Source organism: Rhinatrema bivittatum, chromosome 3 (assembly GCF_901001135.1).
Source record: "Rhinatrema bivittatum chromosome 3, aRhiBiv1.1, whole genome shotgun sequence".
In the NCBI taxonomy this organism is placed as follows: Eukaryota; Metazoa; Chordata; class Amphibia; order Gymnophiona; family Rhinatrematidae; genus Rhinatrema; species Rhinatrema bivittatum.
Window position 1 is genome coordinate 377,931,210 of NC_042617.1, and position 144,179 is coordinate 378,075,388.

Sequence of the window (144,179 nt, forward strand, 5' to 3'; positions counted from 1 at the left end):
ACCAACGTGCTTGTCGAGGATTAAGTCGTTGGGCCTGGTTAAGGAACTCCAGGTTCTTATGATCAGTATAAATTGTAACTGGATGAAGGGAGCCCTCCAACCACTGTCTCCATTCCTCCAGAGCAAGTTTGACAGCCAGCAACTCCTTATCCCCAATGCCGTAGTTGCACTCGGCTGACGAGAATTTCTTGGAAAAATAGGAGCAAGGTAGGAGATGTCCGGAGGTAGAGACCTGTGAGAGGACCGCACCCACAGCTATGTTAGAGGCATCGACCTCGACAAAGAATGGCCGTGTTGGATCCGGGTGACGTAAACAAGTATCCCGGAGAAACGCCTCCCTTAATTGTTTGAAGGCCTCACAAGCTTCCTCAGGCCAAAGGTGAGTGTTTGCCCCTTTCCGGGTAAGCGCGGTTAGAGGTGCCACCAAGCGAGAGTACTGGGGAATAAAGTGTCTATAGAAGTTAGCAAACCCCAAAAAACGTTGCAACGCCTTTAGCCCCTCGGGACAGGGCCACTTCCTGATGGCGGACACCTTACTGGGGTCCATCCGAAAACCAGTAGAGGACACTATATACCCTAGGAAGGGTAACGACTCTTGCTCAAAGAGACATTTTTCGAACTTTGCATACAAATGGTGGTCTCGTAAGATCTGGAGTACTTGTCTCACATGTTGCCGATGGGAGGTAAGATCCGGGGAGTGTATGAGGACATCGTCCAAATAGACGATCACGCAGGAGTGCAGTAAGTCTCGCAGAATCTCGTTCATCAAGTGCTGGAATACAGCGGGAGCATTGCACAGTCCAAACGGCATCACTAGGTATTCATAATGGCCGTCCCGGGTGTTGAACGCCGTCTTCCATTCATCCCCGGGACGGATTCGGACCAGATTGTATGCGCCGCGGAGGTCCAATTTAGTGAAGACTTGGGCTCCTTGGAGTCTGTCCAACAATTCCGGAATGAGGGGAAGCGGATACCGGTTCTTCTTGGTGATAGCATTGAGCCCACGGTAATCAATGCAAGGTCGTAAGGCTCCGTCCTTTTTTGCGACAAAAAAGAAACCTGCTCCGGCGGGAGACTTTGAAGGGCGGATGAAGCCCTTAGCCAGATTCTCGGTGATATATTCGGACATAGCCCGGGTCTCAGGCTGAGACAAAGGGTAAACCCGTCCCCGAGGGGGAGTGGTACCTGGAAGCAACTCTATCGCACAGTCAAACGGACGGTGTTGCGGTAACAATTCCGCCTTTTCCTTGGAAAAGACGTCCTGAAAGTCAGCATACGGAGCCGGTAATACCGGCGAGGTGTGAGCTAGAGGAATCCGTTGGAACCTTTTCGCTTGGAGACAGGAGTGGAAACACTCAGAACTCCACTGGGTAATCTGAAAATCCTTCCAGCAAATCACAGGAGAGTGTTTCTGGAGCCAGGGTAACCCAAGAACCACCGGGTGTACAGCTCCCTCCAACACTAGCAACGAAATCTCCTCTGTGTGTAATAAGCCCGTCTGCAAAATCAACGGTATGGTCTCGGTGGAGATGCACCCCGACAAGGGAGTACCCTGAATAGAGGTTACCCGTAAGGCAGGAGTCCTGGGTCGCGTAGGAAGATTCAGCTGTTGCACCAGATCCTTAGTAATGAAGTTGCCTCCTGCCCCGGAGTCAACTAGGGCTTGCGTGAGGAAGGAACCACCAGGATATTCGAAGGTTACCGGTATGGTACATTGAGGAGCAGGACTAAGGCAGCCTAGGGGACACTCCTCCCTTACACCTAGGCGCGGGAGTTTTCCGCTCGTTCTTTACACTGTGCAAGGTAGTGGCCCTTACCGCCACAGTACAGGCACAGCCTCAAGTCGCGGCGTCGCTGCCTTTCTTCGGGTGACAAAGATGAGCGACCCACTTGCATGGGCTCGTCAGAGGAAGTTGCTGGTGAAGGTGCAGTTCCTCGCGACCCCGAACTTGAATTCGAGATCCTGGGAGTCACGGACGGCAAGCGTCGGAAAGGGCGCTCCTCTTTCGCCCTCTGCTGCAAACGCCGATCAATTCGACCTGCTAAGTCAATCAGGGAACTCAGGGTCTCCGGCAGGTCCCGAGCCGCTAGCTCGTCCTTAATACGACCGGCTAAGCCCTCCAGGAACACGCCCCGAAGAGCCACATCCTGCCAGCCTACCTCGTGGGCGAGGGTGCGGAATTCCAACGCGTAATCCGCCAAAGTCCGCGTTCCTTGCCGGAGCTGGAGTAACTCAGAAGTAGCGGAAGCCTGTCGTGCTGGCTCATCAAAAGCCGCTTTGAACTCTTCCACAAAGCGGTTCAAATCCCCCAGTGCTGGATCATTATTCTCCCACATGGGGGAAGCCCAATTCAGGGCCCGTCCATCCAGAAGGGCAAAAATGTACGCCACTTTGGTGCCATCAGTAGGAAACTGGTTAGGCAGTAGCGCAAAGCGTACATAACATTGGTTTAAGAACCCTCGACACGCCTTGGCATCCCCGGCATAGCGAGAGGGTGCTGGGAGCTGCGTAGGGGACTGGAGGGTTACCAATGGTGCAGGAACAGGTGCTGGTACTGGAACAGGTGCGGGCGGTTCGGTGTCCATGCGAGACGCCAGTCGCTCTACCGTAGCAGCCAGAGAGTCCAGGACTTGTTGTTGCTGAACTAACCGCTGGGCCAAACCCGGAATGGCCTGTAGCCCGGCGAGGTCTGCCGGATCCATGGCCTTGCAAACTGTTGCGGATGGAGAAAATCCGGATGTGGATCCTTAGGCCGACCGACCCGAAGGAGCAGTCGGTAGGCAGAACTCCCACTGGGCAATTGGAGCTTCACCTGGAAACCCGTGACTCCTCCAGAGGAGCTGTGGGAGCCCGGGTTGCTAGGACTTCGCCCTGGAAGCCCGAGGTCCCCCCAGGAGGAGCCCATAGGGACCCGGACCGCTGGGACTTAGGCGGAAACGAAGAAACCCAGGAGTGGAATCCGAACTGGAGTCTGGGCAGGCGGCGAGCAAGCAGCAGTCGGGGTCACGAACCGGGATCAAGGCAGGCTGAAGGCAACAGGAGTCGAAGTCACGGACCGGAGTCAAGGCAGGCTGAAGACAAGCAGGAGTCGGAGTCACGGACCGGAGTCAAGGCAGGCTGAAGACAAGCAGGAGTCAGAGTCACGGACCGGAGTCAAGGCAGGCTGAAGACAAGCAGGAGTCAGGCAAAGCAGAGTCAGGCAGGAAACAGGCAATCCAGGAACGCAACTCAGAGCTACCAAAGGCAGAGAACCTCGTTGCAAGGCAAGGAAGGCTGGGAACTGCAGGGCTTAAATAGCCCTGCAGCGTCTGACGTCAGGAAAGGGAGGAGCCGTGTTTTCCCGCGCTGTTCCCTTCAAAAGCGGGGCTCAGCCGCGCGCGCGCGCCTGGGGGCGGAGCTAGCCGCGAGAGGACGCTGGCGGCAGAGAGGGAGCTGGCGCGTGGCGCAGGAAGGCCCTGCAGGCCCGCGCGGGGTCGGGACGGCAGGCGGAAGCTGCGGCCGGGGTCCCGAGTCCACGGAACGCGGTAGCTCTCCGGGGCCCGAAAAGAAGGTAAGGCCTCGGGCGCCACCGTGGCGACCGAGACCGCAACAGCATACTTTCGCCCAGTTTAGCTGAATACTTATACATAGTTCTGTCATAATTGTTATACAATTAGTTGATTTTTTTTTACTGGTTTCCTGTTACTTTTCTTTGCTAATTCTCTGTTCCTATGTAATCCCTCCCCTTATACCTGTTTATTGTAATTTCCACCTGCCGTTCTGCTGTAAACCGATATGATGTCGCCACTAATATCGGTATAAAAAAGTTTATAAATAAACAAATAAATAAATATTTTAAAACATATGCATGCAATTGTACACATGATTTAAAATTCCAGCATACCTTCGCTCACGTGCCAATATATGCATGTATTTGCAACATGCATGCTTATTTTAAAATTACTGTCAGTGAATATTTCACAGAATATACAACCATGAAGCAATTAGAACAGCAATAATAATCCTAACATTATCCATCCACCTTTCACTAAACCCCCTCCCCATTTCACCAAACCTTTCTGCCCTCCCCTAGTGATTCATTGTTAAATTGTTTATTTATTTATTTATTTTATTTAGGGTTTTTATATACCGGCATTCGAGAACGCAGTCCCATCATGCTGGTTCACATTAAAACAAGTGTGCATCGTAAACAAAACTAAAACAATCTAATTTATCATATCTATTGCCCATAAAACCTAATATGTCAGTTGAAATCATTCAGCGCCATACTTCTTGCACTGTGTGGCAATGATTGTATATACGCTTCCCAGATGTTCAAAACTAACTTCTTTTTTTTTCAGGGTGTGACAACGTTTATAGAAAAGGGAACCAGAATACCTTAAAAATTGGCTCCAGATATCTGGCCCAGTCCACCTTAAGGAACAACCTAGCAGAGGATTGTGGTCCTAGGGTGGTGCCCTGAACCTGGGGGTAAGAAGTCAAGCCCACAGGGTACAGGAAATGCCCCATAGAGATGCAGGGGAAAGAATCTACGCTAAGATGGTATCTATATGATTGCTATCGCTTTGTTTCCACTTTGCTGAGGTAAGCAACTTTTGACTATCTTCTGTTGCTACATTAATAAAAGTTTTGTTTGAAGAAAAGTGACGGAGTCTAGATGGCTCTGTTCTCTGGCACTATCCAAATCAGGATCTGAGTTTTAAACTCTGAGTATTAATCCTTTCCAGCATTTAATTTGTTCCCTTCAGGATAGGGTGATAGCCTCACACTGAGTGTGAAGTACATTTATTTACCTGCCTAGGAGGAAATGCTGTGCAGGAGCAGTTGCAGGGATCCCTGATGGTCTGGATCTGTTGTTGAGGGAGTCTGCAAAGAAGTACCCTGATATTTGTTAAAAAAAAAAAAAAGTGAGCAATGCCTTGGGTTTGGGAAGTTCTCCAGGGAGTTTTAAAGTGAAGCAGTGAGTCAGCCAGCAGCATTTTTTAAATAGCAGGCTGAGTGCTACTGGATCCAGAATGCAGAGGTAGCTGTGGACATCCATTGCAGAATAAGGAGCAGAAATCAGCATCAGAGTTGTAATCAAAGCACTGGTTTGGTGTGCTGCATATGCAGGCCCAGAGGTCCTTGCTTAAGCTGTAGGTGATGTCAGTGAACAATGGGATGGCTACAGCAGTCCCTTTAGCACTTCCAAAGTTAATAGAAAAATAAAATAAACACTTTTTAATATTTTAAAATCCTGGCGGTTTTGGTAGGGAACGTGTAGAGAGGCTCTCATATAAAAATCAGCCAAAAAAGAGCATTTGATAAATTTGGAAATAATAAGTTTATTTAACTTCTTACTTTTTGCAGATTTCATTTTTTTGCCAATAGTGACCAGATTAGGGGATCCTCCTAACATGACCACATTGGAAGTTTGGGGTGAAAAGTAGGGATGTGCATTCGTTTCAAATGAATTTCAAAAAAGTGATGAATAAGGGCAATTTTTTTTCATTCGAGGAGCCCTGTAACAAATTGGGAGCCCCCTGAATGAAACAAACTTATTTGTTACATTCATTTGAAATGAATGCATCAGGACTAAGCCTATGCCTAAGGCCAGTATCTTGTTTAAGGCATAGGCCAAACCCCAGGGCAGGAGCCATGGCCTAGTCCTGAGCGCAACACTGGTGTCTGATCTGTTGGGTATCTGATGGCAAGGCCCGGCCTGGGCCCGGAACTAGGCTCAATACCACGACCCAACCTGGAGGCCAGTTCTCAACACCAGGGCCTTGGCCTAGGCTCACAGCTGCTCCCATATCTTCCTTTTCTCTTCTGATGCCATCTGCTGGGGTTGCACCAGAGTTAACTAACTGCGTCACGTTTACCCAAGCAGACAGCACCATTTTGGTGTATGGCAATGCCATACAGCAAAATGGCATCGTCAGCTGGGGTGAATACACCAGAGCAGCTGCAAGGCCTGGGCTCTGGCCCTGGGTCTGTCTGTAAGCCAAGGCCCAGGAATCGGGACTCATCCTCCAGGCTGTGTTGTGGCATTGGGCCTGGGCTTTGGCCTTGGCCCCAGCATGAAGACGGGCTTGGGTCTGGGACCTGGCCTCTGGGTCAGGTCACAGCATCGTGCTTGGGTCCAGGCCATGGCTCCATCATTGGGACCTGGCACCTAGGGTGGATTGCAGCATTAGGCCTGGTTCCAAGCTGTGGTCTAAGCTGAGACTCAGGCATCAAAACCCAGCCTCCGTGTTGGGTTGTGGCATTAAGCCTGGGTCCGGGCTTTGGCCTACGTCGAGACCCAGGTGTCAGGACTCAGCCTCTGGGTCAAGTCGTGGCTTCAGGCCTGGGACTGGCCGAGGCTGTGGTATCAGGACCTGGCCTCCAGGGTACGTCATGGCTTTGAGCCAGGTTCAAGCTCTGGCTTAGGCTGAGGCCCAGGCATCAGGACCCGGCCTCCAGGTGGGTCGCAGCATCTGGTCTGGGTTGGACTCCAACCTAGGCTGAGGCTCACGTGTCAGGATCCGGCCTTCAGCCCTGGCATTTTTCCGGGCAGGCAGGTGGGAGGCCTCATTTTCATTTTTTGGACTTTTTTTTTTTTAATTGTTTGATTCTTTTTTTCTCACAAATGAAATGATTCAAACAATCCATGAACCAAAATTCGTGGGGAAAAAAATCTTCCCTAAAAAAAAAAAAAAAAAAAGATTTTTTTTTCTCCTGCACATCCCTAGGGAAAAGTGTATTTTAGAGGAGTTGTTACACCCATTTTCCCCAAGGAGTTCCTGAAGTGAAAACGTTTTAAAGACACCTTAGAAAATTGTTTTTTCTGGTGTTGGTTATTAGAAGGTTTTATAGAAATTGGAATTTAATACTTGGTTTTGGATAAAAATATTTCTGTCTCAAGGTAAGCATATAATTGGCTCTAAAAGTAACTAAATTGGCTGTAATGGCTGTGAAAAGACACAGGACAACAGTGTGATTTATTTAAAAGATGATCTGAAAATTTGGTGTATTTTAGAGATTGTATGAGTGGGATTTTATTGATTTAATTTAACAAATTTTCTCTATTCATTTCAATGGACAATGTAAAAGGTGGTTAAAAATGAGGTATTTTTAGTTTTCAAAGAAAAATAAAAACTAAATTATTTTCAAGTCATCTCCTTGACAATATCATGGAACACCATAGAAACACCATAGCAACTCAAAGTTTACCAGAAGCTATTCAGTAATTAGGTCAGCTTATATCACTATATATTAGGTCAAAGCACTGAAAGATTAAAAAAAATGACATAAAATAAATGTTTTGAACTTAATAAAAATTCTTCTTGAAAATAATTTCTTTAGCCATCAGGGTTTTAAGTGTTTCCTTAGAGAATAAAGGAGTTTACTGGAACAGGAAAGCATTATTTTCCTTAATGACATCAGGAGAAAAGTAATTTCTTATTGAAGCTTTCACTGGCAACAGTTTAGAACTGCTCTGGAGAGAGTGACAGAGGAAGACTCACAATTTCTGTCACAAACATCCAAAACACTTAAGAAACACTTAAATAGTGTAGGATAGTGTAGGAATGTGTTATTTCTTGTAATTGTAGCCTTATTTAATTTAAGGGATTAGTTAAATACTTAATGATAATTCTATAACTGACCTGTGGTGTTTTGTCAGTTTTGATAATTAGTGGAATATGTGGAAAGTGAATGTTTGATACTTGAATTACAAGTTAATTAAATTGAAATACATGGCATTTCAGAAAATTATTCCATAGTCCCAAGCAATAAAATTAAAGACATTCCACCTGTATATAAATGTGCCGCAGTGTGAAATACACAAAACCTGTCAATAAAGTTGCTTTATGTTATTTCCTTACAGGAAAGAGGTTTTTAACTGATTTGGATATCCCATAATTGTTCCTGTCTTTGTTGACATATTTTTAAGAAAGGTAACAGAATACTGTGTGAATGTGTGATTGTAGATGCGTGTTCTTGTATGTTTATGCATGATCCGTTTAATGCATTTAAAGATTCAGTCTAGCAGCTGTCTTTATTTAAATATATGCAAATTAAGCTCTAAATAATAGACAGGGTGAATGTAATTATCCTTTTGTTTTTATTAGTAAGAGGTTACATTCACTAAGATTTCAGAACAGACATTCACTAGATACATATTAGTATGCGGAAGCTTGGTAGTCTCGGAGACAATTATTTTTGTAACTTTATTAAAAATAGCATAATAGGAAACACAACTGTTACTGGGAGATGACATGGTCAAGAATAAGAGGTCCAGAGTTCCCGTCCACGCTAGGTTTTACCAAAAATTGTTGCAAAAAGCCAATGGGATACAGTCCCTATGCCTGTTCTGGAATTCCCAGAATCCAAAGACAGTAGTGCAGGCTTCTATTGTTTATATCCTCCAAGGACTTTTCCAGTTAGTGATTCGTTTCAGTTGCCTGCGTATATTAGGGATTTGCTCACTTCACATTCCAATTCTTCAGTCCTCCTCTTTGTAGCAGAAAGCTGCTCTCTGGGGTCTGTAAGTTCAAGTTGGATCACTGCCATACTTTCAGAGTTAGCGTTAATCATCTCCTTAAATTTCGGAAGTTCTGACATTATCGTGTTCAAAGATATTTCAGAAACCTTCACCCCCTCCATTTTGTTAGGAGAGGGAGGCTTTATGTTTGGAAAGCTTAATCCCACACGATAAAGAAACAGAAACCTCAGGTTTACCAGTTTTAGGATTTGCCATGTATCTCAGCAATGCAGGAACAAAACCAAACTGCAGGCCAGAGGGCGATATATTGAAGAAAGAGAGAGATTCCTAAAATGATTCCCAGGAGCAAAGTTTTCAGGCTCTCAAGCAGCCATCTAGCGCCTCTGACAAATGCATTTCTGACATTTCTTCAAAGTGTTAGGCTCAACATACAGGACTGTCATGACAAGAGTAATATGTCTGGTTGCTATAAAGGTATGCAGTCTAAAATAGGCAACCTGAATGAATTTGCTGTGTATGTCCCTTGCTTTGGACATTCTTTAAATCTTGTGGGGAAGGATGCTGCAAATTCATGTATTGTAACTGCAGTGTGTTGTACATTTGTGCAAACACTATAGACCAGATTTCAAAAGTATTTAAATGATTAAAACTAGATTTTACATGTGAAAATGCCCTTTACCTATGTAAATGTGCTTTTGAAAATTGCTACAATATGGGCTGGATTTTAAAAGGGTTACTTGCATAAGGTAGGCGCGTAACAATTTTAAAATGCCCCTGAGCGCGCTAAGCCTATTTTGCATAGGCTTCCGGCACTCACAAAGCCCCAGGACGCGCATAAGTCCCGGGGCTTTCCTGGGGGGGGGGGGGGCGTGTCGGGGGCGTGTTGCGATCCACGTGTCATTGGAGTGCGTTTCGGGGGGCATGATGTGGCTGGCGTGTCATCTAAGGGCGGGGCAGCGGGTGTGGTTTCAGCCCGGGGGGGCATGGCTGCAGCCTCCGGACCAGTCCCCTGACCGGAACATGGAGCGCGGCAGCCGGCCCAGCGCGCACAAAGTTACGCCTGCCTCGAGCAGGCGTAACCTTCATGACAGAGGTGGGGGGGGGGTTTAGATAGGGCCGGGGGAGTGGGTTAGATAGGGGAAGGGAGGGGAAGGTGGGGGAGGCGGAAGGAAAGTTCCTCCGAGGCCGCTCCGATTTCGGAGCAGCCTTGGAGGGAACGGGCAGCGCGCGCAGGGCTCGGCGCGCGCAAGTTGCACAAATGTGCACCCCCTTGTGCGTGCGCGTATCTTATAAAATCCAGCGTACTTTTGTTTGTGCCTGGTGCACGAACAAAAGTACGCGTGCGCGTAGATTTATAAAATCCACCCCTATATGTAGGGAGCTTCATATTCAGTTTTTATTTCACTTTGCCTAGGAATTTCAATGTTAGAACAAAAGAAGACATTTGTGAAAAAATAACTTAAGAACATAAGAACATGCCATACTGGGTCAGACCAAGGGTCCATCAAGCCCAGCATCCTGTTTCCAACAGTGGCCAATCCAGGCCACAAGACCCTGGCAAGTACCCAAAAACCAAGTCTATTCCATGCTACCGTTGCCAGTAATAGCAGTGGCCATTTTCCAAGTCAACTTCATTAATAGCAGGTAATGGACTTCTCCTCCAAGAACTTATCCAATCCTTTTTTAAACACAGCTATACTAACTGCACTAACCACATCCTCTGGCAACAAATTCCAGACTTTAATTGTTTTGAGTAAAAAAGAACTTTCTCCGATTAGATTCAAATGTGTCACATGCTAACTTCATGGAGTGTCCCCTAGTGTTTCTATTATCCAAAAGAATAAATAACCAATTCATATCTACCCGTTCTAGACCTCTCATGATTTTAAACACCTCTATCATATCCCCCCTCAGCTGTCTCTTCTCCAACCTGAAAAATACTAACCTCTTTAGTCTTTCCTCATAGGGGAGCTGTTCCATTCCCCTTATCATTTTGGTAGCCCTTCTCTGTACCTTCTCCATCGCAATTATATCTTTTTTGAGATGTGGCGACCAGAATTGTACACAGTATTGAAGGTGTGGTCTCACCATGGAGCGATACAGAGGCATTATGACATTTTCCATTTTATTCACCATTCCCTTTCTAATAATTCCCAACATTCTGTTTGCTGTTTTGACTGCTGCAGCACACCAAACTGACGATTTCAATGTGTTATCCATCCATTATGAAGCCTAGATCTTTCTTGGGTTGTAGCACCTAATATGGAACCTAACATTGTGTAATTATAGCATGGGTTATTTTTCCCTATATGCATCACCTTGCACTTATCCACATTAAATTTCATCTGACATTTTGATGCCCAGTTTTTCAGTCTCACAAGGTCTTCCTGCAATTTATCACAATCTGCTTGTGATTTAATATTCTGAACAATTTTGTATCATCTGCAAATTTGATTATCTCACTCGTCGTATTTCTTTCCAGATCATTTATAAATATATTGAAAAGTACGGGTCCCAATACAGATCCCTGAGGCACTCCACTGCCCACTCCCTTCCACTGAGAACATTGTCCATTTAATCCTACTGTTTCCTGTCTTTTAGCCACTTTTCCACTGTGTGTTATAACCAAACCAATTTTCCACTGATTTGTTTTGTTATAACATTGAAATTGCCAGGCAAAATAAAATAAAAACTGATAATAAAGGTCCCTAAATATATGCCGCTGAACTGTCAATAGGTTTTACTCATATTTAGTGCACATGGATGGTGACTTTCAAACTGAAGCCTGTTCACACTTTTGCACACATGTGTTGGCCTCAGGCCTGTGCCCAGGAACGCAACCATTTTACAACATACGTGTGCATATGCATGCATGTTATAAAATAGCTTGGCTACGTGCACATGTGCGCCAAATTGTAAGTGAGTGTGTGCATGTGGGCACAAATGCTGCTTCTACCATGTAAATCAAGGGAATTTAAAAGGGGGGCATGCCCCAATGCTATTTCCAGTTTTACCAGTTGATCCCCATTTTGCCCAGTTAAAAGATAGGTCCTCCAACCTCCTCCTAGTTTAATAGCCTTCACTCCCCCAAGATAGCTTCAACCCTTAAAACCCCGCAGATTGCTTAGTTTTCTTAGTTTTTTTTAACTTACATGTCATCCATAATAGAAGTAAAGTTACTTGGCAGGGGGCCTCAGTGTGCACTGGGTCACATCAGTATTTACTAGCACATCTTAGGTTCATACCCCGAAGCATCCATGCCCTGCCCAGACCATGGCCTCATTAATGCACACGTCGGGCTTTTAAAATTTACCTCTTAATGTGGGTAAATATATTTAAAAAATTGCTATGATAGTATATTACATTTATATCCACCCCTCGGTTGATGTCCTCTTCCAGCTGCATTAAGTATCTGCCATTCTAGAGCCGCTCATGTATATTATCTTTGCAATTGAACCTCCATTATGTAAATATGTATTTAAGTTTAACAGAGAAGCAACCGCTCCTTGCTGATCGGCTCTTCTATACATTTAGAATAGAAATTGTTAATCTATCCCTTTTTCTTCAAACAGCCATGTTCGACTTCCCTGTTTTGATGTAACTTTCGCTTCCTGTGTTAACTGGTTTCCCCCCCTTGTTTATTGTAAACCGGTACGATAAGACCTTGTCTTGAGCATCGGTATATTAAAAGAACTTAAATAAATAAATTCACCTGTTAATATCTTGTTAATATTTTCTTTACTGGCTTGACTGGAAGGCATAGGCTAGTGGTTAGAACAGTGGGTTATAAACCTGGGTTCAAATCTCACTGCTGCTCCTTCATTGCATCAGGTATAAACTTAGGAGGTAATTTAAAAAGGAGTTACGTGTGTAAATGTTACATATTATTGTAGCAATTTTAAAAAGCCATTTAAGTGCGTAACGTGCGCTTATACATGAATATCCTATGGACAATTCAATGGCATATATTGTAGCAATTTTCAAAAGCCCACTTATATGGGTAAAGTGCATTTACATGTGTAAAACCCAATTTTAAGCATGTAAATACTTTTTAAAATCAGGCCCTAAGATTGTAAGTCCTCTGGGGATAGGGAAATACCTGCAGTATCTGAATATAGTTTGCTTTGATGTGCCAAAAAGCAGAATATAAAAAAAGAGAAAAGGCCTTTTCAACGCCAAAACAACTCAACGCCACATGGTAGTCATGCGTGCAGAAGCATCATTGACATTTTGCAGGGGATCTCAGAAGACTGCCTTAGGAGGCAAGAATGTCACAAAACTTTACAAGGGTTATATGATCAAATGACTTGAGACAGGAATGTCTGCAAAATTCTGGAATGTTATCTTTCCGCACTTTAACAAGAGCAGGAAACATTTTCAGGCAGAGTAATGCAATTTTAATGCTGCTGATGGTTTTTTTAAGTCACTTTCATATTTTGTCCAAAAACAATGTGATAACTTTGATGAATTTGAAGAAGCTGGCAAGCATATTTCTGGAACAAAAGAGAATTTTCTAGAATGGTGTTGAATTCATCAGTGCAATGTGCGTCTGCCATCACTTGATTCTGGTCATGCAAAAGAAGCTGAGCTGACTCCGAGGGAAGCTTTTCGAACCAGAAACTTTCTGCATGTAATGACAGGCTTTTGGCATTCCCGGAACATCGGCTAGCAGAATACACTAATGTATGTGATCTTTTTGGATTCGTCATCAGCTTTCCAAAGATGGAACCTGAATGCATTAGAGTTGCTGCACACAAGTTAGCTATATTCTACAAGCGTGATTTGGGTGGCGACTTTGATGATGAGTTAGTTCACTTCTAGTTATTCCTCTCTGTTTTCTTAAATCAGAAAAAAAGATAATGAAAACTGGGAACAAATAATTTATAACTTCATCAGTGACATTAATGTTCAATAAACTTTTCCTAAAGCAGAAACTACTTTGAACATTTATCTCAGAAGGAGCCCTGGTATATGGCTCCTAGCCCAAGACCATGACTGCAATGACAGAGCTAGGAGGGGGAGGGGATATATAATAGAGGAAAACATTTCCCAGATAGTTGTGAAGGAAGGCTCATGCCACCAGGATTCCAGCTCTGGTTCCAATTGTGCTGAAGGCCCAAAGCAGCAGGAGGAAACTACTGGGCCAAAAGAAATAAAATACAAAAAGGGTTGAAAATGATTTTATTTTTATAAAGTAAAATAAACTTTATATCTATTTAATTCACATGTATGCATATTTTCACAAATGAGGTGCAGAATATCAGAAACGTTTCTATAGAAGCTACCCCTGGGGAAATTGGGCACTGATTTTGTCTTCTAGTGTAAAACCTATTCTCTTATCTCAAAGCTGCTTTTAGCATTCCAGGCATTACTTTTATTTTCAACCCCTAGAGCATAGCTGAAGTGTGGAAGGTAGATCTTTACCTCTTTATAATCTGACACTTTGGAAGCATTTGAAACATTGCCAGCAGTCCTCAAATGGATTTTATTCTTCATATGCCAAGCAGAGAGAGAAAAAGAATCTATTTATTTATTTATTTATTTTTACACTTTTTATATTCTGCAGCTTCCATTGGCAAGTTCGGTGTGGATTACAATAAAACATTCATAAAATCATTTAGACAAAAAAACAATGCAAGTCAACAATATTTGTAAAACCCATCTTAAAATAGTGAGCCTTAACCATTTTCTTAAATATTTGTATTTCAGTCAATGAACGTATTTCTAAGGGAAGTTAATTTCAAAGTCGAGGCCCAACATAAAAAACAGCACATTTCCATGAAGTCTGAAGCCTATACAACTCAACTGTTGGTAACACAAGCAAATGCATTGTGTCAGATCTCAAATTAAACTGGTACATACCAATTTAACTGCTGACTTAGCACACATTTTACTTTTCTATATAACAATCTATATAAAATAATCACAATTCTAAATCAATATCTCGAAATGTTGGGAGCCAATGTAACAAACAAAGAGTTGGTGAAATATGTTCAAAATAAACAATTCCACTCACCATCCTAGCCGCAGCATTTTGAACTAATTGAAGAACTTGAAGAAGCTTAGCTGAAAGTCCAACCAAAAACTACCCAAGAATGTACATTTCCTAGAACTAACACTTCCAATACTACTCTAAACAAATCCGGCTTTAAAAATGTCTCAAAGGTTTGAGCACTTTTATCTTAAAGAAAGAGCACTTAGCAAGATGTTTTATCTGCTTTTTAAATGATAATTGGGAATCCAAAAGGATCCCCAAATTACGAACTTCAGCATGTAACAATAATGTTTCATTATGATAGCTAATATTCGTTGGGCTCATACTTTTCTTATTAAACCAAAGAATTTATGTTTTTTTGATATTCAGTAATAGCCCTCTACTGGGTACCCAATTTGTAATTGTATCTAAACAATTCTCCAATAATATATAAGGTAAACTCTCATCATTTTCACAAGGAATATAAAATTAGATATCATCAGCATAAATAAAGTATCTAATTCTAAGAGAATCCATTACCTTACCCAATAGGGCCAAAATAATATTGAACAATACAAGGGATAAAACCGACCCTTGTGGTACTCCCCTACATACATTCCGCCACGCTGATTATTCAGCACCATTTATTATCTACTGCTTTCTTTCTGCCAAAAAAGACACAAACCAGTGCATAACTAGACCTCCAATCCCAAAACTTGCTAACTGCGAAATCAGAAAATGATGTTCAACCATATCAAACACCGATACAATATCCAAATGGACTAACAAACCAGACAACCTTTTATCCAACTTTCGAAACAGCCTATCTAAAACAGACAAAAGAAGTGCTCTGTATTATGAGCCCTATGAAATCCAAATTGATAATCATCCAAAATTAAATTCTAATTGTAATGCAACTGTAAATGTAAATTTAATTTAATTTTGATTATAAGTGACCTTGAGAAATAACGGTATTTTACATTTGATTTAAATCTGATTGTATTCCTCCTTGAGACCAATTTTTGAGAAAGGCAGAACATCAAATGTGTATAAATAAATTCTGGAATAAGAAGATAGACTACCAATTTTAGTGCCTAGTCTGTACACTAGTTTTCTGAAGAGAAAAGATAGAAAAATGACGTTATTGTAAATTAATTTCAGTTAGGCATACTGAGGGATAAGGGCATTCAAAATTGCTTACAGAATCAGTCAGGAAACAAAATTCAAACCCTTCAGCCTCTACAACTTTGCAACTCACATGGGCCTATGCAATAGACGTGTGTAAAAAATGTATAATATGCAAATCGGTAAAATCTTAAACACACATGCTAAAATGAGTCTTAACATGCTATGCAAAAATTTTGACCAAGGTCACAATAAAACTTACTCTGAATAGCATGGCTAGATACTAATGAATATGTTAACATAAAGAAGTGTAAAATAGAAGCAAAACACTCTAACACTTTGACTGAAAAGAGAATATCTTATATGACCATCATATTCAGATGCTGACTGCACATATTTTAAGGCAAATTTTAAAAGCCCTATATGCGCCAAAGTGAGGAGATACGCACAGAAGTCGGGACGGCATGTACCGTGTAGATTTTCAAAAGCCCATGAATACACGTGTATCTCCCGGTATGCAGACAAATTTTTTTTGCAAAAGGATGGGGCTTAGGCATTCCTAGATTTTTCAATGAGTTCCCTACTGCATAACTTTACTTCTGCTATGGATAGCATGCAAATCCTGAAACAAAAAAAACTAGGGAGCTTACCGGGGTTAACAGGGTAAAAGGTAGGCTAGTTAACTGGGGGTGGGGAGGGTTAGGAAGTCCTATTTTTTACCTGGGTGAACTGGGAATAAACTGGAAAGACAGGTAATTGCGTTGGTGTTCATGTCTACTAAAATCGCCCCCCTTACACGGTAGAAGCGGCATTTGTGTTCACATGTGTGTATCCATATAAAACTGTGTGAACATGTACATGTGTACAGCCTATTTTGTACCATGCACACATATATGCATATATGTTATAATATGGCCACAAGCTTTGGCGTGAGCCAGCATTTATTTATTTATTTAAACATTTTATATACCGTCATTTCATATCAAGATCACAATGGTTTACAAAATAACATACATAGGATTGAAAATAAAAGGTAAAATATTTATAAAATAAAAATAGAATAAACTAATAAAAACAGTAAAATAATATGTAAACTAAAACATAATAATCAATACAACAATCCTTCTTTCTTCCAATCTAAATGTAGCTCTCTGTTCGTAACTCAATGAATTCTCTCATTCTCTCTCTTAAACAAGGTTATATGCATTTTTAAACAACCATGTTTTTAGCTCACATTTAAATCTCTTCATATCAGTTAGTGTACACAACATCTCAGGCAATGTGTTCCATAATTAAGTCCACTATGGAAAACACACGGTCTCTTATTTGTGTCAAATGTGTACTCCATAATGTTGGAACAACCAAAAGACCTTTATTTTGAGATCTTAATACTCATTGTGGAGTATATAGATGTAATGCTTTACCAATCATGCTAGTATCATTTGAATAAATAATTTTAAAGTAAGAACTTTATAATAAATTCTAGAATGCACTGGTAACCAGTGCAGTGAAATCAGAGTAGGAGTTACATGTGCACCCGTGCAGCTGTTTCAAAATTACTGTCCCCTTGCATATTTTATGTGACTTATGTCTGGTTAAAGTTAAAGATTTATAATCATAGGACATGAAATGTCACAGTCCCAATGTTTTAGAGATTTCTCCATCTTGCAAATAGAAAGCACTTATCTGGAGAGCAGAACATGGCAGAGCGGAAGGTATTAATATTATGGTCAACTCAAGGTGTGTCCCAACACTGATTCAGCATTTTGAAATGTAAATTTTTGCAGCAGGGGTGGTAAGCTTTTCTCATTGCGGTTACAGTTCCCGGGGAAAACACCATCTTCTAGAATCGTCTGATTCTTCAGTGCTCTTGAGAATAAGATTACTTATGTGTGCACTGGCATTTAGATAAAAACATTCAAGCATTTAAATGTACACTGGAAGACAAACTTTTGGAAAGAAAAGATACATTTAAATTGGTGAGATCACTTCTGACCATATCCTATCAATTTCTCATCACTACCAATGCATCAGCTAAGTAGTGATATAAACTGAGCTGAATGCAGCTTCTTCCTATACTATTTCTGCTTCTGCAATTAGGCTGTCCAGAAGGTTCCAGTTAGAAAAGTACTGTCAGTAGCAAGCACAAGACCCAGTTTTAACCAGCCCAAAAAAATCCACTTTTTCATGACAAGTCAGAATTATAACCACTGGGTTATTGTGAGCCCATGCCAAATTATGGCCTGGATTTATCAAAATGCACTAAATACAATAGGAAAAGGGGTGTGTTTTATTGTAATAGGCAGTTGATCACAATTTGTGCTATTACCTATGCAAAGTGCCAGAATTGATGTATTTCCTACATACAACCACAGAGAGAGAGAGAGAGAGAGAGAGAGAGAGAGAGAGAGAGAGAGAGAGAGAGAGAGAGAGAGAGAGAGAGAGAGAGAGAGACTAGCCATAATACCCTCACGCTAGATAGGTATTTATATCTCTATGGGAGGCCCACCTAGTCACTCGAGGTGAGGTTTAGGTATTAGTGTAGGGGTTAGGGGCCACTTTGACATTCAAAGTGAGACGTACGAACAGAACAGTGCTCTCTTGTGAAGATTTGATGAGCTTCAGAGTGAGGAAACTCACCCAAAGATGAGATTTATGCAATGTTCTCTCAACCTAGCATGATGTTACCCAGGTAGAGAGTCCATCAAGCTAGGTTGAGAGAGCATTGCACAAATCTCATCTTTGGGTGAGTTTTTCCTCACTCCGAAGGTCATCACATCATCACAAGAGAGCACTGTTCTGTTCGTACGTCTCACTTTGAATGTCAAAGTGGCCCCTAATCCCTATCTAGCATGAGGGTATTATGGCTAGTCTCTCTCTCTCTCTCTCTGTCTCCCCAGGAGGGCCCTGATAGTTTGGCTGGACTCCGTGCAGGAGCGGCTGCTGGTAAGGGAGACCGCAGGGCTTGTTTTCCACGTTGCAGCGCTGCAGCGTGCGATTCGCTGCTCCTAAAGCATTATATCCGCCAATTTTTACAGTTTCCGTGGGGGCCCGAGTACCTGGGAAGCCGTCTGGCGCAATTTAATAAAATGTTCGCTGCCCGGGCACCGCACTGAAGAGCGATTTGTGGAGGGGGGGCCGCGGAGCTCACTCTCAGTGCTGCCGCTCGGCTGACGCCATCGCCGGAAGTCCCTATGTTTCTTATCTTCTACTGCAGCCACCACAAAATTATGAAACTTGGAAAAAATATTCTATATTCTCTATTTAACTAACAGTGGGATTAATTAAATCAAATCGCAAAAGACTGCAAAGACCAAATCATGAAAACAATACAATTAAAATGTTGTGGTGTTTATGCGCTATCTAAATACATTTTCATGAAGAATGACACTTTTCCATACAGTAAATAATTGTTGAAAAGCAGTGAGCTACATATCCTTTCGATTAGCATTTAGCATGGATTGAATTTTGATGAGCTAATCAAGGCAAATAAAATTCTGTCATGCACCACCATGAACTACAATTCCATGGCTGCTTCTTGTTATTGATCCAGGCTGCTGCTCGTGCTGTAGGCAATGGAACTGCAGAAGGGATTCCTCTGCTATTCACCTGCCTCGATTGAAGACATCTGTTTATGCTATCATCTAGCATAACATTTTTTACAGAAATTAAAGCTACTTGGAAGATCATTGTTCAGTCAATTAAAATATAGCATTAATCAAGACTTCATTATCCGTTAATTAAGACTCACTGATGGAACTTTATGTTCTGAAAGTCAATAGTGCTTTTTGCTTTTTTGTCTTTTGAATATCAGTAACAATAAAAATAAAAGTTTAGCATTTTAGGGATCTTAATAGCCCCTTCATTGGATTTCTATTCTTAGACTAATTCATTATGGATTGTAATTTCTGAAAAGGTGCTTCCTTTTTATAGCATAGATTCTTTTCAAATTGATTCCAAAACCTATATCACAAAATTATCCTGCTCTCAGGGAAAATTATTTTTTATATTATATTTGACTGGTGAAATCATTTATTAGTTTTTCAAAGGTCACGTTAACTATGCTGTCCTCTTGGAAATGTTCCTCCTTAATCCTCTGTTCAGAACATAAAAATATAGTGAAAGAGTAAGAACTTGTGAAGTACTCTGGTAGGGCTTGATTTGAGAAATCTGAATAAAGAAAATGGCATGCTATGCTAAAATATATTCCAAAGGGAGTGGATGTCTCAGAAGTTCAGAGTAAACTTCTTCTCTGGTGTTGTGGGACAGTCCCTGCTGTGAATTAAATAATACATTATCAGCCTCATTTCTGTATGAGCTATTAAGCACTATAAATTTGGAACAAGATGCACCTACGCCATGACTTGAGCCTTGCTACCTTACTTTCAGGGAAAAAAGTAAGGAATGGCTTTTCTTCCAGCAGCGACTCCTTTCCCCCTGTTTTAAACCCTTGCTATTCCAATTAGGACTTGAGTAATAACCCTATCCCCTATGCTTACTAACTGTAAATTTGAACACCACTGTAAATTATCTCAATTGAATAAACAAAAAACTATCAGGATCATTCATCAAAATGTGTTAGGGCCCTAATGTCCACATTATTTTTTGCATAATGCACATTATCACCTTAAATAACTACACTTTTTTCATGGCATTATGCCCAAACCGGGATTTGCAATATTTATTGCAATATTCCATTTTAGGCAGGGAGAGAAAGAGAGAGAGGGAGAAAGAGAGAGCTTAATCATATTTGCAATCCAGGCCACCACCTCTGCACTCACTCCTAAGCTTCTCATTTTATTCACCAGCCTCCTGTGCGGGACCGTATCAAAAGCTTTGCTGAAATCCAAGTAGATGACATCGAGCGCTCTTCCTCGATCCAATTCCCTAGTCACCCAGTTGAAAAAGTCAATCAGATTTGTCTGACAGGATCTTCCCCTGGTGAATCCATGCTGCCTTTGGTCCAGCAATTCTTCAGACTGTAGATAGTTCACTATTCTCTCTTTCAGCATCACTTTACCCACCACTGAGGTGAGACTAACCAGCCTGTAGTTTCCAGCCTCCTCTCTGCTCCCACTCTTGTGAAACGGGACCACCACTGCTCTTCTCCAATCACTCGGCACCACTCCCATTTCTAGTGATCTATTGAACAGGTTGCGGAGCGGACCTGCCAGTACATCTCTGAGCTCCCTCAGTATCCTGGGATGAACCTCATCAGGCCCCACGGCTTTGTCCACTTTCAGTTTTCCCAGCTCTTCCCACACATTCTCCACTGTAAACGGAGTAACATCTACTCCACTCCCCTACAGTACTCCTGATAGCAGTTGGAGATGGATAAGATTTCAATCCGACGTCAGCCCTAGTACATATACCCCTGCAGGAAGTGCAGCTCTTCAGTATTCTCCTTGAAAAGCATTGTGGATATATGTATGACTGAATAATTTGAATAACTTGATTAACTTCTAACTTGAATAGATTGATTAACTTTATAACTTGGTTAACTTGATTAATTTGAACTGGTTGAATTGGCTATAGCTGGAGACCGCTAGTGCCCTCAACTGAGAAACATCGACAACTGGTAGGATGGGTGTCCTAGGTGAAGGGAAGCATGGCTTACCCTTGAATCACTTGCTCCCGGGGATGTTTCCCAAGAATTCCATGAGTAACGGCAGCCATGGGTGGGATGCTGAGTCCACAAATTTAGGGGAGACCACCTGACCAGGGTAGAGGATGCTGGAGCCTAAAGGCAGGATGCTTCGACAGCTGGGGAAGCCGGAGTGGCGGGATTTTTCACCCCAACTGCAAACCCCAATGGGACTGCTGTGTTTAGACACATATATAAAAGGATCTTCTGACCACTCAATCTGCTACAGAATTTTGATCACCAAAATATATCAGCATAAAATCTATTTGTCGGAACCATTACACTATCAAATTTTGACGCTTCTTCATTTATAAATATTTTATGTGTGCACTGCTAATCCTTGTATGCATGTGTCTACAAATATTTGTACACACTAGGTGGAAACTTCATTGAGTGACTAATATATCATTTAGAAGTCCCTAATGCAGCCCCGCTAAAGGGAGAAACTCAGCCTGAGTCGGGCATTTTAGATGGGGATATTATAACTTTCAAATAATTGAATTGACTTAAATAAAGGAGTCCTTACATCTAAGGAGATCAGTCTTTTTTTTTTTGTTCACCCCTTGGCTCTACTTTACCGCCTTCTATCCTGTATACTTTGTCCATGCAACCACAGAGACTATTGGCAGTATCCCTCAAGTCATGTACAAATGAAGACTTCAGTTGGACAAGACAGGATAGAAGTGAGAGCTCTTCCTTGGCTTTCATATCCAGTAGTGATAGGATGGGACTATCTGAACTTCAAAATCCTATGGCACCAATTCATGTCCGTTCAATCCTACCCAGTAATGAAGAACTGGCATTTCCAGAGCTCTTCCCTTGTTATGGATCTGAAGCTACAAGTTGCTAGAGTTAGCAATCTGTTATAGATCTGAAGCCTGATGGGCGGAGCAATCAGATAGAAATAGCAATTTGTTAGAAATCTGATGTTTAGTTAGATTGCGGGCTCCTGAAGAAGGAGGAGTTAGCAATCTTGTTAGGAAAGCACTGTGTAGAGCTGAGAGTAGCAATCTGTAATTCTGATATAGTAGTGGGTGGATCCCTGGGCTGGTGGCAGTTGACCACGCCTCCAGGAGGATATCCAGAGAGGGACCACGGCTAGACTTGAGTAAGGAGACAGACACACATTAACACATTAGTTCTTTTATTAAACAGGTTTTTGAAACCACCAGAGGTGGCAGTAGTGAGCTGATATGCCTGGCAGGGCTGTAGTCCCTCAGGTACTGGAACAGTGATCCAGGATGGCTGAGCTGTTGAGAAACTGTAGAAAGTGAGTAGGCAGAGTAGACAGAGTTCATGAACAGAACTAGATGGCAAAACTCACGTAAGGTCTCAAGGAAGCTCAGGAGCTGGAAAGGTGTAGGCCTTCGAGGAGCGAGTACTTGGTTCCAGGGAAAGCTCTGAGAGAGCGATGGTAACTCACAATTGTTTGTAGCAGTGATAGCTTCCAGGCAGTAGAGAATCTTCAGAGTGTCCAGGAACATGGGCCCTCGAGGAGCGAGTACCGGTTCCTATCTGTAATCTGAAAGTAAAGAAAAGAGCGAGGCCCCCGAGGAGCGGGTACCTCTGGTAAGTCCAAGGAGGCAGAGTAGCTTGGATAGCCAATGTGAGTCCTTAGTGAATCCTTGCTAACTCAGTTAGTTAGCGATAACAGAGACCTTTAAATATTGGAAGCGGATGACATCATCTCAGAGGTACGCCCCTGAGGTTTGCGCCCTTGCTGGTACTTCAATCAGAGTGTGCGCACGCGCGTGCACCCTAAGTCTTCAGGCAACATGGCGGATCTGCAACGTCGAGCCGGTCCGGGGATGCTGGAGGGAGACGGCATGGAGACGCCACGGCAGCCAGCCGTCCATCAGACCCGAAGGGAGTCGCCACAGAGGTAAAGAGGGCAGAGTGAGGATGTCAAGCAGCGATGGTCACAACAGTACCCCCCTTCAAAGGGCGATCTCCTCCTCGGGTACCAGGCTTAGGTTTAGAAGGATGTGCGAGGTGGAACTGATGAAGCATCTCTTTGTCCAAGATATTGGTCTGAGGCTCCCAAGAGATTAAATCGGGGCCAAAGCCTTCCCAAATCAGAAGGTATTCAAAAGTCTTGCTTCTGATACGAACATCCAGAATCTAATTGATCTTAATTTCTAATTCATCTTCTGCATTGATGACAGGTGGATCTTGAGATTTGGAAGAATCTTGAAGAGTGTTATTGATGATATCAGCAGCAATGGACGTCAGCTGCTGTGGACGTCACTAAAGGTTTCAGTGGAAGTGGTGAAGTTAGGTTACGTCCAAAATCCACTTCTAAAGATGACTCTCCAGTAGAATTTGCTGGATGAGAGATGAAGTAGAATTGAACAGCAACAGTAGCTGCCATGGACGTCACTGAGGCTTCCGCGGAAGTGGTGATGTTGGGGTACGTCCAAAAATCCACTTCTAGAGATGGTGGCATTACCAGCGGAAACAGACTAGCTGGTTGCCAGAGATATCTTCTTTGGATCTATGTGCTGTGGCTCATCAGACGCACCTTCCGAATGGATGGAACATGACAGATATCTCTAAGTTTATAATCCATGAATGCGGATAGATGTTGAACGCCTTTGAGCCAAAGTAAATGTAGAAGGCACTATGAATATCAGCAGCCATGAGTTGAACTGCCGTGGATGTCACTGAGATCTTCAGGAGAAGTGGCGCTGTAAAGGAACGTCCAAAGCCCACTTCAAGTTGTGATACAATAATGGATCTTCTAATTTAACGAAGGGACTCCTCAGGTCTTCCACTGGACGTCTGAGAATGAAGTTGCCTCCTGCCCCTGAGTCCATCAGGGCAGGAGTCTGAACCGTAGCCAGTTTGCAGATCATGGAGACTGGAAGAGAGAGCAGAGGAGAAAACGCAGTATGGCCCTAGAACAGTCCTCCTGCAGGACTTAGGCCCGTCCATTTCCCGGATGAATGGGGCATGCAGGGACATCATGGCCGGACTGACCACAGTACATGCACAGACCACGTTTCTTCCCAAAATCTTCTCTCCTTGGAGGTTAAGTGTCCATGACCAAGTTGCATCGGTTCATCTTTATCAGCAGCAGAAGTTACTGAGACCCTCCGAGGTGCAGTGGTAGTACTAGCCTGTTTCAACTCAGGTAACACCTTAGGCCGGAATTCCTTCACCTTGTCTCAGAGCTGGTGATCAATCCGAGTGGCCAAGGCTATTAATTCGTCCAACGAGTCAGGTGTCTGGCGAGTGGTCAGCTCGTCCTTTAAGTGGGTATCCAGGCCTCTGCAGAAGAGAGTCTTGAGACAATTGGGGTCCCAGCGAAGCTCCGCTGCAAGAGTCTTGAATTCTATGGCGAATTCAGCCAGTGATCTGTTGCCTTTTCAAGTCCACCAAAGCAAAACCGGAAACAGAAATACGAGCAGGGTCATCAAAGATGGATTTAAACAAATCCATAAATCCTTCTATGTCCTGCAAAATAGGGTCTTTGCGTTCCCACAAGGTAGATGCCCACGACAGGGCTCTCCCATCCAAGTATGACAGGATGTAGGTGTTCTTCGAAGAGCTGTGGGAAATAAAGTTGGCTGTAAGGTAAAGTGCATGCAGCACTGGTTCAGAAAGCCCCGGGTCTTCTGGATTTCTCCAGAAAACGTATAGAAGCCGCCAGTGGTATAGCAGTCTTTAAAGTTACCTCCTGTAACTGACCTTCTTGGTTAGAAGCTGTGCCTTGTATCTTCTGTATGTGTAGCTAATGAAATACTGCAGTAAGTTTCTTCAAAGTTTCTTGCTGTTCTGAGATGCGTTGAGCCAGGCCCGGTATAGCCTGCAAGGCAGAGAGATGTGCCGGATCCATGGGGTTAACAACATCCCAAAGTTGAAGCCAGATCCACTGGAGTTAACAACATCCCATAATTAAGCCGGATCCACTGGAGTTAGCAATCTGTTATAGATGTGATGCCTGATGGGCGGAGCAATCAGATAGGAGTAGCAATCTGTTAGGAATCTCATGTTTAGTTAGACTGCGGGCTCCTGAAGAGGGAGGAGTTAGCATTCTTGTTAGGAAAGCTCTGTGTAGAGATGAGAGTAGCAATCTGTAATTTGATATAGTAGTGGGTGGATCCCTGGGCCGGTGGCAGATGACCATGCCCCCAGGAGGATATCCCGAGAGGGACCACCGGCTAGGCTTGAGTATGGAGACAGACACACATTAGTTCTTTTATTAAACAGGTTTTTGAAACCACCAGAGGTGGCAGTAGTGAGCTGATATGCCCGGCAGGGCTATAGTCCCTCAGGTACTGGAACAGTGATCCAGGATGGCTGAGCTGTTGAGAAACTGTAGAAAGTGAGTAGGCAGAGTAGGCAGAGTAGACAGTAGTGAGCTGATATGCCTGGCAGGGCTGTAGTCCCTCAGGTACTGGAACAGTGATCCAGGATGGCTGAGCTGTTGAGAAACTGTAGAAAGTGAGTAGGCAGAGTAGACAGAGTTCATGAACAGAACTAGATGACAAAACTCACATAAGGTGTCAAGGAAGCTCAGGAGCTGGAAAGGTGTAGGCCCTCGAGGAGCGAGTACCTGGTTCCAGGGAAAGCTCTGAGAGAGCGATGGTAACTCACAATTGTTTGTAGCAGTGATAGCTTCCAGGCAGTAGAGAATCTTCAGAGTGTCCAGGAACATGGGCCCTCGAGGAGCGAGTACCGGTTCCTATCTGTAATCTGAAAGTAAAGAAAAGAGCGAGGTCCCCGAGGAGGCAGAGTAGCTTGGATAGCCAAAGTGAGTCCTTAGCGAATCCTTGCTATCTCAGTTAGTTAGCGATAACAGAGACCTTTAAATATTGGAAGCGGATGACGTCATCTCAGTGGGTCGCCCTTGAGGTTCGCGCCCTTGCTGGTACTTCAATCAGTGCGCGCGCGCGCGCCCTAAGTCTTCAGACAACATAGCAGATCTGCAACGTCGAGCCAGTCCGGGGACGCTGGAGGGAGACAGCATGGAGACACCGCGGCAGCCAGCCGTCCATCAGACCCGGAGGGAGTCGCCACAGAGGGCAGAGTGAGGACGTCGAGCAGCAACGGTCGCAACATCCCTTTGGAAGATGCTGACCTGTTTCATAAAGACTCTTAGATCCCTAAATCCTGGAGCAATGCCGATAGGAAAAATAAAGTTATGCTACTAATTCTGGGGCAAATGGGAAGCAGGGGTCAGAGTCAGAGGAAGTGCAGCCGCTTACCCAGAATAGTATATTTAACCCCTTTGAGTGGGAAAATGGGCATGACCTCGAACAGGCCCAAAGGGAAGATGAGGATGCTTGGGATGGAAAACTAGTCCCTGGAGCAGAAGATAAGGATCCTATTCCCCCCTTTTTCTCTAATGAAAGGAGACCTACCTTACCAGGTAAGAAAAGGAAATCTGGAGGGATAAGTGATAGAGCAACTCTTAGTGCAGCCACACTATTGAATATGACCAGCTATCTTAAAGTTAGCCAGTTAAGTATAGCTGTCTAACTTTAGGACAGTTCTTTGGCCCGACCAGACTAAGCCAGCTAAGTTATCTATTAACTCTGAATATTGGAGTTAAACAACTAACTTACAGGATCATTCATCAAATTGCATTGGGGTCTTATCATGCGACAAAAGGGGTCTATTGAGCGATAAACATACGATTTTTATCGCGTTGCATGCCAGCATGCAAATATGATAATGAATTTACAAACCAGGAAAATTATGCAAATGAGGGATTCCTATTGCATTTTGCAGTAAAATAATGCATAATAATGTGGGATTTAATGTGCAAAATAATAACACCTTTTTTTTGCTGTTATTGTTACGCTGTGGATGGGACGAGATGTGTGCCCTTGCGGTGAAACGTCCTTACCCGAGCCTTGACCGGACCTGTATGCTTCCTTGAGACCACCAATGCAATGGTGGACCACTGGGACCACTACGCGCCCTACCAGCCGGGCTGGTCACGGACCACGAAGGACGGGTCAGGCGGAGCTGAAGACATCTGGAACAGGTGAACATTTGGACATCAGGAACAGGAGGACATCTAGACATCAGGAATGGATGGACAACTGGACATCAGGAACAACAAGGAAATGCAGAGACTGGAACATGGAACACAGACGAAGACACAGGATCCCACTCGGAACAGAGTGCCAGGGAGGAGAAGCAGATGTGGAGTCCTAAGGAGGAATTACTCCTTGCAAAGGCAAGGCATGACTGAAGGTTGAGATCTTAAGTAGGGCCGAAGCAGGAACACCCATGTGATGTCATCCGGGTGGAGCCAGAGGGACCACTCCCTACTGGCCCTTTAAAGCTGGAGGAGAGGCGTGGCCCCACACCTATGGAAGGCCAGAGAGAAGACTGCAGGACCACGTGCAGCAGCCCTGCTGAAGCAGCGAGAGGAGGAGCCGTAACAGGCCTCGACCAGGCCCGACATAGGAGGTGGCTTCCTGCCGCACGATGGAGGTGGAGCAAGGTGGCGTGCTCCTGCTGAGGAGCAGGCCTCCAGGCCTGCAAGGGACCAGCATCCATGGTTGCTGTCCGTGCCGTGAAGATGAGGCTAAGGGTGGCTCCAGCCACGAGGGAGATCCGGGGACCACGGCCTCCAGGCTGCGAGATGGCTGATGTCAGTGGCGGCCTCCAGGCCACGAAGAAAGGACCAAAGTCCGCGGCTCCCAGCCGCGGTGAAAGGGAACTCCGGGGCAGCCTCCTGGCCGGAAGAAGAAGAGGCCTCTAGCATCTGTGGCTCCTGCCATGTGAGGACAGGCCCCCAGGCCTGCTAGAAGATGGTGGCCTCTTGGCCACGGAGGAAGACCAGCGTGGCTCTGTGCCGTGAGGAAGAATTCTGGCACGGCTCCTGCCATGCCGGTGATGACAGCGGGGGTCGAGCTGGCTGGCCAAAAGAAGGTAAGAGACCTCCCGTGGCTCCAGCCATGGGAGGGATCGCAACAGTTATTGTGGATCATAGCTATTATCACACGCGATAAAAAAGACCTGGTGTTACCCTGATTTAATTAAAGCTACCCAGGCTAGAAGGAAAATGTTTTTATCAATGAGAGCTGAGGCTTTGCAAAAAGGAGCAGCATTTCAGTTACGTTTTCCCTGAAATGTTGTTTAAATTTCAACAGCAAGAATATGTGTACTATGAACTGTCCCATTTGAGATCATTCTTGGATTCCCATACCTAAAGTTTTTCCAATGTTGGTCTGGTATGAAGTAATTGCTATGGCCTCTGTTCAATAGATTTATTTTTGTGAATCCTTTGTTCATTGAAATTAGGTAACGCTCCATTTCTCCGTCTCTCTCTCTCTCATATTTCCTTTATTATACACAAATATAGACATATTATTTCTTATGATTGTTATATGTATAACAAATATGCATTTATTGTATACTTTATTGCACACTACATTGTACTTTTCATAACAAGTGGATACTTGTAAAAGTATGTTAAAATTGATTTAAAAAAAAAAAAAAAAAGACCTCTCAGACACACCTATACAGCCCTGTTGGCCCAATAAAAATAGTTTTTGTTACCTGCTCTGTCTTCCTCAATCTACAACGTTAGGGGGAAGTGTACTAGTAGTGGGATACTGGTTGCTTCGGGCTGTTCAACAACAACAAGAACAACAACTACAACAACAGGTAAAGCAGTTTCAACCACCTCCTAAGGAAACATCCATACCAGAGCTAGAGTTGCAAGCCACACCGGTAGAATGCCCTGGCCCACAGCATGACTTGTCATGCAGGTGGGCATGCAGGCTGTACATGGGGCACAGCTTTCATCCATGAATCACATTGCTGACATTCCAATGTCAGCTGTTTCTGAGGCACTGCTGACATTGGAGGCTCACCTAGCAGGCCTTCACGTTCAGCCTTTTGGGAAGCACATGTCAAATAGCGTGAGAATCCCAAACTTCTCACAGGTGATTGCAAGCTAGCAGATCTCATAAGGGAGTGGATTTGTAGCCTAGTGGTCATAGCAATGGACCCTGAACCAGTAAAACCACAGTTCAATTCCCACTTAGGGGATTGCTAAGGCAAAATTATTCTCCCTCTGGCCAAAATAAAAGCGGTGAATAACCTTATTTGAGTACTTGCCAAGTACATGTGACTTGGATTGGCCATTATTTGGAACAGGATACTGGGCTTGATGGACCCTTGGTCTGACCCAGTATGGCATTCTTATGGGATGCACAGCTTGCCCCTGCTATACTTAGATAAGCATATAATCAACTCTCATATATACATGGTGAGAGCTTTGGCCCTTGAGCTTTCATACTGGTTATGTTAGCTGCTTGGAGAGGCTATAGAAGGATGCTGGTCTGACTATCTGATGGCTGAATTAAGAATAGGATAGTGTCATGCCTTTACATGTTGTTGAAAGTCACCTCTGAAATATATAGTTCAGAGTTTATTTTGTGATGACATAAGCTAACAGAATGGTACTTTTCCAAGCTGAGTCACAACCTTTCAGGTCTTTTCAGATTTGAGACCCTTGCTTGTCCGCGTGGCTGCAATGACTTGTGGCCAACATAGTAGAATTGCTGTCTTATCGGATGGGTATTCTGTGTTGTTTGAGCATTTTGGACTTAGTGGATACCAAAACCAAGGCAAGTGTGCTGATAGACTCCTCACCACCACTCCTCCATCACCACCTCCACTCGTCCACCACACAAAGACAAATAGACACACTTGATAAACACACAAAAACTTCCACACACAGATAAAGACGAGACAAAGATAAAGGTAAACAAATGAGAACATAAACAACAGGACATCTCACTCATACATACACCCCAAAGAAACCTTCGATCTGCGAATAAAGGTCTACTTGTGATTCTATCTATTAAATCTGCCCATCTTTCAGAAATAAGAGAACGTGAAATCTCCATATCAGGTGCAAAGATATGGAATACTTTACCTGCTGAACTTAGAATACAGAAAGACACATAAAAATGTTTAAGAAAAGTCTCAAAACACTACTGTTCCAAAAGGCCTATGATTTAAATAATACTCAACCATCAATCATATAAACCGATATCCATGTTATAATACCATATTTTACACTTAGACTAACAAAATAGAACAGAGCTGCAGTAAAGGCATATTATACCTGATTAAATATATGTCTGTTATGCTTATGTTATGTTTTTTTATGTTGTTTATGATATAAAATTTGTTTTATTTTATGATAGTTTTAAAGTTAATATTAGAATAATTGTTGTGAAAACACAGGTAGTGGTTCCATCTCTGGTGTTTTCGTGTGCACTGGGCCCTGATACAGCCGCAGAGGAGCTCCGGCAAGCACCGAGGCAGGTGAGAGGTGCCCCAGCATGAGCTGAAGATGGAGACCAATGACCTCAACCACAGCCACACCTGTACGCAGCAGAAAGAGACCAAACAACGCAATGTTGGTCTCATGAGTGGTCCTCCGACTACTCCAAGCCCTTTCAGACCTGCCGCATGGAGCAGCAACTGCGACAGGGTGGACAGTGGTCAGAGGATGAGGACATCAAAGACGAAGACTTGAAGTGAGACAAAACCCAGAATATGTGAATTGGAACATCACTCTGGATTCGAAGTAAGATGAGACTTCAACAGATGAAAAATGCAATCTGGATACGTGGAGTGAAAAGGAACTCTGGTCACGTATTTGAAGAAACTCTGGAAGGCCATGAGTTCCTTGAAGAAGACTTGGTCGGTACCGGATGTCACGCGCCCTATACAACATAGCTGGACTGGTCTCGGGCCATGCAGGTGCTGCACCCTACACAGCTGGGGTAGGCTGGTCGTGGACCATGCTAGTGGTTCCCCACACAAGTTGGCAGAGCTGAGTACTGCACATCACGCGCCCATATACTCAGCCAATGAAGACAGGTCATGGACCACGCTGGTGGTTCCCCACACACAGAAGATAGGAGATGAAGTGAAGACTCCGACGAAGCCTGTTCCAAATGCATCCTGCACAGCTGATAAAGGCCAGGCAGGGCCATGCCAGAACGGATCGGGTAAATAGAGTTCATTTGTGAAGTGGAGGCAGAATGCAGACTCCGAGGATCCAGACAAAATTGAAGATTCGAGGGGATGCCTCTACGACGCAGGTTAAAATAAGAAGCTGGAACCTTATGGAGACTTGCGCTGCCAGGACGAAGATCAACTGGATAATGAAGACATCTGGACAAGACATCTGGAGACCTTGAGACGATAAGACAAAGACGTAGCGTGAGGACATCATGAAGACACGGGATCCCACATATAACGAAGTGCCTTGAGAAGCAGATGACAAGAAGTCCTAAGGAGGACTGGCTCCTTGCGAAGGCAAGGTTGAAGTGAAGACTGGACTTTTTAATAGGCAGAAGAGGCGGATGCAAAGATGACATCACAGGTGGACCTCCTCCCTCGCTGTTCCTTTAAATGCTGCAGAGAGAGCCGGCCTCGCCCCTAGGAGGAAGCAGGAAGCAGTACAGGACCCTGGACAGCAGCCCTGCTGCATCACTGAAGGCTACAGGAGGAGAAGCAGGCCTCAGGGCAAGCCCCGGGATGGACAGCGGCCTCCCTGCCGCAAAGGATGGACTGCTGGCAGTTCCATGCCACAGGAGAGCCTGGGCATGCAGGCCCCTCTTTCCCTGGAGGACCCAATTCTGCCCTAACAGGGCAGAATTGCAACAATTGTATTATAACATTGTTTTATATTCTTAAATTTTGTTATTTTATTTAAGGCCATTTTAATTTTAACAGTGTATTTTACTATAGTTTCTTATAAACTATAGTTTCTTTAAAATGGTTACCAGATTGATATTTTTGATTTACACTACACGACCACAATATATACCATCTTGATTATTTGTCAGATAGACAGTATATAAAATAGAAAAATAAATAAATAAATAAATAAAGACCAATAAATAAACTCAGAACTCACTAAACTCCAACTCCACTAAACTCCAAGAACTCACCTCCTCTCCTCTCTCTCCCATGCCTGACACACCCTTAAAGAGGCAGCTGCAGGAAGTCGAGATATGTAAAGAAAATAACACGCAATACATAAAATGGTGCATGATTGAATTTGTTAACCCTTCAGTTAATATCGTGGAAGCTACATCTTCAGAAGAAGGTAATATGTTAACTGCATATGAGGGCAAGATCCAGTCCCTTGATTGCCAAATGATTTCCTTGTCTACTATAAATATTTCAATAATAAATGGGAAAGGAAAACAGAGAATATTTAAGAAGCTTCCAAAATAAGGAATTTGGCCTATATAAATTTTCCGATGGTTAAGGGAACTTTATCAGTGAATATGTTTAAATGATGCCTTCAAGAAATGTTATATTTCTTCTGAGGATCTCCTGCCAGTGTTAACTGCTGTTATATACCTGCCATTGGATTCCAAATCATCCAGAGAAGAGGACTCCCAGAGTTAAATCTTACTCAGGAAATGGAAGTAATTAAGAATCTGGCAATTGGGAAGGCAACATTGTTGGTCACAATTATTCTTGAACCAGACAGGAATTATATTCTTAGGCTCTTCAGGCATGATTTTCAAAGCCATTTGTATGCAATTAAACCTATAACCAACTGATCATAGCCAATGCCACTATGTCATTTCACATCATCTTCAGGACTTACGTAACTCGGCCCTAGTACATTTTCAAAAGGGCCAATTTAGAAGCCTAACTCCAAATGTTAGGAGCCTAAACCCTTTGAAAATTGGCTGCTTAGTTTTGTCTGTGTGAAACAACAACTCATCCTGAATCATGGCCCTACCACCACGCGCTTTGTGTTTGAACTGCTTCACCTCTTTTTATTACTGTGACATGCAACCTATGACTATATTCATTTAAGATGTTTCACCTTTAATACTGTAATAATGTACTTAATAGTAATTTCTTGTTCAGTAGAGGGGAGTTACACAGTGACACACTGCAGTGTAGCTTGTCCTTTTCTAAACCCTTAGCAAAATGTCTTTTAATGATGAAAGCAAACAGCTTTCCCTGCCAGACTTAGTCTGCCAGCTGGTTTCTGGCCAAGGCTGTGACACAGATATCTGCAAAATGTTAGCAAGTGCATTATCATGCAGTCACTTTGTTCTGTTCCAAGAATAATGGCAAATGACAGCTGCCACAGCTCATCAGCTTGGAGAGACTAAGCAGAAAAAAAGGCAAACAGAGGAGCACATCCCAAGGAAGAAAGGAAATGCTCCAAGCTCTGTGCAACAGATGTCCCAAAGTGCGCTAGAATGAAACAGGTTCTGAGCAAAAAGTACCTTTCGTTCCCTTTCTCTCCCAACCCTTTGGAATGGCCAAACAAAATCTGAGAATCATTCTGACAAGCGTGTATATTTTGTATTGGATTGTGAAAGGGCCTACATCCCTATTAGGAGAGCCAGTGCAAGAGGGCGTAAGAAGTTGCGACATTAGTAGTAAAGGTGTACTCTCAGGGGTGGTGCCCAGAGAGGCCCACAACATTCTTTATTTAAGGTACATTTGGAGGAAGATCCAAATTCTGTAGAAGTTGTGTAAGAGTCAGAACAGCAAAAGGAAAAAGTCTGGGCCTTCTGAAACCCACATGTTGATTATTTTTCCAAGGGCATTGCTTACATTGAGAGGCAATAGGACAGGTGTGTGTGTGTGTGTGCCGACAAATCCCAAATCAGTTTTAGTGAATTACTTCCAGAGTTAAGGGCCTAAGTGGCTGCATGCTTCCAGGTCTGGGTCCAGCCCCAGCAATGATGCACCCTTGGGCTCCCAGAGAAGTCCTCCAAAACCCCCTCCATTGAGTCGGTGGTAGGAGTCCCTCTTACCTGCTCCTAGCTTGACATTTAGCATTTTTCTTCTAGTGTAATGCTATGCACACTTGTGAAACTGATGCTAGTGAATGCATTATTGATAGAGCAATGGCATGCCTGTACAGGGATAGGAGAGAGTGGCAGTACTGCAAACTGTTATGCCCGTCGGTCACAGATGGCTGCGACTGCTGTTGCTCACCTCCTGTTTTACTGCACTAGGAAGACTGGCGGCCTCTGCCAGCTATCGCTGGCCTGCCCGCCCCTGTTCCCGGGCCTCCCTGGATGGTGTGGATGCTGCCGACCTCCATCTTACCCTCAGAGCTCCTTAGGCGCGCGTGCTTCCAGGTCAGTCTTATGCACGTCATGGCGGGAACCTCGGGGGCGTCCCCCTCGAATGATGTCATTCTCCATGGACTCTTAAGCCGGCTGGCCCTGCCTGCCTACGAATTGGAAACGAGTTCCCTCATTGCTGAATCCACTTCGCTCACTGCGGAGCTTCCGTTCCAGCTCCTGCTTCATCGGCGTGAGATGTCCCGGGTACCCGCTCTTCAGGGGCCCTTTCCTCGTCTCTGGCTATCTGCTCCTCGGAGGGCCTATTGCCTAGGACTACTGCCTACCCCGTTCCCCGGGGCTTCCTCTGGAACTATCTTACTTGCACTGTGAGTACTTCGCTGCGGAACCATTACCGTATTCTCTCTACTGAGGAACCCTCATCGGTGTACCCAGCTCTGTAGACCACTACCGTATCATCTCTACTGAGGAACCCTCATCGGTGTACCCAGCTCTGCGGACCACTACCATATCATCTCTACTGAGGAACCCTCATCGGTGTACCCAGCTCTGCGGACCACTACCGTATCATCTCTACTGATGAACCCTCATCGGTGTACCCAGCTCTGCGGACCACTACCGTATCATCTCTACTGAGGAACCCTCATCGGTGTACCCAGCTCTGCGGACCACTACCCTATCATCTCTACTGAGGAACCTCATCGGTGTAGCCAGCTCTGTAGACCACTACCGTATCATCTCTACTGAGGAACCCTCATCGGTGTACCCAGCTCTGCGGACCACTACCGTATCATCTCTACTGAGGAACCCTCATCGGTGTACCCAGCTCTGCGGACCACTACCGTATCATCTCTACTGAGGAACCCTCATCGGTGTACCCAGCTCTGCGGACCACTACCTTATCATCTCTACTGAGGAACCCTCATCGGTGTACCCAGCCTCTGCGGACCACTACCGTATCATCTCTACTGAGGAACCCTCATCGGTGTACCCAGCTCTGCGGACCACTACCCTATCATCTCTACTGAGGAACCCTCATCAGTGTACCCAGCTCTGCGGACCACTACCGTATCATCTCTACTTAGGAACCCTCATCGGTGTACCCAGCTCTGCGGACCACTACCGTATCATCTCTGAGGACCCTCATCTGTGTATCCCGCTCTGCGGACCATTACCATATCTCCTCTATAGAGGAATCCTCTCTCCTGGGTCTACCCCACTCCACAGACCCTGTGGCACCTCCGTGTCTGTGTGACTTTCTTGCTACACTCCCCGCTCCGCAGGCAGTGCCTCTATCTCTACTCTCTCTGCAGTACCTGCTGTCCTGCACACTTAGCAGCTGAGACCTCGCCTCCCGATGGTGAGGCTCATGAGGCTCGTCCCTGTGGGCGATACCATCTCTCACCTTGGCCCAGGGCCCATGAACCCACAAATCCTAACACAAGTATTGCATGTCAGCACTACATGCTAAAATGCCGTGAGAAATTGGCAACTTTTTTCACACAAACTTCAATCGCACTGATGTGTACCTGCCACCCAAATAATTTCAGTGAAATCCATGTGGCTTTTTTGGAAGGGGGATATGATAAGACATTCAAACGCTACAAAGATCTAAATAATGCATAAGAAGGAAACATTTTCTAATGGAAAGGAAGTTCTAGGTTCAGAGGTTATGATAAGAGGCTCAAAAGATGATAGATTCAAAAGTAACATAAGGAAATATGCCTTACATATTTTGGTAAGTACATAGAATTGTCTCCAAATGGAGGCCAAAGCAATAACAGAATTTTAAAAAGCCTGGGAAAAGCACAGAGGATCTTGGGGTGTGAGTAAAGCCTGAGATTGAGTTAAGCTTTATGGTATTGTGGGAGACAGGAGTGAGTGGGTATTTCTCAGGCTAGACTCACGAGGCTACAGGTTTAGCAATTTTTATTTTTGGGTAGCACTTGGGTAGTGTTTCACGTTGGGCGCCAGATGTTTAAACAGTAGCAAACAGAAAGCAGGAACAAAAGTCTTAGCTTCAGCATTAACAGGAAGAATAGTACTAGCTTCACAACAGCATTTATGCAGGAACATTTTAAGTTAGCCTCTGTAGAAACAGTAGATTCTAACTCTAAGAACAGTAATTTAAACTCCTTTCTGGGAACACATGTTTAACCTCACCTCTTATGTTCTTAGAGATTCAGGCTCCTCTCTGGGAAAGTTCTATTTATTTGTTTATCTATTTACATGTGTATTTATTTATCTATCTATCTATTTATTTATTTATTTTCGGAAATTTGTATGCCAACTATACAAAGTTCTAGGTGGCTCTACTATATGAATATACATAAAATTTAAAATCAAAACAAAAATGAATAAAGGCATACAGCAGAAAGCATAAGTAGTTCTGACCTGATTTCATGTTCTCAGCAATCGAACAGCTGGTGGAAAAGATGAGTCTTTGGCGTCTTCTTGAAGGTTTTTGTACATTCAATGATCCTTAAAGCCGTGGGCAATGAGTTCCGGAGGGACTGGGCCAACAACAAAGAGGAGTCTCTCATGAGACCCAGTCAGATGAACCTGCCGCACTGAAGGCACGTCCAATAACCCCCTCTGGGAAGATCATAGTGTTAGGCACCTGTAATCAGTTGGACAGTTGTAGGACTATAATGTCATTATTCTTTAAGTTTAACGCTAACATATTATTGTGTGTCAGTCAGCACTGCACTGCCTCGAGGCATATGGCAAGCATTTGAAAGGTCTCAATCCCAGTGGGTGCAACTGGAATGAAACTCTGGACATCGTCTGCAAAGATACAGTATCCCAAACAGAGCCCAGCAAGAAGCTTCCATATAAAGGAACCAAACAGATATTAATTGGTGGAGCAGGTAATGCTGAGCCCTGAGGGACACCTGTGTGTACCGGCTGCCATGATAAGTGTACGTATTCAAAAGAAACACTTTGAGATATTTCAGCAAGCACTCTCTCCCCTTCACAATACCACTCTCTATCCTTCACAATACCAGAAAGGAGTGGTTAATGCTGCTGACACATCAAACTTTTCCCATTGTCAAAACCAAACCTAACATCATTAGTAGAGGACAGCAATAAGATCTCTGTGCTAAGAGACATTCTGAAGCTGAACTGGAAATTGTCCAGAGTCAGATTATCTGATGCAGGCTTAAGCTCACTTCTTTGGGAACAGAGCTTCAAAGAGTATTCCAGTCCTAAATATCTTTACAGGGATCTATACCTCTCAGAGGGGCCCGATGTAATGAGACCCGTGGCAAAACAGACGCTAGTTATGAGCGTGGGTTTTGATCGCCGCACGCGGCTGAAGATGCTTCCACGGGATGTAAAAAACAAATTATGCAAATGTTTGTGCCCAGAAATCCTCGCACATATGGAGAAATGCGCGTACCTAATCGCGGTAAGGACCTATGTAATAAGAGGCCGCATCCGCGCTCAAAACCCGCGCCGATAATCTGCGAATAGAAGCAAACGGGTCTCCCTATTAAGTGAAAGTATGACCCTGGAAAGTATTTTTAATATTTCAAATAACTGTGCTGCAGAAAACATAGCAAATATTTTCATGGATGCTAATTCACACTGGCATAGCAGCGAGATAGGTGCTCAGTTGGGTCCCAATCTGTATGCTCGGTGCCGACATAGGCATTCAGCCGGGAGCGAATATGGACACTCTGGCGCCCAGAAAGGCGCCTAGAAAATGTTGCCACTTAGGCCCTGAGCTAGGCGCTTAGTTGGACATGAATCTATACGATTGGGCGCCCAGAAAGGCGCCTAGCTCATTAACAATTTTGCCGCTCGGGTGCTGAGCTAGGTGCTCTTCTGGCCGCTCAGGTGCTGAGCTAGGCACTGAGCTGGTTGCAAATCTGGCCACTTGGATGTTGAGAAAAGCAGCTAGGGAAGCACCTATCTAAGCTGACTGTTCCGACGCCGAGGAAAGCGCCTAGCGATGAAGGTCACTCGGTAGCCCAGAAAAGCGCCTAGCTAAGCTGGCCACTCAGACGCCGAGATAGGTGCTCAGCTAGGTGGTTTTCAGGATGCCCGTACACCGACATAGCCCTCCCTGAGTTGGTGCTGGCACTTACCTCGTTCCCTGACTATGGCAGTAAAGAATTTGCATTAAAAAACCTGCACTAGCATTAACGCGGCTCCCTGCATTGCCTATGGTTAGCTAATCGCCTCCTTTGTATGCCGTTAGCATGCATTTGTGCAGGAAAAACCACGGATCTGTAAGCGCGTTTGCACGCGCTTTTTTTCCCCCGCGCACAAAACCCTAATCACATCCTCATATAGGGCTTTGCTCCGGAAAACGCTCGTACAAACGCGTGTACAGGTGCGCACATTTTATTACATCGGCCCCAGACTCATTTGGCATCTCTTATAGTCTGAGCAGCTCCAAATCTTTAAACTATTATTCAGCCTGCTCCCTAATTTGGGGGGGGGGGGGGGGGTGTCACTCCACCAGGCTGGTATCACATTGTCTTTCAGTTTCCACTGCAGCTTTGTGAATCTATGACTATAGCAGAAAACCTGGTCTGATTTACCAAAAAGGCTGTGATCCAATGTAAGAGGCTTGCGTCAGGAATAAGCAGACATGAGGTCCTTATCTGATATTATTTTCTTTCCATGTTATTCAATAAAGAATAGTTTGGTATGCACAGGGCAGGAAAGCATCCTTTTAGATTAAGGTCCTTGGAATGGACCTATGAGGTGCTCTCTCTCTATATATACTTGCACACCTTCCATTTTGACTGATCTGGAAATTTGAGCAAATGAGCAGCGTGGTAATGTAAGGACTTGCACTCTGAATTGTTTTAAATGGATTGTTGCTAACATATGCAGCTTTTTATGAACCTCAAAATGCTACACAAATATCTACATTTTATATTTTCTATTGGTGTGCATCTTTCAACTAGTTTAGTGCTTGGAAGCTCCATTTTTTTAAAGCTTTAAAAGCACAGTCAGGAATGCTAACATTCTAATGTATAAAAGCCACTAAATAAAGATCTGCCTAACTATATCTATGTGTATATATTTGGATTTTGGATTTAATTACTCATGTTCCCAAACCTGTGCTCAAGATGAGTTACAGTTCAGATACAGTAGATAGGTCCCTGCCCCAAAGAGGTCCTACAATCCAAGGGCCATATTTACTTACTAAGGCCTTTCCCCTATTCTGTGACTATGGGAAAAAAAATTGCAGGACTTTTCTGAGTGACTTGAGGGTCTGTCAGTCACAGCTGCAGCTTATCCCTACATGCTTTCCTCTAGCCTTGCACCATGAGCACCAGAATAAAGGATGAAGCTGACACGGGAGGCTTCGAGACATGGCCAGCCATGGCTGTGATTGACAGCTGGCCGAGCCCCACAAAGCTTTTATCTGCTCCTTGCCGGCCTTTATGCGAAGACAATTTTCAGTGGCTGTTCTAAGTTATTTCTGTGTAACACTCTGTTGCATGGCAGCAACCTATCAAAGGGCTTCCAATGACTGATTTCTTTGAAAGGAACATTTCAGGATCAAGTGCTCCTTTAATTAAGTAGTGACTCAAAACAATTATTTTCTTTGTGTGTGTAGAAAAGAAACAGTTTTCAAATGCTTTTCTCTCTTTCTACTTTTTTATTGATTTCACGTATCTGCTCCTTCTCCCTGCTGACACTGTTTTACCAGCTTTTCTTACTCTTTCTTCAAACTCTCTCAGTACACTGCCTCCTTCTCCTTCTCTCCTGTTTCACCTAAACTAAGAGGCGTGGGATGATGCTGTTCCTCTCGTATGAACGCTGCTAGTGTTTTGAACAGATTTCTTTGCCCCCCGAAGAAGGCGCAAGAAACACGAGTTGCGTTGGGCTGAGCTGTTCGTTTTGTTTGGAACGGCCAGCGTTTTTCAAGGGAATCATCTGGGATTAAGTTATTTGGCGTTAGCACTTTGGATATTTTGTTTACACTTCCACTTAATACCCTTAGTTTCCAAAAGATGTAAGCGTGGTTATTTGGGGATCCATGATTAAACCTTCATAGCGGAAGAGCCCCCGCCAGTGACTTTTTAAATAAAAAGTAACGATGCTACTTTTGGGTTGCTCGACTATGGTTATGAAGGTCTCCTATTATCTTCCTACCTTATTAGCTACTGGTGGCTATCTTTCTGAGTTTACTCAGTATCTCTCCTTGCTGTCCTTCTCTTCATTCAGTTTTCCTGTCTCTTGAATTTCTCTTTCACTGTTCCCTGTTTTCCTCCATTTCCTTATACCTTTTTTCCACTTTCTCTTCTCTCCCTTCCGTTCTGTTGTCGTTCTTCCCTCATCTTTCCTTCTCTTTCTCCCACCTAAAAATGTGGCAGACTTTGTAGATGCCACCAGCATGTGTGGTCTGGTAGGAAACTCATGCTGTTGTTGTCACCTTCTAGATAGATAGGCTCAGCGCGCGCAGGGGCAGCTTGGGGCAGCTTTTTGGGGGTTACGTGCGTATGATACGCGTGTGACCCTTAGAAAATCTGCCCACTCCTTTTCTGTGGTTCCTCTGACTTAATATTGTGGCGATATTAAGTCAAAGGAACCACAGGAAGCAGCAACGTGAAAAAAAAATGTCTCGACAGTGGTCAGGTTAGGAAAACAGGCGCTCAGTTTACAAGCTCCTATTTTCCTAATCCTTGGCTGCCACTTCTCCTGGGTGCCCGATGCCGAGGAGGTGCCAGGGATACCCAGTTTCCCCTAGCGCCTCCTTTTTAACGCAGCAGCTCATTTACCTACTGCACTGTGCACCTGAGAGAGGTGGATGGGCATGCGTTAGGAAGGCGGGAGCATAGTCATGAGCGCCCGTTTTTCCCACGTGGATATTGCATTGGCCTATTGCTCTGCTGCTGATTTCGAATCAACATGATCCTAGGGAGGGGGAGAGGTAGGGCACAAGAGCATTTGTCCTTTCTGCTTCTGCTTTACAGACTGACCCAGACCAGGATTTACCATTATCCTATGAAAAACAGAACTGCAAGGCCATGCATATAGAGGGTTAAAAGTAGATTTGGTCAAGTTTGTCCTAGAAAACTCCAGCCAGTTGGTATTTGAAAAAGTGGCGGGCCTACTTTTTTTTTTAATGTGTGGCCTGAACATGGAGATGCTGGAAGATTTGCGAATATGAAACCCTTGGAATTCTGTTGTATTATATAAAAAATAATTGGCGTGACCAGGTTAGTGGAATAAATTATTGAATATTTTCACCACGATTATACTATGCATGGCACACTCTATATATTGCACTTGTATATGTCAGCAACCATTCCTAACACTGTATCATTAGAAACATGTTCATCACATGGAAATGCATTGTTGCTGATATTATGCTTGTGTTCTGATAACTTATTGCTCAGTGACCTTTGTATTATATACACATCTCTGAACATTTTATCTGTGTGCCGGCTGCAGATGGTTTTAAATATGAGAGCCTTTAAAATACTTTAGTACCTGCCTTCCGTAATGGAGAAATCCAACCTGAAAATGTCAGTCTCACTAATAAATAACGTTCCCAGTTTTATAGTATCTCTCTTTCCATATTAGAATTTAGCTAGGGAATGTAGAATTTGAACTCCTTTCTGTATTTGATAGCTGAAGTCTAACGCTTAGAGAAGAAAGATGCTGAACTCAAAACCAATAGGCAGGATACTGCATGACAATTTAAAGCCATGGCATACTCTCTGAAAGGTTATGGATGAAGTAGTGGAAAGTGAATGGATAGCATGACCTAGTGGCAGTGCAGGACTTGGGGGTAGCTGGGTTGGTACAACAAGCTATGGCTCTCCAGAGGTCAACCAGGTCGGTACAGTGGGTCGTGGTGGCAGAAGTATTACCTAAGAGGGAAGGTTTAACCTGCCAGGTCATAGCAGGCCTATGGAATGTTAGTTTTGATCTGCATCCACTCCCATATTTTGGGTAAAGAAGTGAACTGTAGACAAGATTTGGTAAGAGCATTTAGGATTAGAACCAAAAGAGGTTCTAGATGTGCTCTGGATTGGAAGTAGACAAAACGAGATTGGATCAATAGATACCAATTTTAATGTAGAGGTGAGAACTGCATCTCCTCCACATCCTATTTTAATTCACCAAGGAAGCGATAACCTGGTGGTCTGCAAGAGAGTTGAGCTCATATAGGTGAATTTTTAAAGCCCGGCGTGTGCATCAATTTGAGGATGCATGCACAAGTCGGGCTGGTGCGCACCGACAGAATTTTAAAAGCCACCCAGATACACACGTATCTCCTACTGCACGCGTATCTCAAAAGATTTCACAAAGGGGCAGGGCGCGTGCATGGGTCTGGGCAGGGCATGGGCAGGGCATGGGCACACAGAAAATACTTACATGCCTGAGTGTGTGCCCAGGTCCAGTGGCGTGTAAGTTTACTTCTGCTGTGGAGGAGGCGTAAGTTAAAATAAAATATAAACTAGCCAAAACGGAGATGATTTAAGAGTCTGAGGTAACAGGAGTAAGTGAAGGCTATTAAACTAGGGGTGTGTGATAACTTGGGTGATAGCAACTTGGAAATAGTCAGAGAAATAAGGAGGCAGATTCTGGATGCTCCTTAGGGCAGTTTATTTACAGTGGATAAACCAAAACAAAAAAATAAATAAGTGCAGCTGACCTTAACTTCAGTTAAGACATTGCTCTTAAACATAACAGGTCTTCCCCAAGCCCTGCTTAACCCTTCAAGGCCATGAATTCTTATTCTCTGGTGAGGGGCTCCTCCCTTTACCCAGGATTCCCTGTGGGTCGGGATCTTAAGGAGGACCGGGCGAGACAGCTGTTCCCGGTCCCTTAAGGTAGTCTGAGGAAGTTTCCTATAGACTCCCTCACAGGGGGTTTGGAGGACCTAGCTGTAACTGGATGAACTGGTGGATGAACTGGTTAAACTGGCAGTGGGGTGGGTATGCATCCCTTTTAAAATCCTCCGACACTCACAATAGAAGCGGGATTTGTGCACTCACTTAAAATTAGGCACACATGTGCATGCAGACAGGCTATTTTATAACATGCATACATATATGCAGGTAAGTTATAAAATGGCCATGTTTCTGGGCACGTGCCTGAGTGCTGGTTTGAAATTTATAGTAAGAATTAGGAAATACTTGGATAACAGTTTTAATTCCCTGAGCTAGGATTGTCTGTTCAGATATCATCCCTAAGAGAATATGGAAAATAGAAATGGTCATGAGACAGATGAGCTGAGAAGAAAATGGGTAAACCGGCATGTATATAAACTTGTTTAGGGAGATTAACACAGGTCATAGATGTTGGTTGACATCATAGAAAACAGCTAGTAGTTGGGGATGTTTGGAAGGCTTCATCTATAATAAATAATAACTTGCTCACATAGCTGGGTCTGGCTGGCAGGGTATGCAGGGGACAGTCCATACCTTTCAGTGATGTATAGGCTCATACTATCTGATATTGGAGCAGATGGCTACAACCAATATTAATTAAAATGTCATTTTCCCCTACATTTTAAGTTGAAAAAGCATTTTATCTATTAATAAAAACATTCTTCAGCTTCACCCATTTTTTTTAGTATTCTCTGAATCATTAAAAACTCAGAAAGTCCCTTGGAGTGGGTTTTATTTTTTTCTTTAGAACTATTTTTCCTTGCATCATTTATTTTGCTGCGTTTGATTCTATAAACTTCTCTGTGCTAACCATGACCCAAATTTTCTCTATCATTAGAAGCTTTCTGTCCCTAAATAGAAGTGCTTCTCATGAGGCATTAAGAAGTTGCCTCAGATGTTGGGAGATGGTGATGCACAGGTGGTCTGGGTCCCCTCACCTGCTCCTCAGCTTCTATTTATTTATATTCTGCTTATTTTTCTTAAATTTTGCCAAAATTGCTAGCCCCCCTCTCTGGGCATCATGTCATCATGACGTTTACAGTCCTGACCTGGTCTTACTGTTTGCATCGAAGCTCTCTCAAGACTTGTGGGCAAGTAATGGCTGCACGGGGCGGTGCTACTTAGCTGGATAAGTTGTCCGGCTAAGTTAGACCTGCTCAATAGCAGGTCCAAACTTAGATGGATGTGCCCTATCCCTATGCTACTGAATATCCCATCTAAGTTAGCCACATATGTCTATCCGATTAACTTAGATGAACGATTATCTTTTGAGTATTGATCCTCTTATATTTGGGGAGCAGTGAGACCAAGAAACCATGAGTAAGGAGACTCTGTCTGCTATACTGCAGACATTTGTAAGCCCCGGGACTTACAAATGAAGTGTGTTGGCCCCTTCTTGAGTGAATCCTCTTTTGTTACACATCACCACCAAACCCATGGCCTTAGGGGCAGGAAGTGGAGAGGAACCCAAGGGGTAGATTTTATAATTTAGCGCGAACGCGTACTTTTGTTCGCGCACCAGGCGCGAACAAGAGTACGCGGGATTTCAATAGATACACGCGTAGCCGCGCTTATCCCGTGATCGGCGGGCGCAAGGCTGCCAATTTTGGGCAGCCTGCGCGCGCCGAGCCGCACAGCCTGCCTCCGTTCCCTCTGAGGCCGCTCTGAAATCGGAGCGGCCTCGGAGGGAACTTTCTTTCGCCCTCCCCTCCCCTTCCCCTCCCTTCCCCTACCTAACCCACCCCCCGGCCCTATCTAAACCCCCCTACCTTTATCGCCGGATTTACGCCTGCCAGAGGCAGATGTAAATCTGCGCGCGCCAGCGGGCTGCTGGCGCGCCATCACCCAACACGGGGGCTGTTCCGGAGGGCACGGCCATGCCTCCGGAATGCCCACGGGCCCAAACCACGTCCGCGTTGCCGCCCCCAAAACACAGCGTCACGACCGCCACGCCCCTCACCACGCCCCCCGCCACGCCTCTCCATGCAAGCCCCGGGACTTACGCGTGTCCTGGGGCTTGTGCGCGCCGCCGAGCCTATGCAAAATAGGCTCAGCGCGCGCAGGGGGGGGGGTTTGGGGTAGGTTTCCGGGGGGTACGCGCGTATCCTACGCGCGTACCCCTTTGAAAATCTACCCCCAAATGTGTAACAATATATTCAGTTATATCTAAAGTTATCCGGACACATGAAGCCGGATACAGCTTAATATTAGCATTCAGGCCGATACAGCCTGCTCTTGGACACGCGTTTTCCCTTACCCCTTATTCAGTAAGGGGAGGAAAACGCACGTCCAACCCGCGGCACCTAATAGCACCCTCAACATGCAAATGCATGTTGATGGCCCTATTAGGTATGCGCGCGGGATACAGAAAGTAAAATGTGCGTTCGTCCGCTTTCCCGCGGACTTTACTGAATCGGCCTGTAAGTTAGCTGGATAAATGTATTTGCTCTGGAATGTCCCTAGAATGCCTCTGTTTTTTTTTCTGGCTTTTTAGCCGGATAATTGTCTTACATATTAAAAAGTTGGCATTTAGGTGGATAAATCATGTTATCCAGCTAAATGCCTTTGAATACTGGCCTTTATAAAATTTTTTTGCTATGATTACTGAAATAAAGCAAAATTTCCAAACTCTGAAGGAAAGCTTTTATGCAGATGTATGAAAAATCCATCCTCAGTGTTCTGGCATCTCTGGCAGGACTGAACAAAGCTTCACCATGTGGGACCTTGTGCGCCTTTTGATTCTTTTATGGTAGGGATGCAGCCTCGGCACTTTAATTTTTGAACTACCGGTCTCTCATTTTCAAATCTTCTCAGATTTGGGTAGTGTTGAAAAAAAAAACTCAATCCAAGCCCCATCACTTTCAAAGGGCTGTGAAATCTGGTATCTCCATCTCCTTAACTTCAGGTAGCAGCAACACCAATAGTCAAGGCTCTTAACTTGGCCAGACCTTACTTTCAGAAGGCAGCAGCAAAAACAGGTCTACTTTTCTAATCTTTAGCTGTGGCTTTATTGGGTGGCCCTGATCTCTTAAATCAAGAAGGCAGTGTCCAATGGAGAGTGGTAAGGTCCCCTAAATTGGGTCTCATCCCCAGCAGCTTACTTCGTGCTCAGACCATACAGTGTGACTTAGGGCTTTTTTTTTTTTATTTTATTTTTTTTAAATTTATAGTTTATTGAATTTCTTAAACATTTTACAATGAATAGAGAAAAGAAAAATTTAGGTTACAATTAGAATATCAAAACTTCCCTTACATATATCTCAAAAGAAAATAGTTACATGTAATCCTAAATATAGTCCACATTATTGGGAGGATATAGCAATTACTAACATAAGAAATTGTTAGTAATTGTGACTCAGGGCTTTTGATAAATGCTGGAGTTGGCCACTGTGTTTCTAATACTATAACAAAAGGTCACAAGGACACTGTTTCATTTATCCTTTTGAGCAGAGAGAGACTGTCTCTGTTTTAACTCAGCATTTGCCTTGTGCTGCTGGAGGGCAGTGTTTGCTAAAAAAAAACCCAAAACAAAAAAAAACAACAGCTGCCAGGATAACATCAATTGAAAAACAGGAAGAGAAACATTGACATCAGGTTGAGGGGAAGCTGCCTGAGGGGACTGACTGACTTGTGGAGCCAATGAGATTCCCTCAGACTCAGAATGAACAGTAGTGGGTTTCTCAGCCTATCACAGAGAGGAAGACAAAACAAACTTTCATCAGGATGGTTTTCCCGGGCAATGGGGACCCAGCTGTTAGTCCTGAGAGGAGAAGGGACTGAGGAAGGAGAGAGAAGTGAATTTAGCTGCATCTTGACTATTTTCCCTCGATAGAAGCCATTGGTTGACCCACAGAGAGAATCAGGCCTCTGGATCCTGAAGAAGCTGGGCACTGGTTGGCTGTGTCCTGATATACACAGCCGAGAGGAAAGAGAAACACAGACACTGACACCTTTTTCCGAGGAGATCCCACAAACAGATGTCCTCCTCAGAGATTAAACTAAGTAACACCAATTGTGAAAAAGGGGTATTTCATGATAAAAGGAGGCAATATATTTTTTTCTTCCTATGCCTTTATTGCTTCAGCAGCCTAGCTGAGGTAGAACATAGAGTCTCTCTGTAAGTGTGCAATTTGCTATAGTCCTGCTCATCTAGAAAAGCTGTATAGAGTAAGATCTCTGTCACCAGAAACTTGCTATGAGAATTTGAATCTAAGCTTACCTTTCACTGAGGGAAAAGTACATTGTCACAGATCTTACATTGGCTTCCAGTGAAGCAGAGGGTTGAATTCAAAATTATAGTTCTCATGTAACCCTTTTTTTGGATTTTATGGTAGTCCAAGGCCATACAAAAGAATTTCTCTAGGGGCCATCTCATTTGCCATTTCCCCAATTTTAACAAGTCCCAAGAAGTGGATTCTTTTATGGGGGAAAGGCTTAACCTTTTAGGCCTAGGCGGTGAATGGGAATCGTTTCTGAGATGTGTTACTCTGCCCTTTAGTGATGTTATAACTGTAGAAACAGGCAGGACAGATGTGGGTGTTCAAAAGAAACTTTACTTTGATTTGCAGAAATTAAGTAAATATCCAGTTGATGGGTTAATTGTCTTACTTCACATCTGTTTCAATCTGGGTCATATATAGGGAACTCTCTCTTCTTCACTCTGTGCAGATGTCCTTAGTACCTACTCTCTGGGAGCAACTCACCCCTCTTTTTTGTCTGGGGCAAGGGTCCCAGCTGGGAAGAGAAACCTATTGAGAGTCTCCTAAATCCTGAAAAAGTCTCGAACCTGCAGTCTAGAGTCCCAGATGTCCCCAGCTTGTGTCCTGCATTCCCTGGAATTGAGAACTGCTTGGGGGTCTCCAATTTGATCTTAAAACTCTTCTCCACTGGACTCTTAGGGAAAAGGTCCCTTTCTGGATAACAGGAGGGCTTTTACTGTCCAGCCACACAATGAGGAGGGGTAGTACAAAAAAACCTCCTCACTAAAACGCAACTCTCAAAAATCCAAAAACTTCACCACTGGGTGAGGAGTCCCTGACATCCTCTCACTGGATGGAAAACAATAACTAGGTCTTCTCTCTCCTGTCCTTTGGTTGCGAGGGTTGCCTCACCAGCAGGAACAGAATTGCACCCGGGTCCAACCAAATTTGGAAAATTTCGTACTAAAGTCCTTTTTACTCTCAGGAAGGAACAGCCCCTACTAGGCAAGGGGTGCACTGGAATTGAGTAGTCTCCCAACCAAAAGCAGCACAGGAGCAAAAATCAGCTCCTCTTTCAACAAAACCCAAACGAAACTGACCACGCTCACTAAGGCTTGATCGCCCTTTCTGGACAAGGACTGAACCATTGCAGGCAACCTTAGGGGAAGATGCTGCAAGAAACGGTTTGTCCCTCCTAGCTGTTACCTACCAGACAGGGATCTAGGGCCAGCTAGTAGAGCATCAAGAGTTCCCCACACTTGTTTTCAAAATATTGAACTTAAATTGTCTGACATTTAGCAAACTTGCTTGAGCTTTATCATCCTGCTCTCCCATTATACTCACAGGGGAAATTGTTACTAAAAGTCTCTATGTTGAGATCTACCCGTTGACAAGTAACTCATTCTCGTGCCTTCTCAGTGATAGGATCAGAATTATAGAAAACAGTGCCTGAACATTTACCATCCTGCCAGCTCACCATTATTAAAAGCCCCACCCATTCCCTATTATTCTTTTTGGCTGGGTGCACCCATTAAAGGCTGGAGACATTGGGGAAACAGGTTTTTGTGAGTATGTGGGGTAAAAAATATTACTGGGTTATTGCTACATCTGATGATTTGTATACTGCCTAGTCTGATTATACTCAGCATTATGGATGGCTGCACTGCCCAGATATCACTGATTTTCCCTGCCTTGGTAAATTAAGGATTCACTGCAAACCTATTCCTCCTTTTCAACATTAGAGCTGCTTTTCTTTTCTTATATACCAATTAATGTGTATATATTCTTTGTTCGTCTTCTCCATGATAAATTTACTATTTACTTGAACTTCTGAGTTACTAGTAAAAGTTAAGTATTTATTATTGGTGAGTAGTCAAGGGGTACAGCAAATGTAAAAACGTTGTTTTGACAGGCAACCATGCCCACTTCCTATTTAAGCCCCACCTCTTTTCCAGCCCCTCATCTAATCAACATCCACTTCTGGGTTAAGTCACACCCACTGGCCTCACCTCCCAGCCAATCAATGTCCACTTCTGGATTAAGCTCCACCCCTTTCTCTGCTCCTTTGTTTATATTTAGCCTACCTCCACCCAAGCTATGCCCCTTTTTGCCCATGGTGGAAACCATTTTGGATGACATTGTGGCTAAAAGTGGGTCTCCATCTTGGATGACATCACTGGAAATGATATCATGGCTAAAAGTGGGACGCCATGTTTGGTTATTGACAACACAGCAGTGCTCCTCTTCCCCCATACAGAGGGAAGGCCTAGACACACCTTTCAGGAGAAGTGTAAAATGCAGGGCTAAATGCAGTTTTTGTTGGGTAGTAATAATGATAATAATAATTTGAAAAATACCTTTCTTAACAGGATATTTAAAGGCGAACCATTACATTTTTTTTTATTCACAGGTTTAACATGTAAGCACAGAGCAGAATTAGGAACTTCCCCTTACTATTCACTATTCAATTTTTGGTGTCATCTCATTAACAGTGACACAATACCACAGCCTGTACCCCCACAGCTCTGTAACATTGCACGTTCACAGAAACTCTCCTAATAAGGCATGCAGAGCAGAATTAGGAGCTTTCTCTTATTACTAGCCATGCAAAAAAATAAAATAAAATAAAATAAAAATTCTGGTGTCCTCCCTGCATACTTTCTTGTTTTACATCTAAAAATCCCCCTTTTCTACAGATAGTGTACTTCAGAATGTGTGGAAACCATTTATTTTAAATCCTACAGCCATTCCTGCATCAACCTTTCACATTCTCACTATTAATTATAGCCAGGGACAGAAATTACACTAATGCTGGCCATTGGTAACAAGTCAGTTTAGATTTTTTCTTTGCCAGAACACAAGTGTAGAATTACAGGCATTCTTCTCCTTTCTTATAACAAATCTGCAGGCAGGGATCTATGTTTGATCCAGTGAGGGGGAAGTAGATACACTGCCATCCACTCCTCCCCATCCACTCCTCCTTGACCCATTATATGTCTTAATATTAATTTTTTTTTTAAAGGGAAAAAACGATGACCCAATATTTGTTAGAAAAGTATTGTATTGAAAACCATAAGCCTTTTTAAAACCTGTGCATGTTTGAAAACTAACAGCATATATATATATTTTTTTTTTATCACTTTAAGAAATGAAAGAAAAAAAAGACAGTCAAATTTGATTTATTTATTTTTCTTACCTTCTATCTTCTGTATCAAATCATAGGGTCGGGTCACATAGTTTTGCAGAATTCCAGCGGGAAGCTTTTTATCACACTCTCTGGATTCCTGAGAGGCTTGTAAACTTTGTTTGTTTTTTATTTGAAAATCCCTTAAGATATATATATATATAGTAAAAGTTTCACATCATCTGCTTCCTGTGTTTTTTTCTGCCTCATCTCAGCTTTTTAGATGTTTTTACAAATAAACAATTACATAGAGCAGTCTTTGAGATACACTGTAGCTGTCTGCCCATGATGTGGGAAACAGATCCACCTTTCATTCCCTAACAGTTGGATCAAGTCTGGAACAAGTCTGGACAAGTTGGGTTGATGACATCCAGGGCACGTCAAGAATGAGGCATGACAGGGGATGTAGTCCTGTTTCCACCCTTCTTTCCTCTCTTATCACCTGGAAACAGATATTCTCTTGTTTAACTGCCCAAAGACTTCCAAGGCAAATTAGGAATGAGGCATGACAGGAGATGTAGTCTACGTGTTCCTGAGACTACGCTTCATGCCTTGGACTTGAACCCTATCTGATACCCGCTCCTTGGGGGCCAGTGCACGCCTTGGGGACTCGCTCTCCTTGCCTACCCCGCTCATCGGGCTGGCTCTGCATCTCCTGGGATCTAACCTACAAGGCCTTCCATTCCTTGGAGCTACCTCTGGGACACCTCAGCTATCTGTGAGTTCTACAGAGGGACTTCCCTGCTCCTCAGGGTTGCGCCTGCAGCCTGAACAAGACTGTCCACGGTTCCCACTCCTTGGGACTGCACCTCCCGCTCCTCAGGACCACGCTTCCGTGTTACAGTGACTGTTGGAGCTTCCCTGCTCCTCAGGGTAGCACTCTCTGGCTTCCTTGGGACTTGTGTGCTTCCCTGCTCCTCGGGGTCGCACCTATGTACTGTGTTGAGACTGCCAGCACTTCCATACTCCTCAGGGCAGTGCTACGTCATCATTAGAGGCTCAGCTCGGGCTTTCCTGTCCTGTGCGCTGGCCTATGGCATTACATTGTCATCCTACGTTGTGCAGCTCCTCCCTTCGGGGTTGCCCTCTGGAGTACCTCCTGATTGGCCAAGCCTCACGTCCTCCACTCTGCGGTCTATCTGGCATTCGTTCCCTTGGGGTCCCTAGTCCAGGTATTGCCTCCAGTCTACTCTCCATGGGGGCCCTCTTCTGGTGCTGCGGGACCTCGCCATTGCCTCACCCAGAACTCTCCGCTGTCTCTGACTTCTCCTCCCGATGATGCAGACCTGTGGGGGTCCTTCCCACAGGTAGTAACAACTTGCATCTTGGGCCAAGGTCCCACATACCCACAAATCATAACACTGACATGTCCAGGCTTGTCATGAAGTGATGGATACATTTAGACATGTTTTGGGGAGGGGGACAATGCAGTCATTTGTTTGGTAACACATAATCCTTGATAGTTGCAGATATCCCACCAACAGTTTTTTTTCTAATTAAAGAAAGATATACATACATACTTAATAAAACCTTTTGAGCTAAAGGATGTCTTTGTAACAGCTTTGATATTTGACCTTAAGCTCAGCTGTCTGCGCTGGACTAAACAGTGTACAGAAGCTATAGGGAAAGATGGATTCTTCTTCTAATCAAGAGGCAAGTTAAATTTAATTTTTTAAATCTTTTTTAGAAAAATTGCACTAAGGCATTAGCCAGCAGCTGCTTCTATTTTTAATATTGAGTAGAGATTTTATGTTTTTTGTAAAATACAGGATCAGAATGCAGGAGAAACAGAAACAAAGAGTGAGCTGAGGCAGACAGAGAGGTATATAGATAAGACCTTCACAGATATAGTAGCCAAGTCCCAACTTCAGACTGGCAGCCATAGTGCTGCCTGGGAGGAAGAAGGTCTCATGATTGGAGAGTATCAACCTGGTATAGCAGGAAAGGATCCTGTAGCAAGGACCTGCTCTCCAGGTGATTCACTGTCCTTTCGAACCGAGGATATCTCCCCAAGGCCTACTGCCCAGGAGGGAAGGGTTAGGTCGGCCGTCATAGTTGGTGATTTGATTATTAAGAATGTAGACAGCTGGGTGGATGGTGGGCGTGAGGATCGCCAGGTAACATGCCTACCTGGTGTGAAGGTGGCGGACCTCACGCGTCAACTAGATAGGATTTCAGACAGTGCTGGGGAGGATCCGGCTGTTGTGGTACATGTGGGCACCAATGACATAGGAAAATGTGGGAGGGAGGTTCTGGAAGCCAAATTTGGGCTCTTAGGTAGAAAACCTAAATCCAGAACCTCCAGGGTAGCATTCTCTGAAATGCTCCCTGTTCCACGTGCAGGTCACCAGAGGCAGGCAGAGCTCCAGAGTCTCAATGCGTGGATGAGACGATGGTGCAAGGAAGAGAGATTCAGTTTTGTTAGGAACTGGGGAACCTTTTGGGGAAGGGAGAGTCTCTTCCGAAGGGATGGGCTCCACCTTAACCAGGGTGGAACCAGACTGCTGGCGCTAACCTTTAAAAAGGAGATAGAGCAGCTTTTAAACTAGAACAAAGGGGAAAGCCGACAGTCGCTCAGCAGTGCATGGTTTGGAGAGAGGTATCTTCAAAGGATACAAATGATGCATTAGAATTAGGGCATCCCGACAGTGAGGTTCCAATAATAGGAAAGGTAGTCCAAGTGCCTGTAACTAAAAACTCACCTGAGCTAAAATATTCTAACTTATCCCTATCAATTAAAAAGCAGAATGAAAATACAAACAAAAAACAAACTTTGAAATGTTTGTATGCTAATGCCAGACATCTAAGAAGTAAGATGGGAGAATTAGAATGTGTAGCAGTGAATGGTGACATAGACTTAATTGGCATCTCAGAGACATGGTGGAAGGAGGACAACCAATGGGACAGTGCTATACCGGGGTACAAACTATATTGCAATGACAGAGAGGAGCACCCGGGAGACAGTGTGGTGCTTTATGTCCGGGATGGCATAGAGTCCAACAGGATAAACATCCTGCATGAGACTAAATGCACAATTGAATCTTTATGGGTAGAAATCCCTTGTGTGTCGGGGAAGACTATAGTGATAGGAATATACTACCGTCCACCTGATCAAGATGATGAGACTGACAGTGAAATGCTAAGAGAGATTAGGGAAGCTAACCAAATTGGTAGTGCGGTAATAATGGGAGACTTCAATTGCCTCAATATTGACTGGGTAAATGTATCATCGGGACACGCTAGAGAGATAAAGTTCCTGGATGGAATAAATGATAGCTTTATGGAGCAATTGGTTCAGGAACCGACGAGAGAGGGCGCAATTTTAGATCTAATTCTCAGTGGAGAACAGGATTTGGTAAGAGAGGGAACGGTAGTGGGGCTGCTTGGCAATAGTGATCATAATATGACCAAATTTGATTTAATGACAGGAAGGGGGACAGTAAGCAAATCCACGGCTCTCGTGCTAAACTTTCAAAAGGGAAACTTTGAGAAAATGAGAAAAATAGTTAGAAAGAGGTGTGGTCATTGTTAAAAAATACCATCCTAGAAGCACAATCCAGATGTATTCCACACATTAAGAAAGGTGGAAAGAAGGCAAAACGATTACCGGCATAGTTAAAAGGGGAGGTGAAAGAAGCTATATTAGCCAAAAGATCTTCATTCAAAAATTGGAAGAAGGATCCAACAGAAGAAAATAGGATAATGCATAAACGTTGGCAAGTTAAATGTAAGACATTGATAACATAGGCTAAGAGAGAATTTGAAAAGAAGTTGGCCGTAGAGGTAAAAACTCACAGTAAAAACTTTTTAAAATATATCCGAAGCAGAAAGCCTGTGAGGGAGTCAGTTGGACCGTTAGATGATCGAGGAGTTAAAGGGGCACTTAGAAAAGATAAGGCCATCATGGAAAGATTAAATGATTTCTCTTCTTCGGTGATTACTGAAGAGGATGTTGGGGAGGTACCTGTACTGGAGAAGGTTTTCATGGGTAATGATTCAGATGGACTGAACAAAATCACAGTGACCCTAGAAGATGTGGTAGACCTGATTGACAAACTTAAGAGTAGTAAATCACCTGGACCGGATGGTATACACTCCAGAGTTCAGAAGGAACTAAAAAAATGAAATTTCAGACCTATTAGTAAAAATTTGTAAGCTGTCATTAAAATCATCCATTGTACCTGAAGACTGGAGGATAGCTAATGTAACCCCCATATTTAAAAAGGGCTCCAGGGGTGATCCGGGAAACTACAGACTGGTTAGCCTGACTTCAGTGCCAGGAAAAATAGTGGAAAGTGTTCTAAACATCAAAATCACAGAACATATAGAAAGACATGGTTTAATGGAACAAAGTCAGCATGGCTTTACCCAAGGCAAGTCTTGCCTCACAAATCTGCTTCACTTTTTTGAAGGAGTTAATAAACATGTGGATAAAGGTGAACCTGTAGATGTAGTGTACATGGATTTTCAGAAGGCTTTTGACAAAGTTTCTCATGAGAGGCTTCTAGGAAAAATAAAAAGTCAGGGGATAGGTGGCGATGTCCTTTCCTGGATTACAAACTGGCTAAAAGACAGGAAACAGAGTGTAGGATTAAATGGACAATTTTCTCAGTGGAAGGGTGTGGGAAGTGGAGTGCCTCAGGGATCTGTATTGGGACTCTTACTTTTCAATATATTTATAAATGATCTGGAAAGAAATACAACAATTGAGGTAATCAAATTTGCAGATGATACAAAATTGTTCAGAGTAGTTAAATCAGAAGCAGATTGTGATACATTGCAGGAAGACCTTGTGAGGCTGGAAAATTGGGCATCAAAATGGCAGATGAAATTTAATGTGGACAAGTGCAAGGTGATGCATATAGGGAAAAATAAACCATGCTATAGTTACACAATGTTAGGTTCCATATTAGGTGCTACTACCCATGAAAGAGATCTAGGTGTCATAGTGGATAACACATTGAAATCGTCAGTTCAGTGTGCTGCGGCAGTCAAAAAAGCAAACAGAATGTTGGGAATTACTAGAAAGGGAATGGTGAATAAAACGGAAAATGTCATAATGCCTCTGTATAGCTCCAAGGTGAGACCGCACCTTGAATACTGTGTACAATTCTGGTCGCCGCATCTCAAAAAAGATATAATTGCGATGGAGAAGGTACAGAGAAGGGCGACCAAAATGATAAAGGGAATGGAACAGCTCCCCAATGAGGAAAGACTAAAGAGGTTAGGATTTTTCAGGTTGGAGAAGAGACGGCTGAGGGGGGACATGATAGAAGTGTTTAAAATCATGAGAGGTCTAGAACGGGTAGATGTGAATTGGTTTTTTACTCTTTCGGATAATAGAAAGACTAGGGGGCACTCCATGAAGTTAGCATGTGGCACATTTAAAACTAATCGGAGAACGTTCTTTTTCACTCAACGCACAATTAAACTCTGGAATTTGTTGCCAGAAGATGTGGTTAGTGCACTTAGTATAGGTGTGTTTAAAAAAGGATTGGATAAGTTCTTGGAGGAGAAGTCCATTACCTGCTATTAATTAAGTTGGCTTAGATAATAACCACCGCTATTACTAGCAACGGTAACATGGAATAGACTTAGTTTTTGGGTACTTGCCAGGTTCTTATGGCCTGGATTGGCCACTGTTGGAAACAGGATGCTGGGCTTGATGGACCCTTGGTCTGACCCAGTATGGCATGTTCTTATGTTCTTATGATCACACCTCTTATAAAAAAAACCTCAGAAAGACAGGCAGTCCAAAAGTTAATCCAACAATGCAAGCACTCTTAGTTTTATTATTATGCTGTATTACAAAAACAAATAGACCACTGGTAGTGGGTTTTTATACCATTATATGTTTTTTTTATTTTTTCAATTCAAGAAGAGAAATGCTTAAAATCCAAATACAGCATCCTTATTACAGGAAGAAAAAGCGTTTGCAAAAACAAAAGTATAAGGATATAGGAAGTGTCATTATGCATGCAGATCATAAGCTTAAGGCCCTGCAAAGTAGAAATCTCATTAAAAGAGCAGGAGGCACAACAGCCAAGTATGTTGTTTTTTTTTGGGGGTCTTTCAAAATATGAAAAGCAGATGGACCCCTATTGATTTATATATATTTTAAATGTTTTTGTATGTTTTATTCTAGCGTATTGGCAATCGGTAAAAGAAAATCTCCTAATAAAAGACAAGCTGACTTATGCAGACACAGCAGGCTGTGTATTTTAGGGCCTTGCTATTTTCATAGGGCTTTTCGGTTTTAACGTTAACCCATGAATTTTAGGGCATTACCATTATCATAGGCCTTTTTTTTGTTTTAGTCCCCAAAGCTCAAGAGCAGGGGGCAGCCCAAAACATTGAGCCAATACAACACACATCGCAAGAACCTGAGCCTGTACAACACACAGTTCAAGAACAGGATACAGATGAAAACACTGAGGTGGTATAAAGAAAAGAATCAGGAGGTCAAATAAGAGATCAATATCAAGCTGTAAGTGAAAAAAAAAAAAACATCTTTCCAAAATATATCATCATGGGTGTCAAAGGTATTAGTTTATTGATGGAACTCTTTTTCTACCAATATAATAGCACAAATACTTTTTTAATATACTTTTATTCTGTCTTCACCAAACAGCTCAAAAGCCGAGCACAGACAAAACCACTGCTGTTATGGAAAGCCAAAGGATAAAAACAAGCACCACAAAAGAAAACATAGCGAGTCTACAGACACATGTATGCCCCAAGAGACAGTGCTTTCAAGTGGTTTGAATGTTTTGTTTAATTTGCACCCCTGTGCATATGCTTTTATTATTGCAATAAACTTAATATTCATTTGTTTTTCTTACTGCAAAAATCTTAATCTTCATTTGTTTTTTTGTTTTACTACACAGAAGATAAAGAAAATGTGCCCAGAGGGACTGAGCATCAGCAGCTCCATATAGAAAGCTGGACTGACCTGGGTGTCCGGAGGTCAATGAGTCGTGGGCCCATTGCAGAACCTTCGGCCGCAGCAGGTGAGGAACCACTGTCTTACCCGGAGGCATCAAAAAAGTGGCTCACAGAAGGACCTTTGCGGCCAATAATGTGTCACAGGATATCAGGCACATCTTCAGTGAAGAATGATCAAGAGAGGGCGTCAGCACGACCATTCTTATCTCCTGAGCGGTAACGTAATATGGAGTTGAATCTCGTAAAGAAGAGAGACCAGCGGGCCTGGCGGCTGTTTAATCGCTGGGCCTGGTGGAGATACTGGAGATTCTTATGGTCATATATACACTGTAATCTGGTGTTCGGCCCCTTCAATCCAAGGTCGCCATTCTTCTAAGGCCAATTTGTTGGCCAACAGTTCTTTGTCCCCGATGCCGTAGTTTCGTTCAGCAGGTGTAAAGCGTTGAGAAAAGAAAGAGCAAGGGTGGAGCGTGTGTGTAATGGAGAACTGACTCAGCACAACCCCAACTCCGACGTCGGAGGCGTCGACTTCCACCACGAACAGGCGTGTGGGGTCCGGCTGTCGGAGACATGGTTCTCTAAGGAAGGCTGACTTGAGATCCTGAAAGGCAGTCATGGCTTCCGGTGACCACTGGGAAGGGTTGGTGCCCTTGCGGGTCATGGCTGTGAGTGGGGCTGTCAAGGTGGAATAATGGTGTATAAAAGAGTGGTAGTAATTGGTGAAGCCAAGGAATCTTTGGAAGGCCTTGAGACCCGTAGGTTGAGGCCAATCATGGATGCACTTCAGCTTCTGGGGGTCCATCCTAAACCGCTGACTGGATACTATATAACCCAGGAAAGGCACAGTCTCTTGCTCGAAGGAGCACTTCTCGAGCTTGGCAAAAAATTGATTGTCTCGCAAGCATTGAAGAACTCAGGAGACATTTCGGCGATGACTTTGGAGGTCTTGTCATCAAGATATATGACGATGCATTGGTACAGCATATCTATGAAAACTTCGTTCATCAAATTTTGAAATACCACAGGCATCACAAGGTATTCAAAGTGGCCTTTGCGTGTGTAAAAGGCGGTTTTCCACTATTCACCCCTCCTGGATCCAGACCAGATTATAGGCTCCACGGAGATCCAACTTTGAAAAAATCTTGGCCCCTTGAAGCCTGTCAAAAAGCTCTAAAATGAGTGGCAAAGGGTAGCGATCCTTGATGGTAATCTTGATGCAGGGATGCAGGGAGCTATCTTTTTTCCCCACGAAGAAAAACCCTGCCCCTGCCGGAGCTTGGAGGGCTGGATGAACCCTTTGGATGTATTCTAACATGACTTGAGTCTCAGTCTGTGAGCGAGGGTAGGTCCTACCCCATGGAGGCTCTGTATTGGGCAGTAAATTAATCACACAATCGTATGAGTGATGAGGTGGTAAGGTATCTGTGGCCTTTTTAGAGAAGACATCGGAGAAGGATGCAAATTGTGGTGGGAGACTGGGCAGAGAGGGTACTGTCGTCATGCAAGGCAATGGTGAGATGGATTCCAATCAGTTTTGGTGACAGGCTGACCCCCACTGGGAGAGCTGTAGGGTAGCCCAGTCAAACTGTGGAGTGTGCTGCTGAAGCCAGGGTAATCCCAAGACAACCAGGTGGATGGCCTTGTGTAGGATGTGGAATGAGATGGTCTCCATGTGCAAGGTTCCAGTGCAAAGCTGGATGGGAGCGGTGGTGTTTGTGATCTCACCAGGCAGAGGTTTCCTGTGGATAGACGAGAGTAGCAAAGGAACCGGAGAGCGAATGGTGGGGATCCGCAGGTGCTCAGTGAGCTGCTTCAAGATGAAGTTCCCTCCAGCCCCGGAGTCCACCAAGGCTAAGGTGTAGATTTCCTGGTTGTTCATCCGAATGGAAATGGGGATGATCAGTGGAGGAGTTGGTGAAGTCAGGCCTAGGAGAAGTCCTCCAGCAGAACCTAGGCCTGACAGTTTCCTGGCTAGACTGGACATGAAGCGATGGCATGCCCGGCCTGACCACAGTACAAGCAAAGGTCAGACTGCTGTCGACAACGATGTTCCTTGGGAGAGAGTCTACTCTTACCCATTTGCATGGTTTCTTCCTCCGTAGGATTAGGTGGAGTGGTCAGTCTAGAAGAGGACGAACGTCGAGCTCGGGACGGTCCTGAATCTGGTTTCCGGGATGCTCTGGACTTGAGAGAGTGCTCTTGTAATTGACAGTCAGTGCACCCAGTGAGGTCAATAAGAGAGTCCAAGGAGGTGAGCAATTCACGAGCATCCTTTATGTGAGGACTCAACCCCTCCAAGAAGATGGAGCGCAGACAGTCGGAGTCCCAATGCAACTCTGACGCGAGAGTTCGAAATTCAATGACGTAGTCCGTTAAAGGGCGAGAGCCCTGCTGAAGATGAAGAAGAGTCGACCCCGAAATGGCACTAGCCGGGGTCTTCAAAGACTGACCAAAACAGGGCTAGGAACCCTGGAAGGTCCTGAAGGATGGGATCTGCTCGCTCCCAGAGAGGCGATGCCCAGGCCAGGGCCTTACCTTCCAGAAGAGCCAGAATGTATGTGGTCTTGGTGATCACATCTGGGAAGTATGCGGGTTGCAAGCAGAAATGTATATTGCATTGATTCAGGAAGCCCCGACACATGAGAGAATTTCCTGAGAAACGTGGTGGTGCCGGCAGCAGCACGGTCAGCCGAGGAGCTGGTGAAGAGGTAGAGGTATTGAACTTGATAGACGTAGTAGTGGCAGTCACAGTGGCATCCAAACGAGAGCTCAGGTTGCTCTGGCAGCGGCCAGGGACTCCAAGAATTTTTGTTGTTCACTGATCCGTTGTGCCAGGCCAGGAATGGCCTGAAGAGCCAATACCTCTGCCGGGTCCATCAATTTGACAATCTGTTATGGTTTGTGGGTATGTGGACTCTTAACCCGAGGTGCGAGTTGTTAATGCCTGTGGGGAGGAGCCCCACAGGTCCGCACCGTCAGGAGGCGAGGTACAGGCACAGCGGGAAGCTCCGGGCACAGTAGTGGAGAGATCCCCAGGAACCAGGAAGTGACCCCCATAGAGTCTGTGATAGGCCCAGAAAGACTGGAGGGGTAGCTACTCCATTACACTTGCACTGTTTACTTTGAAAGAAGATTGGAGAATTTCTGTTGTGAATTGGACTTTAAGTATTTTTGGTTGCAATAAAATCTTTTTGAACACCCAACCAGAGTATCGAGCTTGTTTCTTCAGTGGCAAAGGTGCCCTGAAGCAAGGATATCCCAAGCATAGTACAGTGACCTACAAGAGATCAAAGGAAGTGAGAGTCTGTGTGGGGGTTTCCATCCTGTGTGTCTAGGGCCTAGAAGTTTTTCCTCCTTCCTGTCAGAATGAATCCTAGCACCCCTGTGGCTTGCTGTGACCTGTGCTAGTATGACTTCAGAAGAGACAGAGAGTTGTGAGTAGAAGTTTCCCTGGGGACTACAGTGAGGATCTGCATTCTGAAAGGTTCCTGAAGAGGGGGTTACACTTTCTAATTAGGAAGCAAAAGAGAGGAAGAAGGAGCAGTCGCAGAAACAAGGGTGCCTGCTTACCATGTTCCTACACTGATAGTTTTCCATCACTGCCACAGATCTGACTGCTGGGGGTGGTGAGAGAGGGGATGGGATGGGGAGAGCGGGCAGCTTAGCTTTTTAAACTTGGCAGCGTTTGGTATAGCTTTTACCAAGATGATGTCCTGTTTTATAGGGGTGTATTAAAAATTGTGAAAATGGGAAAAATTCCATAATGAGCAAAAATTTGAAATTTAGAAATTAAAAAAAAAATAACATACACAAGCCAAATTAACATCCTATCATGGCCATATTTCCATAATAAACCTGTTTCAAGGGTATTTTCCTCATTTACTCCAATTCATCTGTGAAATCAAACAATGAAAATGTAAAAACTAACAGCCAGCCAGACAGTAAACTGTTTCTCTCACATACCTAACTAGTGGCAAGAAGCGATTTAAGTATTTATGCATGAGTGTTCGCCGAGATGCGACATCTTATTTGCAGAGGCATCCTCTGAGAGGGAAAATTGCATGACATTTACAAACGAGTGCAAATTGCTCTACTTTCCTCCTGTGAGAGAGCTAAAACTCGAAAATTGAAAATGCCTTTTGATTTGTTCCCTCTGAATGACATTGATACTCCTCCATGTGGAGGGTTCTGATTAGGAAGAGCTCTGAATTCCAAAGCTGTTAGGTATAGAGAAGTCATTTTTCTTGCATTTGTTTTGTAAATTTCTCCCTTTTTTTTTTTTTCAGCCCATTCATTTTCCATGATTGTGCTGGGCTAAGCAATACCCTCTCCTGTCTGATGGCTGAAAAGGACGTATGAGCACCTGTAGTAATATTAGGAAGAAAGCTGTCTTTCATGTGAGATCTGGAAGGGTCAGCAGAAGTAAGTATGGGATGTTGTGAATGAGTTCAAGCTATACCCCTGTAGTACATTTAGCAGATATGGCAGATTTAACCAGATATTTAGCACTTTTTAAAAAACTTTCCCAGCTATCCCAGTTATCCCTTAGGGCCGATTCATTAAGGTATTTTCCCGTAGACACAAAATGGGAGAAAAGTCTTACTGAATCAGGCAGTTAGCTGGATAAGTAGCGTTTTAAGACTTATCCGGCTAAGAAGTGCTTTTTTAGACTTATCTTGTAATCTTACATATCCAGACACGTCCAAAAAGTCCTACTTGTCTATCTAAGTAGTGCTTTTCAGACTTATCCAACTATGTGCCGCTATTTAGTTGGATAAATCTATCTGTATAAATGCTTCTACTTATCCCTATAAGTCCAAACTTGTGTGGCTTGTGGTTTTTACATATGCGAGTATGTTTGTGCACGTATGTACTCCTATTTTGTAACCTGAACACATCGTTTGTGCACAGGTTATAAAATACTGTAGAAACTTTACACGTGCCCATATACATACGTATATGAGTGCATGTGAGCAGTTTTGAAAATTATCCTCCCTGATTGTAAGCCTGCTGGGATAGAGAAATGCCTACCAGTACCTGAAAGAAATCCACTTTGAAGTACCGAAAAACAGAATATAAATCAAAGAAATAAAAATAATTAACTGCCTGAAAATTTGCCCCAACTAAGATGTCTAGTTGAGAACTCAAAACGTGGGTGGCTCTGGTGGCAGGGTTAGGTTGAGGAAGGAAAGCTAAGCATCTCATGCTAGTTTTCAGCATTAGGTACCTAATTTAAGATCCCAAACCTATGGGCAGGGAGTTAGGGGCACTAGTCTCCTAATTTAGGAACCCAAACTTAGGGGCAGGGAGAGTTGTCCTAAATCTAGGCAATGTCCCTGTGCCTATTGACCAGCAATCACCTTCCTTTCTAATGGTACTACCCCCCCCCCCCCCACCCTTAGAAAGTCCTTCTGTGCCCTTCCCCTGCTCTGGAATTTCCCACTCCTCCAGAATCTCAAATCAGGATTCCAAAATATCTTCTTCTTTACTGGAAGGAAGAATGCAATCTCTCCCTCACCAACACAAATGAACTATGCTGAATGGCGACAGCTAGGGCTGCAGTGGTGATGCACTGCTAGCTCAGTAGTACTGGCAGGAGGGGGCCTATGTCCCTCCTGCAGGTGGAAGGCCGATGACCATCCAAAACCATTAGTTGATAATCTGGAAGAGGGAGGAGACCAGAGGGACCAGGATTTTCTGCAAAGGGAGCTGCTGCAAGGTCTTTGATACACCACTGGTTTGGAAGGGGTGATCCAGGAGGCCAGGATCTTCTGAGATGGGGAACCATGGAGGGTCTTTGTTATAGCACAGAGATGGTAGGGAGTGTGACACTGGCTAGACACCATTTTGACACCATTTTGCTGTGTGTGTGACACTGGGTGAGGGGTTACTTTGAGATTGGGGCTTTGGTGGGGTGAGAAGGAGGATAGTGTCAGTTGAAGTCCTTGGGCATTAGCACAAAGGCAGTATATATAGTGCCTGATTGGCAGCAACAATCCATCTACAGGCTGAGAAAACATCATTTTCTGATCTTTTACAACCCAGCAGAGCTTTGAGACCCTATAAACAACAAGTATCTTGTCTACCAACTCTACCAAGTCCACATCATTCACTTCTCACTGGAGTCTATTTATTAGAGGACCACAGACCAGAGATGAAATGGTTGGAAATTGATATCCATTATATGAGTCGAAGAAGCTGCCTACTGCACACCATAATTGAAGAGCCAGCAGAGCATAAAAGTGCCTAATGTCACTTATTTGCTGAAGGACTGTGTCTTTTGTGCCTTCTCACTGTCTGCATCTGGCAGGTTGCACGTGCCACTTTTGTGCATTGGACTAGGCATGCTTTCCTTATATTGTGTAAGAGAATGATAGTCATGTAATTTTGCTTACTGTTGGCCTTTGCTCTGTATTTAACATTTTGACACCATTTTGCTGTATGTGTCATCAATACAGGTTATATGTTTTTGGAAACTATTTTATGTTTAACTTATTGAGTGGGTTTAGATGTTAGGAGAAGGATCCTTTCTCCCCCCTTCCTTTAGAGGTGATTGAGAGTGGATAAGAGAAGAGAAAGATGTGAAACTTGGGAAAGTACAAAGGATGGGCGTATCATGATTGATGACTCATAGGATGGCCCTGCAAGCCATCACACTTAACCCCGATGCCAGCAAACAGTCTCTGCGGCAGAGATACCACCAACCAGGTCACACCTGCAATGAGGATAACATCATCCCCAAATGTGTGCCAGCATCCTGACTCTTAAAGGAGCCATGGCAGGAAAGTCCCTTTGATGATATCACAGGGCCTGGCCTATATAAACCTACTTCAGATGCCCTTAAGACACCTCAGCAACAGGTTCCCTGGTGCTTCTTGTTCCAGTGCATGTTGCTTCATTCCTTGCCTTGTTCCTTGTCTTGTGCCTTGTTCCTAGTCACCTGCTTTGCTCTTTGTTCCTGGTTCCTTGCTTTGCCTTGCCTTGTCTTGCTGGTTTGTCCCTATCTTTCTTGTTGGTCCTTCTCCTGTTTCTTGTTTCCTCAGCTTGACTTCCTGGACTTCAACCTTGGCTCTGAGCTTGACTTCACTCCATCTGCTGCCTGCCCCAACCTCTGGCCTGATTCCAGATTCTGCTGTCTGCTGCCCATCTTGACCCCTGGCCTGGTTCTGCTGTCTGTTGCCTGCCCAGACCCACGCATTGCCTTGAACTCCTCTTGGGACTGCCCTAAGAACCCAGCTAAGACTTTCTGGCTGCCAGAATTCAAGGGCTCAATCTGTGGGAGAGGCGGCTGGTATAGGTGTAGCTCCAGATGGTCCCACCTCAGTGCTTCTCTGCCAACTGATGGTGTGGGCTTAGTGGGCCTCCCCTCTAGGCAGCCCCAACCAAACCTCAGTACCAAGGGTCCACAAGCCTATTAAAACTTACAGGGGGGTTACTTTCACCTTGCCATCTTTCTTTCCATTCTCCTTATGCATTCAGGATCCTGCCACCTGCTGCATGCTAGGCAGCAGTACTTCAAGGCCTAACCAACCTATTATTTACTCCATTCATCCTCACAACCCTATACTGACTTCATCTCCTTCTACTCCAGTTCTTGCCTTGACTCCTTCTTCCACCCCCACAAAATCTTGATGTTTCAGAAAAGGTCAATGTATGAAAGATACTAGCATAGGCATTAGAGGAGATGGGGACATTACAAGTGAGCTGTTTGTTGTTTTGGCCTCAAGGAGTGAATGTGATCACATCCGCCATTGCCAGAGGACACGTTCCTGGAGGAAAAGTCCATAACACATTATTAGCCAAGTAGACTAAAGAAAACTATTGCTATCCCATGAGTAACAGGAATTAGATCTACTTTATGGAATCTGCCAGGTATTTATGACCTGGATTGCCACTGTTGGAGATAGAATGCGGGACTCAATGGACCTTGGTCTGATCTAATCTTCTTATGTGAATATGTCAGTCTATGATGAATGTGGCCATAGCCATAAGTGCCACTATCCTAAGGGTGCCATAACACTGTGCCACTGTGTGGTCCCAGAAATTGCAGGGATGAGGAGAAGGCAAAGACATATGTAGGGGAGGAAGAAAAGCAAACAAGAGAAGAATTAGAAAATGAAAAGAGACTCTAGAAAGGAGTTTGTAAAAAAATGGAGAAGAGGAAGGCAATGAAGACAGAAAAATAACAGCACCAACACAATTGGAAAAAATAAAATCCTCAGACAGCAAAGGCAGAAAACATTTTAAGTTCAGTGACTGAAATATATCTGTTTTGGGAAAGTGCATCTATGATTTCTTTATATTTTGCACAGTACAGGAAGAAATGCATAACAGTTTCTCTTTCTCCAGTGTTGCACTACATGCAGAGTCAGCCTTCCTGGGGTTTCCAGTTCATTTTTTATTTTTTTTTTTGCATATTTCTGTATCTACTTTATGGTCCCTTTTTCTGTATTTGATAAGAGTCTGTGTTCTGCCTCTTTGACTGAGGTGAAGTATGTTGATTATATGCAGGGATCTGCAGTCTAGCTTGTTCTATTTTTCCAGTTGGAGATGTATGGTGTCTAGAGCTTGGCTTAATATTTTGAGTGCTGCCTTTTCATAGGTTGAGTTGATGCTGTTTGAGTCCTGAGAGCCAGTACTACTTTGTATGGCAGGTTTACTTTACATAGATTTGAGACATGCTTTCTTTGTATAGTTATGTGATAGTTTCAAAGTGGCTGGTAGTGAAGAATTTGTACTTCTGTTACTGAGTTGATACCAGAAATTATATATTATGTACATGTTCTTCACCTATGAAGGTATACTTGTATATTTCTGCTGTGGTAACATGTTTTATAGATCAATAAACAAAAGTTTAAAAAATTCATATTTGGGTGGTGTATCTGAATTCCATATTCATATAAATGAATGTATTTCTGTTATGTAACATTTGTGAAAATAAAGTTGTAGATGGGACAGAGGTATATTTTCTTTATTTTTAATTTAGGGTGGGGAACAGTTGTGGGTGCCCTTGAGTAATTCAGTTTGCTCAATCCCAGTGGGAAGGCAGCGCAGTGAATGTCTGTGCAGATTTGCCCTTGGCTCCACCTCTTCTACACTTGCTCACATGCCACCACCATACAGGCCTCTAGTTTCTCAGTTTTATTTATCATTAATATACAGTAATAATGTTGTATATAGGGAGAGGGCACATTTTTTCTCTTGGCTATAGGTGCCAAATTTGCCTGGCTAAGGCTCTGGTGTATGTTGCCCTGTTTGTACACTGTGTGGTCTAGGGAACAGTCCACTGTGTAGTACAGATGCTGAAGGGGAACCTCTGCCTTATTCACTACAAGCTGACTGTTTTACACAGTGGGGGGTGATGCTTACTAGGCAGAAGCTGGGAAATTAGTAGGAAACTGTAGGGGTGAGTATCTGAAGACAGCCACGCTCTAAAAAAACAATTTTCTGTGAAAATGGTGTTGCAAGTAGAATTTCCTCCCTATTGGGATAATAGTGAGCCGTCAAGTTAGTTGGCACTCAAGGGTGAAGTAATCTGGAGGCGAGAGAACTGTAGAAGGGGGTAGGGATTTGGGATAGAGAGAAGCTAAGAAGGGAAGAGTCTGGGGAGGGGTGGGGATGCTTCTTTCCAGGGATACCCTGTTTTTTTTCTCATTCTTTCTCTCTTACCTTTATCATTCTCTCTTCTGTCTTGGAGTTGGTTTGCAACTTTTCTGTTGACTGCTTTTTATTTCTGTGTGATAATCCCTCTGTTCTAGGGATGTGCTGCCATTTGTTTCATTTTATTCAGCACATGCAACTTTTTTTGGCATGCACTAAACTTGATTTAGTGCACATTAAATCATGGTAATGCACACCAAATGGATTTTAATGTGCATTTAAAAAAATATAAGTGCGCACTAAAACAAAATGAATTAAAATAAAATAAAACGGTGACATAAAAATTACAAAAACAAAACAAATGAAATGTTTTCAGCTGGTCTGTTCTGGTTGTCGGGCACGTAGACCCTGTCCACAGGTGGACACAGAGGGAATGAAAGCAAGAGAGACTTGAATGGAAGGCAAAGAGAGAATGGGGAAGGAGAGCAAGACTGCACCAAAAGATAAAACAAGCAGAGTGTGCAACGGTCTAGATAGACTCGGTTCAACCCCCTCATGCATTCTTTCTGAAAAGCAGCAGCTTTGCCCCCTTTCATGTGCTCCCCCCACCCAATCGCCAGCTTTGAAAAGTGAAAATAAATATGATGTCCTGCCAAGGACCTATCTATGTGCAAAGAGGCTGATGCGGTAATTAATGTGTTAAGAAATTCTGCGCTAGCGCACTTTTTTAATGTTCAGATTATTTTTTTAACTCCTGATGCAATAAGCTAATTAAATGAAAATGCATTGGGAGTTTAAAAAAAACATGTTTAAGTGTAAAATATGCATTTGGCACAGCTGTTACCCTCTGCCAGACTTATCCAAGGAAATTGTTTAACTTTTTTAAATCCCTTTTTTAGTGGTTTTAAGTGCCAGTGCAGTAGTGCACTGACCCGGACTCTGACCCGGAGTTCAGTTTCCAGCTCTAATAAAAAGATGCACTGGACTGATGCACTCTCTCTGCATCAAGGAGTACTGCGTAATGCCCTCATTTGTATGGGATTTCCATACAATGCGCATTTTCTGAATGCAAATCTTCTTGCTGCATCAGTAGCAAGTTTTGTGCACATAAAATGCATGTTGAAGTGCAGGCAGAAAGGTGCATTTGGCTGAATGCACCTTTCTGCATAGCCTGAAAATTTGGTGCAGCTAGGTTTTGTTGCTCCAAAGTTATTAAGGGGGGGGGGGGGGGGAACCACACATATAAAAACAGGAATCTCAAAACTCAGAGAGCATCTGATAAGCCTTTCTGCTCTACTCAGCCAAACCTAACAAAAAAAAAAAAAAAGCAAAAGAAATGATATAAAATTAGGAAGTAATGAAAGGAAAATATAGAAACATAGAAATGACGGCAGAAGAAGACCAAATGGCCCATCCAGTCTGCCCAGCAAGCTTTCATACTTATTTTTCTCATACGTATCTGTTACTCTGACTGCTGAGGTCAGGGCCCTTATTGGTAACTTTTTGGTTCTAATTTCTTTCCACCCCCGCCATTGATATAGAGAGCAGTGCTGGAGCTGCATCAATGTGAAGTATCAAGCCTAAATGGTTAGGGGTAGTAACCACCACAATAAACAAGCTACTCCCACACCTTTTTGTTTACCCAGCCTGTGCAATTTAGTCCTTGTTGGTTGTTTGAATATAAATCCTCTTTTCCTCATTCCCTCCTGCTGTTGAAGCAGTGAGCTGTGCTGTATATGTAGTCAAAGTGAAGTATCAGGCTTGATTGGTTCAGGGTAGTAACCGCCGCAACAAGCAAGCTACTCCCATGTTTATTTGCATTTTCCAGCCTGTGCGATTTAGTCCTTGTTGGTTGTTTGAATATAAATCCTCTTTTCTTCATTCCCCTTCCATTGAAGCAGAGAGCTGCTTGGATATGCAATGAAAGTGAAGCATCAGGCTAATTTGATTTGGGGTGGTAATCGCCGCAACAAGCAAGCTACTACCACGCTTATTTGTGAATGCAGATCTTTTTTCTCTTGCCATTGAAGCATAGAGCAATGTTGGAGTCACATTAACCGTCTGTATGTTTATTGAATAAGGGTAGTAGCCATCATTCCCGCAAGCCACCCCCATGTCTCTTCTCTTCATTTCATTCCATTCACATCCTCAAGACTATGGATCCACAGCGTTTATCCCATGCCGTTTTGAAATCCTTCACAGATTTGGTCCTTACCACTTCCTCCAGAAGGGCATTCCAGGCATCCACAACCCTTTCCGTGAAGAAATACTTCCTGACATTGATTCTGAGTCTTCCTCCCTGGAGTTTTAAGTCATGACCCCTGGTTCTGCTGATTTTTTTCCAATGGAAAATGTTTGCTGTTGACTTTCGATCATTAAAACCTTTCAAGTATCTGAAAGTCTGTATCATATCACCCCTGTTCCTCCTTTCCCCCAGGGTATACATATTTAGATTCTTCAATCTCTCCTCATAAGTCATTCGATGAAGACCCTCCACCTTTTTGGTCTCCCTTCTCTGGACCGCCTCCATCCTGTCTCTGTCCCTTCTGAGATACGGTCTCCAGAACTGAACACAGTACTCCAGGTGAGGCTTCACCAAGGACCTGTACAAGGGGATAATCACTTCCCTTTTCTTAGTCGTTATTCCTCTCTCTACGCAGCCCAGCATTCTTCTGGCTTTAGCTATTGCCTTGTCGCATTGTTTCGCTGACTTCAGATCATTAGACACTATCACCACAAGGTCTCTCTCCTGCTTCTTGCACATCAGCCCTTCACCCCCCATCGAATACATTTCTTTCGGATTTCCACACCCCATATGCATGACTCTGCATGAAGAAATGCTAAAATATTGGATAGTGAAAAAGATAAAAAAGGGAACAAAGACAAGGAAAGGATAGAATGAAAGAATGAAATAAATTGGACAAAAGACAGAATTTAGAAAAATTATTTTTTTCTGAAAAATTTACATTCACAAGTTTTATAGGATTTTGGGCTACATAACTTTAGAAAATGTGCTTTCCTCACCACAGTAAAAGGGTTTTTTTTGGGGCTATATTTAAATTTGCTTTTTCATGCAGACGATTCCTCTGAATCCTAAGGAACTGCCATACTTATACTTTCTCAATCAATAAACCCTCTCTACATGGCATAAGTGACTGGTGATCAGGTGAAAGGCTGGCACCATTTTGGAGTTCACCACAGGTGGGCAGGAGCAATTAGGAGATTTCTCTTTACCCATTTGGACCCTGGTGATGTGGTAAGTTAAGATGGAGAGAGATGGGGATGCAGGGGAAGCCTGGGGGGGGGGGGGGACTTTTTAATAAGTTAAAAATGGAATGGAGGGAGCATTAGGCTGATGGTCAGCTTTGAATGCACACTGCCAATAGCACACACTTGAAAAACAGCATGCACTGAAAACAAAAAATGAAAAAAATAGAAACCGGACCCTCTTCCCCAACAAAATTAAAAAAAGAAAATGAAAAAAAAATTCCCTACAGACTTCAGAAGAGTCATCTAAGGGTGCTCAGGAAAGTGCTTGGATGTTTTTTTTCTGGCATGTTTAAACAGCTTGGAATTATCTGTATCTCCACTTATACTACCACCTAAAACAATTAAGTACTGAACAACTACAGCATTGTCCAAGTGTGGATCAATATCAATATGAAATCAATGGAAATGGAGAGGATTGATTTTGCACAATAATTTCAGATGACAATGTGCGTTTCTTTACAGATTCTGAGGTGCTCACTGAAAGATTTTCTTATGGAGAGATTATCTTTCAAATGAAGAGTTAACCTCTCATTTCATCAGAATGCCAAATAATTAAGAGGGTAATATTCAAAGGCATTTTCACAAGTAATGGCCTGTTGTAAAATTGCCTGTCTGCTATGCAGGTACGTTTATTTGAACTGAGTGGGGGCATTGCCAGGGATGGGGTTGGGGAGGAGTTTGTACTGATTGTGGAGGAGTTTGACCTGACCCTCTTTCAACTGAACAAAAAATCTGAACATCGTCTGTGAACATATGATATTGCAGCCCTACTGGTTTAAAACATCACAGAGTGAGGTCATATACAGATTAAAGAAGAGTGGTGATAAAATTGCACCTTGTGGAATCCCACAAGTCAGTTTATATGGTTGAGATTTAAACTGTCCTAATGCTATTAGGTGGATTTGTTCTGAAAGGGGAGAGATTAATCAAGTAAGCTCTTGTCCATGGATCATGACTGCTCTCAAAAAGTTCACAATGGGCACATGGTCAACTGAATCAAAAGTAGCTGAAAGATCAAAAAAACCTATCACCATATCATACCCTTCATGCAATACTTTAGGTAGTTCATCCAACAAATACTCCAACAAGGTACTATAATATGCATGGAAACCAGATTGGATGGGCAAGCAATATGTGCTACCAGTTTACAAACAAGGGGCTCTTGTATGTCAAAGAGTAGCATACCTTCTGAAGGCATAAACATTTGTATTTCCCAGATAGTACTATGTCTTCAGATAAGGTACTAATCAGAGCATGTGATAGATATGCTGATGCCTGCGGCAGAAATGTGGGAGAAGGGCACAATCCAGGTCTTCTCTGCCCCCCTTCAATAAAATGTTCTATCGTGTTGCTGCACTGCAGCCATTACCTTCCATCCCAGGTTCTCTCCATCCTCTTCTCTCTTCCTATGAATCCTTTCTCCAACCTCCAGTGGTACTTCCCAGATCTTTTGCCTTTTTTCAGTTCTCTCCCTTCTATCCTCATTTGGATGGTCTGGGTAAACTGAAATAGAACAATCCAGAAAGAGTTTGCTTGCTGCTTGGAGCTCAGACCTATGATCCCATCCCAGACAACCCAGATTGGATTTCAGGGAATACAAAGGGGATTGCTGGAAACACATTTTTCCAGGAAACTTGAGAGCTGAGAGCCTTGCTGTGGATCCTTGATGAAGGAGAACTGTAACCAGGTTGAAGCTCTTAAAGTGTTTTCAGTGTCTGTAAAATAAATTGGAATATTCTGACTTGGACCAAACTGATTGTGAACTACTGTGAATTACTTGACCCGCTTTGATGTTCTTGGACTTAAGCATTGAGAAATATCAGTGTTCCATACCTAAAGAAAGCCTATGTGCTTAGTTAACAAGGAGAACACATTCATCCTTTTCTAACCCTCTTGCTGGAGGACATGGCCAAGGCAATTAGCACAGCAGTGTTTAAAAGAGTTAGGGACAAGTTCTTGGAGGAAAAGTCGACAAATAGTTATCAGCCAAGTAGACCTGAGAAAGCCAAGGCTTCTCCTTGGGAGTAAGTAATAAGCCATAGGTCTACTATTTGGTCTCTACTGGGTACTTGTGATCCAAACTGGTCCTGTTAGAGACAGGATGCTTGGCTCAATAAACCTTGATCTGACCTAGCATGTAATATCTTATGTTCTATATGGGAATTAACTTGAGTTGAGCCTAAAAGGATTTGTATTCAAGTTTCCTTTTGCTCACTACCTTACATGCATTTACATTTTTGAAATTTTCATTAGGTTCAAAATGTCTCTAAATTTAACTATAAAACCGCTAAACCCTCTGGACCAGAGGCATAGCCAGAAATGAAGTTTTTGGAGTCCCAAGGTTAACATAGGTGATCTCTGTGGACAGTGATCCTACACCTCATGTCAGTTTATATGGGTCTTTGATAGTGGCTACAAAACCCTTTTAATTTCTAGCAAAACTCTTTATCTCTCCTGTCTCTTCATTGTCTCTCGGGCATATCTCTGCTATTTCTCACTCCCCCCGTGTAGTTAAGGCACTATTTTATGCAAGTATTAATCTCTCAGATGATATTGAAAAATTATGAAAATAGGTTTCCACTTAGCCTAGGCATTCCTGAACTTTGAAGGGGCTGAAATGAAGGTATTTAGCTTTTACATGTGTGGTATTTCCCATTCAAGTTAGCCTTCTTAAAAGTGCAAGGGATCATGGAATATCAGTGATTCCAGGCCCTCTTAACTGCTGCACCTTTGAGGAGATTACTCAGAAGGGACATTATCCTGCTGCTAGGGGAAGGGACCTTTTTTTTTTTTTTTGCGTAATCCCCACTTCTGTGTGGAAACTTATTTGATTTATGTTCTGCTTTTTGGCACTCCAAAGTGGATTACAATTAAATACTGTAGGTATTGCCCTATCCCCAGAGGGATAGGGAAATACCTTTGTTAAAAGAGAAGGGACATAGGCCCCTGAGGCCAGGAAGTGGCTATGACTCTGCTCTGGACACTGAGGGTTGCCAATTGGCTCTAGATTTTCAGGACAGATTGATCCAGTCAAGATTTACCTCATTGCCTGCATACACTTCTCAAAGAAATCAGTAATAATAATTTAAAAGCTTGTGCAGGCAGTATAGTAAAACCAGGACTGGATTAACATGTTCTGAAAATCTGGAGTCAGTTAGCAACCCTACTGAGCACATTTGTTAGGTGGGAAAGTGGATGGATTTGAGCAATGCCTTTCCCAAAACTCTGCTCAGGGCTATCCCTTCTGTGTTTCCTTTTGTACAACTTTATGGTCATTGGTTTTATTCATGTTGCCAGAGTTGTGGACTCTTGTGTTGGAGTGAGATTGATGCCATCTACTGGATAGGCCCAGTAGGTCCTCACTGCCAACAGAGACTTGACTGGAGCTTCACCTTTACCTTGCGGATTGAGCCTTTGGGTTCACCAGGGCTTAGGTGAATGTCTTTGGTGAGGGTGAAGAGAGGCTCCATAGTCAGGCTGTGGTCAAGGCAGCGGCAGACAAGGAGAATCAGATCACAGGCTTTTGTCAATACCATGGGTGAAACACAATGGGCTTGATTTTCAAAAGCATTTACATGTGAAAAACTGGGGTTTGCACATGTAAATGCACTTTACATGTATAAGTGAACTTTTGAAAATTGCTACAATATATGCCATTGAATACTTCATAGGATTTACGTATGTAAGTGCACTTTACATGTATAAATGGCTTTCAAAAATTGCTCCAATAATATGTTACATTTACATGTGTAAATCCTTTGAAAATTCACCTGAATGTATTTGACAAGTCAGATAAAACAGGGGAAGAAGGGTGGGAAAAAAATCAGGAATGGAAATTTGCAAGGGGAGGAGAGTGCATGCCTTATATAAAAAGTGAACGCTCACCCCTTCCTCCCGGTCTTCATGGGAATTCAACCAGCCAGGGTGCATTTCTGACCCCTGTTTAGTTTGAAATTCTCATGAGGATTCAGCGTGCAAGGAAATAAATGAAGGAGAAGGAGGAAAGGGTTGAAGTATTAGGGAGCAATTATAACTTCAAGGCAAACTGGGAGTGGGATGAAGAGAGAAAGGAGTTAATTTAAATAATGCACTCTAGGCATTCAAAGCCAGGCAACTAACTCAACCTAAAGAAACCAACTGGAGTCATGATGGGTTGTGGTGAAGCCAATGCTCGTCACCATGCTAATGATGGCATGCTGGGACTTTGTCCATATGCCTTCTACATATAGAAGGGGAAGCTTACTGTGATAGAAGACTTCATTGTCAATGAAGATAAAATGATTGAAGACTTGATACAAGGTGAAACCTATAAAACACCTAAACTTCTTGCAGCTGAGAGAGCTTAACCATATTGTAATTAAGGAAAAGTTGCTGAAAATGGTATTAAAACATATCTTGGTGCCAGCAACAAGATGAAGCCTATAATTGTGTTTTCAGTTCCAGTTATAACACATTAGTTTGATATTATCCAATAGTCTAAAGTGGCCTAGAGACCATTGTGTGGAGCATCAGAGTTTTAATGACAAACTATCATTTGTGGTACGTAAAAGCTGTAATTGAAAGGATCAGATTTTCACATGAAGAGGGAGCATGAGGCTTAATTAACATCAACAACCTTCATTATCTCAGACTGAAGGATTATTTTATAGCAAGTCAGACAGCTGTCTCTATAAAGCGTTAGCTAAATCTGACCCCGGATTTATGCCATTGAATCTTGTAAATACAGAGTACAACCCATCAATTAATTCACAGGCGAGTGAACAGCTAGTGCAGACATGGAAGCAATAAAAGACCTGCATGGTAAACATCTACATCAGTTCAATCAAAATTATGAAGCAAGACATGCTGTGTGGAGACACTGAAGATTTAGTTGTAGAATCCAATTAAGGTGATTGACACTAAAACTATTGCAAATTTATCATGGAAGACAACTTACCCCGAAGAGAGGTGCTGATGATGCATTATGGGATCTGAGGGGAACTATCAACTGACTTATAATGGCCACTGTTGCAGAATGCTGGGCTTGATGGACCATTGGTCTAACTCAGTATGGCACGTATGTTCTCTTGGATAATGAAATTACAGAACTCATCATTGGACGATGAGGTTCTCTGACTGGTATGGATTATACTAACAGGCACTGCCTTGGAAAACAAATGCTGTAGGATGTATTAGGAAAGATTTATAATAACAGACCAACAAATCTTGGCCAACAGATTGGATATTTTGCTATTTTATTAACTTAATAAAACAATAGAATTGATTAATAGTGGACCATTAAGCAGCAATATCTAAGGAATGTATGCAGAAAATATTAATATGTGGCAGTGTTAAAATAATTGAAGCAAATTGGGAAAATCAAGTCCATCAACATCAAACTAATAGTCATTTCAGTGACTGGACTACATTTGGAGATTTATCATTCACCAAAATTATTACAAAAATGCAGTATTGCTGGATACCTGCCATGCAACTAGAAGATCTTAAGTCCAGTAATAGACAAATGTGGAACACTTGGATTATGCCCATATGTTCTTAATTTGTTCAAGCCAGAGTTGACCTGAGAAGTAAGATGATACCTTTCAAAGACATTTACATTGGTGATAAATACATAAATACAGTGGATTCGTTAAACTAGCTTTTTATTAGGGCTAAGAGAGATGGAGAATTCTGATAAATAGCTACTTTAATTTGTGTTATTTGTAATTGCATAAGAGGTTGGTTGGGTTTTAGGGTTTTGTAATTTTAGTGTATTATTATTATTTGATTTTAATTATTTATTTATTTGATTTTATTTATTTTAGTTTTTTCTATACCGGCATTCGTGAGGGTATCACATCATGCCGGTTTACAATAAACAGTGGAGTGATAAAAGAAACAATGAACGAAATAAATAATAGGTGCTAAACATAAAATAGTTACAGTTACAATAAAACAGGGATGAGTACAACTGGGAGCAAGAGGAAAAATGAAAGGGACTTTAACATAGTATATTAACCGAAGTATGACGGGGTACATTACAAGAATTATGTGATTTACAATGATTTGTTCATTTGAAATAATTACAGTTTTTTATATAAGGGTAGTGATCAGAAGTGATCACTACCCAGCATTAAAAGTGGAACGATTATGTCTGTACACCCCTTGATGTATTTAAAGGAAAGGCAGATAATCAAATACTGATAGATAAATAGCCTGGGTAAAGAGTGATTTACCTGGGTAACTTGGTTATCTGAAAACTACCATCATTCAATCCAGCCAAGGATACGTGTGAAGCAGGGTTGGCGCAAGGGTATTAAGTGCCGTAGGCGAACCTTAGAACCTTGTGCCCTTCTCTCCCGACCTCAACATTGTCCACACCCCACACACAATGAAAAATTATTCATTTTACAATAACAGATTTTACATGAAAATTACATTCAAAGTTCAGTTTTCTGAGTTAAAATATCACATCAAGTAAATTATATTTGCAGGCACTGTTATGTGCCAACCAGAAAACCCTACAAAAAAAAAAGAAAAGAAATAATATTAGGGATATTGTTGGGTGTGGGTCTAGCACTCAGAAAGCCATAGTAGACTGAATTAGAATTACAATAAAGTACACCTCCCATATCCAAACAGCACTAAGTGCCAGTACTTAAACAGTAACAACTTTACCTATGAAAGACAAGGCAATACTACAAATATTACAGCAGGATCTTAAACACCAATACACCTCCTATTAGGAAAACAGAACAAGCCAAGCTGCTATAGATCGATACACAGAAACTACACACTACCAGAATACCTCACCTCTGTCACACATGCAGTACATAAAGACCCTCATCAAATACAGAATAAAAAGAACATAAAGTGTAAAAAGAAATGTGAAATCATAAACTGAACTGGAAACTTAGACAAGCCAGACTCTTTATGCAATGCAACAAGGGAAGAACAGAAACATTGCTATTCCACATAAGATATCAAACAATAAATTAAAGAAAAATAAAACATCAATAAGAGTAAAACCATACTAGTAAAAATAATGGGCTTGATATTCAAATCTGCCCGCATATATATAACTTAGCCAGATATGACTTATCCGACTAACAGGGTCATTTATCAAATAGCGTCATGGCATTTTCGCATGCATTAAGCACCTTTAACGCATGCGAAAACCCCTTAACGCATGCGATAGCACCATAACGTATGGTGCGATGCAAATCAGAAAAAGAGGAGTGGGATTCACTGTTTTGTGAAGCCCTATCACACAGCTTTAACACCGATTTTAGCTACACCTTTTTCAGTAGTGTTAAGCTGTGTGATAGGTTGTGTTAAGGCTTTATTGTGATGTGTTCTCAAATACTGGGTTTAGTAGTTTTGAAGCTCCTTGAGCACCAGAGCTCAGGCCCTGATAGCTAGGCTGATAGCTAGGCTGGATCTCGAGGACCTTAAAACCACTAAACATGGTCCCCCCAGTGGTTGTATGTAGGAAATACAGCAATTCTGGCACTTATCTCAAAGTGCAAAAAAGTTATTGCAATTTGCAGTAACTTAGTGCTTCGCATAGGTATTAGTGCAAATTGCGATAAACTGCCTATTACCATAAAACATGCCCCTTTTTCTATCGCATGTGATATTTAGTGCATTATGATAAATCCAGGCCTAAGTTATAAGGGATATTCAGCGGCATGGCCATGCCGCTGAATATCCACGTAAAAGCCAGCAAAGTTAAACCTGTTGTTACCTTTATTGTAGAATTAAAAAATTTTTTTTTAACAGTTATATATTTTTCAATCACGCCCTCACTCATACTAGAGTGTTCACTATTGTTCTTGCCAACTTTTATAATTTTCTGAACAATTTTTTTGTTTTGGAGAGCAGCACTAACACAGAGCTTCCTCTCTATCTCACATCAGCTCAGGCTCTGTCAGATTTTCCAACTGTCACTGGGTTTCCTAGCTTCTCCAGATCCTTGCTCAGTGATGTCAACAGGGCTTACTACTTTTCACTGTTAGTAGTTGATACTTTAATAAGTATCAGGCAGCTCTTTTAATCAAATGGGCCACTTAAGTGGTTTGCAAAATTTTCCTAGCCTTTTCTTTTTACCAATATCATTTAATAATTTCAGTTTTCTTTGACTTTGACTTCTATTTGTACTGCTAAGCTGACCTCCTCACCAGTTGCTAACAAAGCCATCACCATGTCATCCTAGGATACGGCATCAGAATTCTCCTCATCACTAGGGTAATCCCAGATTTTCAGGAAAGCTTCTGGCCAGTCCATTAAATTTAGGAGTGGATAGAAAATTCCATTTCATTAAAATATGTTACTTTTTCTCTTGCTACTAACTTTGGAATTTCCTATTGGCAAAATATTTTCCTGTTTTATTTTATTTTTTTAATGTCATTTTGAACCTTTAAAGGCTTTCAAAGCTCTGCTGCTCTTCCTTCACAGCTATGATCCACTGCTCCTGCCTTCCCCCCATGGCCGAGAGTGAGAGTAACAGCTCTACTCACAGCAGCTTCGATTCCCAGGTCGATTGCAGCCTTTCTTCCTCTTTCCTTTTTCACTTCATGGCGATGGCACTACCCTCAGCGATGTGACCCAGAAACATGAAGAGGCAGCGGTGTTCCAATGCCTCACGTCTCATTCAGGCCCCGCTTCTCAATCGCTGATCTCTCTTCACTGTCGAATCTACACAGTTTGGGACATCCGCACGGCAGCCCAATGCTGCCTCTCTATCCCAGCAGGCTTTTCTCTCTCCTGCACTTCTGATTACTAGGGCCCCACACTTTGCAGTCTGGGTACACTGTCTTCATTGCTGCTCTCCAGCCCTCCTTCATGGCTCAGCTGGGCAGCAGTGAACATCAGGCTTGTTTTGCTTTATTTTTATCTATTTATGTATTTTTTTAAAGCTTTTTTCATAAGAACATAAGAAATTGCCATGCTGGGTCAGACTAAGGGTCCATCAAGCCCAGCATCCTGTTTCCAATAGAGGTCAAACCAGGCCACAAGAACCTGGCAAGTACCCGAACACCAAGAAGATCCCATGCTACTGATGCCAGTAATAGCAGAGGCCATTCCTTAAGTCAACTTGATTAATAGCAGTTAATGGACTTCTCCTACAAGAACTTATCCAAACCTTTTTTTTAACCCAGATATGCTAACTGCCTTAACCATATCCTCTGGCAACAAATTCCAGAGCTTAATTGTGCGTTGAATGAAAGAATTTTCTCTGATTAGTTTTAAATGTGCTACATGCTAACTTCATAGAGTGCCCCCTAGTCCTTCTATTATCCGAAAGTGTAAATAACCGATTCACACCTACTCATTCATGACCTCTCATAATTTTAAAGACCTCTATCATATCCCCCCTCAACCGTCTCATCTCCAAGTTGAACTGCCCTAACCTATTCAGCCTTTCCTCATAGGAGAGTTGTTCCATCCCCTTTATCATTTTGGTTGCCCTTCTCTGTACCTTCTCCATCAAAGTATATCTTTTTTGAGATATGGCCACCAAAATTGTACACAGTATTCAAGGTGCAGTTTCACCATGGCATCTCCTCAATCCTTCAGCCTACTTCAGGTCTCAGTTACAAGCAGGTCAATTCCCAATGCTCCAAGACTCAGCTATTTATTATTACTAATCTGTATCCATCTAGGGGTATCCTATTTACACTAGCACTCTTCTCACCACCAAGCATAGCTCCAGAACTTTTTCCCCAGCTAGTACAAGCACCCTCCCATCAGCTCCAGCATGACCCCCCCCATGCAGAAAAGCACCCCCCACAACTCCATCACTCTTCTTCCCCCACAGCCCCAGAACTGTCCCAGCCCACAGCCCCAAGCACAGTTCCTGAACACTCTCTCTCCTACAGTGCCTCTTGGATCCAACTTCTCCTAGCAGCCCCAGGACCAGTTCTAGCACTTGGCTCCCCGGCTGCCCCAGAGCCTGCAACAGCATTCCTCCTCTTGGCACTTGGTCTCCCAGTGGTGTTTATTAGGGATGTGAATCGTGTGCCCGATCGTCTTAATGATCAAAATCGTCTGGCAGGAGAAGAAAATCGTGTTTGGCATGATATTTTAGTTTAAAAAATCGGTTTTTCCAATTAGTGCGCACTAACGGGAGTTAGTGTGCACTAACGGGAGTTAGTGCGCGCTAACAGGAAGTTAGCGCGCACTAACCATTGTTAGTGCGCACTAACAGAAAATGATACAATTTGACACTTTTCAGGTCAGTTAAGGTCAGTTTAGGAATGAATATGTATTCCTATTGGCTGCCCTCTTATTTATTCATGTTACCAAGGTTCCCACTGACAATATATGGGGGATGGGAAATGGAAACAGTTGGTAGCTTGACAAAAAAAGTAATGTGATCAGTCAATGTGACTAGAACTTGTGCCCTATCCCTGATACCGGGAGTGTTGTGATCTTCCTGCACGCAGTTCCATATCCCTGATACTGGGAGTGTTGTGACCTTCCTGCACACAGTGCCCTAACCCTGATACCAGGAGTGTTGTGATCTTCCTGCACGCAGTGCCCTATCCCTGATACCGGGAGTGTTGTGATCTTCCTCTCTGCACTGCCCTGTGCAGGATCTGGAGAGCTGTGATCTTCTACCTTGCAATGCCCTATCCCTGATACCGGGAGTGTTGTGATCTTCCTGCATGCAGTGCCATATCCTGGTTACCGGGGGTGTTGTGATCTTCCTGCACACATCCCAGTATCAGGGATAGGGCACTGCGTGCAGGAAGATCACAACACCCCCGGTATCAGGGATAGGGCACTGCATGCAGGAAGATCACAATACTCCCGGTATCAGGGTTAGGGCATTGTGTGCAGGAAGATCACAACACTCCCAGTATCAGGGATATGGCACTGAGTGCAGGAAGATCACAATACTCCCGGTATCAGGGATACAGCACTGCATGCAGGAAGATCACAACACTCCCGGTATCAGGGATACGGCACTGCATGCAGGAATATCACAACACTCCCGGTATCAGGGATAGGGCACTGCATGCAGGAATATCACAACACTCCCGGTATCAGGGATAGGGCACAAGTTCTAGTCACATTGACTGATCACATTACTTTTTTTGTCTACCAACCGTTTCCATTTCCCATCCCCCCAACCATCACCTCAGTGGGAACCTTGGTAACATCAATAAATAAGAGGACAGCCTGCCAATAGGAATACATATTCATTCCTAACTGACCTGAAAAGTGTCAATTTGTATCATTTTCTGTTTGTGCGCACTAACAATGGTTAGTGCGCACTAACTCCCGTTAGTGCGCACTAACCCGATTAACGATTTATTAACGATAAATCGTTAGAATTCCTATTGTATCGCGTTCTTTAACGATTTATGATGATTTTAAAATTATCAGATGATAATTTTAATCGTTGAAAAACGATTAACATCCCTAGTGATTAAAAAGTTTTACATCAGGGTTATTCTAGTGGGGATCCTAAGCCTCAAGTAATCCTAAATCTCCAGAAATCTTTCAGCTATGCAAGGTCTTTCATTGTCTCTGCAAATACCCAGATGCAGGCTGTATTTTGGTTACAAATATTTTTATCAAAGGTATAATTCTAAAACTTTATAAATTACCCCAAATGTGCAGACTACATGTTAGCAAACTAAGAGCCAGTTCAAACCAGAATTGTTGAGTTCAAAAGCTGCCAACAAATGAATGATGACAGCACAATTGATACAGCCTGGCATGACTCACGACATGGACATTTTTATGAAGAGCTATTTTTATTTTGTAATTGAACATATTAGCAGGTTACAACGAAGAGATAGCTTGGTTCATATATATCTACAAAGAGAACACAAATTAATTTACACTCCACCTAATATTTTTCCTTTGGGGATGAATCTAGAAGTTAACTTCTCTGTTCTTCTTTTATCACTTTAGTTTCTGGGTAGCAGTATCTGCTCGAAAAGGGGTTTGAGGTTGGGACCAGGAATGCACCCTTAATGGGTTCCTACGCTACCATCATGCTGCTGCGCCTAGTAGTGTAGGACAAAGGGTGGTGGATAGGAAGAGAGCATATCAGCAACACAAGAGATAGAGTGCCAGCAGCACTGAGAGCTTGGGGGAAGGAGGAAAGCATGATGATGGTGCTTGGAGGTAGGGAGGAATGACAGATGAGTGCTGGCAGTAGGCCAGCAGCGTGGAGCATGGGAGCATGGTGAGCCTACACATCTGATTCTCTCTTCCTGCTCCCTCCATACACTTCCTTTCTAAACAGGTTGCAAACAGGAGAGTGGAGGAGTTGCAGGGACAGGGAGCATGTATGAATGGTGTCTCCCACAAGAAATTCATTTTTTTGTCGGCAGCGGGATGGCCTGTGCCTGGGTGCAGCTACACTTCCTCTTCTTGGCTGAATTAGGGTGAGCCAAATGCCAGCATGACACCCTGGCATGTGGCATCCCAATCCTAGCCCTAAAAAGGCTGGAATATTTTTGCTTTAAAACATTAGATCTAATGCTGTGTTAGTTTGAAGTTTGTGAATAGCAGTCCTTCAAAGAGTGCCAGTTTGCTCATAGTCTGAACTTAATGGCTTTTAAGACTCTTTCAGTCCAAGCGCTATATAATATGTCACTACAGTAATTGCAAAAAAGGATATAGCATATTCTGATATTTAAAAAATTGTTTACTGCTTGATACATCAACAGTTAATTTTAATAATTTTCTAGTGTTTTTGTTAACATTCAATCAAAATACAAATTGTAGTTCATGTTAAATTGATGACAGAGAAAACTAGAGGAACAATTATTTAGAATTACAGAAGTGACTAAGAAGTATGAAAATGTCAAGCTGTAATTATAAGAGTGTCACTGAGAGAAGGGACATGTAACGTGACATAATGCCACTGCAATTGTTACAGTGTCAGAAGGCTGATGGTGTTATTGTACACCTGGGGCTAATTCTTAGAATAATTCATAAAATGTCTTATGTATTGGCACAGAGGTCAGAAAGGTTTTGTTTTCACAACATGAAAGACATTTTGTTTTCTAGAATTTAATATTTGCTGGAGTTCCAAAGCAACTTCTACAGTAAAGAGATCAAACCTGGCATTCTCATCCTCCTTTCTGGAATAAACCATAAACGCCATCACTAAGCGTAACACTTTGGAGCACGTCACTATCAAAAATAAACACATTCAGCTTCATCAGAATCATCTGTCCATTTCTTATTGACTTGTCCATTCAGTTTTGCTGCTGAGAAAATGGCACATTTTGACATGGACCTGTCAATAGGACAAAAGATGTAAGAAGAATACATGGAAAAGAGCAGAGCATTGGGCCCCATGCCATTGAAACGTGGACAGATTAAGACTTTAAGAACCTAGGAATTGGAGGACTGCCAAAATGGTTCAGATCCAAAGTCCATCTAGCACAGAATCCAGTCTCTAACTGTGTACAAGCAGCTGGTGCTTGCTTAGGGAAAGTGTCCAAGCAATAGGGTATATCTGCGTGGAGAAATTTGATCACTATGGGGCAGATTTTCAAAGGGTTACGCGCGTAACATATATGTGTGTAACCCCCGAAAAGCTGCCCCAACCTGCCCCTGCGCACGCCGAGCCTATCTTGCATAGGCTCGGCAGCGTGCGCAAGCCCAGGGACGCGCATGTGTCCCAGGGCTTCGAAAAAGGGGCATTCCGGGGGCGGAGCGCCGGCCCGGTGGCATTCTGGGGGCGGGGCAGAGGCCTCTGGAATAGCTGCTGTGCCAAAGGACAGGTGCACGCAAGTTACGCCTGCCCAAAGGCAGGCGTAAATTCTCAAATAAAGGTAGGGGGGGATTTAGGTAGGGCTGGGGGGTTGGGTTAGATAGGGGAAGGGAGGGGAAGGTGGGGGGAGGCGGTAGGAAAGTTCACTCCGAGGCCGCTCCGATTTTGGAGCGGCCTCGGAGGGAACGGAGGCAGGCTGCTCGGCGCATGCAAGTTTCACAATTGTGCACACCCTTGCGCGCGCCGATCCTGGATTTTATAACATGCGCGTGGCAGCGCGCGCATGTTATAAAATCGGGCGTAGATTTGTTCGCGCCGGGTTGCGTGAACAAATCTATGCCCGCGCGTAGATTGTAAAATCTGCCCCAAAGTGCAATTGCTTTCCACACTTGCATTTGGTAATTACAAATTGTATATGATTTACTGGTCTATTTGGCATTAATATGGGTTAAATCACCACTTGTAATACAGGCATTAACATGAGGTTTAACGCCTGATCTACTAAGCCTCTTTATGCAAAAGGATTTAGAAGAGGTCTATATCAGACACATATCATGGGCTTAATAAGCATGTATTAAGGGGGTAATTTTCAAAGAGATTTCTGTGAGTAAAACAGTACATTATGCACATAAGTGGCCTTTTACAAAATTGCTCACCCAATATCTGTGTATGTCACCTGTCATCCGGACAGAGCAAAGATGTTTCTAGGAGTGGAGTTAGGGAGGGATTTGGAATATGCCCTAAGAGATCAATATTCAAAAGCTATTTAGATGGATTACTCACAAGTTATCTGTCTAAATGGCAAATTTGGAATATTCAGTCACTTATTCATTTAAATTATAGCCAGATAAGCCATTATCTGGTTATAATTTAGCGGGATAAAAAAAGATGCGTTCCGGGGCATTTCAGGGAGGGGCTTAGTTATCTTGTTACCTTAGCCAATTTTCAACTATATTCTGCTAAATTAGCTGGATAACTTTAGACCTACTTCAGAGCCAGTGTAAAGTTATCCAGCCTTCAATGATATCCAGTTAACTACTGCTGTCAAAGTACAAAAAGATAGTAAAGGGGCCTGAGGTCCCTTTCTCATCCTCCCCTTCTCTAAATTTAATACAATATCTAGCTCTATTGGGCTTGCAACCCTCACCCCAGAAGCTCCCCAAAATAATGCAAAAATGTGTTGGTTACCGGTCGGATAGCTCCCCTAACCAATTCCCTGTTTCTATATGCTTTGAATTGGGCTGGCCTGCAACCCTCACACCCACCCTTTTACAGTTTGTACATACTGGCCCACATTCCCCATCTCCAGGATCCCAAATTCCCCCCCTCCCATACCAAAAATAAAACTCCAATGGGGAGCGAGGTAAGAAGTTACCTGCTCCCAGTGCTGCATCTCTCAGGAGTTGATTTCAGGGGCCTTGGGGGAGGGGGCAGGAAAGGGTTTATGGGGTAGGGCCATGTGGATTGTTATGTACAAGCTGAGTCATACCTATGGGAAGGGTGGTCTGTGCTGCCTGATCAAGGTAATGACAGGTCTGTCTCGTAACTATCACTACCTGTGGGTTAACAAGGCCTGGAGGGAGGATCTTGCCATTTGGCAGACCTTTCCTGCAAATTTTAAACGCTATCTTCCCTTGACAGCAGAAATGACTTCCAGCTCTACTTGATGCATTGGGGGACATTGGTTTTGGAATTTACTTCATGGGAGCTTGATGTGTGGCCCAGTGACAAGTGGAATGGGTGCAGCATGAAGTTACAACGAGCATTATATCGCAATTGCCATGCAACGGATTGATGCTTTCATGTAACAGTGAGGTGGTGGTACTGGTAATTAACAACCTCTCTGCAAAATGCCCTTGGGGCCAATATTCAGTAGGCTGTTTAGTGCACAAGATTTCTGGCTACAGTTAGCAGGATAAATTGTCCAATATATTCAGTGGGATAAATGTTCTGCTGAAAATACTTGTTTAAAGTTATCCAGCTTATATGTACCCAGCTAACTTTAGAACCTAACCGGTATCATCCGGGTGGTTGTACTCTGAGAGAATGCGGTTGTATTTGCATCAGTCAAAAACTGGAGTTGGCTCAGGTTCAAGTCATCACCTTTTCAGCAGTACTGGATTTGTTAACATACCCAGTCCAGATTGCTCCTTCCACATAGAGGTGAGTTATTCTTTGTGCACCATGACCCATCTTCTCTAAGCAGATTTCAATTTGCTGCTGGATTCAAACAGGTTCTTGAGGTCATTGGCCTATGGAGTAGGTTAGAACATAAGAACATAAGAAGTTGCCATACTAGGTCGTACTGAGGGCCCATCAAACCTAATTTCCTGTTTCCAACAGTGTCCAATAGAGGCTACAAGTACCTAGCAAATATCCTTTCACATTGGCGCTGTATCATGTGTGGTTATTGCGAGGTTACCCAGGGTGATCATACAGCATATAGACTGTTGGCGTTTCATAGCATACATGTATTGTATTAGGTATGGCGATAGCTCTCCTGCACTAGCTCAGTATTAGAGAATATTGGGACACATAATCTTGCTCATGTGTTGTGTGTTTGTTCCTTGCAGATGCTGTCTGGCGATGACAATTACTTTGGATAGTCAGCCCTTCATTAATAACTCATGCATAGCAGTAGGCCATTCATGGCTTTAGTCATGACCTTGGGTTAACCACCAAGGGATGGCTGCTATGGTGAATCAGGAAAAGAGGTATACATTGTAGTTATCTCTTACTTCTTCTGCACAGGAAAGACCAACCTGACCTTATTATCATCCATCTAAAAGGCTATGGCTCTCTTGCAATCCAGACTGTGCAGAGCCCATTTGCCCTGGTGCAAATGAGGCTTGGGAAAAAAGGTGGGAAGGATGATTGACTGGTTAAGATGGAAATCCATTACCTCCTTGGGCAGGAACTTAGGGTGCATGTGCAGAACCACCGTATCATGGAACATAAGAACATAAGAACATAAGAAAATGCCATACTGGGTCAGACCAAGGGTCCATCAAGCCCAGCATCCTGTTTCCAACAGTGGCCAATCCAGGTCATAAGAACCTGGCAAGTACCCAAAAACTAAGTCTATTCCATGTAACCATTGCTAATGGCAGTGGCTATTCTCTAAGTGAACTTAATAGCAGGTAATGGACTTCTCCTCCAAGAACTTATCCAATCCTTTTTTAAACACAGCTATATTAACTGCACTAACCACTTCGTGTAGGGTGGATATGACACCAAGGCCTGAAGCTCACTGACTCTGCACGCTGATATGACCGTGATCAAAAATATAACCTTTCAGGTACCTGAGGTCATAAGAACGCAGTGGCATGAAAGGAGCTTTCATGAGCTAAGCCAAACTACATTAAGAACCCAGGACACTGCAGGAGGCCACAGGGAAGGCTTCAACTGAAGCAGACCCCGCATAAAATGACCCACAATGGGATGCACAGAGATGGGTGAACCATCCACACCCTGGTGGTAGGCACCAATCACACTCAGGTGTACCCTAATGGAGTTGGTCTTTAAGGTGTAGCAGGTAATTAAGCAGCTTTGGTGTGGAGCAGGAGAACAGATCCAGACCATGGTGCTCACACTGGATGGAAAACCCCTTCTACTTCAGGTCATAAGACACATCATCTGAGAGGTCAAGGGGCTGCAGAATCAACATTTCAATATCCAGACCATCAGGGACAAGATCCGGAGGTTGGGATGGCACAGCCTCCCCCGATGCTGCATGATAAGGTCTGGGGAGGTTCCCAGACTGATCGGTTCCTGGAGGAAAGATTGGGAACTAGATCTGCCTCAGCCAATGAGGTGCTATGAGGATCATAGTTCCCCTGTCCTGCTGGAGCTTCAGGAGAGTCTTCATTACCAGGGGAAGCGGAGGATATGCATACAGAAGGCCCTTGCCCAAATGGCGAGCAAAGGCATCTGAGGCTGGTTTGCCATACCCTCGAACAGGAAGCAGAACTGATCCACCTCTGCAGTCTCCCAGAGGTGGAAGATCCAATCTGCCGCTTCTTGTTTCAGGGACCACTCGTGGGGTCAGAAGGCTCAACTCAGCCTGTCCAGCACCACATTCTCCGTCCCGGCTAGGTACATGGCTTGGAGTACCATACCCTGGGAGAGAGCCCAAGACCAGATCTGAGTTGCTTCTTGGCACAGGAGGAATGACCTTGTACCTTCCTGCTTGTTGATATACCACATTGCCACTTGGTTGTCGATCTGGATCAAGACCACTCTGTGAATCAGCCGATCTCTGAACACCCAGAGCACATACCGGATTGCACAGAGCTCCAGAAAGTTGATTTGACATTGTGCTTCCTGGGTGGACCACAGGCCTTGGGTGCAGAGTGCCTCCACATGGGCATCCCACCTCAGGTTGGATGCATCCGTAGTGAGTATAATCTGAGCAGGGGGATTTTGGAAAGGCACCTCCTGCTTCAAGTTGGAAAGAATCTCCCACCCAGCCAAGGAGACACGGAGAGGTGGAGTAATACGGATGTGGACGCGGAGGTCCATTGAGCTCTGTGCATATGTAAGCGAGCAAAGTGAGTAACATGGATGGTTATGGCCATGTGTCCCAAGAGATGCAATAAGTGGCATGCTTAAAATTGCTGGCTCTGGCAGAACACTCCTGCAATGGATACCAACCAGAGCGCCCGATCGCAAGGAAGACACATATTGGCCTAAACCATGTCCAAACAGGCACCAATGAAGCTCAGCTCAGGCGACGGGTTGAGATGGGACTTCGGGTAGTTGATAATAAACCCCAGGGACTCTAACACCCGAATAGTCAAGTGCAGGGACCACACCACTCCCTCTTGGGTGGGGCCAATCACCCAGGTAGGGGATCACCTACACCCCAACCTGTGAAGATGTGCACTCATTTGGTGAAGATGCGTGGGGCCGATGCCAGGCTGAACGGCAACACCTTCCACTGAAAATGTCGCTCACCCACCATAAACCGGAGATACTTCCTGTGACCTTGGAATATCTCGATGTGGGTGTAGGTGTATTTTAGGTTGAAGGAGCAAAGCCAAACTCCTCTTTGTAGGAGGGGAATCATGGATCTCAGAGAGACCATCTTGAACTTTTCTCTTTTTAGAAACCTGTTTAAGGCTCTGAAGTCTAGAATAGGGTGGAGTCCCCTTGCTCTCTTTGGAATCAGGAAATATTGAGAGTAGAACCCTCGCCCCTGTGGTTCCACTGGGAAGGATTTGATGTCCATGACCATTACAAGGATGGCAAGCTCCTCCAAAAGTATTTCCTGATGTGAGGACTGACCCCCAAGAAGGGCACAGGGGAGAGTCTAGAGAGACCCCCAGGAAGTTCAGCTGGTACCCTTGATGAATGATGAACAGAACCCACCTGTCCGAGGTAACTCTAGGCCAACTGTACCAAAAGAACCACAGCCAGCCCCCGACCAGAGAGTCATGTGTCAAGGGTATGGGTGGTTGGCTTACGCTTCCTTGCAGCCAGTCAAAACTCCATAGTAGGGCTTGCCTGGGATGCTGGTTGAGGCCTGGGGGCCTGCTTCTGCCTAGGGCAGGCTCTAGAGCTCACCTGCTGGGACCAGGCATGAGAAGAGGGAGGGTAGTATTTCTTCTGAAGGTAAAAGAACCTTCTTGGGCCCTGATGCGAGGACTTTCAGGCTGAGGATGGCAGGTCTGATGTACTGGCAGAGAGATGGTGCAGGGTCTCATGATGATCCTTTAACTAAGTCACAGAATCCCTCACCTTATTACCAAAGAGGTTTTCACCAGTACACGGCAAGTCCACGGGCCTCTCTTGCACCTCTGGGTGGAGATCTGAGTCCTGAAGCCAGGCCATATGACGGGCACCAATTCCTGCGGCCGCCACCCTTGCCACTGTCTGAAATGCATCATAGCTGGTGCACACCTCATGCTTGCTGCATTCAAGATCTTGCTGGATGACCACTGAGAAAGCGTCCTGCTGCTGCTGGGGAAGGCACTGCTTCCAGAGGTTCTGAGAATATCGCACCATATAAAGCTCGTAGGAAGTGATGCGGGCAATCAACATGGTGCCCTGAAACACCTTCCTACCCAACGCTTCTAGCATCCTGTGTTCCCATCCAGGAGGGGTGGAGGCATGGGTGTGAAAGCGCTTGGACTTTTTAAGGGCGGACTCCACAACCACATGACTGGTGTGGGAGTTGACGCTTCTCAAACCCTGTAGCATGCTGGACTACGTACACTACATCTGCCTTCCTATTCACTGGAGGCACAGAGATGGGGAGTTCCCAGATCCTAAGGTGTAACTCCTTGAAAATCTCATGGATGGAAACAGCCATTAACTCCTTGGAGCATCCACGAACAGGAGAACCTCCAGCATCTTGTGCCTGGCAACCTCTTCCTTACGAAGTTGGAACAGAATGGCTTTGGCCATGGCCCACATGAACCCAGCAAAAGTTAAATCCTCTGGCAGGGACTGGCACCACTCCTCCGGAGGAGACGGATATCAGGGAAGATCACAAGAGTCATCAGAGGAAGACTCTGAGGTATCATCTCCTCAAGGGGGTTATACAGGGTATCATCATCACTAAGATTGCCCAGAGACACTCATGGGGGGGGGGGGCCTTTCCCAGGCCCAGCGGCTTGAGCACCAAAGGCACCAATAGCACCAAAGGCATTGAGGGCTCCGACCTAGAATCGAACCAGGCAACGCTGGCTGTGGAACCGCAGGCCTCGATGGTGCTCTTGGCCTCATAGGCCCTTCCTCCTTCAAGGAACCTGCAATGGGAATGGCATTGAGAGGAGGCGGCAATGGTGGCCGATGGGGCATCGATAGCCTGGACACTGGCATCAGCTGCGTGGGGAGAGCTCCAAGAAGAACATCAAGGCGCTCTTGCACTGGTGCCAACAATGAAGGTGCAGGTTCTGGCACCAGTGGGGCCAGTGGCTCGATGCCCTGCAGGGCTCAAACAACTGCCAAATGCACCCGGAATTCCAGCTCCTCCTTGAAGGCTGACGATGACAGGACGGACTGCGGAGAAGGCATAGCCAGATCTCCCTCAGAGCCCTGAGGAAGATTAGTGTCTGGCACCAGAATCAATGGGGAAAGCTTAGGACATCCAGTCTTGATGGAGGGCGATACCTCCTTGCCATGGGGTTGCTTCAGGGGCATCACAGCAGTGCCAGCCAGTGCCAGCCTTGCCACCGTGCAAGGACGTGGCACCGTGCAAGGACGGAGACCAGTGGTGATGTTTTCGGGGTTTCCCATGGTGCTTGGCCTGGTCTTTCCCCAGTGCCAAAGATGAAGGGAGACTAATGAAGGCTGATCCCCGGCACACCTCTCCATCGGTGGCCCCGGCAGAGGAGTAGACACTGAGAGATCGGTGTCTATCGGTTTCCCACAGCCCTTTGGCATCAATGCCTCCTATGCCAGTGTTGACAGTTTGGATTTCCTGGACCCAAACAGCTTCTCCATCTTCTCCAGGTGGGTGCGCCGGCCCTGGAGTCATTTGGTCACAAAAATGACACCCATGAATGTCATGTGATGACCCCAGGCAAAGGACTCACACCTCATGTGGATCCGTAAGGGACATAGTCTGAGGGCACTGCAGGCACCAATGAAACCCCGACAATGCCATGCGGAAAAACTATCCGGCAAGCAGTTGATGACCTTCTGTCCCCGAAGGACACCACTTCTGGGAATCGACTGTACAGAAGGCAAAACTACAGTGTTGAAGGCAGATGATATATCTAAAAGCACCATAATATAATCAGTGTTGGCATCAAAGTCATGCAGTATTATATCAAAGGTGGATAATAGAAGTGTTTCTGTACTGAAACCTTTTTGGGAAGCAAGTTGATGTGGATTTAAAATGTTTTGTTCTTCTATGTAGTCAGTGAGTTGATGTAGTACTATAAACTTAATTACTTTCGATAGAAATTGCAAAGAGGAGATTGGTAGTAAATTGGAAAAGTCACTGTGAGATGCTGAGGTTTTTTTTGGTATGGGAGAAACAGACAAGTGTTATGCCAGAGGAAAGCATGAGATTGACTGCAGGCAATAGATACATGGATGTGTCGCTGACAACATATTTTAAGATGGCTCTGGGACATTTACTCTGTGGACAGATGGAAGTTTTCATGTTGGATATGATCCGTTTAATTATATCTACATTTACAAGTGAGAAGGACTCCCATTCAGCATCAGGGGGAGGGAAGATGAATGTGTAGGCATTGGAAGATGAGAAAAACTATCAAAACTATTTTTGTTTTTTTTTTAATAAAAAAGAAATGAATTTGGTTGCAGAAGTCAGTAGTTGTTGGTAGGGTGTTGATGGTGAGAGATATGACTATGTTGAAAAGTTGTGCATGGTTATTGTTTGTAGACTGGATTTTTTTTGAGTAGCATTCCTTTTTTGTGAAATTTATTTTATTACAGTAGTTTCAGAGATGAATATTGTATTCCAACTTTCTCTGGGGCAATGGTTTTTTTCTTCATCAGTGCTCAAGACATTTAAGTTTTTGCTTTATGGTTTTTAATTCTGGAGTGTACTATAGTGCATAATGGGTTGTTTTTTTTTAATTAGAGCAATCTCCAATTTAAGGTGGTATTTATGACCTCTGTCTTATGTCAGTGGCTGTGTGAACATTCGTGAGACAAAGGTGTTGCAATTTACTAGGGATTAAACTTTAGAAGGAATCAGGGTTAATATTAGAGATGTGAATCGGAACCGGAATCGGTTCGGTTCCGTTTCTGATTCAAATCTTATAATTTTTATCGTCCGGCCCGATTGGTTTTTTGTTTATCGGCTGCGCCCGATCCGATAAACAAAAAACCCACCCTGACCCTTTAAAACTGACCCCTTAGCCTCCCCCACCCTCCTGACCCCCCCCAAAACGTTTTAAAATTACCTGGTGGTCCAGTGGGGGCGCCGGGAGCGATCTCCCACTCTCGGGCTGTCGGCTGTGCTAATAAAAATGGCGCCGATGGCCCTTTGCCCTTACCATGTGACAGGGTATCCGTGCCATTGGCCGGCCCCTGTCACATGGTAGGAGCACTGGATGGCCGGCGCCATCTTGGCGCCGGCCATCCAGTGCCATCCAATGGCACGGATACACTGTCACATGGTATAGTCTACTTAGCAGAAACACAGTAGGGTTCTTCACCAGGAGTAGAGAGGAGGCTTGTCTCCTTCCTTACAGATGCTGTCTCTCATACAAACCCATGCTTTCACACATACACACATCCACAAATCCACACATGCTCTATGCACATGCACACCCACACGTGTTGTCAATCAGGATCAGTTTCCCCTTTCCGTTGTGGCTGTGGGAGGAATGAGCTCAGCAGGCAGATGGGGCCTCTTATTTTCTTCTGCCATTGTGGGTTCTCTTCTTTTCTTCTTCTGCCACCAGTGGGTTGGACTCCACTGGCAGCAAAGAAATATCCTTCTGGTGCAGCAACAGGATCCTCTGAGCCTCAAAACAAGTTCCCTCTGGCACAATTTGTCTTCCTGGTCCATATAAGTTCTTGCCTTAATTAAACACAGGTTTTATTTTTTAACTTCCAGGCTGCATTGGAATCTTCTCCTTTTGCTCCTCAGGCCTCTGGGGATTTTACAGAAAAATCCCTGCCCCACTCCTGCTATTCTCTACTGTAATCCTGGGGGAGGATCACAGCTCCAACCAGTCTCTTTCCCTTCCAATCTGGAGCAGTCCCTGACTCAGTAGAGTCAGTGTTTTTATCACTTCTGCTCAATGACCGAGCCCCTAGAGGATGTACCCCATTGTCTAACAAGAAAAGAACATCTTCTGACACAGATGACCCAGAGCTCTGAAATATTCCTACATTGGCTCCAGGATAACCTCTTGTCCTCTCAACATCCTGTGCACTTGCAGCAGATGTTACACACTATTTGAGAACATTCAGTGTTCCCATAAGACAGAAACCTTTATTTCAACATAAAACCTGTTAGCAATATTAACATCTATGGATTCTTGTGACACAAACTACTTAATACTTTGGCAAGACATCTACAAACTCTCATACCAATAAAGCTTTCTGAATCTGTAAGAAAGGAGATAAGCCTCCTCTCTACTCCTGCTTTAACTGGTGAAGGACCATACTAGGCTTCTGCTAAGAAGACTATACCATTAGTGTTACGGTCGTGGACCATTGGGCCGGCTGAGACGGTAGATGTTATACTGTGGGGACCCACAGGAAGCATCACAGCCGGGAGGCGGCGCTGAAGGGACTCTGGAGGAGGCTTCACCACTGGAAGCCCGAGGTGCCCCCAGGAGGAGCCCATAGGGATACGGGCCTCTTGGACTTGAGCAGGACTCTATGCGACCAAGGATCTGGGCAGTGGCTGAAGAGGTGGATGGTGAGGACGGCTGGACCCAGGAGGCCGGAGAGTCTTCACCCTCGGAAGCCTGCGGCTCCCCCGGGAGGAGCCCGTGAGAGCCTGAACTGCTGGGACTTAGGAGAATCCTCTGGGCCAGCAAGTACCGGACACCTGAGGTGGTGGAAGAAGCTGAAGTCGGGGTCCAGGAACGAAGCCGGGTCAGAAGCCAGAAGTCAGAGATCCAAAACCAAAGCCAGGGACGGAAGCTGAAGACAGAGTCGTGGGACGAAGCTGGGTCGGAAGCCAGAAGTCAGACGTCAATACCAAAACCAGGAGCGGAAGCTGAAGACAAGTCAGGAGATGAAGCCGGGTCAGAAGCCAGAAGACGGAAGACGAAAGAGAAGATCCAAGATCCCACGCAGCAACTAGACACTCAGTAACCGGACGTTCTTGGATGCTGGTCGGTACCGGAGGGAAAAATTGAAATGGCTGAAAAAGCGTGACCAGCGTGCTTGCCGTGGGTTATGATGCTGGGTACAACACAGATATTCCAGGTTCTTGAGTCTGTGTAAACGATTACCGGGTGTTGGGCCCCCTCCAACCATTGGCACCATTCTTCGAAAGCCAATTTGATGGCCAGCAGCTCCTTATCTCCGATGCCGTAGTTCCTCTCTGCGGACATGAATTTGCATGAGTAGTAGGAACATGGCAGGGATTTGCCTCTGTTGGACAATTGGCTTAGCATGGCCCTGACAGCTATGTCGGAGGCGTCGACCTCCACGATGAATGGGCATTGAGGGTCAGGGTGGCGAAGGCAGGTGTCCTGGAGGTATGCGGTCTTCAATTCCTGAAAGGCCCGTATTGCCGTTGCTGACCAGTTCTTGGTATCGGCCCCCTTCCCGGTGAGGGCCGTCAGTGGAGCTACCATCTGGGAATAACGGGGAATGAATTGTCGATAGAAATTGGCAAACCCCAGAAACCGCTGGAGCGCTTTAATTCTCACTGGTTGAGACCAATCTTTGATGGCCGCGACCTTCTCCGGGTCCATACGGAACCCCGTGGAGGATACAATATACCCAAGGAAGGGCAATGATTCCTGCTCGAATTGGCATTTCTCAAGTTTCGCATATAGTCGATTCTCTTGCAATTTCCGCAGCACTTTGCGGAGATCGTGACGGTGCGTCTCCAAGTCCTTGGAATATATTAGTACATCGTCAAGGTAGACAATTACGGAGGTATGTAACACCTCTCTTAGAACCTCATTCATGAGGTTTTGAAAAACTGCCGGGGCATTGCAAAGACTGAAGGGCATGACCAAGTATTCGTAGTGGCCATCCCTCGTGTTAAATGCGGTTTTCCATTCGTCGCCGGGGCGAATCCTCACCAGGTTTTAGGCCCCATGGAGATCCAATTTTGTGAAGACCTTTGTCCCCTGGAGACTATACAGGAGTTCTGGGATCAAGGGCAGAGGGTACCGGTCATGGCGGGTAATGCTGTTCAGGCCTCGGTAATATATGCAGGGTCGAAGGGAACCGTCCTTTTTAGCTACAAAGAAGAACCCCGCTCTGGCCGGGGATTTGGAGGGTCGAATGAATCCTCGGTCCAGGTTCTCCCGGATGTAAGCGGACATGGCTTGTGTCTCCGGAAGGGACAACGGGTGTACCCTTCCTCATGGCAGTGAGGAAGGGTACACCCGTTGGGGTGTACCCTGGGAGCAAGTTGATCGCACAGTCAATGTTACGGTTGTGGACCCTTGGGCCGGCTGAAACAGTGGATGGTATGCTGTTGAGGCCCACAGTGAGTGTCTCAGCCAGGAGGCGGCACTGAAGAGACTCGGAAGAGGCTTCACCACTGGAAGTCCGCGGTCCCCCCAGGAGGAGCCCGTAGGGACCTGGACCTCTTGGACTTAGGTGGGACCCTATGAGACCAAGGGTCTGGACTGCGGCTGAAGAGATGGATGAAGGCCGGCTGGGCTCAGGTAGTTGAAGAGTCTTCACCCTTGGAAGCCCGCGGCTCCCTGGGAGGAGCCCATGAGAGCCCGAGCCGCTAGGACTTAGGAGAATCCTCTGAGCCAGCAAGTACCGGATGCCTGAGATGATGGAAGAAGCCAAAGTCGGAGTCCAAGAGTGAAGCCAGGTCAGAAGCCAGAAGTCCGATATCCAAACCAAAGCCAGGGCCGTAAGCCAAAGACGGAGTCGTGGGATGGAGCCGGGTCAAAGCCAGAAGTCAGAGAATGAACCAAACCAGGAGCAGAAGCCAGAGACATGGTCAGGAGATGAAGCAGGGTCAGAAGCCAGGAATCAAAAGTCAGCGGAGGTGAAGTCCAATGCAGCAACTAATGACACAGAAGACTGTGGAATCTCGTTGCAAGGCCCTGAACTGCTGCAGCTGCCGGGTTTAAATGGCCCGGCAGTGTCTGACATCATCAGGAGCTGTTTCTGTGTTTTCCCGCACTGGCCCCTTTAAGAAGAAACCCTAGCATGCGCGTGCGCCTAGGGGGTGGGGCCATCTGGGGATCAGCGTTGCGTCTCCCTTGCAGGGAGAACGCCGCGGAGGGCTGCTTCTTTGGTCTTGGAGGCCGGGGAGAAGGCGTCCTTGCAGCCGGGCCAGCCGCAAAGTAAGTGCAGGTCCCGGGTCACGGCCCGGGACCGTAACAGTCAAAAGGGCAGTGCTCCGGGAGGATCTCAGCTTTCTCCTTGGAAAAGACGTTGAGGTAGTCCTGGTAGTGGTGTAGCAATGCCAAGGAAGCCGTCAGTAGAGGCACCGGTAGTCGAGGAACAGCAGCTAAACAGGATTCAAAGCACGATGGCCCCCAGGATGCCACCTGGAGAGTATCCCACGAGATTACGGGAGAGTGCTTCCGCAGCCAAGGTAGCCCTAGGATGACCGGATGCATAGACTTCTCCAGAATGAGGAACAAAATCTCCTACTCATGCAGAATACCAGTTCGGAGCGTGAGAGGCCTGGTACAAGTGGCGATGGTCCCTGGAAGAAATCTCCCCTGAATAGAAGACACACGGAGAGGGGGTCTTTGAGGTTGAACCCCAATCTAGAGTTGCTGGACGAAGTCCTGGAGTATGAAGTTTCCCCCAGCTCCAGAATCAATGAGGGCTAGCGTTTCAAATTCTCCTTTGGGAAGGAGTAAGGTCACCGGGACAGTGCATGGGGAGGTAGAAGTGGTGTGACCTAGGGTTAGCTCCCTGACTGTCCCTAGGTCCGAGCATTTCCCGGATGTTCACTACAACAGGCAAGGAAATGGACCTTGCCAGCGCAATACAGGCACAGGCCCAGGGACCGTCGTCTCCTCCTTTCTTCTTGAGAGATAGAACCCTGGCCCACCTGCATGGGTTCAGGATCTTGAGCCCCCGGAGAGGCAGAAGGGGATTGCCTGCTTCGGGAAGGTGTGGTCCCAGAGCTCCCAGGTCTGTGAGCAGACCTTCTCTCCCGGAACCGGCATTGGATACGACGGTCCACGCAGCCCGCCAGATCAATCAGATTGTTCAAGTCGTCCGGGAGATCTCTGGCCGCCAACTCATCCTGAGGTTTTGGGGAGAGGCTTTTCAAAAAGATGCCGTGCAGGCTATCACTTCCCCAGTTCAATTCTTGTGACTCCTTGTGACCTTGGGCAAGTCACTTTACCCTACATTGCCTCAGGTACAAAAACTTAGATTGTAAGCCCTCTGGGGATAGAGAAATACCTACAGTACCTGAATGTAAACCGGTGTGATATCTCAATTGAGATGAATGTCGGCATATAAAAAATAATAAATAAATAAATAAATTCAGCGGCAAGAGTCTTAAAGTCCACGGCATGTTCAGCCAAAGGCCGGTTACTCTGACGCAGCTGGAGCAGTTCAGATGCGGCAGTAGGTCTGCAGGAGGATTCATTGAAGACCCGCTGACTGTCCAGGCGGGAGTCCTGATGCTCCCACAGGTTGGAGGCCCACGCCAAGGTTCTCCCATCCAAGAGGGAGATAATATAGCTCTTCTTGACCCAGTCCGTCAGGAATTGAGCTGGAAGCAAATTAAAGTGAATATAGCACTGGTTCAAGAACCCTCGGCAAAGCTTCGCATCTCCTGAGTACCACGAGGGTGCAAGCATCTGTATGGGTACCACTGGTCCGGTATTGGTCTCCGCTGCAGGTACCGGGGAACTGGAAGCAGGGGCTCTGCCAACGCAGTCGGCTAGCCCCTGCACTGTTACCATCAGAGAGTCGAGGCAAGTTTGCTGCTGTTGCAGCCTCTGGGCAATACCTGGGATGGCTTTCAAGCCTGCAAGATCCGCCGGGTCCATGGCCTTGCAAACTGTTACGGTCGTGGCTCCTTGGGCTGGCCGAGACAGTAGATGTTATACTGTGGGGACCCACAGGAAGCGTCATAGCCGGGAGGCGGCGCTGAAGGGACTCTGGAGGAGGCTTCACCACTGGAAGCCTGAGGTCCTCCCAGGAGGAGCCCATAGGGACCTGGGCCTCTTGGATTTAGGCGGGACCCTATGCAACCAAGGATCCGGGCAGTGGCCAAAGAGGTGGATGGTGAGGATGGCTGGACCAGGAAGCCGGAGAGTCTTCACCCTCGGAAGCCTGTGGCTCCCCCGGGAGGAGCCCATGAGAGCCCGAACCACTGGGACTTAGGAGAATCCTCTGGGCCAGCGAGTACCGGACACCTGAGGTGGTGGAAGAAGCCAAAGTCGAGGTCCAGGAACGAAGCCAGGTCAGAAGCCAGAAGTCAGAGATCCAAAACCAAAGCCAGGTATGGAAGCTGAAGACAGAGTCGTGGGACAGAGCCGGGTCAGAAGCCAGAAGACGGAAGACGAAAGAGATGATCCAAGATCCCACGCAGCAACTAGACACTCAGTAATCTGAGGGAACCTCTTTGCAAGGCGAGGTACAGCTGTGGCTGCCAGGTTTAAATAACCCGGCAGCGTCTGACATCATCAGGGGGGCTGTTCTGCGATTCCCGCGCTGGTCCCTTTAAATACAGAGCCCTGGCGCGCGCGTGCCTAGGGGGCGGAGCCAGCTGCGGGCCATCGGCGTCGTCTCCCTCTCGTGGGGAGTGCCGCGGTAGGCCGTGTTCCAGGCCTGGGCGGCCGTTGAGGATCTCCCGCGGCCAGGCCAGGCCGCGTGGTAAGTGGAGATCCCGGGGCACGGCCCGGGACCGTAACAATTAGTGTAGATAGCAGGGAAGTATTTCAAGTGGTTTCCAATTCTTCCATGTGAGGCGTGAGCTGCTATCTGGTTGCTTCTTTTTCCTATACAAAGAAGAAACCTTTAGAGAGGGTATGGATTTTCTGTTCAACATTTCAGGAGGCAGGATGGTATTCTTTATACTTCTCTGTTTTCTTTTCTCTTCTTTTTTTTGGGGGGAAAGAAGACCTTTGGGCCTTATGGGTTAAGTCTGGGTTTGGAAAGAGAAGACAAGGTAGTTTTGGATTATTTGGAGACAGTCATATTTTTTGTTGTCACCTACATTCTCCTTGTCAGAGGAATTTAAACCCCTTCAACTGCATGAGATTCAGGGAATGTATGACATCCAATCATGTTCCTGAAGAGGAAGGAAGGAAGACCAGTGTCACCTATCTGGTGTTAATCACTTGAAATAGCATCAAAATATTTTAGAAAGGAGTTGGAAGATGCCATCCAGGTACAATCAAGATAATTGAGGATGTTGGAGAAACAGTAAGAAGTGTACTCAAGGCATCTGAATTAAGGTATGAGAAATGGTATGGAATCCACCATTTTGGAAGGAAGCTCCAAAAACTGTCCCTGAAATTGGGATGCGATATGGAAATAAGATCAGATACTACCTTCTTTAGAAGAGAGACAGATTTATTGAAAAAGGACTATGTTATGGATTGTATTGAAAAGGATTTGTACATTGTCTTTTACTTCAATTTAATATCGATTATCAGTAAAGTTATGTTGGAACCATTTCGAAAACCCAGTGTGCTTATTATTGCAGATATTAAAGACTGGTAGGACAATGCTCAGGGCTTGGAGAGAAATCTTCCCCCTGACAGTGAATCATGGGAAAAATAGTGAGCTTATGGAAAGTATGGCATGTAAGGACGTATTAAGCCCTTGAAATTAAAGAGGTTCCTTGGAGTCTTATTTGAGGATCTCAGCCCACACTGAAAATAAGGGTCAATAGTAAGATTATGGGTTATAACTTTAGGTTGGACTAGCTTAACTTGTTTGTGAATACCTTTCAAGAGTTGTTTGTATTAATTGAAATGTCTTGAAAAAGTCTTACAAAGAAAGATTAATTTAACTCTAAATTTTGATATTTTGGTAAAGCTTTTTTATTTGTTAAAACAAACCAAATAAAAAGGATGCTAAAAATTGCATTTGTTCCAGTTAAGAGCAAATTGAATCTCTTCATTCTGATCATTTTCTTCTGGTATTATCGGCTGAAAAGTATCTTTGTGTGCTTAAGAAGATTGCACTTGAACATTTCCAGTGACTTAGATTTTCCTTGGTGCATTAGGTGGTTCAGGAAATTGCTAGATTCTAACGTAAATATCCCTACTACTTTGTGGTACTTAAGAGTAGAGCGGAAGATTGAGAAAGAGAAAGCTCTTGATTTTTTATTTTACCAGTTATTTTTGAGGACTTTATACAATCTGCTTGCATGAAAAACAAACTCTACATGAAGAAAAGCACAGCAAAATCCAACAAATCATAGTCATAAGTACATTCCCTGAGCATTCCCATTTGCTTTGGAAGCGGTGATACTATTTTGCTTTCTCCTTCAGTTTTCGAGCACACATTTTGTGTGACCTCTCTGAATTATGATTGTCTCCTTGACATTGTGAGCTTGTTTTCTTAGCTTCTGAAATAGGAGACTTGAACCCTTATGAAAAGCAACTTGTACTGATCTGTCCTCCCTAAGCACTGAGCATGAGCAGAAGTGTGGCACAACCATGTCTGTGCATGCTTGCAGTGCAAAATAGCCTTGTACACACCCAGTTCCCTTCTCCTTCGAATTCATCCATGCTACCACTGACCCCTTCCCTCTCTCACCCCTATGGATGCTGCAGGTAGTTCCCCTCCGTCCAACCTGCTCCATCTGGCTGTATCCCTGGCCACAGATGCCAACTCTTTTACTGGCTGATGCCCTTCCCCATGACATGCCCCCTACCTCCCACTGGAGTGGAGGAGTATTCTAGTGGTCACAGCAGCAGGCTGAGAAGCTAGGGTTTGAATCTTGCTTTTCTCACTGATGCATCTTGTGACAGTGGGCTGGTCACTTCATCCACCTTTACTAAAGCATTATATTTTATTGTGGGAAGGGACAAATAAATTGGGGGGGGACGCTCCTGTGTTTTTTTTACCTTCATGAAAACATTTTGCAGAGGATCCCCAGAATATTTTTTCTTGCTTCCATTGGCCCAAAACACCCACTTCTAACTGCATAAAATACCCCCCTCCCGGGGGTCTGGGTAGACTCCCGCCTACCCCTGTCTACTGTAAAGTGGCTTAAAAGTAAAACAAAAAAAAGAAACAAAAGTTTTTGAATCATGTGGTGATCTCGCCCCATTCCCAAAACCCTGCCCTTTCAATAAAATACTCCCCCCTGGTTTCTAACCCCCCAATGCATCCTATCCTCTGTCCCCACCCTACCTTTGTACCCCCCCCCCCATACCTTAGAGAATATCACTGGTAGTCTAGGCATCCCTAGGGTTTAGTGCTGCCCAAATTACCTTCTAGGCTCAGGGTCAGTCACCGCCATTTTCCAAAATGGTGCCAACCAGCCTTTCCTCGTATCATGTGATATGGTCAAAGGCTGGCTGTCATCATTATGAAAGATGGCAGTGACTGACCTGGAGTCCAGAACCTAGGGTGTGCTCTGGGACACATCTTTTAGCGTTGGGGAAAGGTTCTGCATTTGTTAAGAATATTTGTTCAGAGACTTGACAGAAACCCTTCAATTGCCCAATCCTTCACTGTGCTACAGATTAAGAACCTAGTATTCCAAAGTATGGACCTGTGGATACAGGTAATGCATGCAAGATAATAGTATTACTAGTCCCCCCAAATATTGGTGTCTTGTTCCTCCTGAAAACCTGTCCAGCCTTCATTGAGATGTCCCAAAATAATTGTTTCCATAATATAAGGGAGAGTGAGAGACTGTGGGCAAGAGAGAGAGACCCAGAACTATTCTACATGTCTCAATTTATCTTTCCATCTAACTATATACATAGATAAATATTAGGGATGTGCAAAGTCAAAATTTTCATTTTGGCTAGTTTATTCATTTCATAGGCCACCTCCATTTGTTTCATTTATTTAAAAAAAAATGTTATTTTGTCCATGTTTTTTGTTTCCAATTAAAGTCTACTTTGAGCTTCAAAACTGGCATTATCTAATCAATTCTAGTGAAACTTCTGGATAGATATGGTCAGAAGGGGAAAGAGAACTCTAAGGCACCAAGGCTGTGACAAAATGGCACCAAAAGTAGCATGAATAGTCTAAGGCACTGTAAAGGGCAAAAGTGCGCCAGCAGTGGCAGGAGTTCTCCAAGGCACCACCGGAGGAGAAAAGCAACAGCAAAAATGGCAAGAACACCCCAAAGTTTTAAAAGAGGGCACTAAAAGCAATGGCATAAACCCATAAAGGCACCATGAAGGAGGAGCAAAGCAGCAAAGGTGACTAAAAAACCCTGGCATTGATAAAGTGGCAACAATAGTGACATGAAGACCCCATGAGAGGTGCAAAGCATCCACCCACAGTGGTAAGAACCACCCCAAAATGTTTTGGGACATCCTTATACCAGGAAAAGGCCACATAAATTTGAAGAAGTCAGTGTCATCTTTTCCACTTCTGTGGCACATCACAATCATTTTTTTTTTTATTTCTGTGAATAAGGAAAACAAGAACTGTAGATCTTGATTTACCTTTTTTTTTTAACTTTCAGCAAAGGGAAAAAAAAGGACTGGATTCAGTTTGCAATCAGTAATACATAATCAAAATTTTGAGTGTGGGGTAGAAAGCGAATTGCAGTAAAGATCATAATCTACTTAAACATTCAACAAGCTGAACAGCATAATTTCCTTGTAGATTCCCATCAAGGCATCACCATGTCTGTGCTTCATTCCTATGACTTCCCTCATATAGGGTGGATAGGATGCCGAGATGAATTTAAAGAGGCTGTTAGATAAATAATCCATCCTGTGCAGCTGTGACTCTGAGACATTCTGTATGTAAGAAAGCCATAATCCATCACTGGCAAAACTATCGCTGTTCTACCAACTTTCTTCATGTCAAGCAGACGGTAGTTTTTGTTTCTGAATGATAAAACAGACACAGTCTGGCACCAGCATTTTTTTAGCTGTCAGTTGAATCTGTTTCTTGAATGGCAGTTTACAATGCTTTGAAACTCTTTAATATTCTGTATCGCTAGCGATCTGCAGCACCAGTTTAATTACCACTATCTTTTTCCAGGAAACTCTAATTTTTTTGGCATTTCAAAGTGCTGTAATGTGACATAATATATTAATCTCTCTCTTCTGAAAAGCTTATGGAAACTATATTATATTTTCTCAAAATCGCTCAAAAAAGCATAGAAGATATAATTTACAGTTAAAATGATTATCTTGCCAGAATATAAGGTTTGGCCATTTTAACAAAATGCATGTAAAAAACCATTGCTAGATACACCTGGGTGCCTTTTAAACAATCTCTAATATCCCCAAAACAGTGATAAACCTTTTGCTGTCATACTGAATTGTAGAGTTCTACTAGCTGTATTGATTCTGGAGAAAATGGAAGTCTTTGTAGATTGCAATACCTTTCGAAGAACTAACAAATGATATTCAAGTGCCTTCAGACATCTAACATAGTAACATAGTAGATGAAGGGAGAAAAAGGTCAACTGGCCCATCCAGTCTGTCCAGTTATTCAGTCTACACTGCTAAGGATACACTTCAACTGCCAGCTGCAGAGTGTAACCACCTGCAAATTATCTCTTTATGCATCCATCTATCAGCTGCTAGTTCCTTCCCATGGGGGTCACTGGGGAACTCTGCCACCCCAATAGTGACATCACTCTGTTGACACTTCCCTCTACCCTGGAGTAGGTCCATAGGTGGGCTGATGTCTGTGGTCTGATGCTAAAAGGCAATTCATATAGGGCCCATCCCTTAGTGTGTCTCTTGGGGTAAACTTGAATCTATTTTGTTGTACATTGGACAAGGTAGGAGGTGGGTGATTCTCACCCTGTACCTGGCCATTCTTTTCCATATTCTTTTTGTAGTATGGCTGGTCATACTTCTTGGACTTTAATTTGGACAAAGATGGTTGCCCTTTAATTCCAGTGTTCACTGGTTTGCAAAGTATGCCCCTTGAAGAAGGACAAGAACATATCACCCTGTAGTTATATCCAGATGTTTGATGAACGTTTCCACATCCTTAATTTGTAGCTACCATTCATCTGCAGAAATACCAAGTTTAGCATCCCCAATCATTTTGAAAAGTTGGACTCTATGCTTTCACTTGATCAAAACTATTTTGTTATGCTGGAAAGGGATTATTACTTGTTATCTTCTTATTTATAACCCAGCTGACATTTTTACCCCTTAGTATTTTAAGTTATACAATTGATTACTGAATGTGGGAGATTTTAATATTCATGCGGACAATCCTACAAATAGCGGAGACTTTAATTTTCTCTCAGTTATATCTAACTTAGGCTTGTACAACAGGTTAGACTCCATATATCCAGCTGGTCATATGCTAGATTTGGTATTCACATTTGAACTAGATAACCTTAAGAAATTGCTTAATTTGACCCCTATCTCCTGGTCAGATCATGATTGTGTAATCTTCTCTTCTTTAAATACATTAGAAAAGATCATTATACCTATGCAACGTGGCAAAGAGCGGACCCTTGGGGTACTGTGAGAAGGGAATACTGCAAGGTGGCTCTCTCCCTCGTGGCAGGCTGCAGGCAAAACAAGGTCAATGTCTGGTCTGAAGTCAAGGCAGGAGACAAGCAAAGCGAGGTCAGTGTCTAGTCTGAGATCAAGGCAGGCAGCAGGCAAAGCAAGAGCAGAGTCTGGTTCAAGGTTTGCAACAGAAGATCAGAGCCAGAGAGATGAAGATCAGGAAGTTACAGACGAGGCAGGAATGAAGGCTAGGATAGAAGACCAGAACACAACAAGGCAGGAGAACTGGAACACAGCAGGACAGGGACAACACTGGAATATGAAGCAACTAGTACGGCAGGCAGGAGTATGGCAGGAGACCTGTTACCGAGGCACTGGGTGGTGGAACTGAGCTGGGATGACATCATTAGTCAGTGCTAACAGGAAATGCTGGCTGCATTTCTATAAAAGGGCTACAGGTGATTTCAACCAGGCCCTAGAATGCAGCATGCTGCAGGAAGCTATGCCAGGAGTGTCTGTAGGTAAAGAGAGTTACAACCCAATTCTTCAGTGAATTTTAGGGACAGTCAGAACATGAATTTGGAACTATTGGCAACTGAGTCACAGTTTCCCCAGAGAATTTTGCCAATAAGTTGCTTCATTCCCAAGTGGCTTTAAGGAATTTGTTTTTAAAGACTGACTATAAGAAAGTATCTCTAGTAAAAGTATGTCACAGTAGATCAGGAGGTAGTCAAGCCTGGATTCATCCAGGTTTGACTTTCTTAAAAAGTCAGAGGAAATTGTGTAACAATCAATAAGAAACCATAGCGTGAACAGTAAATGGAAAATCCATGTTTATTGGTTATAAATTCAATGGGCTAAAAATGAGTTTTTGTCTAGGAAACTGCAGTAAACAATCAATTTAGGCAATCATTCAAGTCAATCTGCCAGTTCATTACAAAAAAAATCTGTTGCAGGAAGGCTTCCTATCGAATACAACAGAACATTATGTCACTTGTTAAGGATAACATTGAGGCAATTTGTAAAGAACTTCCCCTTTCTACCAGAGCCAAAGCATACCTATGGCAAATATGGCCTCAGCCATAGGTGCCACTACTCATAGTGCTGCCAGTGATGCCCTGAAGAAGAGCATGACGGCCCTGCCAGAATCACTGGTGGGGCCTGGGAGAAGGAGAAGAAAAATTGTGGGGGCATGAGGAGGAGTAGTGTGACCTGCTCTGCAAGAAGGAGCTTTAGCCCAAAGAAGAAATCCTGTTGGCCATAAGGGCTGAAGAAGTAGACTGCTGTTTCAAGAGGGGGAAAAGTGAGAGAGACTGTGTGTGTGTGAAAGAATGAGAAGAATCCTGTGTATTTGAGTGAGATAAAGCATGTGTATACATGCATATATATGTGAGAGTGAGGAAGCATGTATACATGAGAGAAAGAGAGCATGTGTGTGCATGTGTGAGAGCATGTGTGAGATCGAGTGAGCATGTATGTGTGTATGTGTGAGAGAATGTGAGAATGAGAGAGAGCATGTGCGACGCGTGTATATGTGAGAGAACGAGAGAGCATAAGAACATAAGAACATAAGAAAATGCCATACTGGGTCAGACCAAGGGTCCATCAAGCCCAGCATCCTGCTTCCAACAGTGGCCAATCCAGGCCACAACAACCTGGCAAGTACCCAAAAACTAAGTCTATTTCATGTTACCATTGCTAATGGCGGTGGCTATTCTCTAGGTGAACTTAATAGCAGGTAATGGACTTCTCCTCCAAGAACTTATCCAATCCTTTTTTAAACACAGCTATACTAACTGCACTAACCACATCCTCTGGCAACAAATTCCAGAGTTTAATTGTGCGTTGAGTAAAAAAGAACTTTCTCCGATTAGTTTTAAATGTGCCCCATGCTAACTTCATGGAGTGCCCACTAGTCTTTCTACTATCCGAAAGAGTAAATAACCGATTCACATCTACCCGTTCTAGACCTCTCATGATTTTAAACACCTCTATCAAATCCCCCCTCAGTCGTCTCTTCTCCAAGCTGAAAAGTCCTAACCTCTTTAGTCTTTCCTCATAGGGGAGTTGTTCCATTCCCCTTATCATTTTGGTAGCCCTTCTCTGTACCTTCTCCATCGCAATTATATCTTTTTGGAGATGCGGCGACCAGAATTGTACACAGTATTCAAGGTGCGGTCTCACCATGGAGCGATACAGAGGCATTATGACATTTTCCATTTTATTCACCATTCCCTTTCTAATAATTCCCAACATTCTGTTTGCTTTTTTGACTGCTGCAGCACACTGAACCGACGATTTCAATGTGTTATCCACTATGACACCTAGATCTCTTTCTTGGGTTGTAGCACCTAATATGGAACCCAACATTGTGTAATTATAGCATGGGTTATTTTTCCTTATATGCATCACCTTGCACTTATCCACATTAAATTTCATCTGCCATTTGGATGTTTGCATGCATGTAAGAGAGCATATGTGTGTGAGAGTTGGAAGGGTGGTATGGGTGTGAGCCTTTGTTGCTGTGGCATAGTTGATGCAGCCTCATAGGTGAACCTACAAGGCTTATGCCGACTGCTGGTGAGTGTGCCCTGAAGTGGAACATGCTAGAGTTTCACCTATGCCAGATGCCTCAACCCGCATGTTGAGTCCTTGGGTTCTGGCAGCTGGCAGGGTTGAAGTAGGTCCATAGAGTGGTCAGATAAGTAAGAATTTGAGGGCTTGCTGGGGTCTGGGCAGGCAGCAGTCTTGAGGAGTTGAAAGCAAGCCAAGGTTGGGGCAGACTGTGGACAGACATGGTCAGTACAAGCAAGAGGTCAGGTACAGGTGGCAGGCAATCATGGTCAGGTCCAGGCAAGAGGTCAAGATCCAGAAGTCAGCCCAAGGGTGGACAAAGACTCACAGAAGATACTGGATGAAATGGAGAGGACTAGGAAGGCTGGATGAGGCAAGGCTGGATGAGGAAAACTGGATGATGCAAGGCTGGACAAGGAAGGCTGGATGAGGCAAGGCAGAATGAGGCAAGGCAGAATGAGAAAAGAAAAATAAAAGTGAGAAATGCAAATCGGAAGCCTAGAGATGTAGGGTCCAGTGCCCTCTGCAGAACCAGCGAGAAAGGTTCACAGGACAGTTGGTGCATAAATACTCATGGGAGGAGAGAAGACCAGCTTTGGTAGCATGGTGAGTGATGGTTCAAATGAGGATGCCAAGTGAGAGAAGTATGTATGAAGAGATGAGGTATCTGAGCAGAAGAAGCATCTGTGCCAGAAGGAAGAACAGGAACATAATCACCATTTTTGCAAACTGCATTAATGAATGCCAATGATGCACCCACCCACCGAGGGGTTAAAGGGGCTCTTAGGGAAGATAAGGCCATTGCAGAAAGACTAAATGAATTCTTTGCTTCCGTGTTACTAATGAGGATGTTGGGGAGATACCAGTTCCAGAGATGGTTTTCAGGGGTGATGAGTCAGACGAACTGAACGAAATCACTGTGAACCTGGAAGATGTAGTAGGCCAGATTGACAAACTAAAGAGAAGCAAATCACCTGGACCAGATGGTATGCATCCTAGGGTACTGAAGGAACTAAAAAATGAAATTTCTGATCTATTAGTTAAAATTTGTTACCTATCATTAAAATCATCCATTGTACCTGAAGACTGGAGGGTGGCCAATGTAACCCCAATATTTAAAAAAGGCTCCAGGGGCGATCCGGGTAACTATAGACCAGTGAGCCTAACTTCAGTGCCAGGTAAAATAGTGGAAACTATTCTCAAGATCAAAATCATAGAGCATATAGAAAGACATGATTTAATGGAACACAGTCAACACGGATTTACCCAAGGGAAGTCTTGCCTAACAAATCTGCTTCATTTTTTTGAAGGGGTTGATAAACATGTGGATAAAGGTGAACCGGTAGATGTAGTGTATTTGGATTTTCAGAAGGCGTTTGACAAAGTACCTGATGAGAGGCTTCTACGAAAACTAAAAAGTCATGATATAAGAGGCAATGTCCTTTCGTGGATTACAAACTGGTCAAAAGACAGGAAACAGAGAGTAGGATTAAATGGTCAATTTTCTCAGTGGAAAAGGGTAAACAGTTGAGTGCCTCAGGGATCTGTACTTGAACCGGTGCTTTTCAATATATATATAAATGATCTGGAAAGGAATACGACGAGTGAGGTTATCAAATTTGCGGATGATACAAAATTATTCAGAGTAGTTAAATCACAAGCAGACTGTGATACATTACAGGAGGACTTTGCAAGACTGAAGATTGGGCATCCAAATGGCAGATGAAATTTAATGTGGATAAGTGCAAGGTGTTGCATATAGGGAAAAATAACCCTTGCTGTAGTTACACGGTTAGGTTCCATTTTAGGAGCTACCACCCAGGAAAAAATCTAGGCATCATAGTGGATAATACTTTAAAATCGTCAGCTCAGTGTGCTGCAGCAGTCAAAAAAGCAAACAAAATGTTAGGAATTATTAGGAAGGGAATGGTTAATAAAACGGAAAATGTCATAATTCCTCTATATCGCTCCATGGTGAGACCACACTTTGAATACTGTGTACAATTCTGGTCGCCGCTTCTCAAGAAAGATATAGTTGCAATGGAGAAGGTACAGAGAAGGGCAACCAAAATGATAAAGGGGATGGAACAGCTCCCGTATGAGGAAAGGCTGAAGAGGTTAGGGCTGTTCAGCTTGAAGAAGAGACGGCTGAGGGGGGATATGATAGAGGTCTTTAAGATCATGAGAGGTCTTGAACGAGTAGATGTGACTCGGTTATTTACACTTTCAAATAATAGAAGGACTAGGGGGCATTCCATGAAGTTAGCAAGTAGCACATTTAAGACTAATCGGAGAAAATTCTTTTTCAGTCAATGCACAATAAAGCTCTGGAATTTGTTGCCAGAGGATGTGGTTAGTGCAGTTAGTGTAGATGGGTTCAAAAAAGGTTTGGATAAGTTCTTGGAGGAGAAGTCCATTAACGACTATTAATCAAGTTTACTTAGGGAATAGCCACTGCTATTAATTGCATCAGAAGCATGGGATCTTCTTAGCGTTTGGATAATTGCCAGGTTCTTGTGGCCTGGTTTGGCCTCTGTTGGAAACAGGATGCTGGGCTTGTTGGACCCTTGGTCTGACCCAGCATGGCAATTTCTTATGTTCTTATGTTCTTAAAAAAGTGAGAAATGCAAGTCTGAAGCCCACAAGAGTGAGCATCCAGCACCCACTGGTGCAAATACTCATGGGAGGAGAAGAGACCAACACCAGTAGCACAATAAATGATGGCTCAAATGAGGCACCTAAGTGGGGCTAACTTTGAACCACACAATTGGAAAACAGATCCTTCCCCACCATGCAGCCATAAGAAGATAGTGCAGGGGAAACCCTTCATGAAAATTGTGTAGACCACACCATGGTTGACATCCAGTTGTAACCAAACACCAGACACCAGCGTCTTTGACACTATCATCAGAACTGCAGTTTACCATTGGCAAAGATACACAAGTTGGGTTATATTGCTGTTCTGTTTCCATAGGAGGTGCTTTCTGAGGCTGTTATTGAAGGTCCAGCATGAGCCGGGTGGGGTTCAGAGACAATCATTGGGGGTTCAGCATGGCAGTTTACAGCCAATGTTTTGCTCTTCTCATTGGGAGGTAGTTACTTGTACACTGTCTCCTGTTGGTTCAGGATAGTCATTAGTGGTCCAGCATGGATGATTCATGGTCTAGTTCATTACAACTGATTAACCACAGCTATTAATAACCCTGAACCTCCTTGGGGATAGTATCAAAAGCTTTGCTGAAATTCAAGTTTATTACATCCAGCACATGCACCCAAAATAATTCTCTGGACTCCCAATTGAAGAAATTGATGAGATTTGTTTGACACAATCCTCCTATGATAAAACCTTGCTGCCTGAGATCCTGCAACCTATCTTTACCTTTAGTAGTATCTCCATTGATTTGCCTCTATTGAGGTCAGATTAATTGACCCGTAATTCCCTACCTCTGCTGTATTACCTATTTTATGAAGAGGGATGGCATCACCCGATCTATAGTCTGGTGGAATCACTTCCATCTCCAAAGATCAATTGAATAGAACTATCAACAGATCCGCCAGAACCTCTCTGAGCTCTATTAATATCCTAGGCTAAAAGCTTTGTTCACTTTCAGTTTTGCTAGTTTCACACAAACTGTCCTGTACATTTTGTGGCATCTACCCCACTACCATGAATTCCCTGTTGGCTATCAGTGGTCATTCTCCCATGCTTTCTCACTGAATACTGAACAAACTTATTTGTTTAGCATTTCAGCCTTTTATTTTTAACCTTCATATTCCTTTTTCTCCACTCAGTCTTACATTCATATTTCTACCCTTCCATCTTTCAATGGCATAGCTGTCTTTAGCTATCTTTTTTCTCTGCTTGTGTCTTAGCTGTCATAAATACCTTTCCTGCTTTCCTTAGATTTTCTAGATATTCTTTCCTATGCTCCTCTTTCTGAGATCCCCTGTACCTTTTCAGTTCTAGTCTTCCTACACTGACTTTTACAGTCACATCTGGAGAGGACCCAATTAGTCTCTTTTTCCTTATATCTTTATTTACTTTCCTAACATAATGATTTCCTTCTCTGCTATAGCCCTTTCATCTCTTCATCCTGCCAGCATCTTGTTAAGGTGCCCCTTCTTTTTTTTTTTAAAGTTGGTACCTTTGAAGTCCAGGACTCTTAATTTTGTGTGTCCTCTCTCTGCCTTTGCTGTGATATTAAACCACAGACTATCAGATGATCAGTTGAACTCATGTGTCTAAAGTCAGGGTGGGAAGTCACGCCATTCCCATTTGCGATACTAGGTCCAATCTTGCCCCCCTTCCTCATGGATTCCATTATCCTTTGCCTAAGGATTGCCCCTTGAAGAGAGTACAGGATTTTTCTACTTCTGCTTCCGGCTTATCAAAAATTCTTTTTTCATTAGCACAGGATTCTTCTTGTGGCTGTATAGCCTGTAAGCCAGCACAACAGAATTCTCTTTGAGTTGTTTAGATGTTGCAATGCTCCCACTAAGCTTTGAAAACATCATCATCTGTTGTTTAGCAACTATTCAGTGGCACAGCACAGATTTAATTGAACTTTTCAATCATTGCATTGGCAGACAAATGAAAAGCCAATAAGTTACACAATGGTTGTATGCTCATCATGGAATAGAGAATATCTAGCTGGAAGATTTTTATAAAAGGGTGATTATACATCATGAATAAATATGAGGTTTTAACATTTAGTCTAAAATACTAAAAACATTTCTCAGTAATATTAGCCTTGTGAATTTAGGATTCAGCATTCAAAGGGTTTGTCTAGCTAAATTGAGGAACTAGCCAAATAAACTTTGGATTTTAAATATTTGCCTCCCCACCATCCCGCTGGCTAGATATGTTTTGGCTCTGGGGGTTATTATCCTGCTTAAACTTACCTGGATAAAAAAAGAGGTGCAGCGGGGACATTCTGGAGGCAAGGCTTCTATTTACCTGGGTAGTGCTGATATTCAGCACTTCCTGGCTACGTTTAGCTGGGTAAGTCTGGATATGGTGGACAGCAGATCTAAAGTAATCCTGGTAAATTCATCTGGATAACTTTAAACCTCACCAAGTATATTCAATGAAAATTGTTTGCCCCTGAATATCTCAGCCAAAGTTAGCATGATAAGTTGGAAAACATAAAAAGTCTTGGGTTGTAAAGGCTCGATCCCCCTAATCTCCCCCAAGTTAAAAAAAAAAAAATGTCTGTAGCAGCCTGATCTTATTCTCTGTTTCTGAAGTTTAAGAAAAGGAAATTTTGGCCTGTAGCAGCTCAGTCACCCCAACCTCCAAGTTAAAAAAATGTTGCAAGCTATTGTAACTGATCTCCCTTTCCCCTTCTTAAAAAAATGAGTCTTTCCCCAGCCACTCCCCTGAATTCCCACAAGCTTCCCAGTAACAACAGTGGGAGAGAAGCTCTTATCTCCACCTGCGGAATGAATATCTAAATGCTGATATGGGTCTTATGAAGGACAAATTCTACTGGCCTTGCATGAAATATGAAGTGGAAGAATATTGTGAGTCCTGATTAAGGTCATTGAGAGAAAGACATTGCCTTTGAAAGCTGCCTATATGGAACATATGGAAAGTAAAGTAGAGGACCTATGGACTTGGTAACATCAATTTTTTATCCATAGAACTTGATGAAAGCAATATCAGCAACATTCTTGTGGTGACAGAACATGTCACTCACAATGCTCAGGCTTACTCACTAAGGGGGTCATTTATCAAAGGCTTATCGCACGCGATATAGCTGTATCACATGCGATAAGCCTCTATCGCATGCGAAAAGGGCCTTTTCGCATGCGATAGAATGCAAATTAGGGGGAGGGGAGGAGTCGGGGTGGGGAGGGGCGGAGTCGGTGGTGTCTTCGCTGCCGGCAATAATATTACTAACATTATTGTTGGCAGTAGTGCGCCGAATAGCACTACTTTTCACGGTGGTGCTATTTGGTGCGAAAGCCGGCAGCTGGCGCACCACCGTGGTGTGAAGGCTGTGGGCTTTCACAGGCCTGACCCCCATCCCCAATGTTCGCAGGATTCATCATTCTACGAGGAATGATGAATCCAGGCCTAAGGTCCTTTGTGAAAGATTCTTCATCTACTATGTTATTCCAAGAAAAATGTACTCAGGCCAAGGGTGAGCCTTTGAAAGTAAGCTAATCTATGATTTGCTATCTATGTTGGAGGTATAGAAGACCAGAACAATTCCTCATAACCCTCAGGATGACCCTCAATTAGAGAAGTTCAGCAGGACCCTGCTGGACATGTTAGAAACCCTGAATCCAAAGCAGCAGGCTCATTTGAGCAAACACATCTGCAGTCTATTATATACCTATAACAGCAGCAAGAATTAGGCTACAGGGAACTCACCCTGTTTGGGCAAGAAGCCTGTCTGCTCATAGATATATTTTTGGGATGACCGCATTGATACACCACCAGGGACCTATCATTTCATTTTCATGTTTCACTTATTAAAAATTAATATCACACTTGATAAAACATGTTACCCAAGCAACAGTACAATAAAAACACAATCATAATACCAAACAAATAAAATATAATAAAAACTTAACAACAAAACAGACAATTCAAAAATTCCACATAACCTAAAATATAAAAAGACAAAATTAACAATCATAGTTCCATCTTCGTTCAAGAGCCTTGTTTACATTACATTATGGAAATATCATAAAAGACTATAAGAGCTGTCAAATTAAATGTTATCAAATGCCTTATTATAGAGTCAGGACTTCACAATTTTTCTAAACTTCAAATAATCCAATATAGACTGAGTATCAACTAGTAAAGCATTCCATAGCGAAGGAGCTTGGTTGCTGAATAGTGATTCTCTGGTGAATTCCAACTGAATAATAGATGCCAAAGGAATGTGAAGCAAACCAGCTTGAGATGAGATTAATGCATATAATGGAGTGTATTAACAATTGAGAAAATTAACAATTTAGAAAAATAAGGAAACCTACAGGAAAGAGTACGGGAAACAATGCAAAGCACTTTAAATTGAATTCTGTGAACAATTGGAACTAATGTAATTCAAGCCCATTGATGCAACCAAAATTTGCATTAGCAAAATTTTAAATGATATCACCTCATTCATTGCAAGTGTTCTAGAACATGAATGTGAATATTTTCCTGTCCTTCAGGTATCCAGCTTCCAACCTGGTCAGTATTTAGCTTGCATCTACGACAATTCCTGATGGATTGGCATATATGTGAAGTCTCAATTGAGGAACGTGATGTCTTAGTCAATTTATTGCACCTCCAAGGTCCTGCCAGGTCATTTTACTGGCTGTCCCATAGAGACACCTGTGGGGTTCCAGAAGAGCACATTATTGCTTCCACTGATGCACCCATAACAACTTCACCAAGCAGGCAGTACATTTATTCACAAGCCACTTTGTCACGCATTGATGGGACATTCAAAAGCATGTGCAAGGCAGGAAAAAAAAAAAACTAAGTGAATTTTTGTGAAATATGCAGCTTAAGCAATTCTCATATGTAGTGTCTTGCCTTTTCTTATTTTGTGCTTAAATAAAAGCTTGGAAACTTGTGTCTGGTACCTTATCTGGCTGTCTGGAGTGGCCCCTAGGCAATGAGATTGTCAATTTTGCTGAATTGGCAGTGACTCAACCATCACTGACCAATGCAAGGTAACTAATATGCAAACAAAGTTTTGCACTGATTTTGATGACTAATTTATGAAAATATGTCTAAACAAATATGTGTCAAAAGCAAAAAGTGTGGTAAGCACAGTAAACTGAGCTGCATTGTAAAATTTCACATCTCTAGCTCATTTGCATATTTCACATTTGGGTGCCAAAAATGGTTCTTTTTGACATTGTGCATACATGCATGAAAATGATGCTTGTCTTTGGCACTGTAATTCTGAACAAAGCAGGGCTGGGTCCAAGTCGAAACAGGGTGACTTTTGTAGCAAACATGGTGCTCTTTCAAATGACATTAGAATGAAAAAAAATTAAAAACTACACATTAGAGATATTTGCACCCCAAAATGGCTAAAATTTGCATTAAAAGATGACATTATGTCTTTTTGTAACTATATCTTTGCTTTCAGTTGGCTGCAAAGCCTCCTAGTGAAAATCCTAGATGTACTTCATGGGCCATGACTACTGTTCCAGGTATGGCCTGAATCAAAGTATAAATCAGGAGCAATGAGGAGTCAAAGTAGGCCTTAAATTTCTTTTGTAAAATGTTTCACATATTTTGCTGGTCCATAAAAAGGGTGGCAAACTCATGATATGTTCCAAACTTTGCAGAGGAACTTAGCACCAGAGGTTGTAGTAATCCACACGATTTCAGGCCCCTACAGGGGTTGTTTGGCTGCAGTGTCTGGATAAACTGGCCATTTTGTGTTGCATGGAGCACAGTACTCTTAAGAGTGACCTTCATTTAGCTGCCTCTAGCTCTTGAACCAATAGAGATCCAGCCAAAAAATAGTTTTGTCTGAGGCCCTAGTGAACATCCACACAGAATTATATTGAATTTGAAGGAGGTCAAGTATGGATGATTTTCTAAATTGGTTCACTTGACATGGAATGTACCCTATGTGATCCATTCACAAGTGCTGGGAGTATTCTTCTATCAACTAAAACCTGAGGGTGCAGAAGGTCCAATTAAGACATGGCACAATAATCATTTCATCACTATTGGGGAAGATTTTAAGATTACGCAAGAACCAGTAAGAGACTCTAAGTCTTCTACCTGACCTCGGTTAAGCAAAAATCAAACTTCAGTTTAAACCATGTCTGAACCTGAAGAAGAAGAAGAGGAGGAAGAGGAGAACTCTGAGTGGTAGTTTACCACCGTATTCTTTGAGACAGGACAATTAAAGCCTCCAAAGGCTGCAGAACCTGAATAACAACCTAACTTGGGTGTACTACTTTGAATCCTGAAGATTTTGTCTTCAATTCTAGCAAAGAAAGCTCTGACATGAAGTGTTTTAGATGGGGGGTCAGCAGGAAATAATTATCCAGCCTCTGAGGACCTAGAGCTGCTGACCCAGAAGACTCTCTGAATATACCTGTTGACCTGTGCAAGAGCCCTGAGAGTCCAAGAAGAGCAAGAGAAATCAGACCTCCCAGGCATCTATTTTATTTATTTTGTATTTTTTTTTTTAATATTCCGCTTTTTGGCACTTCAAAGCAGATTACATTCAGGTACTGGCAGTGTTGGTAACATATGAAGACCCAGGTCAGAGCACTGAGGAGTCCTATTTAGTATCCTGCTGACACTAAATGTTAATGTTTGAAGGAGTTAATAAACATGTTGATAAAGGTGAACTGGTAGATGTAGTGTATTTGGATTTTCAGAAGGCGTTTGACAAAGTACCTCATGAGAGGCTTCTAAGAAAACTAAAAAATCATGGGGTAGGAGGCGATGTCCTTTCGTGGATTACAATCTGGTTAAAAGACAGGAAACAGAGAGTAGGATTAAATGGTCAATTTTCTCTGTGGAAAAGGGTAAACAGTGGAGTGCCTCAGGGATCTGTACTTGGACCGGTGCTTTTCAATATATATATAAATGATCTGGAAAGGAATATGATGAGTGAGGTTATCAAATCTGCAGATGATACAAACTTATTCAGAGTAGTTAAATCACAAGCGGATTGTGATACATTACAGGAAGATCTTGCAAGACTGGAAGATTGGGCATTCAAATGGCAGATGAAATTTAATGTGGACAAGTGCAAGGTGTTGCATATAGGGAAAAATAACCCTTGCTGTAGTTACACAATGTTAGGTTCCATATTAGGAGCTACCACCCAGGAAAAAGATCTAGGCATCACAGTGGATAATACTTTAAAATCGTCGGCTCAGTGTGCTTCAGCAGTTAAAAAAGCAAATAGAATGTTAGGAATTATTAGGAAGGGAATGGTTAATAAAACGGAAAATGTCATAATGCCTCTATATCGCTCCATGGTGAGACCGCACCTGGAATACTGTGTACAATTCTGTTCGCCACATCTCAAAAAAGATAAAGTTGCGATGGAGAAGTTACAAAGAAGGGCAACCAAAATGATAAAGGGGATGGAACAACTCCCCTATGAGGAAAGGCTGAAGAGGTTAGGGCTGTTCAGCTTGGAGAAGAGACGGCTGAGGGGGGATATGATAGAGGTCTTTAAGATCATGAGAGGTCTTGAACGAGTAGATGTGAATCGGTTATTTACACTTTCGAATAATAGAAGGACTAAGGGGCATTCCATGAAGTTAGCAAGTAGCACATTTAAGACTAATCGGAGAAAATTCTTTTTCACTCAACGCACAATAAAGCTCTGGAATTTGTTGCCAGAGGATGTGGTTAGTGCAGTTAGTGTATCTGGGTTCAAAAAAAGGTTTGGATAAGTTCTTGGAGGAGAAGTCCATTAACGACTATTAATCAAATTTACTTAGGGAATAGCCATTGCTATTAATTGCATCAGTACACCAACTGAAACATACAAGGGAATGCTTGTTTGGTGGTAATCTTGTACGGAGGTTATTCAATGAGGGTAACCGATTTCCAGTTATCCTCTCCTTAGCCTCCGTCTATTATTCTTTTATTAAGTTGAACAATGTCTCTAAAGTTGCTCTTTTTTGTAATTTTTCAATTTTTCTTAAAATCCCTTCTCCCCTGCTGCTTTTCCGTTCCACTACTGTTTTATTTTATACTTATCAGGGTCGTCGCCTCTATTAGTGTCTCATGGGTACGGAGCTGCACGTCCAACACGGGCCATGTTTCAGCACAATGTGCCTGCTTCAGGGACTATGGGAGAATATACTGTGTCCTATACAGGGTTTCACAGCATGGCAGTAAACTTATTCAAAGCTTCTTCTGTTTGACGTTCGACGCCTTCTGTGCACGTCAAACAGAAGAAGCTTTGAATAAGTTTATTGCCATGCTGTGAAACCCTGTATAGGACACAGTATATTCTCCCATGTGGAGATTGTGGTGCTCTCCTACTTTGCTCTTTGCACCTGTCAAGGAGGAACAACTGGGACACTAATGATTAATGATGCTGAGACTCCAACCAAAACATGGCTGCCAATAATTAATGCTGCTGAGATTCCTGAAGACAACTGCAACAATCCTTCAGAACACATGAATCTAAGAGTCAATAGGTGGAGAAGCAGGATATTTCAAGCTTTTTGGTAAGAAGACAATTAGAGAGAAAAGCAGACTGGTTGGCACTGACCCAGTTGAAAACGATATGCTAATTTCTGCAGGGATCTTTGCAGGGAATCTCCTGCTTTGTTTGGGCAGCTAAGATAAACAGCATAAAATGAGCTGCAGAAGAAATTGCTGAGTCCCTGCAGTGGTCTGCTGGAAGCTGCTACTAGTTTGCTGTATTTCTGGACAGAAGAGCTTGGATAAAGGATCCTGCCTGGATTGAAGATCAGAAAGCTATCCAGAAATCCTTGGGAGCATGAGTACTCTTCTGACACACACACCGGGGGATAAACTTTGGGCATTGAGCTCTGTGCTTATTTATGAGCTGTCAGTACAGTATTATGACATTCACCACTATTTAAAAGATAATTACTCATCTGTATCACCTGTAAGCCTATGGATTACAAGTAAATTTGGTTCTGCGTTATTTAAATGTTAATCTTTGAATCCCCAGCCCCATCACCATACCCTAAGAGTAGAAGAGGCATCTTCTTTTGATCATCTCAGTTGAAGCAGCATTGTGCTCCAATATTATCTGTCACTCTCAGAAAGTGAAGGGCACATCATGTGGCTGCTAACTCCTGTGGGTTAAAGGACAGTAAACACTGTGGAGGGCCGGGTGGACAATTTTTTGTGCAAGAGTAATACTGGGGCCCAATGAATAGTTTAGTGAAATACCCATGAGGGATATATTGAGTTCACAGATAAATTAAAAGTAGGGGTGTGCATTTGTTTTCGCCGTAATGGCAATCCACAACGTATATGCCCCTATTTGTTATATTCATGGGGAGGCGAAATGCATCGCGACTCCCCACGAATATAACTTATCATCTGTTTAATCCGTTGCGCGGTGCATGGCGCGCGCGCTTTTCTTCGCCGCCATTTGCAATCAAAGGACGCCATTTCGCTGTATCCACTATCCAGAGCCAAAAACCAGCCCTTTCCTGTGAGTCATCAGTGACTCACAGGAAAGAGTCAGACAGGTTGCATGAATACCGGAATGCAGCGTATCAGCGCTTACATTTTGTGAAATGCACTGAATGCAGCCAATCGCGCTGTCATTCAGTGCTCGGTGACGATTTTACTGATGACCCAGCACTATATATACTTCAGCATGAGGCGTGCCATGCACTTTCTTTGCAGGGGTGGTATGGGGAGGTGGGCTTTGTGGAAGGAGGCTGCACTGAGAGCTAGCTAGGCTAGTTAGTAAAGAGAAAAATAAGCTATTTATTCTTTATTTTGCTGCAGTGTCTGTGCCAGATACCCCTGTTTGTGTTTTAAGCAGTTTATTATTTAGGTGATCTGAGACGGTCTCTCTATGCCAGGGAGAGAAGCTGCTAGCAGTGCCATTTTTTTTCATTCACCCTCTGGGCTACACTGCAAGCAAGCACGATTTGGGTGTTGTGGCTGGGAGAGATATATTCAATTCTGCTAGAATTTGCATTAGAAAATATATTTCATCGATTTTCCTGCTGTGCCAAGAATTCCAGCTTTTTTAAACTGAGTTTATTTAATTCAACTCACTCAGTCTCTCTGTGCACTGGGCTTCAGTGGGCAGTGGGTACTTTAACAGACTGAACTTTATTATTGGGACAGTCTGTGCAGTGAAATCCCCAGTCTGCCTCTTTTGTGCTTACAAGCAAGCTGCATGTGTGTGTGCACCACACACATTACATTAGTGCATAGCAAGACACTGTGACAGTGGGCAGTGGGTAGTTTAACAGACTGAACTTTATTATTGGGACAGATTGTGCAGTAAAATCCCCAGTCTGCCTCTTTTGTGCTTACAAGCAAGCTGTGTGTGTGTGTTCACACCACACACGTTATATTAGTGCATAGCAAGGCACTGTGACAGTGGGCAGTGGGTAGTTTAACAGACTGAAATTTATTATTGGGACAGATTGTGCAGTAAAAACCCCAGTCTGCCTCTTTTGTGCTTACAAGCAAGCTCTGTGTGTGCACACCACACACATTACATTACTGCATAGCAAGGCACTGTGACAGTGGGCAGCCAGTAGGTCCTAAGCAATGACATTAAATCCATAATGTCAGGGAAAGCTAGATGTAGTCGAGTGATTGGGACTGGCAGAGGAGGCACTTCAAAAGACACTAGTGCCACTCCCCCATTAAAGTTAAAAAGGCACCTATCGCAATCTAAACTCTTTGTAGGGGCAGGCAGTTTCATCCAGAAAAAAATGAAATCTGACCATGATGCATCACCATCGCCACCACCTGTTTCTGGCCCTGTAGTTTTGGAGGTGAGGGAAGGGGAGGCTGAGTCATGCCAGACAAAATGTCGACATCCAAAAGCAGCAGGGGGACAGAAGTCTCGACTAACACTTAGTGTTGACAATGTAGCGCAGTCACTGTTTGCTTCTGATTCAGATGAAGAATCATCTTGTGTGGGATTCTCATCTGAAACAGAAGAAGTAATAGCTGACGAAGCTTTAGGAGAATCAGTTAGTCCTGTCTTAGCCTCCACTTCAGTGCAGCAGGAGAGAGATGAAACTGATGAAGAGGAGGAGGAAGAGCAGTCAGTGCAGGCACAGAGGGTGACTGAAGCCCCTGGCTTTGCTTCTTAGGGTGCACTCATTACCTCAGCTCCAGTGCCTGCATCCACCCCCAAGGCTTTAGAGAAGGGAGGATCACAAAAGACATCTGCGATCTGGAGCCACTTTAAAGTGGTGTAATTACTGTGGCAGGGATATTAGCAGAGGCAAGCAAATGGGACATCTATCTAATTTTGGCATGAACCATCATATGAAGAGGCAACACCCAACAAGATTACTGCCATCTGGGGATGGTGGCAGTACCAGTCAGGGGACCCCTTCCAAGCAGCGTAAAGTGGTTCAAAAGCAGCAGAGTCAACCCACGCCCTCATCCCCTTCTAGCAGTCAGGTGGCAGGCCAGCAACCCCCTGACATGTGGCAGAAGTGACAACCCACCATGGAGGAAATGGGGTGGAGTGCAGTAACGCTATCCCAGGGTAGGAGGCAGGTAGCCTCAAAAGTTATAACCAGGAGCATTGGGGAAATGATTGCCCTTGATGACCAGCCGTTAGTGGAGAATGTGGGTTTCAAACATTTTCTGAAGGTCGTAGTTTCAAATTACAAAGTCCCCTCCAGAACCACATTTAGCAGAAAGTTTATCCCCAGCTTGTACAAGCAATGTTGCAGTCGCATGCAAGTGCTGCTAGCTAAGGCAGAGGGGAGAGTGCATTTCACCTGCGATATCTGGACTGCCATGAAGGCTGCATACTGACAGCACATTGGTGGGACGTGGCTGAGGTAGGGGCAGCAGCAGCTCTATTACTGAACAAGTATCAAGGTGGAGGTAGGCTTTACTGCACACCCACCTGACGGACCAGGCCCATACCGCAGCCAATATTCTAGCATGCATCAGACAGATGCTGGAGGGATGGCAACTACTTATGTCCATATGTGGGCTTGATCTCTGTCCTCAAATGCTGTGCCTGTCCGTCCAGGCCTTATGTCCCTACGTGGGATTGACCTCGATTGCTTTGCCTGTTCGTCCAGGCCTTATGTCCCTAGGTGGGATTGACTCTGTCCTATATTGGTGTGCCTGTCGATCCAGGCCTTATGTCCCTACAAGGGTTTGACCTCGATTGCTGTGCCTGTCTGTCCAGGCCTTATGTTCCTACAAGTGTTTGACCTTGATTGCTTTGCCTGTCTGTCCAGGCCTTATGTCCCTACAAGAGTTTGACCTGTCTGTCCAGGCCTTATGTTCCTACAAGTGTTTGACCTTGATTGCTTTGCCTGTCTGTTTAGGCCTTATGTCCCTATGTGGGATTGACTCTGTCCTTGACTGCTGTGCCTGTCCATCCAGGCCTTATGTCCCTGGGTGGGATTGACGCTGTCCTGTATTGCTGTGCCTGTTCATCCCGGCCTTATGTCCCTAAGTGGGATTGACTCTGTCCTCGATTGCTGTGCCTATCCATCCAGGCCTTATGTCCCGACAAGGGTTTGACCTCGAATGCTGTGCCTGTCTATCCAGGCCTTATGTCCCTACGTGGGATTGACTCTCCTCAACTGCTGTGCCTGTCCGCCCAGGATTTATGTCCCTAGGTGGGATTGACTCTGTCCTGTATTGCTGTGCCTGTTCGTCCAGGCCTTATGTCCCTATGTGGGATTGATTCTGTCCTCCGATTAGATTTAAATGTGCCACATGCTAACTTAATGGAGTGCCCCCTAGTCTTTCTATTATCCGAAAGAGTAAAAAAATGATTCACATCTACCCATTCTAGACCTCTCATGATTTTAAACATCTCTATCATATCCCCCCTCAGTCGTTTCTTCTCCAAGCTGAAAAGTCCTAACTTCTTTAGTCTTTCCTCATAGGGGAGCTGTTCCATTCCCTTTATCATTTTGGTAGCCCTTCTCTGTACCTTCTCCATCGCAATTATATCTTTTTTGAGATGCAGTGACCAGAATTGTACACAGTATTCAAGGTGCGGTCTCACCATGGAGCGATACGGAGGCATTATGACATTTTCCGTTTTATTCACCATTCCCTTTCTAATAATTCCCAACATTCTGTTTGCTTTTTTGACTGCCGCAGCACACTGAACTGACGATTTCAATGTGTTATCCACTATGACGCCTAGATCTCTTTCTTGGGTGGTAGCACCTAATATGGAACCTAACACTGTAACTATAGCATGGTTTATTTTTCCCTATATGCATCACCTTGCACTTGTCCACATTAAATTTAATCTGCCATTTTGATGCCCAATTTTCCAGCCTCACAAGGTCTTCCTGCAATTTATCACAATCTGCTTGTGATTTAACTACTCTGAACAATTTTGTATCAACTGCAAATTTGATTACCTCACTCATCGTATTTCTTTCCAGATCATTGATAAATATATTGAAAAGTAAGGGTCCCAATACAGATCCCTGAGGCACTCCACTGCCCACTCCCTTCCACTGAGAAAATTGTCCATTTAATCCTACTCTCTGTTTCCTGTCTTTTAGCCAGTTTGTAATCCACGAAAGGACATCACCACCTATCCCATGACTTTTTACTTTTCCTAGAAGACTCTCGTAAGGAACTTTGTCAAACACCTTCTGAAAATCCAAGTACACTCCATCTACCGGTTCACCTTTATCCACATGTTTATTAACTCTTTCAAAAAAGTGAAGCAGATTTGTGAGGCAAGACTTGCCTTGGGTAAAGCCATGCTGACTTTGTTCCATTAAACCATGTCTTTCTATATATTCTGTGATTTTGATGTTTAGAACACTTTCCACTATTTTTCCTGGCACTGAAGTCAGGCTAACTGGTCTGTAGTTTCCTGGATTGCCCCTAGAGCCCTTTTTAAATATTGGGGTTACATTAACTATCCTCCAGTCTTCAGGTATAATGGATGATTTTAATGATAGGTTACAAATTTTTACTAATAGGTCTGAAATTTCATTTTTTAGTTCCTTCAGAACTCTGGGGTGAATACCATCCGGTCCAGGTGATATACTATTCTTCAGTTTGTCAATCAGGTCTACCACATCTTCTAGGTTCACCATGATTTGGTTCAGTCCATCTGAATCATTACCCATGAAAACCTTCTCCAGTAAGGGTATCTCCCCAACATCCTCTTCAGTAAACACCGAAGCAAAGAAATCATTAAAACTTTCTGTGATAGCCTTATCTTCTCTAAGTGCCCCTTTAACCCCTCGATCATCTTGTGGTCCAACTGACTCCCTCACAGGTTTTCTGCTTCGGATATATTTAAAAAAGTTTTTACTGTGAGTTTTGCCTCTACGGCCAACTTCTTTTCAAATTCTCTCTTAGCCTATCTTATCAATGTCTTACATTTAACTTGCCAATGTTTATGCTTTATCTTATTTTCTTCTGTTGGATCCTTCTTCCAATTCTTGAATGAAGATCTTTTGGGTAAAATAGCTTCTTTCACCTCCCCTTTTAACCATGCCGGTAATCATTTTGCCTTCTTAGATAAGTTATTTGCCCAATTCTGCCAGGCCCCAGAAAACCCACACTTCCTTTTCTTATTCGGATAAATATTAGGCGGATGAAGACTTATCCAACTAACTTTTAGCCAGATAAAAAAGATGAATATTCAAAACTAGCTGTTTAGATAGATAACTCACAAGTTATCCATCTTAATGGCTTTGAATATTGACCTTGTAGAGTTGGACATACATTAGATTTAATGTTTGTATCCAACACATTGGCCACAGATGAGGGCATTTAAGGAGTGGACTACAGACAGAGTAAGTAAGATGGACTAATTTAATTTATTGAAATATTATATACTATTTGTTAAAAAAGTTATCCAAGCAATTGTATAATAAAAATACATCCATAATCCAATAAATTAAACATAAAATAAAAAACAAAGCACTAAACTGAATGATAATATAATCATGCATAACTGAAATAAACTAAAATAAATGGAATAATACTCCAAAATATTCAAAATCAAATAAAATATACATCTAAGACAAAACAATAAATTAAATGAAAATATAAAAAATTCTCTACACAGTAAAATAAAAAACAGCATAATAAAATAAAATAACTAGACATACTCTAATATGTCCTATGCTGCAAAAGTAAACTAGATCCCAAGTTGTTAAAGGATTTAATACCTGAGAGTGTAAATATAGGTTATCATAGACTTGTGTGAAAAACCTAGCTTTTAATGCCTACCTGAATATCGTCTGACTCCATACGAATATCTGAGGGAGTGCGTTCCAGAGGGCCAGGGCCTGATAACTAAAAGAAGACTCTCTTGTTGAATAAAGAAGGAATGTGGAGAGAAGTGGAGAGTTTGAATTGGTGAACAAGAGCTCAAATGTTTGAAAGATATAACAGCAAACCTGAATGAAGAGCATGAAATGTCATACAAAGAACTTTAAATGTAATATGATAAACAATTGGAAGCCAGTGTTAACTATTGCAAAATGGGAGTTATATGGCTGAATTTTCCAAGGCCATAGATATATCTTGCATTTAGATTCTACAGCAATTACAAGGTAATTTGGAATTCCAAGGAGCAAAGAATTAGAATAATCTAGTTTGGAATTGACAAATGCATGTGTAAGTAATTTTAAATTAAGAAAATCCAATAACAGTCTAAGACAACGAATATGACAAAGAAAAAATGATTTCTGGACAGTAGCAGAAATAAAAGAAGTAATTGAAAATCAAAAGTCAAGTTGTACTCCTAAAGATGAAACAACGTCTTTAAGAGGACCAGAAGTGCCATTTTATAACTGGAGCAGCAGATGGAACAACTGATGGGGAGTTAACTCAAAGTGCCTCTGGTTTAACTGGGTTAACTTGTATTTTATGTTAAATGAGCCAGGAGGCTACTTGATCCAAAGATTAAATACTGTAAGATCAGGACTAGATTTAGAGCTAAAGAAAACAATAAGCTGTATATCATGAGTATATAATGGTGGTCTAAACCAGTGTTCTCAACTTTTTTCCCATCGTGTCACACCTGACAGACCATGTTCACATGCTTGACACATTACAATTCATGGCAGAAATAAAAAATAAAGTCCAGTATTATTTTTATTGTTAGGAATGACACAAGGGAAAGATAAGTACTCTGAACAGAAATTGCATAAATAGTAAACATTCCATACTAAAACACCAATTTAGAATTTACAGCACTCAAACAGTATCCACCATACCTAAGAAAAGGCAACACTGAAAATATCACACCAGGTCTTAAGACACCAATACACCTATTAGGAAAACAGAATAAGCTAGGCTGCTATAGAGCCCTACACAGAAACTACACGCCAGCAGAATACCTCACCTCAGTCACATGTGCAGACCCTCACCTAACAAGGAATAAAGAGACCATAAAGCATAACTAGAAATATGTAGACAAAATCTGAATTGGAAACCGCAGCAAGCCAGAGACTCAGTATGCAGTGCAACAAAGGAAAAAGAGAAACATCACCAGCCCCCATAAAACAAACCAAGAAATATAAAATCAATAGTAGTAAAACCATACTAATAAAAAGAACAGATTATTTCAAAACCCTGATGAATGGAATACCCATTAAAAACATATAAAACTTTATAGACACCAATAAAATATTTCAAAAGAGCAGACACAAAGACCCAGTAATTAAAAATAAGGATAAAAAAAAATGCTTTGCTCTGCATACCTGGGACTGTTTGATATCCAGGTGCCCTGAGATTGTTTTGCATTTGCAGGAGGAGGGATGGTTTGCTTGCAACATTCTGCTCTCATTTACACACAAGCTCTGTCTCTCACACTGACTCTCAGTCACACACATATACACATACTCGCTCTCTCACTTACATTGCTCTCAATTATGTACATATTATACACATGCTTTTTCTCTCTCAATTATATAGGTTCTTAATCACAAATGCTATCATTTCACACTTACAGACACACAGGCTTTCATTTTTTTTAATTTAATGCTTTATTAAATTTTTACAAAGTATTACAAACATACTTCGAAATAAGGAAAAGAAAACGCATGCACTGGGTATTTCACATCAGGATAATTTCCATAATCTAGAAAAAACTTTAAATCATATTACATGCTTTTATGCGAGGAAATATATGTTTAGTAAGTAGAGGCCGAAACAACTGGAAGTAAACATTAAGAATAACATAATCTCCAAAAGAAATTGGCTTAACATAATATCATACAATCATGATTGTCGTTATTTTTATGTGGGTTCTACACCATATGGAGTGTCAGTGGTTCTAGCATACAAAAAAGATTTTAATTGCTCTACCAGAGTGAAAACAAAATTCTCAACTTTACGTTTAAAATTACACCTACACGGGTATCTTAACATAAAGGAATATCCCAATGCTTATACTTGGGGTCTCAATTCTATAATCTCTCAACATCTAATCTGGGTGGGTCTGGATAGGTCAGGGGATATTTTAATCAATTGTCCATAGAATTCAACATTTTGATTCCCATGTGACAGGGGCCGACCAATGGCACCGGTAGCCCCTGTCACATGGTAAGGGCAAAGGGCCACCGACGTCATTTTGTTTCCTGGCAGCTGATGGCCCGAGCGCAGGAGATCGTTCCCGGGACCACCACTGGACTACCACATATTTTAGGCAAGTTTGAGGGGGGTCCGGAGGGTGGGGGGGGGGGTTGTAATAAACTAAATTGTAAGGGTTGGGATGGGTTTGTGGTTTTTTTTTTTTTAAATAAAGGTGCCCCTCCCCCTCGCGCTAACCCGAACAACGAATTTTCCTTGTAGTTCAGGGAAAATCCATTTCAGGATTTGGGTCCCCCGAACCAAGATGAATTAGGCAATTTTGTTGAAATTGCCTAATTCGTGATAAACAAATGCATGTCTCTACTCTGTAGGGGAACGAAGTGGGCCATTTTTTAAAAGTGGTCAATAATAACCCAAATGACTGTGTTGCCCTTTGATGGGGGCAGATCGACGATGAAGTCAGTAGAGATGCTTGACCAGGGTTCGGTGGAAGCCGGAAGAGGTTGGAGGAGTCCCCAAGGCTGGCCAGTTGGAGGTTTTTGCTGTGCACAGATGGGGCAGCAGTCCACATATCTGCGGGAGTCTTTAACCATGCTAGGCCACCAGTAATGTCTTCTTAACATATCAAAGGTCCGAGCTCGGCCAAGATGGCTGGCCAACTTTCAGTCATGGGCCCAGCGGAGGATGCGCTCTCGGAGACGGCGTGGGACCACCGTTCTCCCAGCTGGTACCGTGTTGGTAACTGCAAGGGTTATGCAAGCTGGGTCGATGATGTGTCTAGGGGTTTCGGGTGTATCTTCTGGTTTGAGAGAGTGAGAGAGAGCATCATCGACCCTTACAATTTACCAACACGGTAACTGCCCCCATCAAAGGGCAACACAGTCATTTGGGTTATTATCGACCACTTTGCTGGGCGATAGCAGAGTTTGGGTTATTATCGACCACTATGCTGGGCGATAGCAGAGTTCAAAGTTAAAACGTTCAAAGAACAGTGCTCAGTGGGCCTGTCTGGGATTAAATAGCTGGGCTTCCTTTAAGTGTTCGACGTTCTTGAGATCTGTAAAGATCGTGAACTTGTGCTGTGCTCCTTCTTACCAGGGATGCCATTCCTGAAGGGCCAATTTCACGGCTAAGAGTTCACGGTCCCCAATCGTGTAGTTTTGCTCTGTGGGAGAAAACTTGCATGAGTAGAAGGAGCAGGGTACTAAGACCCCCTTGGGGGAATATTGGCTCAGGACTGCCTCTGCTCCAATGGCGGAGGCGTCAACCTCGACGAGGAAGGGGCGGTTATGATCTGGGTGACGTAGAGAGGATCCGGTGCAGAAGGCAACTTTCAAGACGTGGAAAGCAGATTGAGCCTTGGGGCTCCAAACTTGAAGGTTACTACCTTTCCTAGTCATGGCCGTGAGTGGTGCAGCTACCATGGATTAGTTAGTGATGAAGTTCCTGTAATAATTTGTAAATCCAAGGAATTTTTGTAAGGCTCGAATTCCTTGGAGTTTCTCAGGGTCCATGGTAGAACCACGATTGGAGATAATGTAGCCCAGAAATGGAAGACCAGTCTGTTCGAAGATATACTTCTTTAATTTTGTGTAGAGATGATTGTCTCTGAGGTGTTGGAGGACTGTTTGAACATGTGAGCAGTGGGACTTCAGGTCTTTGGAAAAGATCAGTATATCGTCTAGATATACCACAACAAATGAGTATAGTAGGTTCCGGAAGATCTCATTCATCAAACGCTGAAAGACCACAGGGGTGTTACAAAGTCCAAAAGGCATTACTACGTACTCGTAGTGGCCATCCCTCATATTGAAAGCGGTCTTCCAGATATCCTCTGGCTGGATCCGTACAAGATTGCATGCGCCTTGTAGATCTAACTTTGTAAAGATCTGGGCTCCTTGTAGGCAATCAAATAGTTTGCTAATGAGTGGCAGAGGATAATGATCCTTTCGAGTTATGGCGTTTAGTCCATGGTAGTCAATGCAAGGACGTAAACTGCCATCTTTCTTCTTCACAAAGAAGAATCCAGCTCCTGCCAGGGAATCGGAGGGTCTTATGAATCCTTTATCCAGATTCTCTTTAATGTATTCAGACATTGCTTGGGTCTCTGGTAGCGAGAGAGGGTAGGTTCTGCCCTTGGGAGGCATAGTACCTGGTAGGAGCTCAATGGGACAACTGAATTCTAGGAGCGGAGGCAGAATGTCAGCATTTTGTTTGGAGACCACATCTTTGAAGTCAGAATACGGAGCAGGTAACCCGGTAAGGATTGTAGAGTTCAGAATGGTATCCGCTGGAGACACCTGTCGCAGACAGCGGTTCTGGCACTGGGGTCCCTACTGAATTAACTGCAAGGATTGCCAGTTGAAGTGGGGTCCATGTACTTGGAGCCAGGGAAGTCCTAGGATTACCAGATGCGTGGAACGCTTCAAAATATACAGTGACATTTCCTCTTCATGGAGGGTTCCCATGGTGAGGTGGAAGGCCACGGTGCAATGAGTAATGCATCCAGGGAGGTGCTCTCCCTGGATTGATGCAATGTGGAGGGGTACTTCCAGAGGTTGAAATGGGATCTGGAGTACTGTGACGATGTCGACCAGAATAAAATTGCCACTCGCCCCAGTGTCCATGAGTGCGGTAGTGGCAAAGGAACGTGACTCCCTAGAAAGGGACACAGGAAGCAATAATTGGGGGCCAGTAACAGTAGCGACCAAGCTAGGGATCCCTGCTGGACTCAGGCTTTGCAGTTTCCCGGCTTTACGGGGCAGAACTGCAGGAGGTGTCCGGAACTACCACAATAAAAGCAAAAACCTTGTTTCTTACTTCGGAGATGTTCTTCAGGAGACAGGCATCCGCGATTAATTTGCATCGGTTCCTCTGGTGATGGAGGAGGTGCCAGTAAGGCCTTCAACTGGGGGCTTGTGGCATGAGCTGAACATGAGGCAGAAGGCTGGAGGACCTTTTCCTCCTGATGCCGCTGTCGTAGGCGATGGTCAATCTTGCCAACCATGGAAATCAGGTCTTCAAGAGATGTAGGAATCTCTTGAGCAGCTAGTTCGTCCATGAGAGCTGGAGACAGGCCCTCTAGATAGATTGCCCGTAAGCAGTCCTCTTGCCATCCCAGTTCTGTGGCTAATGTTCTAAATTCCACTGTGAATTCAGTGAGTGAATGCGAGCCTTGACGGAGGTGGAGAAGATGATGACTCGCAACTGCCTGTCGGCCGTGATCTTTGAAGGTTCACTTGAACACGAAGATGAAGTGGGAGAGGTGATGGAGGATGTCATCAGAACGCTCCCAAAGTGGGGAAGCCCATGCCAGGGCTTTCCCCTCAAGGCGTGAGAAGATGAAGGTGATCTTGGTGGTTTCGCTTGGAAACAGCACAGACTGTAGTGTGAATTGCTTGATGAAGCCTCGGCAGAGGTGTGGATCCCCATTGAAACGGGGTGGAGCCAGGAGGGCCAATGAGGCCTGCAGGGGCAGGCTTTGAGCAAAACCCCCTGAGTTGGCCATAACAGAATCCTCTAGTTGAGACCGTAGTCTCTCCACAGATGAAGCCAGTGCTTCCATGGTTCGCTGTTGTTCTTGAACATGAGCAACTAGGCCAGGGATGGTCTGCAAGGCGGGAGACTCCGCTGAGTCCATGGCCTTGGCAACCTGTTGCACTGGAGGTGGACTCTTGGCCTGGTGCAGGATTGATACGGCCTTCTGGTCGGACCCAGAGAGCACCTGCCACCAGGAGGCGGAGCACAGGAGGAGACAGAGGCTAGCTGGAGCTTCACCAATAGCAATCTGGGGTTACCTCAGGTTGAGCCCTTGGTTACCTGGGCCACCTGGTCTTAGGTGGGCCTCGCAGGGTCTAGAGAGGAAGCACAGGGGAGTGCCCACCATGAACAAGGGTGCGCGGTCGATGTCCAAGCAAGAATGTCCAGAGGTCGCAGGAGGCCAGAAGAGCATGTCTGAGTGGATAGAGAGGATCAAGGCCAGGGTTTCAGTCCAGAATGGTCAGCCGAAACAGGGGTCGGTACCTGTAGTCAATCCAGGAGTAGTCAGGTCAGGGAAAGGTCAATTTCCAGGCAGTGGTCAGACGAGGTCAGTGGGCAGGCAGAGGTCAATTCCAGGCAGTGGTCAGACATGGTCAATGAACAGGCAGAGGTCAGTTCAAGGCAGCAGTCAGATGAGGTCAAAAGCAAGCAAAGGTCAGTACCGTGAGATCAGTCCGAAGTGTTCTACCAGGAATGGAGAGATGAAGGAACAGGAGATACTAGAACAGGAGACACAGGAGACACTGGAACAAGAGATACTGGAACAGGCAAACTAGAGAACACCGGAGTTTACGTCTTGATTGCCAAGGCAATGAGCTAGTTGTCTGAGCCCTGCATTTATACAGGAGGATGCCGAGCCCTGGCTCGAGAAGCATTGCGAGGTGGAAGGTCCTGGTGGGCCTGGGGATGCTCGTGGACACCTTGGTCGAGCAGAGCTGGGATTGAGAGAGGAGCTGATAAATGGTCGCACCAGGTGAGCAGGCCCGGGCGCGGAACCAGCTCGGCTGGGAAGTACAACAGACGGCTGGTTGGATAGCAAAACGACAGTTTTAAACCGTTGTTTCGAGCAATTCTCGGATTCCTTGATCTTACTGGAAATATATCATTTCTTAGCTGGAAACAATTCCAGCTGGTAATGTTTATTTGTTCAGTCCATATTCATTTGCTAACTAGTGATTTATCTTTGCACCAAACTTGCTCAAAATGGTGCAATTGTCCTTTCAATAATCTAAGACCAGGGTTGTACTGGGGATTAAATTGTTGAAACATTTTAGAATGTCTGATGGGGGCAACTTTATTGACTACATTAGTGAGAACTCTGTTCCAAATATCAATTTGTTGAAAGGGTGAACAATCCTCAAATGACTTGCAAAATAAATCAAGTTCTACTGAGAAATGATCTACATTCAGATATTTTAAATCCCTAGAAGAATATGATTTAACAAGGGGGATACTTTGGTACTTCTTGATTGAGCTGAAAAGTATTAAAGCATGATCAGTCCAAGAAAAAGAAAGAGAAGTAATAGGATTAGTAATCAAAAGATTAATCTTAGGGATGTGAATCGTTTTTTGACAATTTAAAAAAATCATCAGATATTTTTTAAATCGTCAAAAATCGTTAGAGTCACGATACAATAGAAATTTCCCCGATTTATCGTGAAAAATCGTAAATCGGGGGAGGGGGAGGGCGGGAAAACTGGCACACCAAAACAACCCCTAAACCCACCCTGACCCTTTAAAACAAATCCCCCACCCTCCCGAACCCCCCCAAAATGTTTTAAATTACCTGGTGGTCCAGTGGGGGTGTCCCGGCGCGATCTCCCGCTCTTGAGCCATCGGCGCCATTTTGGCTGCCACTAATATAAATGGCGCCGATGGCCCGATAAAAAAAACCCACCCGACTCTTTAAAATGACCCCCTTAGCCTCCCCCACCCACTCGACCCCCCCCAAAACCTTTTAAAATTACCTGGTGGTCCAGCGGGGGTGCGGGGAGTGATCTCCCGCTCTCGGGCCATCAGCTGCCACTAATAAAAATGGCGCCGATAGCCCTTTGCCCTTACCATGTGACAGGGTATCTGTGCCATTGGCCGGCCCCTGTCACATGGTAGGAGCACTGGATGGCCGGCGCTGGACCCCCAGGGACTTTTGGCCAGCTTGGGGGGGCCTCCTGACCCCCACAAGACTTGCCAAAAGTCCAGCGGGGGTCCGGGAGCGACCTCCTGCACTCTGGCCATATTGCCAGTATTCAAAATGGCGCCTACGCTACCTTTGCCCTTACTATGTCACAGGGGCCGATGGCCAGCCCCTGTGACATAGTGAGGGCAAAGACTAGTGGCTGCCAGTACTGAAAATGGTGCCGGCGCTAGCCTTTGCCCTCACTATGTCACAGGGGCCGACTGTCGGCCCCTATGACATAGTGAGGGCAAAGGTAGCGCTGGCGCCATTTTGAATACTGGCAATATGGCCCGAGTGCAGGAGGTCACTCCCGGACCCCCGTTGGACTTTTGGCAAGTCTTGTGGGGGTCAGGAGGCCCCCCCAAGCTGGCCAAAAGTCCCTGGGAGTCCAGCGGGGGTCAGGTAGTGATATCCTGCACTCAGGCCCTATTGCCAGTATTCAAAATGGCGCCGGGCTACCTTTGCCCTGTCACATGGTAAGGGCAAAGGGCCATCGGCGCCATTTTTATTAACGCAGCCGATGGCCTGAGAGCGGGAGATCATTCCCCGAGCTCCCGCTGGACCACCAGGTAATTTTAAAACCTTTTTTGGGGGCTCGGGAGGGTGGGGGACGGTTTTTTGATTATCGGTTCAGGCACAGCCGATAATCAAAACTCAAATCGGGCTGGGCGATAAAAATTTTAAGATTTGGATCGGAACCGGAACCAATCAGATTCCGGTTCCAATTCACATCTCTAGGGGCTAGCACTTCCTCTATGCTGATCTCATATATCATGAGATCAGCATAGAACACGTGCTAGCTGCACGTGTTTTGGACAGCATATGCTGGCACTGAGAAGGAGTAGGAGAACGGGCTCCTTCTTCTTTCTTTGGCTGCTGGTGGGATGGTGTCCACTGGTGGCCTGATGGGCCTCATCCTCTTTTGGGCCACTGGGGAGTACTGTTCACTGGTGGCCTCATGAGTCTCTTCTACTTCCGGGCCACTCGTTGGATGTTAGTCTACTGGCGGCTTCACGGGGCTCTTCCTCTTCTTTGCTGCTGGTAGGATGGGGTCCATGGCGGCCTCACAAGCTGCTTTTTCTTCTGCCACCCCTCTGAATGTGCTGCCCTGTGCAATTGCATGCATGGTATGCACTCCTGGTAGCACCGGGCCTGCACATAGGGTTGGTAGACAGATGATCACTTGGCACAATTTGGCAGCAACTATTATAACTGAACAGTCATTGACTCACCCTACATAACGAAGGGGCTAGAAAGGAATCCTAAACCAATGCTGTCTCAGTCATTCCTGGCTGGTTAACTGGGTCCACTGGGATCTCTACCCCTCTGGTTGCAAACATAAAAAGAAGACAGAAACAATAACAATGATCTTTGCAACCTGAAATGTTCATACCTTGCTGAACTACCAGTATAATGAACCAAAATAAGAACTGTCATAGTTTTCAGAGAACTAGCAAGACATATTCTTAACATTGCTGCTTTAAGTGAGATAAGACAACTGACGAGTTAGTTGGGGAAGTGGAAGGAAGCTACACTTTCCTATATTTCCAATGCATTAGAATCACATAAATAAAAGATGAATGGGTAAAGAATATTGAGATATTTTCCACATCATTATCTATCTGTGATCAGAGCATGGAAAGTCTGTTAAGACAAGGTACTAACATGAAGGCTGTAGTTTATTTTTAATTTGTACATTTAATTTAAAGATATATTACATTTGGACCTGATCTGTGGCTCAGGCTGCGGTGTGGAGGGAATAAATGATTGGGTTCAAAGGAGCTAATCTGGTCTGGGTGCACAATGAAGACAGGATGTACAGAAACTGGGAGGGAGAGAAGGCAGCTGCCCAACAGGCTAACCATCAGAGCTAAGATGTGTTTTAGAGGAGGTATCCCTCCAACATAGGGGCCCACAAAGTCACTATCATTAGCCAGTCTACCTGGGAAGGGATGGAGCAGCAGGCACCACTATGGGACAATGGGGGGAAAAACAGAAAATTTGAATTAATTACAGCACCATAAATTATGCATGATTACAGAAAAAAAATAAAGAAAATAATATTCAACTGAGATAGCATTACAACATTTATGTGGCTATAAAACATCTTTTATTTCTCATGATTTATATCCTAGCTCTCTCAAACTAATAGCTGCAAGATCCATTTCTTTAGGACCTGAAAATCAATTTCTTTATAAAGATCATTAGAAATCTTTTGTCACAATTTATACATCCAGAAAAATTCCTTTAGGAAAGGACATACCACCCTATCTATGGTTGTATTTGGCCATAAAAAGATTTATGACTGCTGCTATACTACATCCCTTGGTGAAGTGACATCATGAAATAATAGAATCTGATGAAACTGCAATACTTTCTTTTACTCAATTTAAAAAAAAAGAAAATTGACATTGCCTGGGGACAGACTACAGTTCCCGTTATCTGACTTTGTTCAAACTGGTGAGGACCCGAGGGACATGGAATTACCTTATTGGCCCATTAGTATGCAGAACAGCTTATCACACACATTTTTATCTCAACATGAAGTTTTGGTTCTGAAGGAAGAATAGTGAACTCTGGAGAAAGAATGACATGCTTGCATGTGTCTGTGCTTTTGTATTCAGATTTTTGAATATTTCTCCTTGTGTTCAATTCACCACCAAATCAGGACATAATAAAATGTATGGTCATGAACTATTGTATCTGTTGGCTTTAGTAAATAAACTACCTGCATCCTTCGTTAAAAAAACAGAGGTCCTGCATAACTTAGAAATGTCACATAAACTCAACAGGATGCCTTTTAGATTTAAATCTACATTGAAAAGAGTAACACATTTTCAGTTTCATCTCCATATGCACAACCCTATGTATCCCTTTCCTGTTAGGCAGTCACCCTCCTCTTGTCACCAACATCTAAAATCGGGTGGAAGAAACAGAATTAACATGCCCCTGCCAACTCACACTAAGACCAAGAAGCCAAAAATACTTGTCCATGCTTCATTCACTGCCTCATTTAAATATATGGAAAAATGCTTACACAGTCCTACCCTTCTTGCTTGCTTTGCTGATGCTTTCATCCTAGACTTGGGAAGGGAGGGAAGCTGTCTGCCACTACTTTGGCAGACCCTACTTGCCAGAAAGCAGCCTCCAACTCTCAGGACAGCAAATATATCCTGAGCCTCTGAGCATTTTATCTAGGTACAAAGACAGAGACCTCTGAGATAAAATGGGCAAAAACACAGGAGAAGATTGTTAGCATTTCTCTAACGATGTCATGTGATAGAGTAAAAAAAGACTCCATATTTGATAGTTTTTCTGTTTTTACGAAAGCATAAAATAGTTTTTAAAGTGTCAAAATTATCCCCATAAGAACTAACAGGATAATGGAATTTCGTGGAATGATTACAACTAACAAGGAAGACATTGCTTCTATTTTCTATGACAATTTATCTTTCTTCAAAAACTTCTAATACCCTGCAAACTGTCTCTGATACAGGAGCTGGAATCACCATCTAAACAAAGAGACTTTTACAAGTCACTTTTGTGCTTTAACCTGGTAAGAATTTAATAATGTGACATTTCTTTCAGAATTTTTCTAAAGTTTTTATGGGGTGTCATCTTAGAATGTATCCTGATGTCTCTTGTATGATGCAGATTTTAAAAAGAGTTTTTTTGCCTGTGTATTCTGAGGCCAATATTCACCGCTATTTAATCAGATATGTGGCAACTTATCTGGCTAAATGGTAGCAGCTGAATATCCGTTTCCATTCAGCGGTTGGCACTTTACCTGGCTAAGTGACTAACTCGATAATTACTTAAAGGTAGATTTTTACAGTGCCGGCGCGAGCACATGGACGCGCCAATTTTATAACATGCACATCTATGCGCACATGTTATAAAATCCACTACCTGTGCGCACACGCATGCATGATTTTATATCACTACGCACATGTGTGTGAATGCTGTGTCATGAGCGTAAGTAGGGAGATTTTAGTAGATACGCATGGCATTGCATTAGGGCCTATTGCCCTGTTCCCTCCCAGTTCACCCCTGTAAAGGAGTGGACTTCCAAAACCCCCTACCTAACCTGCCTCCCTTTTACCCTACCCACCCCGACCCCTAAAACCCTGCTTACATATTCTGTGACCCTATTATACCTTCCTTGAACTAAAAGGCTGAATAGGGTGGACAATGATTTTATCCAGTACACATAAAAGTGATCCCCAGATTGGACCGATGCTTGGTGGGATCAATTTTGCTTATTGCAATGTGTGAGGATTTCTAACCAATACTCAAAGCTAGTAACACCTTTGAGGATTTTCAGCCATTCAGGGATGAGTTTCATCTAAGGATGATGCCTGTGTTCTAGCCTCAGAGGGAGGGGACACAGAGAGCTAGAGAGAGCCTCTAAGACATTTATGGAAAGGACTGGCATGAAGACAGCTGCTGCACGAGCGCTTGAGAGAGAGAGAGAGAGAGAGAGAGAGAGAGAGGTTAAATCCTGAGACTGCAGTGAGTTACTGAAAGTGCATCAATTGTGGATTTCCAGTGTCCAAGAGACTGAGCCGGTGTGAAGCATAGAGAGTGCAAGGCATGTTCCCTGAAAAAAAAACAAAAAACAGGCTTGAGCAAGCCAGGACTGAAGCAAAATGCTGGGACCAAGTTTCCGTAGCCCACCCTATCCAATTGGAGAACTGTGAGTTGTGAGTTTCCCACAGAAAGCTAAAATGTTAAGGATTAAAAAATATCAACATAAGCTGCAAGATAAAGTAAACTTAGAATTCTGAGTGGCATTAAGGAAGAAAAACCTAACAAGCACCACCTAGAGATCTTTAACTCTGTTTTGAAATGTTCATGTGGCTAATGAGAGAGAGAGAGAGAGAGAGAGAGAGAGAGAGAGAGAGAGAGAGAGAGAGAGAGAGAGAGAGAGAGAGATCCTCTTTATAAGATCTTTACAGTAATCAACTATTTATATCACTATAGGAGGGCCAGCTAATAACTCGAGGTGAGGTTTTGGTGGTGGTTTAGGAGTTTGGGGCCAGTTTGACATGCAGAGTGAGATGTATGAACAGCACAGTACACCTCAGTGAAGAGTTGACATCATTTGGAGTGAGGAAAGTTTCCCAAAAATGAGATTTCTACAAGGTTCTCTTGCCCTAGCTTGATGAACTCTATAACAGGTCCCCAAAACTTTAAACCACCACCAAAACCTTATGCTAGGTATTAGCTGGCACTCATATAGTGATATAAATAGTTGAATACTGTGAAAGCCTCCCCAGAGGTGCTCTCTCTATCTACTCCACTCCCTCTCCCCTCTCCAAGCTCAGAAACGGCCACAATGCAATTTGCAATCTTTATCGCAAATTGCATTGTGGCCATTTCAGGCATATTGAACAGCTTAACACCAGGAAAAAAGGCATAGTTATTTCCGGCATTAAAAATGTGTGATAGAATGCATTATGCTATTGCACAGTGCGATATTGCTCCTCATTTTCATTAATCTCACACCTATGAAAAATTTGCATTCACGCAATGTGATACCATTAATATCACATGCATTACGGTGTTAATGCATGCGTTATGGCATTATCACGGGCGTTAACGCCATAACACATTTTGATGAATGACCCTATCAGTTTGTAAAGTTGTGTTTAATTATATTTACTGTTGGTACACACATTCTCCAATTGATGGAGAACAAAAAAAACCTCCAAACAGACATGATAGAAATCTGGATCTGGTTCTTATGTAACCCCTTTTTTGAGAGTGGTGATTCCCATAGGGCACATATCTAATTTATAAATTTCAGTGCTGCTCTGGCTAGCTGACTCCAGCCCAAGCTCAACTCTTGATTCCTGGGGGGGTTATTCTTTTTATGTGGAGAGACTCTTGTCTACGGCTCAGACAGGAGTGTGATTTCCCTTGTGTGTTGTTAGCTGTAGCATCCCCTGGAGGAAGATGCTGTAACAAAACATGAAGGACCAGGCACTGGGTGTTAAATAATAATGTACTGATTTGTTAACATCAAATTAAAGTCCATCTTTAAATAAATAAAATAAATGTGCAGTTACAGTTGATTCTTTGTACAGGGTGTTTCAATCTGGGTAGATGTCCTTTTCCTCAGCAAACTGGTTGAGCTTCCCAATTAGTGATGTGAAGTGTGCACTAAAGCTTTCCCAGTGGCTTAATCGGGATTCCTATGTTGGGGTCCTCTTCTAGCATTTTAAAACAGTCCTACCAGTTGCTACAGCATCTTACTGAACACCCTGCCTTGAATCTTGGTTCCATATTGTTGGAGATCTGTAGGGGGTCTCCAGGTTCCTATTTGATCCCTTTAGTTCTTCTGAAATGTAACTCCTTGGGTTGAAAAGTCTGAAGCTAGGAACCTGCTGATCCAGCCAAGGTCCCAGTGAGGAGGGGTGGCTTAAAAAAACCTCATAACAAAAGAGAAATACTTTCTAGTCAAAATCTTTCTAAACTGGTGTTCGTGCTGTCACAGGTGCTTGCCACATTCATGGGGTGAATGGGCACACTGGGCTTCAGCTCCTGTACTCTGAGTCCAGCCAGTGAGGATGACCTTTTTCAAAGGAGCAGGGTTAAACACAGTTCCTTGTACAAAAGAGTTCTCCGAGCCTTCACACAGCTCACTCAGTCAAGACCATCACAGATGCCTGCCAAATTCAGGGAGTGATTGAGCTCACTGAGTGCATGTTCCAAAAGAATACAGTAAATTCAAAAATTATGTCACAAATATCTTTGAATTGATAGTAACAAAATCTTTCAAATATTCCTTAGCAATAGAGATGTGATTTGGCCGAACCTTTTGGTTTGGCCTTCGTTATTGGCCCGCCGTGGAAAATTTTGTTTCCCTCGGTTAGGGCCGGTTTTTTTTTGGCTTTCCCGATCTGAAACCCCCCCACCCAACCCTTCAGATTTAATTAATTACATTCCCCCACCCTCCCGACCCCCCTGGTGGTCCAGCGGGGGTACCAGGAGCAATCTCCCACTCTCAGGCCATCAGCTGCCGGTAAACAAAATGGCGCCGGTGGCCCTTTGCCCTTACCATATGACGGGGCTATCAGTGCCATTGGCCGGCCTCTGTCACATGGTAGGAGCAATGGATGGCCTGCGCCATTTTTAAGATGGCGCCAGCCGTCCATTGCTCCTACCATGTGGTACAATGTAAAGACATATATCCCAAAATCTAAAGCAAATAATAAAATTGATAAAGAAGATGCTAAGTTTCAATATGCTAGGTCAAAGAGTGGAATGTATCCGTTTAAAAGCTGACTTATGAGGAGAGATTGAAGAATCTAAATATGTACATCCTGGAGGAAAGGAAGAGCAGAGGTGATATGATACAGACTTTCAGATACTTGAAAGGTTTTAATGATCAAAAGACAACGACAAACCTTTTCTGTTGGAAAAAAATCAGCAGAACCAGGGGTCATGATTTGAAGCTCCAGGGAGGAAGACTCAGAACCAATGTCAGGAAGTATTTCTTCATGGAGAGGGTGGTGGATGCCTGGAATGCCCTTCCAGAGGAAGTGGTGAAGACCAGAACTGTGAAGTACTTCAAAGGGGCGTGGGATAAACACTGTGGATCCATAAAGTCAAGAGGACATGAATGAAGAATGGATGGCTCGCGGGAATGACGGCTACTACCTGGAGATAATACCCTTATTCAATAAACATACACACGGTTAATGTGACTCCAACATTGCTCTAAGCTTCAATGGCAAGAGGAAATGTGGAAAAAAGGATTTGCATTCACAAAAAAGAGGGAGTAGCTTGCTTGTTACCGCGGTTACTACCCCAAACCAAATAAGCCTGATACTTCACTTTCAATGCATATCCAGCATAGCTCTCTGCTTCAATGGCAGGGGAGAAAGTCTGATACTTCACTTTCAATGCATATCCAGCATAACTCTCTACTTCAAGGCAGGGGGAATGAAGAACAACCAACAAGGACTGAATTACATTGTCTGGGTAAACAAATAAGCATGGGTGTAGCTTGCTTATTGCGGCAGTTACTACCCTTAACTAATTAAGCTAGATATTTCACTTAGATGCAGCTCCATCACTGCTCTCTACATTAATGGTGGGGGTGGAAGGGAAATAGAACCAAAAGGTTACTATGAGCCAAGAGTAACAGATAAGTATGATAAGTATGAGAAAAAAAAAAAGTGAGACTTGCTGGGCAGACTGGATGGGCCGTTTGGTTTTCTTCTGCTGTTATTTCTATGTTTCTATGAAAAGAAACTTGTATTAAAGTTGATGGAGAAACTCCTGTGGTCACCTTCTCTGTGAGAGATTCATTAGACTGGTGTGTGTCATTTTCTGTATGACAAATTCACAAGATAGATATGTATCAAATGAGTCCCAAGAAAGAAAATTCTCTTTGTTTCACCATATAGGCTTCCTCAAGGGGAATATGTGGATGTATAGAAACCAGAAATGTAGTAGCACACTCCCAATGTTTATAATAAACTATTGGGAAACATCCAAATCAAAGAAGGTTTATTTTACGTATAAGAAATCATATAAGAATAATTATTTCATTGAAAATTAAATTAACAATTATATTAACGCAAAAGTTAAACAAAAAATATTACCTAACATATGAGTCAAAAGACAATAAAGTCAAACCGAATGTGAAACTCCTTGTGGTGAGTTCCCACAATGAATTCAACAATTAAACAAATGATTAAATTTAATAATGAAATGGTCTACAAAATTATCACATTTAAAAGGTATACTGTTGCTTTTATTAGCTTATGATGAATGTTTACCGAAGTGACTGAAAAGTCTGAAGCATGGGCGCAATCTGTTCAAGCACATCTAATTGTAAATGCTGCATGATTTCTTTTGTTCTAGAGTAAACACTCTTTAAAGAATAGTTTCATTGTGTCTCTAAAGGTTTACAAGTTACAAATAAAGGTTAGCAAGATTAGTCTAAAAAGATGTTTTTTTAATTCTAAAGCTATAGAAAAGTCTTTTTCTCCAGTAGTGAATGCAAGTCTTGCTGCTTACCCTCGCTGTCATCGATGCCGCATGATGTAAAAAAATTAAATAAATAAAAAAATAGCCGCGGCTGCGGATTGAGAGCCCTCTTTCGAATGTCCATGGACCAATCACAACAGGCCATAGGAACCACATCAAAATGACATACCATATAGTTCAGACGCAAGAATATATAATATGATGTATATAAAGCAGGAAATATGTAAATGAAATTGAAAATAAAAATAAAAATGAAAGTAAAATGAGGGTCAATGAGAACAAGTAAACAGTGGTATGAAAACAGCTTACAGCAATGATGGCCACTCAATCTCCCGATTTAAACCAGGTGGGCTCTTTGTATTCCAATTATAAATAACTCTCTGTTCTTTATGTATCAACATTTTAACAACATCTCCACCTCAGCTATTAAATACTTGTTGGATCACAAACATTTTTAAATCAGATTCACTATGTGCCAGCTTAGACCAATAGTCAGTTAGAGGTGCACATTCCTCGTTGGTCTGAATGCAACTAAGATGTTCCCTAATTCTGACTCCAATTGTCCATTTTGTTTGTCCAATATATATTAGATCACATGGGCAAATAATAGCGTAGATTACTTGTGTTGTTTTACTTGTAAAATGACCCTTGAGAGTGTCGATGTGGGATGTTGAAGCATGAGAACACACTGAGTGAGCTCTCTCCACAAGGAAATTGACCAGTCTGATTAATGGTGAAATTATTAACTGTGTTCCTATCGGAAGAAATCAAAAAGTCTCCCAAAGATTTCCTCTTTTGAATGGCAAAAATAGGAGTGTCTTTGAACACAGTTTCACTTGATAACAAATGCCATTGTCTACGTATGATGCTTTTAATTTTTGAAGTGTGATAGGAAAAAGGGATAACACAAACGGGTCTGTTAATCTGAGATTTATTGCCAGTTAAAAGGAGGTTATCTCGATCTGCATATAATGCTCTCTTATATGCCCTCCATATGATCTTATAAGCATATCCTCTGGATTGAAATCTCAATACAAGAGTGCAATTTGTATTCCTCTCTAGAAGTACATAACCGTCTGAGATGTAAAAATTGTCCATTCGGTATATTATTTTTTAATTGATAAGAATGGAAACTTTCTGCATGTAAAATTGTGTTTCTGTCAGAATACTTTCTATAGATGGTGGTAGAAAACTGGTGTGGAGTTTTACTAATGATGATGTCAAAAAAATGGAATGTCATTTGTCTGTAGGTGAAATCGAATGTAAGATTACTGTCCAAAGTGTTGATCTATTCAAAGAACTGTTTGAGTAAGGTTTCAGAACCTGACCAAGTAAAGAAAACATCATCTAGAAATCATCTAGAAATCATCTAGAAATCATCATCTAGAAATCATCTAGAAATCATCAAACATCATCTAGAAAT

General features: G+C 43.6%; 1 long non-coding RNA gene across 2 annotated transcripts; it reads left to right on the forward strand.

Moving 5' to 3' along the window:
- The first annotated feature begins 4,474 nt into the window (after window positions 1-4,474).
- LOC115088799 lies at window positions 4,475-63,922 on the forward strand. Of its 2 annotated transcripts, XR_003855890.1 has the most exons (5): window positions 4,516-4,585; window positions 7,851-7,920; window positions 57,419-57,541; window positions 61,763-61,898; window positions 63,522-63,922. It is a non-coding gene; the product is annotated as an uncharacterized LOC115088799 (long non-coding RNA). The 2 variants fall into 2 exon arrangements; XR_003855891.1 differs by lacking the exon at window positions 7,851-7,920 and having other exon boundaries at window positions 4,475-4,585.
- Window positions 63,923-144,179: the final 80,257 nt, after the last annotated feature.